Source organism: Etheostoma cragini, chromosome 15 (genome assembly GCF_013103735.1).
Source record: "Etheostoma cragini isolate CJK2018 chromosome 15, CSU_Ecrag_1.0, whole genome shotgun sequence".
NCBI lineage: Eukaryota > Metazoa > Chordata > Actinopteri > Perciformes > Percidae > Etheostoma > Etheostoma cragini.
Genome location: NC_048421.1, coordinates 12,255,321 through 12,398,682, shown reverse-complemented (window position 1 = coordinate 12,398,682; position 143,362 = coordinate 12,255,321). Strand labels below are relative to the sequence as shown.

The 143,362-nt window shown below is 40.6% G+C and overlaps 7 protein-coding genes across 30 annotated transcripts in view; 2 read left to right on the top strand and 5 right to left on the bottom strand.

Annotated features, from left to right (window-relative positions):
* Positions 1–2,199: 2,199 nt before the first annotated feature.
* kank2 (KN motif and ankyrin repeat domains 2) lies at positions 2,200–19,069 on the bottom strand. Of its 3 annotated transcripts, none has more exons than XM_034894194.1 (13): positions 18,963–19,069; positions 12,296–12,380; positions 9,089–9,171; positions 7,422–8,786; positions 6,988–7,197; positions 6,772–6,880; positions 6,005–6,613; positions 5,813–5,900; positions 5,169–5,388; positions 4,834–4,976; positions 4,398–4,598; positions 4,191–4,289; positions 2,200–3,734 (listed from the first exon to the last, which is right to left on the bottom strand). In XM_034894194.1, the coding sequence occupies exons 3-13, from the start codon at positions 9,123–9,125 to the stop codon at positions 3,678–3,680; spliced, it is 3,138 nt and encodes a 1,045-aa protein (XP_034750085.1). In that variant the 5' UTR covers positions 9,126–9,171; positions 12,296–12,380; positions 18,963–19,069; the 3' UTR covers positions 2,200–3,677. The 3 variants fall into 3 exon arrangements, with proteins under 3 accessions (XP_034750085.1, XP_034750086.1, XP_034750087.1); XM_034894195.1 differs by lacking the exon at positions 18,963–19,069 and adding an exon at positions 13,190–13,208; XM_034894196.1 differs by lacking the exon at positions 12,296–12,380 and having other exon boundaries at positions 18,963–19,045.
* Positions 19,070–20,654: 1,585 nt separating this feature from the next.
* Positions 20,655–52,746, bottom strand: LOC117958015 (dedicator of cytokinesis protein 7-like). 4 transcript variants are annotated; one of them, XM_034894190.1, is made up of 50 exons: positions 52,482–52,531; positions 50,408–50,495; positions 49,083–49,261; positions 48,797–48,865; positions 48,521–48,647; positions 48,042–48,254; positions 47,024–47,109; positions 46,856–46,922; positions 46,435–46,584; positions 46,144–46,224; positions 45,172–45,328; positions 44,891–45,021; positions 44,129–44,222; positions 43,830–43,992; positions 40,309–40,426; positions 38,616–38,686; positions 38,402–38,540; positions 38,178–38,279; positions 37,986–38,072; positions 37,341–37,572; positions 35,373–35,537; positions 35,051–35,223; positions 34,203–34,304; positions 33,726–33,812; positions 33,187–33,282; positions 32,872–33,012; positions 32,443–32,556; positions 32,161–32,331; positions 31,932–32,071; positions 31,619–31,788; positions 31,356–31,507; positions 30,894–31,076; positions 30,158–30,284; positions 29,967–30,051; positions 29,734–29,830; positions 29,504–29,638; positions 26,253–26,405; positions 25,922–26,080; positions 25,726–25,826; positions 25,448–25,640; positions 25,146–25,289; positions 24,875–25,006; positions 24,742–24,756; positions 24,055–24,180; positions 23,877–23,966; positions 23,544–23,780; positions 23,300–23,443; positions 23,012–23,118; positions 22,750–22,923; positions 20,655–22,035 (listed from the first exon to the last, which is right to left on the bottom strand). In XM_034894190.1, exons 1-50 carry the CDS (start codon positions 52,529–52,531, stop codon positions 21,993–21,995), a joined length of 6,360 nt encoding a protein of 2,119 aa, XP_034750081.1. In that variant the 3' UTR covers positions 20,655–21,992. The 4 variants fall into 4 exon arrangements, with proteins under 4 accessions (XP_034750081.1, XP_034750082.1, XP_034750083.1 ...); XM_034894191.1 differs by lacking the exon at positions 33,726–33,812 and having other exon boundaries at positions 52,482–52,745; XM_034894192.1 differs by lacking the exon at positions 34,203–34,304 and having other exon boundaries at positions 52,482–52,745.
* Positions 41,053–42,811, top strand: si:dkey-114l24.2 (uncharacterized protein LOC107990273 homolog). Its single transcript, XM_034894223.1, has 4 exons — positions 41,053–41,582; positions 42,041–42,184; positions 42,362–42,472; positions 42,555–42,811. Exons 1-4 carry the CDS (start codon positions 41,277–41,279, stop codon positions 42,570–42,572), a joined length of 579 nt encoding a protein of 192 aa, XP_034750114.1. The 5' UTR covers positions 41,053–41,276; the 3' UTR covers positions 42,573–42,811.
* A 7,969-nt stretch (positions 52,747–60,715) lies between the features above and the next one.
* elavl3 (ELAV like neuron-specific RNA binding protein 3) lies at positions 60,716–77,890 on the top strand. Of its 15 annotated transcripts, none has more exons than XM_034894208.1 (8): positions 60,724–61,194; positions 67,537–67,756; positions 67,848–67,951; positions 70,036–70,189; positions 70,326–70,551; positions 70,836–70,889; positions 71,482–71,520; positions 72,297–77,890. In XM_034894208.1, the coding sequence occupies exons 1-8, from the start codon at positions 61,186–61,188 to the stop codon at positions 72,643–72,645; spliced, it is 1,155 nt and encodes a 384-aa protein (XP_034750099.1). In that variant the 5' UTR covers positions 60,724–61,185; the 3' UTR covers positions 72,646–77,890. The 15 variants fall into 15 exon arrangements, with proteins under 15 accessions (XP_034750107.1, XP_034750104.1, XP_034750111.1 ...); XM_034894209.1 differs by having other exon boundaries at positions 60,730–61,194; positions 70,323–70,551; positions 72,318–77,890; XM_034894206.1 differs by having other exon boundaries at positions 60,731–61,194; positions 70,323–70,551.
* A 463-nt stretch (positions 77,891–78,353) lies between these two features.
* Positions 78,354–99,509, bottom strand: prkcsh (protein kinase C substrate 80K-H). Of its 2 annotated transcripts, none has more exons than XM_034894205.1 (18): positions 99,497–99,509; positions 85,734–85,865; positions 85,470–85,586; positions 83,737–83,832; positions 83,593–83,650; positions 82,703–82,820; positions 82,112–82,241; positions 81,779–81,863; positions 81,327–81,405; positions 80,918–81,001; positions 80,683–80,835; positions 80,502–80,595; positions 80,176–80,245; positions 79,934–80,023; positions 79,762–79,836; positions 79,562–79,661; positions 79,319–79,478; positions 78,354–78,569 (listed from the first exon to the last, which is right to left on the bottom strand). In XM_034894205.1, the coding sequence occupies exons 2-17, from the start codon at positions 85,831–85,833 to the stop codon at positions 79,332–79,334; spliced, it is 1,596 nt and encodes a 531-aa protein (XP_034750096.1). In that variant the 5' UTR covers positions 85,834–85,865; positions 99,497–99,509; the 3' UTR covers positions 78,354–78,569; positions 79,319–79,331. The 2 variants fall into 2 exon arrangements, with proteins under 2 accessions (XP_034750096.1, XP_034750095.1); XM_034894204.1 differs by lacking the exon at positions 99,497–99,509 and adding an exon at positions 86,275–86,339 and having other exon boundaries at positions 85,734–85,904.
* On the bottom strand, positions 90,185–129,584 carry pde4a (phosphodiesterase 4A, cAMP-specific). 3 transcript variants are annotated; one of them, XM_034894197.1, is made up of 15 exons: positions 128,350–129,584; positions 105,099–105,284; positions 104,611–104,647; positions 104,390–104,460; positions 103,538–103,587; positions 102,249–102,361; positions 96,879–96,972; positions 96,627–96,790; positions 95,882–95,980; positions 95,619–95,783; positions 95,371–95,470; positions 94,016–94,170; positions 93,774–93,896; positions 91,024–91,206; positions 90,185–90,810 (listed from the first exon to the last, which is right to left on the bottom strand). In XM_034894197.1, the coding sequence occupies exons 1-15, from the start codon at positions 128,643–128,645 to the stop codon at positions 90,292–90,294; spliced, it is 2,355 nt and encodes a 784-aa protein (XP_034750088.1). In that variant the 5' UTR covers positions 128,646–129,584; the 3' UTR covers positions 90,185–90,291. The 3 variants fall into 3 exon arrangements, with proteins under 3 accessions (XP_034750088.1, XP_034750089.1, XP_034750090.1); XM_034894198.1 differs by lacking the exon at positions 128,350–129,584 and adding an exon at positions 106,711–107,441; XM_034894199.1 differs by lacking the exons at positions 102,249–102,361; positions 103,538–103,587; positions 104,390–104,460; ... (1 more) ...; positions 105,099–105,284; positions 128,350–129,584 and adding an exon at positions 99,378–100,933.
* A 10,003-nt stretch (positions 129,585–139,587) lies between these two features.
* The window catches only part of raver1 (ribonucleoprotein, PTB-binding 1), a 12,391-nt gene continuing 8,616 nt past the window's right edge, over positions 139,588–143,362 (bottom strand). For both annotated transcript variants that reach the window (XM_034893570.1, XM_034893571.1), the window contains 4 exons: positions 143,345–143,362; positions 142,811–142,945; positions 142,582–142,647; positions 139,588–141,341 (listed from right to left, as the gene is read on the bottom strand). The exon at positions 143,345–143,362 is cut by the window's right edge and continues 57 nt beyond it. In XM_034893570.1, the coding sequence (XP_034749461.1) occupies positions 141,195–141,341; positions 142,582–142,647; positions 142,811–142,945; positions 143,345–143,362 (366 nt within the window). In that variant the 3' untranslated portion in view covers positions 139,588–141,194. The remainder of the gene's footprint in view (positions 141,342–142,581; positions 142,648–142,810; positions 142,946–143,344) is intronic.

Sequence of the window (143,362 nt, the reverse complement as noted above, 5' to 3'; positions counted from 1 at the left end):
TCATGGTATAGACTAAAGGAATTGCTTTCATTGGCATGTTATCTTTTGGACTCCTCCCAAAGACAAGCAGCTGTCTGAGGAACACAGCTGGTGCTTTGTCAAGTGTTTGTAAGAGATTAGTACAGACTCTAAAACTACACATTGTTGCAGTCTTTTAAAGGAATGTACATGGCTGTCCATTATATGCTAAAATAGGCTACAACACCACTTGGAAACCCAAACTTATTTTAATTTTAGTGATGGTTTCAGGCAACAGGCCCACACAGTCGGCCAGGGTTCAACTCTGACCTACAGCCCTTTGCTACATGTCATCCCCCCCCCTCTCTCTTTTCATTTATTCAGCTGTTCTGTCAATAAAAACCTAAAAAGCACAAATATATAATTCATTAATAATAAATAAATCCTGCAGCTTCAAACCCAGGAGGACACCCATATGTGCACAATGCGGGACGTGGGCTACTTACGGTCTCGCAGGAGCTGCCTGAAAAGGGTCAAACCGGCTCTAAGGTGGGCTTGTTTGCATCTGTGATCACAGCTGGCCAAACCCAGGTTTGCAGGCCACAACTGGCAAGGATCGTAGAAGCAGAGCAGGAATTTTTGGCACAACTTCAACCTTCTTCTAAGCTACATGGAGAAGAGAAAATGACTGAATGGGTACAATACCCGCATAACAATACAGAATAACTTTATTGTTAGATCAACGTCTTTTGACTTTTGACAGATGACACTGATGCCACAAGCTGACACTTGCTGGTCAATAAAATTGTTCTGTATACTAAAAGTGTTGCTGGAGTTTTACCTCTTCACAACTGGTGATGTCTAAAAGCTCAAAGTCCTGGTTATTTCACTATGGATGTTTCCCCTAATCAGATGAATGAAGAGGTTTCTTTTCCAGTGCATGCATTGTACACAACATACACAGCAGCGTTGCCAGTATCATTTTGGGTCGAAACTAAATGGAGCATCCTTCAGGAAATTTGTATTGGCAGTGTAAATCATTAATGCAGTTTCCTCTGGGTTAGTTTCCATGAAAGCATTCAGGGTACATTGTACCATCCTATTCCTCTCTGACTATCCACAGAGATATGAGGATGTAATACATTGCATCCTCCAGGTAGAACTACTATATGCTGTAATATATTGCAATTATCCCCAGAGAAGGACCTTTATGCTCTAGATTGGTTTATTTTTTTAATCAATGTTGTTAAACATTGATTAAAAAAATCAATGTTTAATTCTTTTTCCCACTTAAGGAGAATTGTGTGGGAGTGTTTGGCTCACCCTGTTGTGAAAGGGAACTGTGCAGCATTTTATCATTGTTGTTTAATGTAGGCCAAGGGAAAAACTAAACCAGCTGTTTATGTTGGAAGTTAAAACGCCCTCTAGTGGAGATTTCCTAACAGACACAAACACACACACACACACACACACACACACACACACACACACACACACACACACACACACACTTATTTACCAATTACTTCAGGTCTGTAAAAAAAAGAAGAAACATATATAAAACTAGAATTACCACCTAACTGCATTTGTATGCCTCCACAAACCAGACAATAGTTTATCTCTGCCCATGTCTGTCCAGATGCATAAATAATATGTAGTGAAGAGTTTTTTTTATATATTTTCATAAAAGCAACTAACTGTATTGTTTTGGAAAACATGGATGCTTCACACACATCTTCAACCCCGCAGCAGAGAAGATCTACAGTATACAATCACCATAGTATTGGTAAGGTGTGGTAAGATGGGCCCCCAAGATTAGTGTCACCATTTCAGTATCCAACCAAATGTCTCCCCTTCTGTTCTTGAGTATCGGGTTGAATAATGGCCAGAAAACATGCAGAACATTATGATGTCACAGTGCAGTTGAGCTTTGGGATATAAAATGTCACGACTTCCTATATTAGGTATTTCTGTTGTAACGTGTTTTGTCACAGTGACCTTGACCTTTCAAAAGTAGATGTTTGTGCCAAATATGAAGACATTTCCTTAAGTTGTGCTGAGAGATTGCATTCATAAGAATGGGACGGACGCAGGGACGGACAACCCAAAAACATAATGCCTATGGCGCAAGGGCATAACAAACATATCCTAGAAAAAGAACAATATCCCCCCCAAGAGACCCACTGTAATCATGAGCTCAAAATTCACAGAGTAATATTGCAAAAGTATAAATGCAATAGAAACCGTGTGTTCCACATGTATTACTTTATTGTTTTTCCAAAATCCACAAATTAGAAGAGGAGAAAGACAATCTAGAATTTTACATATACCTTCAAAAAACAAACTCAACGGCTTTGCGATTACATAAAGTAGGTGTGAGTTGAAAAATCTAAATGTATAAAAAGATAATTAAATAAAAAAGTGTTTAGTTTATAAAATTTCAATTGCTTAAAAGAGAACATAAAAATCGTGAAAAAGTCTTTAAAAAGTAATAGAAATTTGGACATCAATAGCCTATGAACTTTTGTTCAAGGAATTTGATTTTAGACATAATAACTACCAGTTTATGTTGACATATATTATTTTGATATTCACATCTTACACGACACATCCTTTAAAGACCCCAATCAGTCACTTTCTGGTTCCCTGACAAATCTTATGACCAGAGCGGAGGTGGCTACACCTGTGCTTTCAGTCATTTCTCAACCAAGTCTTGTTAAATCTTATAAACACAGAATATAACAAAGAGATACACTCTAATCTTTCCTTGCTACCATCCAAAATACCTTCACATATAAAAATACAAAGACCATAGTACCGTAGCCTTCAGAGAACAATGTTGACCTCTTTCCTTCTTCCCACTGCTGCTAAGCCTCTGCTAATACTATCACCACATTTTACAGTGTTACAGAGCTGATGGGAGAGATTCATCTTTGGGTAAATGTTGGAAAATCTGGTCAACACACAAAATAATATTTTTTCCTCTGGTTAAAAAAATGTGTTATAAGGTAACCATTGCTTGTGAAATAAAAATTGTAATCCTTGGAGGTCCTGCATTTAGTCAAAAATTTAAGAAAAATCAATATCAAAAATACTCTAGAGTAAATAAACCTTGTGTATAAATATTGATATACTGTTAAAGTGGTGTTTTTTTGTATTTGAGTTTTGTAGCACCAATGAGCGACTTGATGCAAGGGCACTTATCGATGAGAGGGGTGGCTTTTGTTATTCCAAATGACTGTGATGGTCACACACATAATGATGCTACTGTGTAGGAGCTATTGTACGCATTACAATGAAAACACATTGCTCTATAAAGCAACTAATACAACATTCACATGGAATAAAACAACAAGTGTATAATAATGAACTATAAAATGAATCAAATTAACAGTTTTGACTTATAAGTGCCACTAAAAACAGTGCTAACAACTGGATCATTGCAAGACTGGACTTTTCAGATTGTACCCCACACACAAAAAAATCCCTGTTTTAAACACCACTGTGATTAAAACAAACCACCGTGTACAAAGTGCAATGGATAACAACGGTGCAAGCTATCATGTAATTATCTATAATCTATAACACTATATTGTACTTAAATTATGGAGGGTTAAAAAAACCGCACACACAGACTAATTGTTTCTGGTAAGTACACAGATGAAAAAAAAAATCACATTGTTATATGAGTAGGTACTGTGGAGTGGCCAAAGCAGGTTTTATTTTGTTTCACCGGCAGGAGGAGAGGAACCCAAGAGAGGAGACTTTGGTGAAACCTAGACAAGTTTAAAAAACAAGGTATTATTGTTAAAGCTTAAAGGTCATTCACGAGTGTTGATGGGGTTAGGGTTCTATAAGGTGTGATTTGGAGGTCCAGCTTCTTATTTACTTTGCTGGGACCAAGTATACTGCAAAGTCTTTATTGTATGTGAACTGTAAGAAAAACAAGCCAAAGGTTCTGTACATGACTGTAGTAAAGCTGTAGGAATAATAACTGCTAATGTGTAAAAATGTAGTTCAGACATGATTACGCAGGATTGATACAGCTTAACATCAACTTTGTGATCATAAGTGTTTTCCAGGAGATTTGTCTGTGCTTTTTTCCTCAATACCTCAATCTGCTTCATCTACCTCTTCTTCAGTTAGTGATGTTGGTGTAAAAGGGTTGCGCCACAAAGAAAACCTTAATAACTAACGGTAAGTGTGTGTTAGCAGTGTATCAAAGTACTCACAGGGGAAGGAGGCTTCGCAAAGTTGAGGTGAGCATACAAAAGCACAGCAATGTCGTTCTGGCTGGCCTCCAGGGCTATGGACAGAGCAGTGCTGCCGTCCTGTAAGAAACAAGGGGATGATGGAGAGATGATAGATGTGGGGCAGTATGTGCCAAAAGAACAACTGAGAAACAGAAAAAGGAAAATGTAAAGGAACTATATGCTTACATTGTCAGTGAGAGTGGCATCACAACCCGGCACAGACAGTAGCTGACGCACAATGTCCACGTGACCGTGTTCGCAGGCACACATGAGTGCTGTGGAGCCGTCGTCATCACGGATGTTGACCTGTGCCCCGCAGGACAGCAGCGCCCGCACCATGTCCCCTCGACCGTGGCTGACCGCTAGCATTAGCGCAGTCTGACCAGCCTACAAACATGCATTAAGACCTTTAAACTCATCTTCAAACGAAACTAAATTGCCTTCATTTAGACAGCATTTGTTCACTTGCTAAAGCATGCGTCTGGTGAGTAAAGTTCTGCAGTATAATCAGACACATTAGTGAGCAGAATTCTGAAAAGCACATGTAAATGCTCTGTAAGTCACATGAGTTTTGCTGTGTGTGGGGGATGCAGTAAAACCTAATAAACAGTAGAGGGCGCACCTGGCTGGCCTTGGCGTTGACGTCCCCTGTGCGCAGGAGCTGCAGGACGGTTTGCAGGTCAGTGTCAGAGTGGAAAGCGGCCAGAGCTGTCAGCATGATGGCCGTGTAGCCCGCTTTGTTCTGCTTGTCAGCATTACACAGGCCTGTCAGGTATGTAGGGCAATCAGTGTGGCAGGTGATGCAACAGCAGCACAAACAATAACAGGGATGTATGACGTTTTGGACACAAGAATGTTTTAAGATTTGAGGCACTTAAACCTGATTACCTTATGTATTCTTGTCTCTCCCTTCACTCTCTCTCAAGCACATACACATATACACAGACTGACACTCACCGGTGTCCAGCAGCAGTTTCACCACGGGGAAGTTGGAATGGGAGACGGTGTAGTGAAGCGCTGTATTCCCGTTGCCATCTGCTATGTTCATCACAAACTCCAGCAGCTGAGGGGAGACTGAGGCGAAGGTGTTTATATAGGCCTTGACAACAGTCGTGTCCGCTGCTTTGTGACAGGACACGCGCAGCCACTCCTGCAGCACGGTGGTGTAGGCTACCCTCTGAGACAGGACACAATGAGGACAATTAGAGACAAACACACACTTGACAGGCTGTAGAGAAATGCAAGAGCACAGCTCACACACCCTTTTTTTGGTATTACAACAGCTTAAGCTATGTTTTCTAAACTTATTTAAACATTTAGTTAGCTTATATTAAAAGAACCCTATAACATCTAGTTTGAAAAGCACATAGTAAAAAGCATGTCTTTTGTAAGAGTCACGGCAGAGCTCATGATGTTTTAGAAATGTGTTGTGTGCACTTAAGATTAATCCATTTTTGAGGAGCTGCGTTTCCCCTTCATCGTGCTTCTGCTTGTTGTTGCCAGTGTAATAGCTTTTAAAAAAAGACACTACTGGATCTCCTGGAAAGCAGTATCAATACTGAGTGAATTTTCCAGGTTAAAAAGTGAATCAGAACACCTACTGCTCCTTGTTGGCTGAAAGCATTGGGTTCCCCTAGGGCTTTACGCAGGACATGAAGAGCTGACATCAGGCTGTCACTCAGGTCCAGTCTGAGACAGACGAGGAGACAACATCAGTCATTGATGCTCATACACAGGCTTAATAGTACTATTATTACTATATCAGTCTGTCCATCAACCATGCGTATATTTACCTGACTTGCTTGGTCGGTGCTGTGGCAGTGTCATTTCCAAGTCTTTCCGCTGCCAGGTTTGGCTCTGATTGGCCAGAGAGTGCGGTTGTTTCTGACTGGACGGTGTATTTCTGCTTAGTATTCTCAGTGTTTTCAGTGACACACAGCGATGAAGTACATGTAACGGAGGATGTTATGGAACTTTTTTCAGGAGTGGATTCAGTGCTTGATATTGTGGGGGTGATCTCCTGGGTGACTGTGAGTGTTTCTGATGACTGATTGACAGCCTCTTTAGAGACAGCATCATTTGATGTGCATGGAGGAGATAAAATGGAGTCAAAGGCAGCGTCCGTTGCTGGTGACCCGGGGGCTTTTTCTGGCAGTCTAGTGTCTACAGTTCCAGACTGGTTGAGACGCTGCTGTGTGTCTGAAATTATGGCTGGAAGTTTGACGGCAGTCTGTTGAGGTACACAGTTGCTTTCTGGAGGTTGGGAAGCATTGCTGTGGGTTATTTGCTGAAGCTGGACTACCGACTCTGGTAGTTTTTCTTTGGCTTCATGATATTCACTGGAATCACTCCCCTCATCTGAGCTTTCGCTGCTGCTATCGTCTGATGATGTGGACTCATAGCTGCAACACAAGAACAAGTTTCACTGTCAAACAACTTCATGTATTTGCAAGTCATATCTGTTTTATCAAGGTACATAAACAATATTTCTACTTTATAACTGACAGTGTACCTATGGCTGAGTATCGTGGATCAGTGGGTGGAAATGACTGACACTTACCCTCCATTGACTCCAATGAACTGCAGGTTTTTTTTTGTAGAGGGAGATCCTGGTTCACCTTCTGCTTTCCGCTTCATGATGGACCTCAGAGAAGACTGGGGAGATGAGGCTGGAAAGGATACCAGTGATCATACAGTTAATAAAGTAGAAACTTGATGTTGTTAGAACAAATTATGATGGTCAAGGGGTATTTTGAACAGAGTTCAGTCCAGTTACCTGTCTTAAGGCCTTCTTGTGACTGAACGGTCTCTGTGGATATATGCAGATGTGTTTCTTCTTCTTTTGAATGCAACAAACCAATCTGATTACCAGACGTGCTTACAGCAATGGCAGGATTAGCTACAGGTACCGAAGTGGACAACTCGCTCTTTAGGACGTCACGCACCTGCTTCGAACTGACTGCAATCGGAAACTCAACTGGAACATCTGTGAGACAGAAAGAAGACTTCAATTTTCAGCCTTAATTAATAAAATATCTCATGGAGGAATACAATAAGATGAAAATTAAACTACTTTATCTAAAAATGTTCATAAGACCTTATAAACACAACCTCATAAGCCCTGAGTTGTCAATTTACTTGTACAGACTGATGCAATCCAATGGCAATGCAATAGATACTGGTTTATAAATAAATTTGAGTGTCAGAGACCTTCAGCTTGTCCTCTGTGGCCCTCCACAACTCCACCAGCTGGTTGAAGGTAGGGGGAGCTGCAGGTCTCTGCTCGGAGCCGTGTGCCCACCTCCACGACAGTAGGCTGCTCCAGTGTGTACACCTGGATTCCAACAGTTCTCTGTTCCCTCTTTTGGGGCAGTTGTGTAAAACTGACCACAGTGTGCAAGCTGCAACCTTGTGGCTCCTGCCAGCCCACGCTTGTAGCCATGACTGGATGCTCTGCCCGAGGAGCCTTCTGGGCTGCTGCAACTTGCTGTTGGCAGTCCTGCAGGTCCTGCACCGTCCTCTTTAGCTGGTCCTCAAGTTGACCCACTTGATTCTTAAGAGCCTCTGTCTCGGGCAGCAGCCCCAGATCCTCTTCCCGAACGCCGACTCCAATCTCACGACAGCTCCTCAAGTTCTCTGGTCCCACTCCAATGGTGCGTACTTCCCGCTTTGCATCTGGTCGTGCTCCACTCACAATCACTGTGTCTTCAATCTCACACCCTGAGTCTTGAAGCTTTGAGCTCTCGGGTGTGGTGGGAGACAGTGGCCCTGCAGACTTTTTGCTGCTTTTAGCTCCAGTGCTCACATCTTCTTCGGGGATGTCAATGTAGAGCTCTCCTCTGGGACGACCTCGGTTAAAACTCAGACTATGACCCAGGAACTTCTGGCTCTTCAGCTGGACGCTGAGTTGCCGTTTCTCCTCCTGCAGGACAGAGATTTTTACCTGTAGCACAGGGATGGTCTTCACCTGCTCCTCAAGCTCCCTTATCTTCCTGAGGGCTGCAGCCATCTGCTCCCTGACGTGCTGCAGGTGTGCTGGTGTTGGGGTCACTGGGGTGGACAGGCCAGAACTCAATGGGGTAAAGGATCCGCCCCCACCATGGGCTCGGTTAAAGCTGTGTGCACTGCTGAGAGAGGTGTTAGAGCCTGCAATGCTGCTGTGCATGCTGCCCAGGTTGGAGAATCTCCGCCCCTCTTTCTCCTCCTCCAACTTCCTACGTGCATCCAACAGGGTCTTCTCCACCCGGGCGGAGCTGAAGCTGGGTCTCTGCGAGGTGTGGTAGCCTGGGGCACAGTAGGAGAAGGAGGAGTGTCGGCTGTCCATGCTGGTGTTGGAGCAAAGAGACTCTGTGGAGGTCCACCAGGAGCCGGTGTAGCCATAGCCACGGGGCAGGGAGCCATAGCGTGGCCGCCGTTGGATAGGTACCTTCTTGATAGTGTTTCCCTTCTCTATGTCGTTAACATATTTAAGAAAGTCTAGGTCCAGACGGTAGCCATAGGGGGTCTCTACTGAGTAGGGTGCCGCCTCTTGTTCTTTGCCATGCAGAGAAGGGGGAGCAGGCGGGTTGAGTTTCCCTGAGGAGGAAGGAAATCAATTTTAAACAAAACGGAAATCTGCGTCTAATCTTGGGCTCAGACTTTAGAAAATAGCATTAACTTGGGCTACTGTGTATATTTACTCTAAAACAATCAGCAGATTTGGTAGAAAATGTAATGGCACAGTTACTATAACCTGACCATTTATATGTCTAGATAGTTGTTAAATTATATGGAATTTGTTTGACAGTTTATATCCAAACAAAAATGATTCATTATTTCTTTAAAAAAAAATAATAACTTAATTGAGAATTATTTAGTAAAACTAAATGAATCTGCACCTGGGAAGCCAGGGTCCATATGCAGCACCTGAGCCATGATGAGCCTTGGGCTGCTATTCCAACAGTCCCTCAACAACTCTCACCTGTGGGGAGACAGACATGTGAATTTATAAATGAGCATACCAACTATCTTTAATGAGAACAAGAGTGGCTTTTCTTGCAGAAATAACAAGACAGGGGTTAAAGCAATAATACAGGATTGTGTTTGCCCAACAGAAACCTGACCAGATCAGTGTTTATATGAGCATCTTTCTCACAGCATTTTGACTGGTCATAGTAGTTGATAGTCAGCTGATAGTCACGATGGCTCTGTTCTGTTAGTGTTCCAGTGAGAGATGCAAAAACCTATTGTGCACCAAACATGCACAATACAATGACCCTGAAATCAAAGCAGCCATCCTTCGTTTGAACATTTACACCAGTGCTTTTCTTAATGTGACAAGACAAAATGTCTTCTGTGAAAAAGGCATATGGACTACATAGATGCAAGTACTCAACTACATATAGTTTTTATGCCAGCTAAAAACGATTGCTCTTTTTGACCACATAGTTGTTTTTTGTGTGATGGTCATAAATAGTTTTACTGTTTCTTTCACTACCTCACTATACTACCCTCCTGCCTCCCTGTCTAATTTTATCTGTTCATTTTTGGGAGCATAGTGGGTCACAGTGGATTGTGTTTGTTTCTGTTCTTAGTGTTCAGAGAAGAGGAGTTACAGAGGAAAGTTTCCTGGCAGCTAATTCCAGGACAGAGGTTTGAGACTGCCAGTTACAACCTTATTAGGAATCATCTGCGCACGCTAACTTCACCTCTCAATTTAGGGTTTACAGACTCTCTCCTCTTTCTCTCCCTCACTTTCTCCACATCATCACCCTCTTATGTCTTCTCTGATGTCTTTTTTAAATATTTTTTGTGCTGCTTTCTCCCCCTCTCAACATCAGCTGACAATCAGGAGGTTTCAGCTCGTCACTGTCTCTCTCATTCCCTCCGCATTCACTTGCTCAGTACTTCGACACAGAAAGAATAGTGAATTGCTGAGAACTTCAATAGATTTTCCACACAGGGTAATGCATTTCGACTCTTTATAAACAAAAGATTGTGCTTTTTCCTCCCACAGGGAACTTCTCAGTGCCAGCAACGATATAGAGCCCACAACGCCAATGCCTCTGCGTTTGTGTCTGCTTGGAAAAGATTAACTTTCTAGGTCATCACTTTGTGGGAACTGAGGATGTAATGTTTAAGCCATCCACAGCATACCCATTTGGACATCATATTATTTTTGACTTCAGGGAGCTAATATCAGAAGTTTGGACTTCAACCTCCACCTTGTTTTTAGGACATACTCGGTTCACTTCACTTTAAGGCTGTGTTTGTGTTTCTTTAGCAACTGAGTTGAGCTTTCTCTCTTACCCGCTATCTTGTGACCCTAGTCAGTGCTTGGTCGTTTGTGAAAGTAGGGCACTTGGAAACACTGACTAAATTCACTTGGTATTTTTGAAGTTCTGTAGTCAGTTTAATGTCCTGGTGCGACTCCCCTTATCTGTGCCCCTTCATCACCCTCTCATACCAAGATTGCCGCACACTAAGAGGCATGGTAATACTGTATGCATGCATGCACATACAGACCCATTTAAACTCCTCAACTGATTGCGATAGGAAAATATTACTACACTGTTAACTTTATAGTGAAGCGTCACTTAGACTATATTTTAGCTTACAGTTAAGGAATTTATCAGATGTCCTGTATGTCAATTTGAAGACACACTTTATATTAGCCCTGTCAAGATCCAAAAAACCAAACAAGAAAACACAAGATGTTATAGTAAAAAATAAGAATTAAAAGGCATCTGAGGCGGGGCAGTGTGAGTGTCCGTTCCTCTCCATTATGAAATGAAAGCATTAGATTGATTATGTGTTTCATGTTGTACAGTGTGATCTGGGTACGCCTACATGTGTTAGAAAGTGAGAACAGGACAGAGGGAAGAGGAGTGGTTGGGAATAAGTGAGCACGTCTGTGTGTGTCAATGTGTGTGAGAGAGCATGTGTACAAGAGGGTGGAGGACAGCACTGACGGGACAGTTGATGAGATATAATTAGAATCTTCAGTTTGGCAATCAACTGTTCCAGGCCAGCAGACAAGGCGGCTGACACTGTCCATTGCATTCCACTTTGAATGCAGTTTTCTACTCCTTCAAATCATATCTACACACACAAACACATTAATCTCCGCTTCAAAATGTCACTCTCCTTATTGCTTCTCCAGGTGCCATTCGTTCCACATCACCCCCTTAAAATGCCCACGCTAAGGCCTCCACATCTGCTACTCCAACAGTGGCTCATATGGTGTTTCAGATCTGTAAGCATGTGGACTTTCTCCCCGAGTGTGTATGTGTGTGTGGCTGGGGTGGAGTGGTTGACCTTCCTCCCTTTCTCTCAGATTCAAACAGAGTTCCTTTGAAATGACATCTGAACAGAAACCAGTGTGCACCCTTCCTCAGTGTCACACTACAATTCTTTAGACGATTTTCCCTTGCCAGCTTCATCGAGGGCAAATGCCTTGCCCCCATTACACCCCCTACCTCCCCACAGCCACATACCATACAAACGGAAGTTAACATTGCCTGGTCTACTCCCTCCATTCCCTGATATTAAGATTAAGACAACCCTCAGGGGGTAAGGTGCAGGTCACCCAGCACAAATTACATGTCTGTGGTATGTCCTGTAAGATGTCACAAGAATGACCGCATTATACTGAAGCATTTTTACCCCTTGCAGAAACCAGTGCAAATGTACACTGCACATGTACAATGCAGCTTCAGGTTTATTCATTTACAACCAAACTCTTGTATCTGGGGGATTTAAAACTGGATTTGATTTACAACATGTGTATATATTCTTGTGCCTTTGGTGTATCAGAGGATTGAGACCACCCTGAAAAGTGATTTAGGATGTCAGGCATAATTTCAAGGTCATCTTTCTCAGGTTTATCAAACTCATTGCTTCCATTCATTGAGTCACCTCATTATTATTGCCATTACAAAGGATTAGAAAATCAGAAATACCACTCTTCCCACCACCCAGAAAAGATCTTTTTGGATTTTTCCACTGCCTTACTGACTCTCTCAGACTTTAGTGATTACTATTCTGCTCAAGCTTGGGAATGGTTTGTGAATTAGGAAAGGAGGGATTTATTTTCCGCTTCATACCAACTGCTCGTGCTGCAAGGATGGGATCTCTCCTCCCCGGACTCCTTGCTCTCACTTCCTTTTCTTGCAGTCTTACAGTCAGCACCTGTGCAAAACAAGAATAAAGGAAACTTGAACTTAAAACCTAATTTAAAAGTGCATAGTTCTGTTGACAGAGATCAAAATAGACAGGTTACAAAAGAGTCACCCCACAAGACTATAAACACAGGTTGCAAAGCCAGAAAAAATCCAAAACATTCCAGTGGTTTTGACTAACACGCCGGATGTAAACAACATACTCCAATGACATGCCAATCACTCTCTGACCTCCTTGTAGTGCAGCCTGGATGAAGCTTGATTCATGCATAGCTGTTCCCCTCCTCTTCCAGCTTTCTAGAAATGCTCCCCCACCCCATTCCTCTTTCCAAGTCAAGGCTCTCTAATCAATTCAAGGTTGGGAGCCTCCCTGCCATGTGATTGGGCAATGTTTTCTGTTTCCTTGCCTCTGTGACTTGCACACACAAATCCATGGGCAGACACACCCATGGAAGTTGTGTGGGAACAGCCATCATCTGCACAGATCACCTTAAAGCCAGACTGATTTCCTGGGCCTTATAATGCGTTCCCTTCATGGACAACCCAGACTTGAAGCTTGCGCTGTAACCTCTGCGTGTATGTCCACCAGATAAGATGCATGACTGTGTCTGCTGATTCTCATACATTCTGCTCTGGTTGCCCAGAGTTAGGCTGCTGTTTCAGTGTGTTTGGCATTTTGTCAGGGGGTCTGGCAGCCTAAAAAACATTGATAGGTGACCTTTGCATAATATCATAACAAGACTTGTTGTTCAGTTCATTGTTTCATATTGTTGTCATGACAATACCACAGAGGGTGGACGGGTAGGGGGAGAAACAGACCTTTTAGACGAGAACGACAGCCAAATCACAAAGAGCCATTCATTCAGCCCCTAGTTCCACAGCTGGTTCTAATATAAATCAAGGAGGGGCATCTCAGAGAGAGAGAGAGAGAGAGAGAGACAAATGATGTGTGCATAAGTATGTGGTAAGGAAATTTGCTTTAAAACAAACAAACAGTTGATGAAGTGCTGTAATGGACCCACACACTGACATAAACTGGAAATACAAGGATTTAATGATTGATATCTAGATCTAAAAGTGCCTTAGGCTCCAAAAATGGCCGGCTATCTGTGATGCTTATTGTTTAAGATAATACAATATTATGAATGCATCCCTAAACGATTTTAGAAACGTATGTATCAATGCCATAAACTGCTCTCAAAGGATAGGATTAAATACAGTGAACTATGTGGTTGGCAAATACTTCTATAAGACAAATACCAAACGTTACAGGAGACAACTTGAACTCCCATCGACTCCCACACAGCACAAATGAAAACACACAGATCTCCTAACACTGTCTGAGGCCTGAAGACTCCCACGGATCAACAAACACAGCTGTAGCTTTTAAGTTGATTTATTCAGGTAAGGGCACCAATGTTATGAATGCCAAGTGATTTAGATGTATGATTATACATTTCTGATGTATTATTGCCCTAATAAGTAGCAAAATTTTGACAACAGATGAACCTTTTTTTAAATGTCAATTTAGCACAAAAAGGCAGTGCATGTGACAATTTTCTCATACCAAACTACCAATGTGGCAAAACAGAGCCAATGTGGCAATAGTCTAAAGCCTGATGAAGAAAGGGTTACAGGAAAAGGGAGCTCCATCTTTCTATTCCCCAAGGATCCAGAAACAACCCAGTCACTTCCTCCCAGCCCAGGAGAAAGAGTAACAAGGGGAGAGCGCAAACCAGATAGAAAAAGGGGTAAGAGAGAGAGAGAGAGAGAAAGCAGAAGAGAGTTGTACAGTATGGGAGGAAGGGTGGGAGAGAAAGAGTGGGAATGTGCGGAAAGAAAGGCAAAACTGCAGGAGGAGGGGGGAAGAAAAAAAGAAATGCTGCCGAGAGTTTTAGATGGAAACTTCTCGAATAAGAAGACGATGACTGTTCTCAGAGTTGGACTCCACCAGTGTGAATCACCGCTGTTGACACCAGAATGTATTCTGCTGCTGTAAAAGCAGGAAGATCAGAAAGATCACACAGGCTGCAGGCTCCTCACAATGAGAATATACAGTTTCAAAGGCCCTTTCCTCATAATCTTAAATGGCTCCGCCTAAAAGATTACCATCATTTGTGCATTCCACTCCTAAAAATAGAGCGACAATAGAGAATCCCTATGAGAAGCTGCACTTTGTCTAACTAAATAAAGCTGATTGTTCTTCAGAGGTTTTCTTCTCAGAGTAACAGGCCGCAAAAACCTTAATATAGATATGAAGAAAAGTTTTAAATGTTAGGCTACATAAAGATCACTACAGGACCCACGGTTGTTAATCTATCTACCAAGACTTCTTTGTCCTCCTCCCCACCCTGCAGCACAGATGGCTTCTTTCAGCCAAATGGTCCTGCATGAATAATAAATCAGAAGAAATTACAACAAATCTCTACCCTGAACAGCTAAAGAATGCTAAATGTAGAAGCAACAACAGCCATTTGTCACAAAGCATAATGTAGCTGAACAGTGTACGTCACTGCTCGACAGACAGGGCCTTCACCATGTGAAACGAGGCCAGATGATCTCATATAAACATGGCAATACAATGTGTTCTTATGCTGCTGGTGGACATGTGGTTTTTGACTAATTTGGGCTTTAAATTCAGGACAGTGAAATCATAACCCAGAGTGACGTCCCCTCCAGGATTCTCTGCCCTTAAGCAAAAAAGCCCTGTTTTTTACATTAAGCCGTGGTGGTAAGGAGGAGCAGACGGCGTTGGGCTGAGCAGTCTGGCTAGAGTCCGGCCAAGGGGAGGGGCCGGCCAGCTCCCATTACTCCTGGAACGGGAGCAGAGTAAACACCCGCCAGTCTCCTATTGGTCATTGTGCTGTCCTCCAACAGGAAACGGAGCAAGGGTGGGGCTGAGCTGCAAGGAGCGGCACCGGAAAAAGCTCAGAAAAAGGGCATTTGAGAAAAAGAATTCCAGTGCAGTTGAGTGTGGAGGTGGGGATTAAAAATGATGCAGAGCAGAGAGGCCAGAGCACTGCTTTAAGGGAACTGTGGAGTCTGGTGGGGAGGAAGACGAAGTCCAGACGGCAGTAAGACGGGTGGTGGAGAGCCGGTCAGAGCAGTGTCGGGGTCAAAAGCTCAGGTACTGAGTATACATAACACAGCCAAGCAGAGGTAGTAACTAAGGATGCTCCAATTAATCAGTTACTGATCGTTATCAGGCAATAAAGCCTTTAAATAGTTTGATCGATGGTCTCCATAAAGGCCAATCAGATTGATCGATTAGATGACGCCCTACTCAGGAGAAAAATTTTTACTACTACTGAAAAAATGTCTGCAGTGATTGAATGAACATTATTTAGATTTTGAGCTACGACAAAGAGTTAAACAATTACTAACATTTTTTTTAAACATGTGTGATTGTTATGTCACGGCTTCTATTTTCAGTTCATTACAGTAGGATGACAAGCCTAAAATATTTTACACCTCATGCCTTTTTATCTTGAGATCCCAAGATATGTGATTGTGCTTTCTTTGCTCTGCACTTTACGTTTAAGTACACTTTAAGTTTGAGTAAATTAACAATGACAGTTTCTTTGGTAATTTATTTGAAATTACGCTTCTTTCTTAAGCTCTAAGCTGTTTAAGGTGTGTTTCTAAGAGAGGAAGTAGAATGTTGAACGTTTCCTGTCAATAAAAGTAAACGGTTGACAATTCACAATACATTATCTTCTGTTAATTTTAATACATTTAAAATGTTGTTGAGACTATTAAAATTCATATTTTTTAAATATCTGATGATAAATAAAAGGCTTCAAATAGACCCGGTGATGGTGACCAGTGATCGGTATCAACCAATACTGCTTTCAGCAATCAGTGATCGGATCCAAAAATCCTGATCGGAGCACCCTAAGTAGTAACCTTACTGCAGCAGTGATGTAGTAAAGTGGTTCCCTCTCTGGAATCTAATCAATTACTTTCTGATTCAATGAAAGATGTTGATCAAAAGACTTCAGACATAAAGAAAATAAAACAGGCCAGGAAAATATCCACATTGACTATTCCAACACGTGTGTGTGCTTGACTGGACAGAAAAGTCCATCTTGTTTTTCTGAGTGTATTAATGTATTAAAGAAGATCAAGTAAGATTATTTGGTCCTTACTGCCTATAAAGCCAGATTAGTCCATATGTTCACTGAACAGACTCCTGTACTGGATGCCCTAATCAATACAGTTAAGTAGAATCATTAACCCGCTCTGTCTTCACCAAATCAGGCTGATGCTACTTCTGCAATTTACTGGGCCGGAAGTTTATCTCTACTTTATAAACCAATCAACCTCTAATACAACTGAAAACTTTAGGTTTTATCGTAACAAATTATGTTGTAAAAATGTTTAGGGGGGTAAACATGAATAAGATACTTATTGCTTTCTGATCTAAATGGGATAATGGTGCAAATTGTATAGAAAGAAAAGACATACACAACCTGGCGGCATGTATATTTGCTGAAAAGGCCTGTTAACGTTATAGGTTCCTTTTATCACTAGCTTTCAGTTAATGCTGTATATTGTTTTAACATAACAGTTCATTCATCATGCAGTAAAACAGTCCAAAATTGCTTTTCAGTGATAGACCCTAGACAGTGACAGGCAATCCCATGCAGGTTCAGGGTGTAATTTCATTAGCCTCAGTAAACCATTTAAATGCCCGGCGTGTGGCCCACTGTGCAAATGGGGTTTATAACCCTGCATTCCTTAACAGCACCCCTGGGTCCAAAAGCTGTAATGAGACAATCACATTCCAGTTTGGGTTAAAAAAAAAAAAAAAAAAAAAAATACTGCTGAAGGAAACTCCAGCTGCACACGAACCTGACCAGAGAGATTCATGGGGACTCCCAGGGGTCTCCGTTAGGATTCCAGGGGGTCCCCAGACAAACGAGGAAGAGTCAGGTTTCACTGTTGTTACACTAACACTCACAAGACCTCAAAACAATAAGGAAATATTCACTTGCCTGTTTATTAGGTACGCCTGACTAAAATGAATACAAGATTCTTTCAGGAAACTAAATGTTGGAGCCACAGACAACAGCCTATGTAACGGAATTAATGACAGCACAGAGCCCGCCTGAGTGCCATGCAGCTGCTACAATCTTTGGCTCTCTGCTGGTAGGTGATTTAATACAGCTAGAAGCCCATTACACAACAGCAAGACAGGACAGTGGTGTATTGTATGATGTAGTGTAACAGGCTGATGACTACCCCCACATCCTGCCAACTTCTGCATGTCCTTCATCATGACATCTGATGTGTTTACTGATGAATCAGGACAGTCTACCACACATAGTATGAGACATCCTGTCACATAAAGTTAATCATTAAACCAACATTCCTCCATAAGGGGGAAAGGGGAAAGGGGGGAAAGATCCATGTTTGACCTAACGTCCTAGTTTATTAAACCAAATCAATGATCAGTTTAGAGCAAGTGCAAATGATCACAAATGCGGTTAAATACAGTTTTTAGTTGGTTCCACCGCTCCCTGCCCAGCTGACACACAACCCCATCAGTCCTCATCCATCTTCCGAGGGTAGCCTATGAACTCCTCAGTGACCAGTGACCACTGACCGGCAACAGGCGGCCAGAAGAGCACATTAGAGGGCAAGAAGCGGCAGAGAAAAGCTGACTAACATCTGGAAGTAATGAGAGCTTGCATAATGCACGGACCCACCCTCTCCCCTAGTCTCTACTGAGCTTTCCCTTTTTTTTTTTAAAGAAATTAGAAAATGGTTAGATTTGGTTTAACGAACATGCGAGAGGCATTTGGAAAAAATTCATAATCAAGGACAAACAGAATACAAACACCCAAATACGTTGCTCTTTCAGACACGACGTTGGGGGAAAATATGGCTTTGCAACATGCAATACTGTCTGTAAGCTCGCTGCAACACTGAAACTCCTGCTTTTATTCATGAAGACAAAAGTTGAGGTAGCCTACGTCGCGTGGCAACCCTCTATCTCTCGCTATGAGCCCTCTACGAAAACATCACTCAGGCTATGATGAATTTAACAGATAGCATTCTGTATAGAAAATGCAAAGCTTTTGTTGAGCCATTCACCTATTTTATCACCCCCAATGAAAGGGTCGCTGTAAACACACATTTCAGTTTGACAGACTCACTTTTAGTACACACAATAAGAATACCATTATTATTATGATATTATTGAGATATTTCGTTGACCGCGCTTCTCGCCGCCGTGCAGTTAGCCTCCAATGATGCTCTAACAAAAAGGCACGCACCGGAGGAGGCTCAACCGTGAGACTTAGTTTAACATTCCTCTGAAGGTAAATGCTAATGTGAATTCATGAAAGCTAATTAGTCCAACAAGCAGGTAGTAATGTGAGTATAAGTGAAGCTGGGGTGGTTTTGGAGGATAAATGAGCCGTTACTTCGTAAAGAAAGGACCGGGGGAATGGGTATAGGACCGACGTTTCACAAAGTCACACTCACAAAAGACGCCTTGTCTCCAGCGCTTTTAAAATAACAGTTTGACAAAGAGAGACTAATGCAGTATCAAACAGAGAAATTGTAGCTTATAAGCTGTTCTTACCTGCCCTCTAGAAATCCTTTCTGCCGCCTCGGCCCAAGAGCGCTCACTGACAGAGAGACAAAAACACTGCAGCCAAGATGCTGCTCTCCCCCTCCCGCGCTTCTTAAAGGGCCAGCGGCCACGAGGCAAAGCAGCGAGCTCACACCTACGGCTCACACTGTACCTCCGTCATCTACACTTACAGGGGTAAGATCTGTTAAGGAAGGTTCTCCAAAGTTCTCCATGGACATTAAAGAACCTCAGTGGAAGAACCTGCCAGATCCTCTTTACACTTTTGGATGTACAAGCAAGTACAACAAGCTTCCCAGAAAGTACAATAACTTTGAAGAACCTTCCAGATTCCTTGAGTACCAGTCAGGAACATTTAATGACCTGCACCAACTTCTAAGTAGAAGACAAAAGAAAGGGGGAGGGAGAGACAGAGAGACAGACACAAATCCAATAGCATGTTTGTTTGTCATATGCAGGAAATATCGTGAAAGGCTGAACACTCACAATATATTTCACTAAGACCAATCTATAACTAAAAACAACGATTTTGAGATTCACAGCTTGGAATTTATTAATTACAGTAAGATTTTTGGTTACTACCCCACAACTAAACTACAATACTGAGAATTGAGTGAACATGTCAACTGGAAAACTCCCAGTCCTCAGCTCTGATTGACTGAGCATTCGCAAGTCTTTGTTAAGTACCTGAATATAAACACGGGGCCCTTCATTCTGGTAAATTACACTAACATTGCAGGCTATAATATGGATCGTCATACCGCCACAGGATATGAAGACTAATGGTATTTGTTGGGAGTCTCCTCATTCCACAACCCGATATCAGTATGGAAAAGAAATGACAGGAAGACATCTGGATCAAATACATCTTTGCCTTCTTTATAACCACGCAAAACAAACTTTAGTGAATAATGCAGGCCTGAGTGGAAATAGAAAGCATTGGGATTTAGCAGAGGGTCTTGAGTGCTATGGTCTATCAAAAGCCACAGTAGGTTTTTATAACTTATAAGTGAATCACAAATCACTTTCAGTTATTTTATCAGATACTGCAGGTCATTCATCTGAGAAATTGGTTTCTTTTCTCTGAAAAAAACAGAAGGGTGTTTACCACACTGAGTGAAAAATTAAAATATTCCAAAAATGTATCAATACTGCAAGTTTTTAACAGAGAAAATAACTCTTTAACATAAGAATATGGTTTGAGAAAGTGGCATGAAATAATTTCCCCAAAAAGTTACACAAGTTTGTATATTTGTCGGAGATCGGGTTTGATAGGGAAATAGTATTAGTTTTATTTACCAGCATGTTTTTTTTTATTCATTCATTAACTTTTTTCTTTCTTTTTGGGTGATGCTATCTGTATGGTTAGTTTGACTGTCACATCCTTGTTGTGTTTTTGCTTTGTCCTGTGTGTCCGTTAAAATATACAATAAATAACTGACAACATAGAAACTCATTTACAAAAACAACACGTTTTAAACTATCTTAATAGTAGAATAATATTAAACAGGCCTACTATAAAACAATGTGATACCAATAGTATAAAGTCACTATTTTCAGTTATTGTCACTATGAAACAGTATCATAAATGTATTATAGTGAGTGAAATTTGCATTAGACTACTACAATAGAGTGTCTATTCTTCAGCTCTGTAGCCACACACAAATGAAAACTGACCAGAGGTGTCAGAAGAAAAATTTAATAGAAGGCAGTAAAAAAGTAAATAAATAAAAAAATGTTTATCTAATTGGTAAAAAAAACCATAAAATAACCAAAGAATGGATATTTTAGTAGTTACATTGTTAATGTGCTGCAGTTTGTTTACAATAGTGCAATATAATAGAAACAGTAGTTGGAAATAGCTGCAATGCAAATAAATCTGCTTCAACCAGGGTGTTGGACACATCTCCTTATGCCACACATATAATGCAAAATGTTTCAGCAATTCAGTTATCAGACTGTACTGCAGGGTGACAGTGCATGTCACAGTTTGAACATATTTGTGTGGGTGAAGGAGAAGGCCTGGCCAACGGCAGTGTTACTGTGATAAACATCTGATGTGACAGCAGTGCATTACAAGAGAATTTCACAGTTTAAAAAACACATTTAAACATCCCATCCTGGCTTTTCCCCACTACAATAATCATTTTCTTTCTAAAACTGCTACTACAGTTCATTCCTGCTGGAGACGGACTAGGCCTGAGGCCTGAGCTTTGTCAGAGTGAGTCCACCTCCGCTCTTTAATGAATTCTTATAACGAGAGATAGGCAGATAAATGTGACAACTCGAGGAAAAAGGAATGTCAGTTATTTGGTCTGTTGATAACAAAAGAAAACTCCCTGGGACTATTTAATAACTAAGTCTGGCAGTGAGTACTACCAGGCATAGTTTAGAAACAATATCTTACAAATTAAATAAGGCCACTACACAAAACAGACAATCTATAGCCTCTTCAAAAGCAAACACAAGAAGCAAAAGTAAAACAGAACTCCCAAACGATTTGGATACAAAATGTGTTTGGCAGCTCTGGTCCTCTAAAAACTTAAGTTAAACCCAGATCAAGCTCAGGGAGATTACTGTAAGGACACTACTTTTGAAAGCTTAGTTTAAAACACTGACATGTCAGAGCCTTGCTCCAAATGTCGATGTTTACAGTGCAGATAACTTCCCAGTATAAACAGCCAAGGTTTTCTCCTATAGAGGTGTGAGAGTGGTGGCGATGGGGGAGATGGTTCAGGAGGGAAAGAGGTGACAAGTGTGTGTGTGTGTGTGTGTGTGTGTGTGTGTGTGTGTGTGTGTGTGTGTGTGTGTGTGTGGTGACAGTGGTGGGGGGGGTATTATGGCGTCTGGGTGGCCAGGGGGTGGGTGGGTAAAATAACGAGCTAGACGAGGAAGAGGACAGTGCGTGTGTGCTTGTGACAGCTGGTTAGCAATACAGTGGGGGGAGGGGCAACAGACGGGACGAGATGTGGCTAATTTCTAAAGCTTGTTTTTCTGTGTTGTTATCCAGTTTGTTGCACCTCAACAGTCAACTCTGCGAAGACTCGACCTACTGTAGGAGTTCCTGTGAGACAAAAGCAAGACAATACAGAATGTTGTAAGGGTTTTGGTTTATTTTGCTAAAAAAGTGTATCTGAAAATATGCCAAATCAATTGAGGTGTTATTAGTGTAATATTGAATTTTGTGACAAATATTTGTTATTAGTTCATTTTAGAGATAAAATCTGACCCTGGGAGTTAAGGAGTGAAACTTGTGAATAATGTCTTTTTGTTGCACCCCCCTAAGCCTGCATGACTCTGAATGAGTATCTGTTTTCAAAGAGTAAGAATGAGGTAAAACCACCTCATGATTTTAATCTGTGTTGGTTGTCTGTTCACAGAGTAACATCACTAAGTTACATTTTATCTCCATATAATGTTTTAACATCTATTTACATTTAGTTTAATAAGTCTGGAAGAAACATCTTACAACATATACATTTGTTCTCAGTATTAAAGCTTCGCTTGGGCAGGTGCTTTGACTGTAGCTCTGTTTTTAATTAGGAAGCAGCAGTCCTCAGACCGTCACATGCAAACACAGAGCTGATGCCAAAAGCAGATGAAAATAAAAACATATGGAGATAGTTTCCATTGTCAAACAGGCAATAATTCTTGAATAACTGTACTAATCTTCCTTATAAATGAATGTAACATTTTTGCAGAATGTGACCATTTTTAAGAAGCAGCATGAGCTCATTGTGTGTGTGTGTGTGTGTGTGTGTTTAGTGTCTCATGTTACCTTTGTGTTTGTGCAGTCTGTGCTGGCAGGGTTCTGTATAGCTGGGGGATCTTGCGGTTGATGAGAGGCCCCAGAGCTTCTTTCAGTTTATTGTAGTTCCTTTCCATTTCTCTATGGTACTCCTTCTGATCTGGTCCAATCAGGGCTTTATTCTTCCTCAGGGCATCCTCACACCTGCACGAAAATGAACAGAGAGGACAAATGGAGTTGGGGTTTTGTTTTTATTAGCAGTCTGCGTCTGGGCCGTAGAGTGTGTCATCACCTCTTAGTGAAGTCTTTAAAGCAGAGGCGCAGTTTGTTGTGATGGCGAAACAGCTTTGGATCATCAGGAATGTCGGAGAGAAAGACCTGCGCCACCTCCAGGGGGCCCTGGGAGGGGGAGGAAGGGTTACATATATATACGAAGGAATGTCTGTCACTATTTAAAACACTGGCCAGACTTTCAATGTATATCATATATAATATATATTAATTAATATTAGTATCCAGGAGGATTTGGCATTTTAAATGCATTATGGTTATATATCATCAGTGGCAAGTATCTAAACACCTGGTTGACAGTGGTGCCCACAGAGCCCTGCAGAACCATCTGCAGCATCTTGGCGTCTGCAGGGTCTTGGTTTGTAGCAAAGGCAAGCTCTTGAGTCTTCTTTTGCATGTCCTCAATGGCCACCTCCATGGGGACAAGAATGATCTAGATAATCAAAGACAACAGAAATAGTTGACTATTTTCCACCCCATTCACCACAATCACATAACAACTGAACAAAAATCCCTCCTCAACAGACACCCACCTCCTCCTTGTTGATAACATTGATGCGTGTCTTGATGTAAGGGAAGGCGTGAGATGTTGTAAGGATGCTTTTGCGTTTGTACTGCTCATTCAGGTCACCGTGGGCTCGGCCGTCCAGAGTGAAAGGAGTACAGTACATGAAAGTACGCAGGTTGTAGTTCTTATCAAAGTAGGTGATTCTTTCCTTTAGTTCGTATGTGTCGAAGAATGGTTCAACGTAAGTGATCTGAAGGTAGGCCTGAAAGAAGCACAAACAGTCATCTGTACACTTCTATTTTTCGCAAAATCTCTATTTATATAGTATTAGTCACAACATGAGTACATATCAAGCTACCTTGTTGGGATCCAGTTTGCTTTTGTCCACTGGGTTGGAGTCCTTGATAATTTCAACCACCTCATCCCCAAACCTCTCACAGTAAAACTCCTGTTCACCAAAGAGATTCATCTTCAGAAATAAGTTTCTCATAAATCATTAATGACACCTTTATTAGTATCCTGAGTAGTATACATGCCTCAAGTCTGTGGGAGATCTCAGCCAATTTGGTGATTGATGGCTCCTTGTAGACAAACTCTTGTTCATCCAGGTCTCCAAACCGGCAACCATAGAAACCCACTCGGAAGTACGTCCCAAACATTCTCTAAACACTAAAGACGGGATGAGAAGATGAGATGATTTTCTAAAAAGCCTAGGGTAGTTTAAAAATATAAACAGAACACAACAATCTCTCTGTGCACTTGGGGTTTTAGTATATGACTTACACATGACTTTTGTGATTTTACAACTTGTCCCTTATTTTTCCAGTTAGTGCCAGTTTTCTTTGTTCTTAATATAGGTACACATCAAGGTTACACAGATGAAAATGCTCTCTTGTTACTGTATAACGATGATTGTATTTAGGAATAGAAGAGCAACTGGTGTAGGACAAAGACAAAATATACTGTATATCTAGGCTGGAATGTTGTTTCAACACAGTAAGAGGGTGGCAGAAATGGATGGAAATGGTTTTGTAACAGTGGCTTGACTATGTCAAAGTGTGAAAGCAAGTTTTGTTTACTCACCAGTAAGATATAATTCATACCAGAGAGGAGAACAAGAAATGAAGAAGAAATAAAACATTGTCAACACAAAATAAAAAGGAGTGGCTTAATTAGTTTGTCCTTTAATTGAATATGCTCAATATACCAAATTAATATTTTACCTCCCATCCTGAACTCTGGAAAGTTGAAAAAGAGAAGGCACATATCAGGGGGAATCCAGGTTAAAACAAATTTCTCATCAACACTAACAGCCCAGTTAATTGCTGGTGATTTCAGAGTCAACTATCAACTCACTTGGTTGTAGACTTTGTTGAAGGCATCCTGCAGCTTCCCGTGGACGGTAGCCAGCTTTTTGAAGTCTCTGTTGGCTTCATGGATGGGCAGCAGAATCTTGTACACTTCATTTATGGCCTCGTACATGGCGGCCTGGGGTTACGGCACAACGGAAAGCCAGTTTTAAACATACCGCCCAATCACATAACACTCCTTCAGCAATATTAATGCTGTAACTTTGCTGTGTTAACATACAGTCTGTCACCATGTGGTCGGAGAATAAGAGTCGTACCATGTTAAAAGAAGCAGCTGCTTGCTCCAGGAGGCCCACCAGACCAGACTCGCTGAAGTACTTCCCAGCACAAATCCCCTCCTCCTCTGGGGACAAGACGTCATCGGATACGGCTGACTCTTCCAATACGTTGGATGAAACATTCTGAGGGAAAAACAGAGATGACATAAAATATAAAATCTTTATATTTGCACATTTCAACAATCATAGGCTTAAGTCTTGTTGCTCCAGTTTTGGGACATCATCCTATCTTATACTGCTGTAAGTAGAGGGAGTCAACAAATTAAACAGCATGCACTGACCTGAAACGTGACACAACCAATTGGCAGGTAACGGCAATCCTCCAGCATGTTGAGGTATTCTGCCACCAGTGCTGCGCTGTGGACCAGACAGTGGGCAGCTTCAGCATGGTTGCCTCTCTCGGAGTGTTTCCCCGCCATGTTCTGGAGCCATGTCAGACGCAGGTCGGGCGAGTTCTGGTAGCCCTTTGCAATCCTGGAGGAAAAAAACCATATGTTTTTACAAATATTTGTGACACTTTCTTCTTGTTTGTAGGCCTTATTGATGTGCAACACAGTACCTGTACATTAGGTCAATGAGCATCTCTGGATCCTGCTGATGCTCTTTCATCTTAACAGTGTCAGTAAGAATCATGTGCAGGTTGAACACTAGATCCTGGACCTGCAGTTTCAAAAGTGTCACCCATCACATTAGTATACATGTCTCATTCAATCTTGCAGCTCCATATGGGACTTTGTACAGAGGCTGTTACATACCTGCTCTGGGAAGGGCGTGTCACGCAACTCCAGGTCCTCTTCAGCATATGTCAGGATCGTCTTGAGTGAGTGGCGAAGATGCTCCTCATTGAAGTTTTGTGACGTTCCCACCAGTGATGACAGGGACATTGTGACTTGCATCTTTACTCGAGCAAAGTTCTGGTCCAAGGGCAAAATTAGGACAAATTGTAACTCATTATTTAAGCGTCTATTCCTCAAACAGCCTGTATTTGTCCTGTGGATCCATTTTGTTTTACTTGCATGTCCTTAGTTATACCAAGAATATTAAAATAAAAAATATTCACAATGCAGAGATAGTGTCTAGACTTACATTTCCAATCTCAAAGTTTTGCCTCATGAGCAGGTAAAGAGAGGCGGAGGCGTGACTTCTGACAGAGCCGACACTACTGCTGCAGTGACGTAGGAGACGCAGGCACAGGTCCGCACAAAGCTCTGTGTCCTCTTCAAACAGCATTTCTGGGAACTACAAACACACTTTCTCAATTTTGTACACTCCTTACACAAAATTCTTTGCACAATGGTAAACCACATGCAGACGCAATCTTGAGTAAATCCATGTTATAATGTTATTGTTTCCCCTACAAAGTAAACAAAAAGAATAACATTTTTCTTTAAGAAATACTTTTATTTTATTGCTGGTATTATGTTTTATTTGATTATATTATATGCTATATATATATATATATATATATATATATATATATATATATATATATATATATATATATATATATATATATATATATATATATATATATTATATTATATTATATTATATGTATTTTTATATTAACTGTCTTCAGGGCTCCTACACCTTTTCCAAGGTCAAATTCATGCACTTTCAAGGCCCATTTTAAAGTTTTTCCAGCACCTTAACCGTAAATTACATACCAATACATAGTCAAAATTATTATTTAGTGTTTTCGTCACATTAAAAGACATAATGCTATAAACAGCCAAAATTGTTTCCTAATAGCAGAAAGATGAGATAATTAAGCAAAACAAGTTTTATTTTCAAAATGTATCACTGTCTAAGTAGACTTTGCTTACTATGTAACCGGTCTGAGTCACTGTAAGTGGGAGGATTTGAGCCTAATGACATTTAGCTGGGTCATCTCTGTCTAAATCCAGGAAAACAACTGCACCCTCTTAGATTTTGCTCAAAGTTTGTGCTAACCTTAGTGTCAGTCTTTTCCCACTTTTTTTGGTTCAGTCATATTGACAGTCTCTCTCTCTCTAACCTGAATAATAACTTGCATTATACTAATGTCCAGTAATTGCTTACCAGATAATGTGATTTTCACGCTGTAAAACTAAAGTAATTTCAAGGACTGAAAATATGAAGACATCGAATTCGTACAGAAATATTTTACAGGCCGTGGTTTTGGGACACATTCTTGATATATACAGGGTTTGATCAAAATATGAGACAGTAACAACAACCTGTAATTCCATTTTAACCCAGAAGAATGACACAGTGCACAGGCACCCGCCTGAAAAATAGCCTATATTAATTTTAAAAAAGTCATTGCCAAGACATGTACATGTATCTACTTGAATAGAGCAGTGTAAATATTACATAAGGCGATCATCAACCTTACAGTGGGCTACTAGCTACGTAGTAAGTAATGGTCACTCAGCGTTTTGTTTGTGTAAAAAAAGAGCGGTGCCGTTAAATCACCGGTTTCAGGTACGTACTGTACCATGTGGATGGTTTCAAGGTAACGATAGGTAGCTAAAATTAGCAGACAAAGAAATGTGGAGGAAACACTGCAATACTAACATTACAGTATCACACCAAGCAGGGCCGGATTAACAATTTCAAATGCCCTGGGCAACAAGACTTAAGACCCCCCCTGCCCCAAAGCAACAATTGCAAAGTTGCTATCAACAAGAGCATATAGACTATACTTCCATAATGACAAATCAGGCTTCTGCATGGTTCAGTGAAGATATCTGTATTTACAATAGCCTCGGCATTTATAAAGTGAATTTAAGAGACAGAACGGATGCACAAATGTTTAACATAACTTTTACAATAAATCTTTCACAGAACTTGGTGGCTACAGAGTAATTATTAAATGTTTCAATATGTAGCAAATCAAATACTTTTTGACTGCAACAGTTGCATAAATCAGACAGCTAGGGAAGCCTTAATCTAAAACCAGGGATTATTTGCAATATGCAAAATGTGAAATTATCACCAGCCATGAAGCAGGCAATTGGTGTGTATGGAGAAAAAAGTAAACCATTGGCTACACTGTTGCATGTAGTTCAAAGTCAAGATCATTTTTATTGTTTCACAATATCAACATTTTATGTTGATTCACTACTATATATTCTTATTATTTTATTTTAACGAATCTTTACCTGCCTACTCCTGATCATTCTCTACCTCGGTACCTCTCTCTGAATCTGCAACCTCCTCCTCCCTAACTGCCTCTGTATCTCTCTCTCTGAATCGGCAGACTCCTCTTCAACCCTCACAGTCAATTATACCTTTCCCTCTTCTCTTTCACTTATTTCTGCATTTCCTTCTGTGGTCTTATCCTGTTCTAACCTACCTTTTCTCTCCAGTTTACTGTCTTCTCCTTCATTTCCCTCCTTCTCTTCCTCCTGTGCATTACTTTAAATACAAATGATCGGTCTCAGCACGCACTGTGTAATGCGTTGTAACGTAACGCCACCGAAACAGCAACCCTCTTAACGTTATTAATACATGACATACATGACAGTTTGTAATATTTTGTATTATGCTGTTCTTGTCTTTACTAAAATCAAAACTAATCATAGGGTAGAATGCTCTTACAAATCACGAAAGAGCGATTTGACTTTTGGCTAAAGTAATAGACGTGCTGTTGTGTATGTTGACTTGCCTTTAGCATACATTACAAATTTAACTTTAAATTAAAAATGTTTTTCAACTTTACCTTGGGAAACTGACTTCACTTTCAGAGGTTCTGGGGGACGTTGGCTATTAGACATTCAAAAAATCTATTATGGAGTTTGACCTTCCAATATAAAACCACCTTTACCATGGTCTGTGACAGCTCGTCCTTGCTCGCTCCGCAGATGCACAGACACTGTTTTTGATGTGATTTATCATAATATTTTGATTAAAGGTGTTGCAAAAATCGAATAAAAATTCAGGCATTTTCAAGCATTGCATCCAAAATCAAGCACTTTTCAAACCTTGAAAACACACCATCTAAATTCAAGCATTTTCAATGATTTCAAGCGCCCGTACAAACCCTGTGTTTTTCTTTAATGCAGACTCCCACGCAAAGTATTTCACATAATTGTACTTGTATAACTGGAGTGACAATAAACTTCTTGAATCTTGAAAGGTATTAAAATTTCCTTCAGGATGAATTAAGTATCTATCTATCTATCTATCTAATTAGTCTGTAGGTCAAAGTGTAAGACAGCGAATACGTAGGGAGAAGTTAAACGTGTGTTGAGTAACTGTTAAAATATTTCAAGCTTCAAATATATTACATTTAAAAAAAACAAAAACTAATAAAGCAACAGAAACCTATAATAGACAAGTCCCGTATGTACCTTAAAGACCAGAGCCCTTTGTGTAGTGAAGCAGTGCTGCAGGAAGAGGGCGCTCTGGTTGCCTGCCATGCTATGGAGGAGCACTCTCAGCACTCCACCCAAAACACTTTCCTTTAACTCTGATGCCACCACAGTCTGCCAGAGGAAAAATAGAGAGACACATCATATTACATTAGGGCAATTCTATATAAAATGAACTGTACTGTGTGTGGTGATAATGATTGCTTTACCTTGACTACAATCTCCAGTGTGTCCAGTACTATCAGAGAGGCCTCAGTAGCTAAGTTTCCATCCACCACAGAGTCCTGCTCCACCTCAGCTTTAGTCCTATAAGAGGTGTAATTTAACAACCATCAGGATCACATGTAGGCACTATTTAGATGATGAGATAGCATGGATGCAATGTTCATTATTTGAATTATAATCCAGAAATCTATCAGTAATTTAATTAAAGTGAACATACTTGTCAACCCTGTCCGTATTTTGTCTCCAATGAGTGACATTCTTCCTCCACCTAACATTCTCTTGGCTGCCGTAGGGACTTCTTTCTGGCAGAAACAAAATAAATTTTCCATAAACACAAGTTTATAAAGACCTTAAATTAAACAAATCTGCCGACTCACACACATTACTGGCTACTCTCATGCTACTTACCTCTGCAGCGGCGGACCATCTCCTGACGAGCCCCAATGGTGCCCAGTATTGCCTCCTCCAGCCGGGCCTTCATGTCCTGAGATTTTTTAAATGTCAGGCTATTGATTCTCTCCAGAGCCTTTTTCCCCTACAACAACCAGCAAACGTCACAGGACATTAACAAACAACAACAACAGGGAAAAACAAGATTATTTGGTCAAACAAATTCCACTTTACCCCATATAAACATAACATGACCATAATTTAAAAAACTAAACTACAGCACAGTGCACTATTGATAAATCAAGACATGCTGTTGAGGAAAACCTCGGAAAAGAAGATTCATGAGACGTTGGTGAATTCCACAGAAGCCTCTAATGAACACTCAATTGAGGATAATTTAGGATCACACAATACAGTGTGGGTGCCATCTCAACTTCTTAAGTTCCTGTCTTCCTGAAGGTGTACTTTAACTCCTGCTGGAGGCCTTACATTTAGTTGAACCTTCATTGTAAACAAAGATATTGCAGTCTAAAGCCCATTTCTCTGAGAAGTATGCAAAGTGTGGTATGATTTACATAGCATGAGTTTGTAAGCTGGAAAATCCACAACACAGGCAACTTCCTTGAAAAAACTACTGTCATTGTATCTGTGACGGTGTGCTGTATGTCTGGCACGTACAAATTAAACAACTGTAAATTGGTTTTGACTCCTTTTGGATGTATGGGAAATGAAAGACACTGCCTAGTTATTGTACCTTGTATTCAAAGCAGGAGATACAGAGATGGAGCAGATCCAGCAGGCGGTTGATTTGCAGTACAGACAAATCAAAAACCCAGCGTTCCAGGAGAGCAGCATCTGCATTCTTCAGCACCCACAAGAAACACACCAGGAGAGTCCTGCTGCACTCAGCAGACAGAGAGCTGGACTGGCGCCCAGCCTGTTGAAGACAAACACACAAACTTAGCACCAGTCTTTTAATCTGCTATAGTACAAAAAGTCTGTCTACAGAAAAGGACAGAAAGTCACCTATAGGCTAAAAGGAGCAGTTGTAATTCCGGAAAAAATAACATGGGGAAAAATGCAAATGCTTTTTGACTAAGTGCTTTGAGTGATCATCTGTTAAAATGAGGCAGCAGCCTCCCACAGAGAGGCTGATCTGTGACCTGTCAGTCTGTAGGGCCCGAGGAACAGCCTGACCCCTGCCGCTATCACTCACCACTGTGGGCAGAGCAAACGGGTTGGTTTTGACATGCGGCAAAGGAGAGCCAGCAATCGCCATGGCAACAGACTGACTGATAGTGTTGCCGCTGTCTGGGTCAGCATCGTCGGCGTGGGCTGAGGCATGGCGAACCCGAGCAAGCGAGGAGTCTAGAAAGAAATTAGACAAGCACTCTCAGGAGCAATAATACTGGAAATAAATGTGTGGAGGAAGTGGATAACCATAACAATATCAGTGGGCTGCATATATGTTGTGCGTACCAGAGAAGTCATGGAGCTGATTCAACGTCTCCATGACGATGTGGATGAGGGGCAGATAGAGCTGAGCAATGTGGGCTCTGACCTGAGGGTCAGTGTAACGAGGGTCTGCATCATGGCTGCAGAGTAGGGAATGAAGCGCACTAATGGCCTTTTTATGAAGGAAGAAAACCCTATGGGAAAAAAGCATATACTGGATTTCATTTTGAGTTAAGATCAAACTCTAAAGATCCCTATGGGGAAACTGAATAAAACTCCTGATTGTTGTATATGTGTATATATATATACATTTAAAAAGCAACTAGTAAGAGCCTACCCTTCTCCATCAGGCTCAAGTATGAGCGAGAGCTCAGTAAGCAGCAGGCCAGACAGGAAGTGCTGCTGGCGGAAAGGGACGGAGAGCTCAAACATGGTGGCCACACCCTGGTCTTGCACCATACTGGAAAATGCTGAACTCTGTGGATATGGATAAAACAACCGATAGGAGGGTGAGATTATGAGGAGCTTAAATCAATTAAATCATATGTTCCAGCCGGGTCAAGTACTTGTGAAGTGGTGGAGGAGGTGGAGGGAGAGGGGGAGGCTGGAGGGCTGAGAGTGGAGCACGGCAGGTTGAGGATGACGTAGTGCTCGTGGCTGCAGATGATACGAGTGAAGTCCACCCTTAGGGCGATCAGAGAACTGGGGTTCTGCGCTGTGTGAAGCTTGTTGGCAATCTGTTTAACACACGTTTGAGACAGAAAACGCTCTTTTAAAATATGCATGGGGAGTATTGGGATTCACAGTGTTTTATATTAAAGGAAAACTGTGAGAGGAGCAATAGACACCTGTTTGTAGTAGGAGCGGATGAGGTTGAACACAAAGCCCCGGTCTATGAGAGACAGAAGGTCATTCAGGAAGAAGGCCAGACTGTTATTCAACCTCTCCACAAGCTCCACATCCTGAGAGAGAGGGAGATATTCATAGGGAGAGAGAGCACAGGAATAAGCACAAGAGTACACATGATTAGATAAAAGGAAAGATAGGATTTCAAAAGTAAAACAGACATGATTTTTTTCTGGTCAGTGTACATTGGGTTATTTAAATCAATGATACTGATAAAGATCAAGCATTGTGTAATAAACTTTCTATTATATAACAAAAACTTTAAAACAACCTCTGACCATCTTTAATTATATTATACTTTCTTCATTGAAAACAACTGGGCACAGTTCATTTGATTGAATTGTTTGTAGTGTGGATTGTGGGCTGTATACCTTGTGGTATCGATTGGCAATGTCTGCACTGATGGCACACACAAGTGCAGCAATGTCGTCCACAAAGCGGTCTGGAAAACGCTGACGCCTGGCAATGTCCAATTTCGAGGTCAGGAATAAGTGATGGGTCATGCTCTTTGTCTAGAAGAGAAGGCAAATAGTAAGAAAAAAGTCAACTAATGAACATATTAGCTAACCTTCTACAAACAATGGTTGCTACAGAATGTGTGTTTTGTGGCTTGTTTTTGTAGGATTCCCTTAAGACTCTTAAGAAAGTGGTGTAAAATGAATACCAATGTACAAAGAAATACTCACCATAAGCTGGAAGAAAAACCAAGCCTGCTGCAGCGCTGCTTCCCTCACTGCGCTGGTGCTGACCACCCACTGCAATGCAAGCTCCTCATGGAGCAGCTACACATGGACCAATACAGAGCTAATTTAAGCTTACATGAACAAATCATTTTAGAAACTAAATGAGCTATTAAGACTAGGGATGTTTATTTTTTTCACAAGATACGAGCTGTAACTGTGGTTTATAAAAGATAAGTGCACTTGTTTTATAGTTACAGAATTCCTTAAGTTATTATTATTAAGTTATAAAGTGATAATAAAAACATTTAACTAACTCATCAGTAAATCTGCTACGAATTGAGTTCTGACATTTTCAGGCAAAAAAACTTTTAAATGTGAATGTATCAACAAAAAATAAACAGTCACAATAACTTACAAAAATTGTTAAAATGCCAGGAATGGTGATAACACGGAAAGTTGATGAATGCCAGGACATCAAAATGTGTTATTTTGTTATGAAGAATGTCACTTTTACAGTATGTTATAGTAGATGTCAGTTTTACCTTTTTGGTAATCTGCCTTGGGGGAACTGAAAACAAGGCCACGCTGTCCAGAAAGGCAGACATGCGATTGCAGCTGCGGTCGTTTGCCTGACATGGAGTGGTGGTGAGGTGAACACACAGATGAGGACAAAGTGATGTGAAAATGAATGAATGGAAATGGATGGGTGGCCAGATAACTCTCTATGAACTCCGATGATTGCTAGGCTAGTAAGAAGTCTGATGAGCCCCAGGCAGAGATTATGTTTCTCAAACATAACAGGTGTAGTCTGTTAGTCGGCGGTGAGAAGATGAATTGTGAAAGACAGACAAGATGCAAAAAGGTGTGACAGGTAGGACATGGCTAGCAAAGTGAGAGGCAGACAGAACCCCACACAATCTCTAAGAACTGAGGTAGGAAATGACCCACAAGAGTTGATCAGAGATGGTTCAGGATGGAGGTGGTGAGGAGGAGGAGGAGGAGGAGGAGGGATTTGGCACCTGCTTGAGCTCACAGCTGGAGTTGGGGTTTCGGCGTAGCACAGATCTGGAGCCCCCGGGGGCATAAGCAGAGTTTACCCAGGAGTGGGAGCGGTCAATACCCTGCCATAAGCCACCAGAGACACACACAAAACACATACACAAACACACAGTACGGCAAGAGGCAAGGGCACAGTGAGTAAAAGGGAAGGTAATTACTACACAATATTATATTTTTGAAAGATAAAACTGGGAAGAAACAAACAAGGGGCATGGAGTGTAGAAAAGTAAAGCTTGAATCAATAAAGAAAGCAGGAGAGGAAAGAACAAAGGAAGGGCTGGAGGTACTGAACAAAACACAAGGGACAGAGGCACCAAGCATAATTGCACATAAGCAGCATAATTAACTGTTGGCATAGTTATCAGTCAACCTGAGCTTATTGAATCTGCTGTTAGGAGCCCAGACATAACAGACTGATATTGGATAAACACAAAGTAGGAAAATGTCACAAGGGGTACCAAAAAAACACAGACGTGATAATTTTTTTGTCCTGCGGTTTCACTTTTTAATCTACTAGGAAAATAAACGGAGTACATTACAAGATGGAGAGTCATTTTTTTAAAACAACCTTTCATGCTAGACAAAATCAAATATTTGCAAATGAAATGAATGCATAAAATAAACAACAAACACCTGTAAGAACACAAATAAGAGCAAATACATACAATTTCAAGAAATGCATTATTTTAAGAACTCTAAAACTGAATATAAAGTATTCAACTGCTTTAATGACTTTCAAAATAGTTTTAAGGCTTTTCCAGAACTTCCACACAAGTATAACCCATTTTAAAAGACAGGCGCCGCTCACCTTGCTTCCTATGATCCTCTGTACCTCTTCGTCAGGAGAAATTGGAGTGCTAGCCAGGTCCGGGTTGGAGTTGCTGATACTCTTTGAGCGGGACAGGTGGAGGCTGCTTGGGCGGGCTGTAGCTCTCGACAAGGTGGCGTACTGCATAGGCAACTCGTAGGACTGCATGCCAGCTACTCGTGGAGATAGACGCATAGAAATGTCACATTACTGTAGCAAGTCAACAGCAATTTCCCCATACAAATGTCTGCCAGTGGTCCTGTAAAAAGCTCACTTACTTCTTCTCAGATTGCAAACTACACAGTTCAGATTGGTAACTCACCTGTCGAGGGTACTGCAGGTTCCGCGGTTGGCAGGCGGAAGCAGTAGTGGATGTAGGACAGCAGCAGGTTGTTGCGGCCGTGCTGGTCCTGGATTCCCTCCAGGTTCTTGTGGACCTGGTTGACCAATAAAGCCATAGCTTCAAAAGCAGCCCGGCCCAGGTTCACTGTGGATAAATTAAGAGTGAGAGCAGCAAGAGGCAGAACTTAAAACTAGGGCTGGGGGACAAACATGCATGTCCATATCAGGACATTGACACAATTTGATTTACTTAGAAAGCAAGCAAGTCAAAACGTGTTTTAAAATTAAAAAAATACAACAAATTAAAATCAAATATAATCATTAACAAAGCAAAGAGAAAACACCAGACAAAAATGTACAAGAACAAATAAACCATGAGGTAAAATAAACAAAGAAAACAGACAGGTCACACGCTTACACATGCTTGTAAATGCCTGTCTGAACAGATGAGTTTTTAGCTGCATTTTAAAAGAGTTCACAGAGTCCAATGACCTTAAGCTTATTGGAAGAGTATTCCACAGTTTAGGAGCTACCAACTGAAAGGCATTGTCTCCTTGAGTTTAAATTCAAGGTACTCTAAAAAAAAGAAGACCTGAGAGCTTGGCATGTGGTGTAGGGATGTAAAAGGTACATGATGTTCTGTGGAGCCTGGCCATTAAGAGCTCCGTAAGTAAGCACCAACATTTTTAAAGGAATTCTGAAATTAACAGGAGGCCAGTGCAGAAATTAAAATAGGTGTATTATGTGACCATCTGTTGGAGCATGATTAAAGCCTTGCAACAGCATTCTTCAGTTTGTAAACAGTGTACGGAAGACTGATTAAGACAGATAGGAAATGATCTTCAATCGTCCTATCATGATGAGATAAAAGCATGTATTAGCATCTCCATTTTTATTTTTTGATACAACAGACCTGAGTTTAGCTATGTTTCTTAGGTGGAAGAAACATGATTGAGTCAGAGTCCTAATATAGGCATCAAAAGTCGTAGACTGGTCGGAAAATCACACCAAGATTTTGCAGACAAGATCTAGAAGATGGGGACTAGGCTCCTAGGTCCTGCCTGATCGTTGATTGAATGTTATGAGGGGCAAAAATTGAAACTTCTGTTTTATCTGCATTCAACTGCGGAAAATTGTTTGCCATCTGGTTTCAATTGTTTGGTAGAGTAAGTTTATGACGCTTATCAGGTTTAAAAGAAAAATACAGCTGGATGTCACCAACATAAAGACGATAGGAGATGTTTCTAAAGCTACTGGTGATTTGTCCTAGTGGAAGCATATATGCAGAGAATATGATGAGTCCCAGGATTGAGCCCTGAGGGACCCCACAAGCTGCCTTCACCTACAGAGACTGAAAAAGTCTCTCAATAAGAATATGGTGGTCCACAGTAATGTCCAATAGAACCAAGACTGAACAATCTCTTGCATCTGCAGCCATCAACACATTATTTGAGACCTTAAGGAGGGATGTTTTGGTGAAATACAGTTTATGGAAATCTGACTGAAATGTATCAAACACCCTGTGTAGTTCAAGTCTTTGAACAAGTTACTTTTCAACAATTTTTCAAAAAAGATTAAAAAGAAAGAGAGTTGGAAATAGACCTGTAGTTATCTGGCAAGGAGGGTTCCAGAGAGAGTGGTTTATAATGTTGATTGTACATGGGCCGATGGAATGAAGGACTTTTTAAAATAATGAGGTTGGTAGAATGTCAAGTTATATAAAGAGGTGTGAAAGTGGCCCCTAGCATATCTGAAGCCCGGCCTAGTGTGTAACTAAAGATAAAAATAATAAATATATGGATGTACTGTAAGATGCATACAGTTTAGTAAATGAAAGAGTTTTGTTGCCCAATACAGTACTTAATAATCATCACTACGTTATCTACTCAAATGATCAGAATTAGCATTTTAGCCTTGTTCTGAGAAGTGCACTTCAGAACTCACTTACCGATTTGGCCTGCGATGACTGGTGGGTAGACAATGAGCTGAATAAGCTTGTTGAGCAGCTGGTGCAAGAACCTGACACAGGTATCCAGCAGAGCCCCTCTCAGTGCAGCCATGCTGGCCTTCAGCTCCCCCTCCATGTTTGCCTCAGTTATTATGACATCCTTCAGGCGGAAGGGGAAGGAGTACTCTTCCAGAACATATACTAGAGTAAAGAACTTATCCAGATGGGGGTCCTAGAGTTAACAATTGAATATATATTAAGTATCACTTGAACTGGGTGAATTTTAACTTGGCAGACACTTGGCGACCGTTGAAAATCAAATAGATTTTTAAGACAAGATCAAGGGTCTCTGTGATTTTCTGAATATAAAATGTTACATTACATGCATGCACTGCTGATTGTATATGTAGGCCTTCAGGCATGTAATGCATTAGCAAACAGTAAAGATGTGGTTAAACAAAACTTGATATCTCAAATGTCTAACGCTCTAAACACTCCAGTAAGCTTTATTTTCTCTCCAGACAAAGACTAGGGGCATTTTCATTTACAAAAGATGGAAAGTATGGATGCTATTAGTTAAAATGTATTACAATTTCAAAACCACGAGTTTTAAAAGGTGGGATTATAAAAAGCATATTTGTGTACCTGAGTATGAACCGAAGAGGCTGCCAGCACCTCAACATTGAACACTCCTTTGTGATTATCCACCCACTTCATGCCTGGGAGCTGAACCTGCCGCAGAGTGACATCCAACTCATTTAACACTCGGTCCCATCCCAAAGGAGTAGGTAATGACAGGCAAAGTGAAATAAACACAATCTCTTTAAACACACTCACGTCCGGGGTGAGTACAGAGTAGCTAGGTGGGGGCTTTTCCACCGAGACAGGCAAACTGAAGGAGCCGGTGCGTAGACGGCCATGCTGCATCAGAGGGATCCACTGCAGGCAGAAGAAGAGACACACGATCGCTCACCCATGGCAAGGCAACAGAAGGAGCAATCAAACAAGTGAGTGTGTGGGTTGAAGTATTAAATGTGGGCCAGCGAAAGGCATATACTCACGGTGTAGCCCACAGGGGCCTCCAGAGGGGTATTCTGTTTGGGCTGGCAGCTGATGTGGTAAAAGGTGAACAGCAGATGGTGGTTGTCTGTCAGATTGGCCGGAATCTTCATCTTGATCTCCTCATAGAACTCAGGAGACCTTTTTGAGCAAAAGTTGAAAAATTAGACATACTCACAGGGCAACAGTGAGGATCAACAGGTGATTGAGCCTTACTTGTTATGGTAGATGATGGGAGTATACGCTTCTTGCATGAACTCAGGACAACTTGACTTCCCAAAGATGACCTGGTCAAAGGGCAGAGAATAAATACAGTGTTTCCATGACACACACAAAGACGTCCTTTGAAACAATCATCCTCACTGTAGTCGTGTCTATTAACTATTTTCAAACCTTTAAGATCTTATCCTTGACATATCGTGTAATACTACGCTTGGAATAAAGATGTGCGTCTGATATGGTCCAGATATGGACATATTGGTCTATTCAAAGGATTAACTGCTGGAGAGAGAGCCTTCTACTAACAAACGCTGCACATACATCATTTTGCACAGTAAAGATCAAACATCCAAGCAAAGTAAAATTAGCAAAAAAAACATTTTTGAGAGGGGTGCAGTAAAAAAAGTTCCTAATCATCAAAATTAATCACCTAATCATCTTCCAGTAACCTAAATATGCTAAATAAATAGGCCTATTTTCACTCTATATTCATCTGCAAAGGTAAAATTAACAGTTTACGTGGGCCGATCATTTTATATTGATACTTATTGCAAATTTTAACCTTCAAAGTATACCATTCAACCTTTTGATATTCAAAAATAGTTAGTTAAAACACTTAATATTATTAAATGTAAGTAGTAGTGCTGTCAGTTAAACGCGTTATTAACGGTGTTAATGCAAACCCATTTTAAAGGTGTACATTTTTTATTGAGAGTAGTTTTTTTTCACATGCTGTTGCAACAACTAGTATCGTTAGAAAAACTACAACACCCCACCGAACCTAGCTAGACCGGAAACATAACAACAGGCACACCGCACACACTTGTTTGGGCTTGCGAGCAGGCCAAAGAGTAGTAACGTTACTTTTTGAGTGGATGGCAAGCGTGAGATGCCGAAATGGATGCCAATAAGATTCTGAATGGAAAGTTTACTTTTTTAAAGTTGCCAAATGGTTTCATTGACAAGACCAAAGTGGTGTCTGTTTTTTCAAACTGAGCTATCATCGCATTCTGAAATACAACTTGATGGCCAAGCACACAGCTGATGCCAATTATCCCCCCCCTTGTCAAAGTATTTTTTCACCCTTTTATTGATTGACAGTGTTACATTGAGTGAGATTATTTGCTCCAATTGTGAATGACTTCTCCAAGTGAGAATGTTAAACACAAAGTAGGAAAATGTCACAAGGGGTACCAAAAAAACACAGATGTGATAATTTTTTTGTCCTGCGGTTTCACTTTTTAATCTACTAGGAAAATAAACTGAGTACATTACAAGATGTGAAATTGAACACTACAGTAGGCTATATACCAATGTTGTTTACAATAAAAAAAACATTTGCACAAAGCAAGCCAATACACTTTTCCATGTAGATAAGAGCATTAAATTTAGAAAAAATAATGGCACAAAAAGAAATCAAGGGACAATTAGAATGGATCAAAATGTGCGATTAATTGCGGGTTAACTATGACATTAATGCGACTAATCACAATTAAATATTGTAATTGTTTGACAGCATTAGTAAGTAGATGTCACTTCCCTCTGTGCTCAACCAATATGCCCCTTGAAGAAGTTCACTCTTCAAAGCAGACATCAGATATTATTTCACTGCCTCAAGCGGTTCTTTGTGACTGGAGTTTCCTTTTCCTCAGAACATTGCAGTCCTTTATTATATTTGACTGTGACTCACCGGCAAAGCTTGACTGGGGTCCTCCGCTGCCATGAACTGAACCTTCACAGCAATGTTCCTCACTGATCCCTGACGACTGCTGAAGTTCAGACTTTGTGGGTAAACATAGAGCAAGTTCCTGAAAGGCAAAATGATGCAAGGCGGAGAATGAGAAAGATGAAAAGGACAGAATAAAAAAAAAACATTACGAAAGAGTTGAAAGAACACGGTTTGTTGGTTAATTGTACTTAAATGACAATCACGTAATAGTCGTAGGGAGGCAGTTTCACACCACGGTGTCAGCTTATGTTCCGGACAACCTACAAAAGCATTTAATATTCTTATTCTCAGAAAAAAAAAAGATAAGTGTCATGTGTGCACATGGGAAGTGTCAGCCAGTATTGGATTGGTAAAAGTCACCTTAACTGCTGTCCAAATCAAACATTAGAGGTTATTTGTTCATATTTTGAAACAGCTGAGTTTATCCACATGTCAAGAGGCAATGATCTTTAAAATAACATTAAATGTGCAGATTATATGATACTGCTCACACATTTTCTTTATCAAACACAAGAGTTGGTACATTGGTATGCAGTTCTCATGTGTTTGTGACCGAAAATACAAAATTAGTCTCTCCGGGTTTAAACTTCAAGGCAGGGTCCCTGAGTCTAAAGTCATGGACAAGACCTGTGATCGAATCACAGCTGAGCTAATGTTTTACCATGGTATTGGTACATCCAATATAAGGCACACTGACCAGACTCCAAATTCATCATCCATTGGTTATTCTGAGGATGCTGAGGTCTGCAAAGCTCTGATAGACAAATACGCATTTTATAGCCTTATTTCCTCTTTGTGAATACTTTAAATTAAGCAAGTTTACTCCTTAACTGGCTGAATTATTTTTTTTTTAAATCCCAAACTTGTGACCAACTGAACAACTTTTGAAACAGACAACTAGACTACAGTTGTAAGTGATTGGTGTCAAGATGACCTGGGGCCTGTGCCTGCTTTGTTTGGCTGGGTGTTTAAGAGCAGTCCATGCAGGTCCTATCAGGAAGTACGGCAAGATGGGAGACAAGGCAGCGCCACAGGAAGACGTCAACGTGCTCATGTTTGGTGTCATACAGTTCAGCGAATCCCTTAACTATGTTTATGAAACCACTGAGGCAAAGATAGCTAGAATCAGCCAGACTCTGAGGAGCCATGAGGGGACTCTTCAAAAGCTGGAGAGGGAGACTGAACAAGCTGCACAAGTGGAAAAGCAGATTAAAGAAGTGACACAGTTACTACAGGTAAGAAAACACAGAAATATGTAAACAATGGATTTCCTATGTGCTGTTGAATGGTTGTGTTATTACAAAACATTGATATAAGATCTAAAAAGGCACAAGATGAAGGAGAAGAGGAAGATAGAGGCAGTATGTCAAGTATGTAAAGTCTTCATCAGATTAAATTTGTGTGTTTGTCAGCTCTCAAGAGAAAAAACTGTTTTTAAAGGACATGGCATAAAGCAGCATTTTTCAACTGACCATGCTTGGTCAACTCAATCTTCTTTTGTAAGAAAAACTTTCATCATGTAATTTTAAAACGTATTTTCCTGATGTACAGATTAATGTAACTCTTTCATCTGAGATATAAGAGTGAGTGTTATTAAAAAGCTGCATGTCACAGTGTGGGACAGGCAGCTGCCAGCTGCACTGGGATCATATTTGGGGGAAGAGAATAATATGTGCGGATGCTCATTTGACAGGCCCAGATGTCTAAGCAAAAGGCTCAGACCAAGACGACTAAAGACTGGCTGGCCAGCATGGAGCAGGAAGAGGTGGAGCTGAAAACAAAAGTGAAGAAGTTGGAGATGTATCTCAACACTAACATTAGCATCAAAGAGCTGCAGGTAACAGACAGCTTAAAAATCTCTCTGTAGTTACAGATAGAAGAAACCAGCCTCACACCAGCCTGCCAATATTCACTTTTGTTTAATGCAAAAGCATTAAGCAGCTTTACATTTTTGATCACTAGTTTCCAATTTCTTACATTAAATAGTTTACTTTAACTACATTCCTGTTTTTAGGACAGAGCAAAGGAGCAATCTAACATCTTAAAGGGTTTACAGCATTTGAGCCAGTTCCAAAAAGAGAATGTTGAGAGTCAGAATGAGCAGCTCTCCAAACTGCAGATGATGGTAATTCACATGTTCAAAAATGTGTTGTTTTAAGCTTTTCATTTTTTTAATTAAATAAATTAACTGTTTTTTCTTCTTCCAGAGTGAAACTATGACATAGTTATTTTAAGATTCACCACTGAGGTCTCCCAGTCTACGCAGTCTCAACTCTGTAACGCCACTTCCTTCAAACCCTGAAATGTCTGCCATAGAGCTACTCTATGGCCAGAAAATATTTTTTATTAGTACTCTTAGGATTATGTCCTTGTTGTTGCAGCTCTCATCTTTTTTTGTTTTGACTATGATGTACTTAGTAACCTTTTAAAATAAAGTCATTAAATTATTTAGGATTTTGTTTGAGTATCTTGTGTTTTCTGGAATTAAATCAAATATTTTTATATATTAAATAAATGTGTTGTATAATCTACAAAACATTGATATAAAATGAAATTCAAATTCAGAACCTGCTGTCCTCTTTGCTTAAAACCACAGACCAAAGTGAAAGAAGAACAACTCCATAAGAAAATCAATATCCCATCAAACACAGCATGCAATGAAGGAGTGAATGTGTATTTGTTCTAAGGGTCAACATACAGTGTCTGTTTGGGCTGTGCAAATAATTGAATTTTGATTTCAACAGTCACCAAAATAGCATAGATCGAGACAAAACGATTACTTTGCCATGTTCTGTTTTGCAAGAACACTCTTATTTTGTCTTGTGTTCTGAACGACACACGCACGTGCGCATCGCACTTCCGCCCAATTTAAAAACTCAGCGCGAGTAGAGATGGCAGAAGGAGTGCAGCCACGGCAGCGTTTGGGGAGCAAAGAAGGCAAAACCAACTCAATTGTCTGGGAAAAGTTAACGTTAGCTAACCCTGCGGTCCCTCTGCTTCGCCGCTGTAGACGTTGCATTTACCCGACACGCTGTATTCACTTACTGTTTATAACTTTTTCCAGCTGGGTGCATAGGCCTTCTAAGCCCAATTGAGGGCAACATTATTGTTCATATTTTAGCACAATGTTTAGTAATGACAGTAGGCTAGTAGTGGGCACAGTGAATAAAAATGTGACATGTGATGCAATATTGTGTTATGTATCTGGAATTGTACATTAGCCGTGTAAAGTTATGTGAAATATCTCTAAAAGCTGAACCAACTCACAGTAGTTAAACAGATTTTATTCTGATCCAAAGAATTTTTTTGGGTGAGATAAAGGACACTAAAAGATTATACCCTGGACACTATCCAAAGGTTAATGAGTAATCGTGTTAAATAATCGTAATTTCAACTTTGTTGTGATTTTTACTATTTTTTCCATAATCAAGCAGCCCTAGTGTGGGTATACATGTGTGTATCTGTGATAGGTAAACACTCACCTGTAGGTGGTGTGCGGTGTGTATACATAGCGAGCAGGGAACTCCAGCACGTCTTTGGTTGGGCGAACACGCAGGTCAGGGTAAGGCTTCACATGAAGCAGCTCTGGTGACAGGCAGTAATGAGGTGAGTCCGGAGCTGGAGAGATGTCAATCTTCAACTGGGCTGAGGGACAAAATAATTCATGAAGGACCAACAAGGTAGAAAAGCTGCTCATCACAAATCTGTAATCAACCTTTCCACATGAACTCCGACAATTTCACATAAACATTAACTATGCACTACAGCATATTGAGTATACCTGTGACAGGCCTTAGTCGTCGCAGAACAGAGGACGGTCTGCGCATATCTGCCAGATACTTGTAGAGGTCCTCATCACTCAGTCTGTCCCCCTCCTTCACGTAAACAAACAGAAGAGCAGAGTTTGCATTGGGCTTACTAAACGCCTCATTAAACTATAGTTATAACAGCTGCCACTTCTAAAAAAGAGCAAAGAGGTACTATACAATAATGTTAACAACTCATAAAATGATTTGTGGTTGAAACATTTGATTACATGTTTTCGGCAAGATAGTGCTTGTAATAATCTCCATTTAATCTTATTACTTTAATAGAAAAAGAAATCATGGATTTTACTGGAAAAACTACAATTGTGTATATATATATATATATATATATATATATATATATATATATATATATATATATATATATATATATATATATATATATATAATTTCCAGAATTATAACACTCTCTCTTGCCAATTGCCCTAAACTTCTATAATGACAAGTTTCCAGCCTCTTTAAAAGAAGTCCATCCTTGATTCATAGGTTGTCTAAGATATAACAGGCTAGACAAATCTGGATTCAATTTGATGTGAAATTATAAGTACTACTTAACTCTTCACCTTTTTACCATTACAGTAACAATACTCAGCTTTATAACTAAAAATATGTAATTTGACTATTAACAAATTTACTAATTTCAATATTAAATCATACATTACAGTCAGGATAACTATAACATTTACTAATAATTGAGTCATAAAACAGAGTCTGACCTGTTTAAAGAAGTTGGTGACGGTCAACGTTGCTGGACGGAAAGTGGCAAAGTTACACACGTCATCCCCAACACTCATCCGTTCAAACCCCTTTTTCTTTCTCTCATTCCATGTTCCATGGCCTTTTCGCTCTGGTAGGAAGAAAAATCATATGATATTTGAGACATGTGCATGAATGTTACTTATACAATATTTTTTGTCACTGTAATTAGTTAAATGCTCTGTGTATGTGCATGTGTGACACTGTATTAAATTGAGGAAGTTGTTGCAATCAGCAGTACCAGAGTCAGAATCAGGGTCCGAGCGATCCAGACCTCCCACACTGCTGACGATGTTGAGAAGGTGAATGGCTGTCCAGGCAAAAGGCATGCGAAAACGGCCAAGACGACTACAGGACTGCTCTGCCTGTTGACGCAGCTTCTCCAGCTTCTCCTTGTGCTAAAGCAGGACAAAGAGCAGGCAATACTAGGGCAAATCCTTATATATGGCTGGACTGTTTATAGGGAATATGCTTGATTGTGGCCAAATTGTTACATGGATAGACAGCGCTGGTGTCTATAATGTGAATAATGTTACATGTTAATCTATAATGGACCCAGTAATATTTGTTTGTTTTTGCTGAAGTAGCATATCACCTGGTAAACCATACATATGGTGAAGATACGTTTAGAAAAAATAACACAATGAGCTCCAACCATAGTGGAACTTCATCACTAGGTGACAGAGCAACAGAGTAACAAAGCGAAAGTGGCTGAATCTCAGTTCCCTTTAATAGCTCCTCGTTTGAACAGGACATGTGAGAGCAGCCTTCCCGGAAGCAGTACAGCTGATAGCCATTGCTAACTGAAACAAGTCACACTTCAACCATTTCCTTGTTTCCTCTGTCCTCGCAGGATTAACTTGCATCCCTCCTATGCTTCCTCAGTGGGACATACTAAGATGCGAGAAAGGGAAGCGAGTGAAGGAACTGTGGATGCAATTTATGAGAACTAGGATTCGGCCTAAGTTTTGAGGTTGTAAGGCTGGCTTTAGGCCCTGGCGGACCACGGTCCAGCTAAAAAAAATCCAAAAAGTAATGACAGTTTTAATATATCTGCAGGGTTCAACACAGTTTACCTGCCAAAGAGGATGGTAAATATTGCTTCTACCCAGACAGAATTGAGTAATGCTTATGACTAGACAGTAAAACGGTCCCACATGCATGCAGTTCCTCAGCATTGCAAAAGTTAAAAACACGTTTTTGGCTCCATTACCTTGGAGGAATCCGACTCTTTCATGACCATGTAGGGTTCACAGCACTCTCCAATGTCTCCTTGTTGGAGGACTTTCTCAAGCTGAAACACATGCAACTATTGTTACACAATAAAGCACATCTTTTATCACATACTTTGTGATACTTTTTTATACTATATTGACTTCTGAGCTAATTTAAATAGCACTTTTAATACCAAATAGAAGAGCAAGTGAACTATGAGCCAGTAAAAAATAATCATTGTATGCCATTAAGTCACATTCTTCTGTGTAAAAGTGGGTTCTCTCCATACCTTAATGACCAAAAAGATATCGGCGGAAGGGTATGTGATGGAGAAAATGGCAGAACGGGCCAGTGTGGAAATTGCTACATGAGGTGTGTGGGGTTTAAGCAGCCCTTTCATCTGATCCGAGTTCAGGTCAAAGTAGAAATTCTCAGAGATCTGTTGGGGGAAGATTGAGATAACGGGAAACAGCAGAGGGAGGGGATTGAAAGATGATAATGGGAATGCACGTCAAGTGATTTGAATTCAGTTTTGACTTAATAATCTAAACCACAAGACCACTTAGACCTTTTTGAGACAAGGGAAATGTAATTAGTTAAGTATGAGCTCAGCATTACGTAAGCAGTTTCACAGAGAGTGAGTCATACTCATGAATACTCATTGTATCAAATAAAAAATGATCTGCTAGCAATATATGCAAAATATATACCTTTTTCTTTTCCTTGATGTCATACAGGGCAAGTGTGCCAAATATGGGCTCAATTTCTATTTCAAACCTGAAAAACAGACAAAATATAGGTATTGCAGGTGTTTCTAAAATATTGTGTGAGGGTGTGAAGATGTAAATGTCAGCTGTTACATTCCAAATGTTACTTACTTCAGAGACAGACATTTGACCATAATCCTCTGGCCACAGTGTTCCTTGGGCATTTCAGGGACAGAGCATCTCTCTACTGCTTCATCCTGCCACACACAAAAACCCCATGCACAATACACACTGCAGCATAACATTTACACAGATGTCATGGCAACGTAGGGGCAGAGCAAGCGATAGTGTGTACACACATATAAAGGAAGAAGGATGAAGCTAGAGAAAGAGAACCTAGAGAAAGAAAAAGCTAGCTATTCTGTAGAAGTGGCTGGGTTTGCTGACATGACGGACATTCACTTTTAGGGAACACTAATGTTACTGTGAACTGAACAAATACAACTAGATGAAGGTTTAGACAATCCCCTCACTTATTAGATGTGTGGCCTTAGCTGTGTGCTGTAGTGCCACTGGCAATTTTTCCTGTTATTTAGCCTAATATTAAACTGAATAAAAACTATAACTATATTTGAGCTACAAGAAATCCGTCATTAGCTTTGTAAAGCTTAAGAAGCTTTATTATTGGGGTGGCCTCTAGCTCACCCAGTAAGAGTGTGCGCCACATGTAGGCTAAGGCCTTTGCGGCGGCCTGGTTTAAAATCCGACCTGTGGCCTTTAGCTGCGTGTAATCCCATATCTCCCTCCCACCTTTCCTGTCTATCAACTGTCACTCATAAATAATGGGGAAAAAAACCCAAAAATAATCAAAAAAACAAACAAAAAAAACTGTATTATTTCATAGAAACTAGGTAAGAGACTAAGAGACATGAAAAATACTTTAATATGATAAAGTCACATTATTACTTTAAGATAGCCTCTAGGCGCCCGTATAGCTCAGTTGGTAGAACGGGCGCCCATATAGAGGTTTACTCCTCATCGCAACAGGCCCGGGTTCGACTCCAACCTGCGGCTCTTTGCTGCATGTCTCTATCCCCTTTCATTTCTTCAGCTGCCAATAAAGGCCTAAAAATGCCCCAAAAATAATCTTAACACAACAGGGGCAGATACAGGAGGGTTTAAAACAAACCTCATCAGGTGGAGGGTACAGGCCCAACAGGTCACCGTGGCGCCCCTGCAAGCGTGCTTCCGTATTGCGTCGGTCCATGTCCTCTGCGGCTGTGTGGTCGAGCACAGACGGCAGAAGTGCGTCTGGGGAGGAATTCTTCAGGTCAAATATACTGGAGGCCCAGCTGCCCCGAGGTGTCTCATCGAGGCTGACTGACCGCCGCTTTGCGTCATCCTGCAGAGTGAGATAAAGCAAAGAGGACAGCTTTAAGTGCTCACTGCAGATGTTTTAGAAACAACATGCTACAGATCCAATTACCTTATTACCCATTTAATATGACTCATATGGAGACTGTGTAATGAATAATGGACAAGGTATATCCATTTATACATTACTCATTCATACTCATGTATGTACAGTAGATCAATAAAATAATTTAATGAACCTAAAATGACTGGTCACTCAAGATAACGAGTCTTTTAAACATCACCATTAGCTACCTGGTCGTCCTGGCGCTCATCAGCAGCAACCTCGTCCAGTTCAAAGGTCTGTTTGACCAGCCCTCGCTGCCTCTCCCTCTGTCGCTCTGAGTTGTGAGGGGTGTATGCAGTACTGTAGCGCAGATATCTATGGGAAATCAGAAATAAAAAGTTTTCCCAGTGATCATGTAGTATCTGGCAATCGTGTGAACGGGGAATAGTGGTGCACATCATTAAACAATAGATGAAACGTACTGTAGGTTAATTCAAGCTTGTACCACAACTGACAGCACTCACTTTCTTTGAATGACGAGCCAGTCATCTGTGTAGACTGCCAAGGCATCTCTAACTCTGGGGTCCAGGGAGCTGCGTAGAAAAACACATTAATAATTGAGCAAAGCATGCTTTTAATATTTATGTTCATTCAGTGTCACAGAGAGAAAACCATTGTTCCTATCTGTGATGATATTTGTCCTCCATTACAGTAATATTGTTCTACAGTGTGTGTGAGCGTGGGTAAAGACCATAGAGGTGTGTGTGTTACAGTACGAGGGTTGTGTTGGCCATTAGCAGTTGGACTTACTCCTCCTCCTCAGGCAGCGGGGGCTCCAGTGTAATGCACTCTTTTTCCAGCAGTAGAAGTTCCAGGTCATCATGGGGGAACTCCATTAGCTCTCTGAGCGGCCCGGGCTCCACCCCAGGAGCATGACTGCTCACATACTCCTCAAAGTCCACCGGCTCAACCACCTCCGTCAGGGGCAACTGGCATTAAACGTGAGACTATTATGTACCAATAACTATGACATGGCCATAATAACAGGTCCTAATCTGATCAGAAGGATCAGAAATATTTACAAGATGTGGTAAAAGGAGGCAGGATGTGATTAGGACAGAACAATCTGGGGTATTTGACATGTATACATACACAATACAATTTAATGGATGAAAATAAAATGAGGTACTCACTGTAGATAAATACTTGTCTTTAGTGGGCTTATTAATAATAATAAAGTGTATGGGCACTTCTCACTGAACTCAGTGTCAAAAATAGTATTTAGATGACTTCCTGCACATTGTCCATGTTCACAAAATGATTAAAGGATAAGTTCAATGTTTTACTGAATGGTGTTTCAGTTTTCAGATCTCAATTCTTCTAATCCCTATGCACACTGTTTATGTTACAGCTAACAAGTCTGCCAGACACTACTGCTAGCGGTATGTAAAACCACTAAGTGTTTATATAAATTATAGTTTAATACAATGTCTCTGCAATTTTACCCTAAACCTATTTTAGCTCATCTCCTTTGCTCTAATGGAACACATCTAGACGGCACTATGGTGGTGATGGCGCAGTGGATATGACACATGCCTTTAGTGTGGGAGATCTGGGTTCAATTACCACTGTGAACATCAACCAATGTGTCCCTGAGCAAGACACTTAACCCCTCGTTGCTCCAAGGGCGTCTGACCTCTGACACATATAGAAATTCTAAGTCGATTTGGATAAAAGCGCCAGCTGAATGACATGTAATGTAATGAGTTAACAGTCTCTATTCCACAACCTATGTTTGCTTTCTGGTTCAAAGCAAAAGTCCATCCTCATTCTTTCAACATGACAACAGACATTTTCAAGACAACCACATTACTTTATTTTGGGTAAGCACCCATGCAGAAACCTTGCCTGGCTGTTAAACAACACAGGTGAGAAAGAGCAGGTATATCATGTTTCAAACCACCTCCTTTCACGCCTGCTGTCAACACTTATTAAAACTACACGCATCTGCACTCTTTCTATCAAAAAGTAAACCTAATTCCCACAGTTACACCCATCAACTTCTGACGTTGCTAACTGGAGCTTTAAACCTGCTGGCTTTAAACTCTGGCAGATTAAAATATAGGGTGACTCACAGGGTGGTGTGCGCCTCCTCGTTTCTTGTTCAGCTGAGGAGAGCCATAGTCTCTAGACACTTGTTTTCTGACCTCTGCAGCAACCGTCCTGAGCAAGAGAAAATTATCAAAGATTTGTCAGCTGGTAAACAGAGAACAAAAGCACAAATTTACAGACATAAAAACTAGCTGGACAAATCCTGTTAATGGTCAAGTTGTGTGGTTTTAAAATTAAATTAAATATAGTAACTGATTTGCATAAAGCGTAAATCTCATTACTGAAACCACTGTTAAAGAAACTTACAATACTGCCTAAATAAAATACTTTTAAAATTGATAGTGCACATTTAAACTTTTCTGATTTTGTTAAAACTCTACAATCAACAAAACAGAAGTTTTCCGGCTTCTGGAACTATTAGTGTTGCTGAAGGCCAGCAGCTGTTCTGAATAGGGACTCATGCGGATTGCATGAGCGGTAGCGAGCTGGTTTCAGGGAGCAGGCACAGAGCCAGAGCTCTGTCTATGGCCTTTATGGACTAACGGCAAATGGGAGGCTTAAAGAGAAACAAAGCAGGGGAAAAACAATCCTCTCACAGAGACAGTTAGCAGCTGTCCCTCTAAAACCACATTTCTTTTTCTCTCGTATCACACAGCTGCAAAGGCTTCAACGTTTCCCAAACCATGGTAGTCATAATTACATAGCTACAGTTCGCGCCTGCATTCTATCAATATACACATAGACTGTAAGCAGAGAAGAAGACCTAGACCTCTACTCCAATCTCCAAGATGTAGCAAGACTTCCTGATGATAACAAAGTATTCTTTGGAATCAGCCTTTTCCACGTAGATATATTTTATGAGTGCTATACCCTCAAAAGATGAGGAAACCGTTTCTGCTGCCTTAAATTTAAAACAGGAAAAAGGAAAGCTATCGACTGCAGGGGCAATAGCCTGAACACCACTTCCCACCCTTTCCTGCAGCCGCCACTAGACAATGGACTGGGCTGCACTTAGGAGAGGACAGACGGGACTTGGGGAATGCAGTGTGAGACTGCATGATGGAGCAAATATCTCAACAGGATATTTTTTTGACAATTAACAGGCATTTAAACAAAGTGACAGGCTACTAATAATGCAATACTACTCAAAATAAAACAACCTTGTGAAGGAGCCTGATCCAAAGTTAATACTATCAGCTGAACTAATATGATTTGAGGAAGGTTTTCACAAGGGTGTGGAAATATTCACTTGCAGGTTAATGATAATGTCATCCTGTTTGTTTTCTGGTAACAATCATAATCAGTTTCTTGATTAGATGAACTGTGATGACAGTGTGATTTGGTGCACAACCATGGATTGGAGGAGCCCCATTTATACAAAATATATATCTCAGCAAACAGGGAGGCACTTGGCTGCAAATACCTCCAGATACTAAGTCTTAACGCGTGCTATTCAAAGAGTCAGTTGACAGATGTTCCATGGCTTTAAGAGTTCTCCTAGAATCTGATTAATAGTTATTTAGAATAATAACACATACTAGATTTCCAGTCCATACCTTTTTCACAAGGAGAGAAAACCAGTTTACAACATGTGGAAACAGGTTGCTACAATAATGCTGCAAGGCGTTCACACGACACAAGAACAAAACATTATTAACATCAATACATGTCACTTGGAAACATTTTGTAAAGCATTTCCAACGGTGTACAGGTACATATTTTAACGGACTACTGAAATATCTGAGACTTTAAATTATCCCTCAGCTTCACAATGTTCTTCTTAAGTAGCCTTAAGTAGCTCAATCATTGTTGATGACAATGCTCTTACGATGCTACGTTAACGTGAATAAAACGGGCTACTAAACTCTTCAAAGTGCGAGAGCCCATTTATGAGAACGCAAACTGCTCCAATTACATTAGCTTAATTCCAGGAATGTACAGTTGTGTTTATACTGACGGGTTTATGGTCAGTGATACCTTTCAAATCCTAGCATACTGGCTATTATGTGCCGAATGTCCAGCGGGTCACTCTCACGCAGCGCTAACGGCACAACTGTAACGTTAGCTGCTGAACAATAACTTCTGTTACTGTCTCACCGGTTGATTTTATGAGCAAACGCCCTCCTTTCGCTCGCTGTAGATGTCATTTCTTGTCTCCATGTAAAGAAGCTCTTCGAAGTCAAATTGAAAGTACTCTCCCTCTCCTGTGCCTTGGCTAAAAGTCCCGTCTTGTGAGGGGATGCGGACTCTCAGACCGCTTCCTTCTCCACGCTAGGACTGGCCATGGATCCCTCCCTGTTCCTCCTAGCGGCTGGGAGCTGAACGGTGGCCGTAGCGTCAAGGTATGATACACGTAGGCTACGACATCCTGTAAAAAAATCTAAATAAAATACAAAATAAAAATGCGATTTGCTTATACGCAACAACATAACAATAGTTTGTAGCATATATTTCAGTTACTACTTCTATGGAGATGTAGCAATTTTTAAATGAGCGTGTTAAATGTGTTTAAATGTAACGGCGTCATTAATTCACTTCCGGTCTTACAGTAGGCTACTTGTCCCCATTGATTCGACCAGCTTAAAGGCTACTGGGTGGCTATCTCCACCATCATGCAGAAATCTCACCTGACCGGTTTACAGCAACCTGCTAATGGCGCATGTCCGCCTCAGTTTAGGGTTTCACTGGTTTCATTGGTTACATTTCTGCATAAATTTAGGAAGCATGACAAAGAAGTTAATGCTTTAGAGAAGATTTCTTTTCTTTGATAACATGGCTTTGACACCCATAGAACCAACTGGCATTCAAATCAATTTGATGGGAACAGGATTTGACGTTTCTTTCGTTAGCTACAGCTCAAAAAACGGTCCTATTGTTGATGCCAAGTTAATGTAATTAAATAACAAATGCACAATGGGAACATCAGCGGACTGCTTGCACTACATCGTCTCTAAAAGACAACAGAGCGTGTTGTACCGAGATCGCACCAGCAGGTGGGGCTGTTCACCATGGCTGGAGAAGAAAGAAAGCCTCGCCTCGTCAGTGATCGTTTAAGATTTAGTCCTCAAATTTGACCTCTACAAGGATATGAGAAATAACAGTTACAGCTTTGTTTACTGGCCTACTGCCTAACAGTGACTAATATTTAAAAAAAATGTACATTGTTAAACTAGTAGCCATAAAATTATTCTGGATTCTTTAAACTGAGTAAAAAAAATATGTCATAAACTGTTCATTTGACTCTTTCTCTGTCTGTTGGAGCCAATGAGGAATGACATTATCAGTAAGGCTTCCCACTAATGGAGGACTTGTCAGTTTATGTAATGGCGGGTCTACATCTTCCTCCTCCCTGCCTGCAGTCACTCCATCCCCCCATGTCTACTATGAGGAATTAATATAGTAATGCTTGCTGCAGCAGCCAGCCAGCAGCCAGCAACCCCCCCCCCTACTTCTACCCCACAGTCGTCCTTTTCAGCACCCTGGAGAGCTGCTGCAGGTACTTGGGCTGTCCTCTGCGAGATGGCTGATGAATGGCATGAATTGTATAGGAAGGATGTGAAAAGTGGAATGAAGGGAAACAGAGGTAAAATTAACCTTGTGTGAAAGAGGCTTGGCTGAAGCCAAGCAAGTACAGATGTCTCAGGGATATATGTTTATGCATGGAGCAGCAGTCAGAGCAGCATCAGAGCTCGCAGCAAGATAATGAAAGTAAATGAAGCTCACGCTATCCATCCCACCCCTATACAGACACATTTCCATCCCAATGCCAAATGTCTTTTTCTCTGCTGCTCCAAGGTTCAGCAAATTCTAGTTTATTGTGCAATGGAGCTTTTCTTAATTCATTGGTATATTAAAAGAATGTAATATTGTTCTGTTTCCAGGCATATATGTACATGCATCTCAGACATATCCAATTAAACTAAACTGAAGAAATACATTTGTAAATATTTGCCATGAACATTTCAATAAGAAATCACATATACAGTATTGTGTTTGTGTGACATTGAAGCATCCTTGTATGGTTGTAAAACCCACCTACTATAAGGGGGCTGAACCCATGCCTGTTTTATCCTTCTGTCTGCACCTTCCCTGCCTGCTTCCTTGCCTTTCTGTTCATCGAAAGCTTTCAATTCCTAGATCGGCCCTATTGTTTGAGCGCCCAGCCCCCACAGCAGCGAGAGCCCCCACCACCACCATCACTGCTGTGTTACCAAAGAACAAAAGAGAGTGTCAGACACCACCCACTAGATCTCTTTCACACCAGAGCCCCCACCTCAGTTCCAGATGGGGTTGCCTTTTTTCAGGGTTTCTCTCAACCCCAAGAGTCCTCCAAAATGGAGCTCACCCCCCCCTCCCCCTGGAGCCCACTACTCAGCTGCCCGTCATCCACCTGCTCCGCCGCCACGCGCCCATGGCCAGGGCACGTCCCCTCTCTACCCCACCCCACCAGGGAGTCCTATTAAAATCATTAACCACTTTTTTTTACTGGGGTCTGCTTTCAGGAGATTACTCTACCAGCAGGACAAACTTTAACAACATTAACTCCTAAAAAAAAAGAACAAGCCCACAATCTATGTTTTGGATGAAAAAGAAAAAGAATTACCAACCAGAAGGAAAGCTAAATAGTGAGGGTTTAACATTCATTTTTAAAATAAAAATGATTTTTTTTTAAATCAATCAAAATCCTTATAGCTATTTATAGTTTTGCTGCTTTTAAAGCAGGATGGAGGAATTACACCAGACTGAATATTGTAATCAATTATGCTAATTATAATCTCTGTCCTGTGGTGGTGTCCTATACAAGGGGCAGGCAGATGCTCATTTGTTGGTTTCTCTCAAAGCATCAACATGTAGCATCTTCAGGAGAATCTCTGCTTCAACCTCCACCCCTGTCTTGACCTTTCCCCCTCTAGAGACAGAGACCGAGGTGTTGCAGTAGGACGCATCTGCTCCACGACAGCTGTTATGTCTCCTAATGTTGAACCTACAGTCAGGACTGGGGGGATAGGGGAGCAAAAGCTAATCATTGCTGAATCACTTAAAATCTGCTCAAATATTACAAAACACACAAGCCTACACCTCTTAGTGCCCCTCTTCCTACAGCCATAAAACAGTCTATTGAACTTTTCAGACAGAAGACAAATGTGTTGCAGTTCTATGCTTATCAACTGATAAGCTGTAAAGAATCACTTGGATGTATCTTGGATAGCAACACATAGCCACCAGTATGAACAGCCACACTTTTTCCTCTGCCTACATTACATGCATGGATGCATGCTATGCTGTCACTCACTAACTAAGATTTATGGAAATACCACTTCCAGCTCCACTCACTGCAGTGCACAGAGCACACTGCTATTAGTGTGCTCCGTGTTTGAATATATGCAGATATATGGATATAATATGTTTTGGAGTTCTTTACAGCACTTGCTTTAGACTTTTCACAGGTGCTTTGCTGCAGGAAACGAATAAACCCCCATCACCATTACCACCACCCCCATCCCACCACCATCCTCCAGTCCCTAAGGGTTCAAGCACCCAAATCAATTGAAAGAAAGAGGAGTGCACTGTGGTCCTCCCCTACATCTGTCAGGGAGGGAAAGCAGGAGGGGCCGCACTCATGGGCTGTACAGGGGAACAATATCTCTCCATCTGTCACAAACCGTTTCATCTCTGATGGGAGGAAATATAGCTCACAAAAACCTCTATTGCTATACCATCTATGTGTATTAGGTTACTGGTGCCCAAGCCTCTACCAATTCCAAGAAACATACGCAGTGTCAGATTTTGTCTCATATTACTTTCCTCCCACAAGCCAGCACTCTCCAACCACCTTGCAAATTATGTTTTAAGCCTAACATAATGTTCAAAGAAATTGTTGCACTTTACACAGCAAACCAGTTAATGAAAATGGAAGAAGACCAAGTAACAAATTTGCATGTAAAAAGTTCCACAATGAATGTGCAAAGCAGCGAACTTGAAAGCTTAATGAAAGAAACAGCACATATTGTATTTGGAGGAAATACTGGAAAAAAGTAAGATGCAATCTGTTAATAACCAGAACGCTCTTTCATATTTAAATGGTGCTGCTTCTGTGTTGGGAGGATGGGTGTGGCCCATTGATTCTTCTTGCCTCCTGAGCTGTCGCAGCTCTGTGACGTCGACGATCCCATTTGCTGTATCAAAATATGCTATCGGACTGGTCACTGTTCAGTGCCGAGGACCAAAGGACAACTCTGACAATACCTATCGAAGTCCACAGTGCTGTATACTGATGATGACAAAACAGCCCAGTTATCCGGTAAGCTGAAAGAACAGCACAAAATGGCTCGGCTGTTTACAGGAGGGAGGAACAAAAAGCTAAAACCCATATCCCCAAGAGCCATTATGCATCTCTCAGGCAGGTAAAGCTGCAATCTCAGTCATTCATATTTAATTCCCCAAGAATTTCCGGCCAGACTAATGTGCTATTGATTTCGAGTCTCCTGTTACTGAAACAGGGGAGGGCCATGATGGGGAGAGAGCTGGACTACACGGAGTGAGAGCAAGAGATTGAAAGAGGAGAAGAGGAAGGATGAAGATGGAGGGGGAAAAATTAGACTAAAATAGCTAAATCAGTGAGTTTCTCTAGGAAACATAATCATATTCCATTTGGACAGCCGGCGTTATCTATCTAATGATCTACTGCCTCTCTGTCGAGTAAACATGGAATTAATTCTACATGAAAGAACAATGAGTACATTTTAGGTTGAGGCAGGAAATGTGTTTTATATTATTTATTGTTTATTTAAAGTTGGGCCATTTACATAGTTCATGAAGCTAAAAACAGCTCAGCTGAACAGAAGCAGGCATACTTGGACCTCTTCTATTCGTTTTGTGTCTGTCACTTGTGTGTTTTGTTCATGTCAGACGAAAGCAGCAGGAAAATGAAAAAAAATGGGGTGGGAGAAAAAAACAAAGAGAATATCTAAGAGCTTTGTGTATTTAAGGTCTCTCCCTAGATACCAACTCAGACAGGACAAAATTAAAGATTAATAACCGTGGCTTTATATTTAAAAAGGTTTACAGTAAAACATGGTCTCTTTAAAGGAGTTTAGTCCTGCTTCACTTAAGTCACATGAACATTTACACAAACACTCAAGCAACATATAAAGGTGCACATAACATATACCAGCACTTCAATTGTTTACTTTAGTGAAATAATAAGAATGTGGCACATAAACATTGCCTGTAAAGGTTAAACATATCTCATATTGCATTTTATACATCCAAAAAAAACCTTCACAGAGAATAAAACAGGCACATAGAAAGCAAAGTATAATCCATAAATAAAAAGATGACAAGAGTGTCTACTTCAGAGACTTCCTCCCACCAGCCTGTCTACTCTAATAATAGCCCAGAGACAACACATCCAGACACAGAGGGAGAGAAAGATATAGAGAGAAAAAGAGAGAGACAGAGAGAAAGTGCAAGAGTGAACCCACGAGGCAGACCACAAGAAAATTGCCAAATAATACATAAAGGGTTGAATTAGGCCGGTTGCCATCATCAACAAATGTCCTTTTAAAAAGAGGTTAATTTAATTCTGGATCCTTTCCTAAAAGCAATAACTGCTTGACTGCTGCTGCCACAAAACCCTGAATTGCCAAGATCCGGGCCTAGTAGAGAGAGCACTGAATTAACCAGACCTGAGGCTGAATCATCCTACCCATCCCCCAGATACACTGCCATAGTGTCACTCTCTCTCTTCTCCTTCTCACAAATACACAAGGCCACTGCCTTACCGCAGGGCAATGGCAACAGGCATTTATTTTGACGTAATACTACAAGAATAACAGAGATGAGAAACAGAAAAGGCTAGGCTAAGGAATTCCGACCTAGAGGGTTTTTAGAATTTACAAAGTTAAGTATCATTACATATTTACTATAGTTCAAGCACATAATGAATATGTAATTTACATTCTGTACTACTGGCATAGCATTGCTGTTCTGATAGTGCTGCACAGATAAAACAGTATAATTACAATTAAAAATGCTATGAAACATGTGCATTTTCCGCTCCTACTTTATTCTCTATAATAGCTGCATAGTAAGCAGTGCTGAATATGTTTCCTCTGTGCAGGCTGATGAACTTCAAAATCTGTAAACTATTTTTGTAAAATGCTTAGAGTTCATCCCTCTGGCACCAAGTAACATTCCTTGATATGCCAAGAGAAAAGGACCACTGCAACAAGAGTCCTAATCACCACTAGTTAAGGAAACCTTAACAATAAGACAGTAATCAGTAGAATAACAAAAAGGCTTTTAAGCAAAACCGATGCTTGATCCTTTGATTTAGCAATATACAATAGGCGCTTCAAATGCCCTCTTACCACAGGGAGAATTCAGCTGCCGTGCAACTAACCAGGGCTGTAATGAGGGGCCACAATTAAGCCCATTTATTCACATTAAGTGTGAACTGTAAGTGGGGCTGCAGTCAGGTGACGGACCTGGGTGCCTTTGTGTTACAAGAGCTGCTTTTATTCAGCAAACAAAGACGGAAAAAACACAAGCACCTAATGACCAAATCTCGCCATCTCCTCTTAGACGTTCATACTCACCAGCAGAAACACACACACACACACACACACTTTCTCCCTCTCTAACACACTGATTCAAAGCCTCCAACACATCCAGGCTGAGTTGAGTCACTGCTTGACAGAACAGTGGGGGCGGGGTTAAGACAGACTGACAGTGGGGCTCCATCTCTATCCTCTTATTAACGCTTAACGAGTGCTTTCCTCATGCAATATTCATCTTCACTAATATCATCCAAGCTCTGAGCCGAGCTTGCTACTTATGTAAGGCAATTATGTAAAATATCAGACAGGGCTGATGTTCAGAATCTGACTGAAAGAGGGCTGCAGGACAATGACAGAAAGAAAGAGGGGGTAAACACGAGTGACTGGGAAGGAAAGACAAACAATAAGAGACATACAGTACAAGGAAATCAGTTATTTGCATGTCCAGTACTATAGCTTCATCTGATCCTTACCTGATCATCATCCACACATCCATCAAAGGCAAGTGGTCAGTGTCAATAATGCAAACAATGTCCTCCCTGACACCATCACTTCTTAGAGCCAGAGCTTCTAAGGATTCCTCAAGGTCACTTAGGGAGAGCAAAGCAGAGAAAGGGATTGCTGTTGCAGGAGGACTCACATCAGCACCACTTCTCCACTCATCAACATTAAAGAAAAATAATTAGATAAAAAGCACAAACTGCCTTCATCCAACTTCCTTACATGAACAGCAACCATAGACTCATACACAAATAAACAAACATACAGTCATTTACGCACACTTGCACGCACACCCACCCCCCCAGGTCAAGGCCCTATGGGGGTCTGCACAGAAATAGGTCATTTGTCACACATGATGTCCCGGGGCAGGGGATGCATTATAGATGAGCCCAAACAGCATGTCTCAGTGAGCACTCACCACACAGGAGGGAGCAGCAGGAGGTGGGCAAAGAGGAATGAGAACTCCTCAGGAAGAGGATACAGGGATGTCGTAAAGTAAGACAAAAATATCTGATTGCCACGTTTCTGTTCAAAAGGCAAAGAAAAGAGATCATTCAGCCAAGCCTGATCTGAGTTGCAACTGCACCGTTTTTCTACGTTTCACTGAATCGACAAAATGTAATTCAGGGAGCACCTAATCTGTTATTCTCATGTCTGCACCTGACCCTATAGCTAGCCATCTGCCTTGCATATGAGAGGGACAAAAATCACCCACTCATTAGTTAGACTATGGATTTAATGCTTTGTTTGTTGCCACAATTCACTCCTAATTATTGCATATTGTGTGCATTTTTCCTATTGCTTTATTTCTGTGATTATCAGGCGAGAATGTAGACTCCGAAAGTCTGTTGTTCTACACTTAAAATTGCTTTTATTTGCAGAGACAAAGGCTTAAGGAGTGAAGTTGTTTGCTATGGTTTCAAACTGAATCTAGATGGAGAATAAGAGAGAAAGGAAGGGGCTGTGCTGAGGGAGAAGTGAGTGCAAAATGTGGGGAATGAGAGAGACAAGTCTGCTGTCTTCTGCTGCACCCATCTGCTCTAAAAGTGCAGGTGGAGCCCTATTCACTCCGCTCTGTCTGTATGTGTGTGTGTGTGTGTTTGTGAAGAGGGGGGCAGGAAGAAAGGAAGGGCAGCAAGAAAAAGGGAGTGGAGACATGGAAGGGCAGGGATGGAAGAGCAAGAGGAGGGGGGGCCCCTGGTGATCTCTCCTGAAGGGGATAATGGGAGAGGAGCGCATTGCAATGGCTGCCATGTAGTACCCTCCCTGCACAATTAGCCAATCAGCAGCTCGCTCTGCCAGCCAGGAGGACGCATAAAAGAAGAACATTGCAGCAGAGGCACAGAAGGAGACTGTGAGAGGAGCAGGGAATTACACATAAAACAGCAGAACCAGAACACCCTCCCCTGGACACACCCTGCTGAGGATCACTGCTTCTCTTTTTTCTGAACCATCGCCCACGCCACTCGGAGAGAACGCTCTCCCTCATCATCATCCAGTAGAAAACCCCTTTCTCCTCATTTTCATCCTATAGAGGACACCTACAATCTCAGAGGGCTGAGATTCCCTGGCGAAGATTGTATTTTTTTTCCTTTTTTATTTTTTTTTATTTTCATTTGGACTCCTGACAGAACATCACAGCTACATAACATAAAGGCCGAAGAGCATATATAGACTCAGCCTCCAGCTTCAAGACCAGTGGAAAGAAGGACCTAGATTTCTTTCATTGTACGTCAAGAATGGTTACTGTACGTATGACTCCATTTCTCTTATATTTGTGGGGATGTTGTAGCAGCAGGCTTTTATTGTATCCCAGTTTCTTTATGTTGGATTTGTTATGTATTACAATGCATGTACACATGTGATGTAGCCATACACACACATTTATTTCCTACTGGTATATCTTTAGTGGAGATTGATGTAATTTTAAACAGAGCTCCATGGCTATGCCCACATGCCAAAACATAGAGGATCTTTGGGATTAGTCCCATGTTTTTGTCCAAAATGCTTTGCCGTCTTATTATAATAAGATTAACGATCGATAGTGGCAATTAGCAATCTCATACTGAGTGATGCGCATTGCCGGCTACGCTCCAGCCTGCAGTCATCATGGATAAAGTCTTTATCCTGCCATTTTAGATAGCACAGCCTTTACGTTTTTGAATCACAGTGACTTCGACTGCTTTATTGTCGAAGCTTTAATTATATTTCCAAAATGATGCAGAAGTCAAAATTGAGGAATTCCGCAGGATTACAATGATGGAGTCAGAGAGAGGCGATGAGGCGTCATTGGGGGGAGGACTTGCTTTCTTTGCCTGGTGCAGCACGGATGCTGGAGACGGGTTTGTGAGACAAAACATGATGCTTAGGAGACCGAGGGCCCATCCAGCAAGGCAAAGGAAAAAAGGGTCGAGTCACTCCGGGAGGGGTGGGGAGAGGGGGGGGGGGGTTACGCATCCGTTGGTTTGCATTGAATCAGACGAAGTCCAAATTCCTCATGGTTCTCGTTGCGATGACAGTGAATGAGTTGGAAATCTGAGGCCGCAAGGACGCGCACGGACATCTCCATTTTAAGCGCATTTCCTCCAAGTATCACATCGCCTACAAGATGGCCATGCTTGCGTTGCGCGTGTCGGATAAAAGGAGATGTGAGCGGTGATAAATTAGCTTTGGTCTGAGCCAACACCGGATTGGGCGTGTCTCTGCTGGACTTAAGCACCAGACGAGGGCCTTGAAGCCTCAAAAGGCCTACTCCACCTTACCTCTTGACATGCTCTACGGTTGACAGCATGTTGTTTATTACAGCGTAGCAATTTAGACCCATTCAATTATAGAAACAAGGAAATACATATAAAAACCAATATTCAGCGTGGAAGCTGCTCTGTCCAATCTTAAAATCACATGCAGGTGTTAAAAAAAACCTTAACTATTTTGTTAGTTTTGTTTTTTGGAATTTCTAAATTATCAATAAGTCACATACAGCTACAAAATACCAGGCTGTTGGGTCTACGATTAATAGTAGCAACACAAGATATATTATTTAACAGATTAAAGGAGGAGGATGTGAAAGAGGGAGCTGGACCTATGAACAACTTAATATCATTACACCGAATTTAAAATCGAACATTGCCTCGAAAAAAACACATAAAATGAAGGTGGACAGCACGTTGGGTCATCGTCTGTAAGACTCGAACTGTCCACTTCACACATTTCTAATGACATTTATTTTCTCTTTGTTGTACACTATGCTACCTATTGTCCTTTGCAGGCCCATAGATAGAATCACACCGACAGAGGCTGTGGCTCACCTCCACATGGTCCGCAGTCCTCAATGCCTGTACCGCAGTGCCAAGCAAATAAAAGCGTCGAGTCAGACAACCTATCCAAGGCACTTACACAATTCAAGGACAAGGGCAGCCGAGGCCATTGCTGTAAACCAGCAAATGGTGTCAAGTAAAAAAAAAAAAAAAAAAGAATTAAATGTAGGTCTAGATCTTTTTTGGCTGATGATTTAAAGAGTTAGAGGACATTTGTATTCTCTGTCCGAAACAGAACAATTAAAATGCTTCATGTTGCGTTATAATCTGACAGATCCTACTGGCCTAATGGCCTGTTAGTTTAGTCTACGAGACGTGTTATGTAAGCGCTGATATGCTTCCTGTTGCCAATGACTTCAGGTTTATTAGTAACAAATATAAAGCCTGTAAGAAAGAGGTGAGAGATCTCTGAGACTGCAAAATGTACCTCTTATGTTCATGTTTTTAGGTAACAAATGTCCATCAAATAATTTCAAAATTATAAATAGGGTACATACAACTGTTAATTTTGATTGATAATGTTATGAGTGTTATGGAAAAACATAGAAAATTCCACACAGGGAAAATTCCTTTGACAAGTATATCCTCTACGCCAAAGCTCGCCGAGTTGAAGTCAGGTTTAACCGGCTTTTTAAACACAACTATCACTGAACACAAGACCAATAGTTCGAAACGATGCTCAGGAAATAAATATCTGGGATTGATGATTTTTATTTGACTTACGATGGCGTTTTTGACTTGTGGCTGGCAACTGTAACAGTCATTGTTCCCGGACTCCTGCAGCCCCTGGCCACGACACAAAGCGCCACTGTTTACATTAATATTCATAGTGCTGCCATGGCCTCTGCGAGAGAGAAGAGGAGGAACGGGTGGCTCTTTTGTTTGGTCGTTTCAATACGTTTATTCAGCAAAAAGGCGCTCCGGTTCATGAATGCCTGCAGAGCTCACACGTCTTGGCTTTAAAAAAATAAGGGGGGCTAAATAAAGAAGCAGATAAATCGAGGGATTATGTTTTGCGTCTGCCATATTTAAATAGCCGTATTTGACATTTATTTCTTAATTACGCGAATTCAAACATTTTTAAAGCCAACGGAATATAAAATAAAGCCCCTCTTTTGCTGGATTCGCGGGCCTCTGTGAGACCATCTGAAAGCCACTCCCTTTTTCAGCACGCTGGATAGTGCCCCGCATGCTACAAGGACAGATTGGTCTCCCTGAGCCTTTGACGTTGTCTGCCCCCATCTTATCAAAGCAGCACATAATCAGAGAGCTGGAATCTTTTTATTTTTAGTCTGTTGAGCGTGGAATAGGAGCCTCAATGCATGGCTGACATGGGCCGTGACTCCTGTCGTTCTGTTGTTTTACAGCTGCCACCATGATCCCTAAAGCTGCCGAGAGTGTGGCTAATGCCCTTTGTTTGGGATAATCCTGTAATCTGTGTTATTTAGAGGGCTCATTTACACTTCAGCCTAGCATTCAGTTCTGATTCATGTCTTCCAGATTTATTTATATAATGCAATATAATGTGGACTACAGACGAGGTTATGTGTTAAAAGCAGAAATCATTATCATTAGCGTTCTTAAAGAAATTAAGTGTTCCTTTTGATTGATGAATAGTTTTGTTAACATAAAGAAAACAAAAATACATATAGGCCTGTTACATACATACAGCAAGTGAATTTAAATCTACACTAAACCTAAAATTCCCAAACATTGCAAGTCAAAACAAAAATACTGATGGTGATTATATGTCATTGTATTTCACATTCAAATTGTTATGTGCATCAGTGTACGTGGCAAATCTCATGTTATGATTTAAACTGGGAGACGATTATTCTTCTGTACATTATACCCTCTAGTGCTGTATTGCATTTGGAGCAGAAATGAATTGGGAAAAGCGGGTTAGGGGCATCAGAAGACAGAGAACACTGACTGCATTTACATTTAGTCATGTAATGCTTCTGTGTTTTGTAATTTAGTAGTGTACAGTGTAGGTGGTATGTGTGCTTGGCAGTGGAGGCAGGGCTCTTATTTGCGTGCAAGTCTGGGTTCATGTGTTAGGCAGAGGAGATAGGGCTCTTGCTTGCGTGCAAGTCTGGGACCATGTGTGGGCGATGCTGATGCAGTACATTAAATATTTAGGGAGATCTCACAGAGCCCCAAAATAGAGAAAAAGCAGTGTGGTACACTTAGTGCTACCCTAACAATTGTCATCTTTTAGAAATTTTAAGAGGATTTAAAAAAAAGATTATTTTATGGCATGTTGTCATTCTCAAAAGATAGATAACAAGATGTATGTTGAAAGTAAAGGGGCAATGATATGCAATAAAAAGACCAAGGCCATATTTGCAACCGGGATGTCATGGTTACAAGATATTCCCGTTGTGGACGATTTTATTGTCTCCAGTAGTTGAAAATGTCTGGAGGAGTAGATCTATACTGGGCGTATTAGGATTGTTCATGCTACTGTAGGCTACATCATAACAAGGATTTATTGTCTTGTTGTCATAGTAATTGGGTTTACCCAAACCAAAAAGAAGACTATTTTGATATTTGTTGATGGTATACGATATGAAATATGCCTTAAGATGAAACAATCATTTTCTATTTGTTTCAAATAACTTTAAAGCATGCTGTTCCTTTTCTGTAAGGAAATCTTAATCTTAGTTACTGCTTGTGTCAGCCACTTTCAGTGTGACCAGCCCAAAAATTGTGGGTCTGTGAATTATATAGCTTCACACTGTGCACTGGGGATGTGTGTTCTGACATGTTGAGGGTTATTTCAGTTGGCGAGTCAAATTTGCCCTAATTTGTTTTTTTCTCCTTTAAAATACTTTTTGTCATGTTTGAGATCCAATCCGTTGCACGTATTTCTGTTAGTCATATGTATCACATTCCACAAAAGTGTGCTAGGTTAATGTTTCAATAAATACAACATAACAGCTTGATTCCACGTTTTTTTGGTTAATCCTATCAGTATTCGTGGTGGCATGAAAGACATAGTCAGCAGGCATTTTAGCCTTGCATAAAAATGGTGTGACAGATTGCTATCTATGTTGCACTGCCTCTGTGCATAGTTGTGTGTCTGAAGTATTTTATTTTTAGGTCTTAACTCTGTCACTGTGCTCCTTCTCCCCCTGTCATTATCAATTTGACTCACTGATATTCCCTGCTTCTGAAAAGCCATATAATATAAGTAGATGGAGGGGGAAAAGTCTGACCTGTATATCTGCTCCTAATAAGTACAGACACAAACACACACTAGAAGTAAGAAAGCCATTCAGCCAGTACAATGCAAGTCTTTGAGGGGCTGTTACCTGGGCAACCTGACTGGAGGTGAGACTCAAAGCTAGACAGCAGGTTACAGAGACGATGAGAAGAGGCAGGTTAGACAGACCAATTCACATATGCTGGAAAAGGAGACATTGTGAGACCCCACAAGCCTTAGAGGAGACTTATTTAGCCTTATTGACATACAGTACATAACAGCCACCAGTTAAAGATCTCAAAACCCCAATCTGACAAAACAATTTACATTATGGCATTACTATCAGACTGCATATGCATTAAAAGTGTCTATTTTGTTTGTGAAAAGGAATCAAAATTTATTGAATTTTTAATGCACACACAGGTAGGTAATGCTATAGAGGCTCATTTTAGTTGCACAAACATAACTAACTCTAAACATGAATACTTATTTACTTTGACATGTGCAATAAATCACATATTTAATTTAATGATGTTTGAACATGAAAATAACCCAGGTTCAAATGAAAATATGCCTGTCCTTATATTCAATACATGCACAATAAAATAGGAAGTTTATCAAGACAGATAATAGAATGCCTGAAACTTTTGCAGGATTTCAGTATATAACATAACCTTAGGATAGTAGAGATTATTTTCCAATTCAAACAGCTGAACAAATCAGTGCAGCTATAGAATATCAGCTTCACACAAAGAAACATCACAACAAATTTCACCCAATCATGATCCCGAGACAGAGAGCTAAAGTGTGAGAAACAGGAAAGTGAAAGTGGAGCAAGACGTTTTGGTTCTGACAACATTTAAGGAGCCCATTTGGTTTAAATTAGGCAGCAAGGTGTACACCAGAGCAATACAAACACCATACTGGGCATTAACCCACACCCTCAATCAATTTACAAAAATAAGTAATTTGACCACAAAGGAACCTGAACAAAGTCTGAATAGCAAACATGTAATCCTAAATCCTTGTTCTAGGAAACCTTGATATTACTCATTTTTTGAAACAAAGTCCATTCAACATTGTCACTCTCTTTTTTATCTGTTCTCCATCCCTGCCACCCAAAGCTCCCCCAGCCTTACACACCACCATCACTTTTATCCATCCCTGTGTAATGATGTAATGGTGTTTGACCCTGGAAGAGAGTAGGGGGAGGGGAGGAGTAAGGAAAAAGGGACTGTGACATCTGCAGGACCAGAGGCAGGGAGCGAGAGGGGAAAAGATGTGGTAAAAGTGGGGGAGGGGAGATTTTAAATCAGACCGTGTATCCATCTCCATTTTAGCAATGCTGATTCCTGACCTTTTCCACTGACAGTGACGGAGTGGACATTCTGTGTGTGTGTGTGTGTGTGTGTGTGTGTGTGTGTGTGTGTGTGTGTGTGTGTGTGTTTGCGTGTGTGTGTATTATACGTTAACAGTTAGCACATGCACATTTATACAGCCATATCTCTACTGTGTCCTATGTGTCTCATTGTGACCTATGAATCTAACTCCATCCTCTTTCTCAGCAGATAATCAGCACCATGGAAACCCAGGTGTCCAACGGTCCAAGCGGAACCAGTATGCCTAATGGTCCAGTCATTAGCACCAATGGTTCTACAGACGACAGCAAAACCAACCTGATCGTCAACTATCTGCCTCAAAACATGACCCAGGAAGAGTTCAAAAGTTTGTTTGGTAGCATTGGAGAGATTGAGTCCTGCAAGCTAGTCAGAGACAAGATAACAGGTTCAACACTTTGTCTACATTGAAAAAATATAATCACTACGACTGGTTTTTAGAAGGACTGAAACCACTGTGGCTCTTTCTTTGTGTCCAGGTCAGAGTTTGGGCTATGGCTTTGTAAACTATGTGGATCCAAATGATGCAGATAAGGCCATCAACACACTCAATGGTCTCAAACTGCAGACTAAAACAATCAAGGTGAGATGACCGCTACATTCTTAAATCTTCTTCTTGAAGAAGTGCTAGACAAAAAGAAAGGAAGTGGAGTTTGTGTGGGAGGGGGAGGTTGAGAGAGGTGGTTGAGAGAGGTGGCAACAGACGTGACAAAGGGAGGGGAGGAAAATGGGGAGGAGGAAAAGGGGAGCGGTGGCCAGGACAAAGAAAGTGGGAGAAAGGGTGAAAAGAGCAGGAGAGAGTGGAGGTCAGAAAGCAAGGGGTGGACAGCATGCAGAGTTTATTGTGATGGAAATGTAATTAGGAAGTCTGACTTTGGTGCACCGGGGTCAGTCTTGGTTTACCCCATCTGCCTCCAATCTGAGCTAATTAGGGGGCTTCATTGTCCCAAAATCAGATGAGGGAAAATGGGAGCATATTATTAAACACCACTTCCTTCCATCCCATCCCCCCCAATCAAAGTAGATCAAAGATTCAGACAAACTGCAGGATTGAGAAATCGAATCTCTGAGAGAGCAGAGCAGGTGATCTTCCAACAGCTGTCCATGAATAGGAACGTTAATTATGACTAGGGACTGATCAAACAACAAGCTATAAGCAGGACAAGGCAAGTGCTGGATTTGGTTCCTTTTTGGAAGCACAAATAGTTCATATGTGTTTATAAAGTCAGTGAAATATCTTACACAAAAGAAATTACTTCTCAATCCGGAACAACAAAGTAGAAAAATTATTGATTGTCTTGACAATTGTTATGTTATTTTGTTAATCCTGTGTAATGACATTCAATCATTATTTATTGTATCTATCACTCTGTATTTAAGTACTTAATAATTTACACTCAGATGCTGAAAATAACTCCTTTGGTCAATTGCATAGTTTTATTTCTCTGATTTTGCAAGAGGCTTCAAAAGAGAGGGGTGAGGCTGTGAAGGAGGGGGCAGCAGTAGAAGGGTAGGGGGTAGCTCAGAGAGCAGAATGCCAATGACAGGATTAGAGGCCATATGGGCTTCAGGCACCATCTGTACTGTGGGAGCGACAGGGAGAGGGTTAATTATAGGGCAGCTACTGCTCCCCGAACACAGCAACTCCCCCCTGACTCATCCAGAAAACCCTAATCACTGCACCACACAACCCTCCTGCTCATACAGTCCGTCTGTGTACACAATAGAGACTGGTGCTTAGTACTGATGGATCCAATCAGAACACCTGTATTCATTTCAAAGATAATATAACAGTACTTTTAATGAGCATCAAAGATTTCTTGTGCCTGTGCAATAAGCTAAATCAAATTTTTAAAGCAACAAACATTTAAAAAATAGTAAAATTTGCAAACTAATACTATTACAAATTTAAAATGTATCACACCATTACAAATACATATAAACAATATGTATGTGTGTGTGTGTGTGTGTGTAAGCAGAGTGTTTAAAAGTTGTCAATTATCCTGCCAGTCTTGTGATTCTCTTACATTGTTTGCTGTTTGCCAGTGGAGCTGTTCTCCCCCAGAGCATAGGGACAAAGGAAGAAGGCAGGACAGGGAGGGCGTTTCAGCCTATCGCAAACAACACTCACTCTGTCTCACACACAAACACAGCACTGCCAACAGTGCACTGAACTTTTTTATCACACATGTTCACATGCTTCCATAAATACAAAACAACAACGTGTGTATGACTTTTTCTTTTGCAATCAGTCAGATATTCCTCTGCGGTACTAGATGTAAAATGTTTTGAAAACAGAAAATAATAAGGGATATAAAATCACACGCACCAAAAATGTCCATCCACTAATTAAGTCACAAGTGAATTTCAGCAAAATACATCAACTCGGGCTGATGTCTTTCAGAGAAAAGCTGACACTTGGGCTTGTTAGCTGATGTCTGGTATCAGTTTGGGTAATTGTTACGGTCGAGTTATGTGTCTGTGACCGTCTCCTTGTAGCTGAGTGTGAGCTTAAAGGCACTGATTAGGTCCACAGATAGCAAAGACACAGTTGGGTCTGTGGAGAGGGAAAATGAGGAGAAATCTGCAGGAGTCAAAATGAAGACTATTTGTTGGGAACTCAAAAATATAATGCGCTAATTAGTTTATTTTATTTGGGTGTTATAGGTATCATATGCCCGGCCAAGCTCAGCTTCTATTCGTGATGCCAACCTTTACGTAAGTGGACTTCCCAAAACTATGAGCCAGAAGGACATGGAGCAGCTGTTCTCCCAGTACGGTCGCATCATCACATCCCGTATCCTAGTGGACCAAGTTACAGGTATAGCCTTATTTCATTTCTTATGCTGTCACTCTGACATCAAGTACCATTCTATCTCTGAATGAAAGTTTGGTAAGCTGCAACCGTCCTTGATGCCAAGGTAGTCAAATTCTTTTTTTATTCTTAATCGGAGCAGGCATATCACGAGGAGTGGGCTTCATCCGGTTTGATAAACGGAATGAAGCTGAGGAGGCCATCAAAGGTCTGAACGGACAGAAGCCTTTGGGTGCTGCGGAGCCCATCACCGTCAAGTTCGCCAACAACCCAAGCCAGAAGACAGGCCAGGCCTTACTGACTCAGCTGTACCAGACTGCTGCACGCCGCTACACAGGGCCCCTGCACCACCAGACTCAGCGTTTCAGGTACTGAACCTTTGGCAACTTCACATCACCTAAGAGTAAACAAAGAAATCCATCAAATAAAGGCCCACCCCAAAATCAGCAAATGTGGTAAATGAGGAAATTTGTGTAATCGAAAACACCAAAAAGAAGAAGAAAAAAAAACACTTTTTCTGTCAATATTAACACAACATATTAGTAAACTGTTCCTTTAAGCAATATTATTGCTTTACAGTACAGAAGGAATTGGCAATATTGCATTGTCCCTCCTTCTCACTCTTTTTCTCTGACTCTCTTTTAAACTGCAGCATGATCCCTTCACTTGGAAAGGGACCAGATCCAAATAGCAGCTCAAAACCAATGTAAGAGACCAGACTTTTCCAAATACAATAAAAAACTAAAGCTAAATAAATCTTGGTTTAAGAATAATAATACTGAACCTGTGAAAGTTTGTCTATTCTACATAGGCATCATAAGAGAGCATCATTGCCAGAAGATGGCCGCATCTACATGTGTAATTTTGAATAAATGTTTAACAGGGTTTAAAGTCAAAGGCTCCCAGTATTGAATATTTGTTGGAACCCCACAAACAATTGTAGATACCCTCTCAGGTTGGAATGCTCACGTACTCAGTATGGATAATTATTTTTAACCGGTATGTGGAATGGCCTAGCATACAGGATTTGTTACATTTAAACTATTAAAGCTGAATCTAATTTGGAGCTTAACCAACTGAACTCACAATGAACAATAAATACCTGCTGAGACATATACTCACAGGACTATATTACAAGCCATCAGTTTGTGGTTGGATGGTTTGGGACTGCGTTGCAGTGAAGGATGCCCTCTGGAGGCCAGCTGGTGAAGGAGAAACATGTTAACTGAAAGCCCCCATTCGTTGTAGATATCATCACTAACTTCTGCATCCCCTTCATTCTCCCTCTTGCGTTGCAGACTCGACAATTTACTAAACGCCAGCTACGGAGTCAAGAGGTAAATGCCAAAAGGTGTATTTTCAAAAGCATCCATGCCAAAATAAAATCTCAAACAAAGTGCCTGGAATACTACCTGCTGACTTCATCTGGAAATCAGATAGAATGGCCATAATTCTTAATACCCACTGCCCATTTAAACCATGGTATAGAAGCAGCCCAGACAACAATATACTATCTGTAATTTCAATATGCAATGATACAAGCTTCTAACAGCAGGGTATTCTGGCATGGCTTTGTTTAACCTTTTCGTTCTTTTATTTTAATTAATAGAAATAATTTATATGTATTTATTTATGAACTAACATTGTCAGTTTCAGTTGCTTTAATGTCCCCTTTTTTCACCAGCATGGACATACCAGATTCCGTTTGCGTCTCCTCTGTTTGCTCCAGTTTGTGTATGATTTGATTCCAATTTGCTTTTCATCCCTCTCTAGGTTTCTGTTTTGTTCAATACTGTGATTTCTGTTGAACATTGTGATTCATGTGTTTAATTCTTCCAGAGGCTTTGGTCAGCAGAGAAAATAAGAAAATATGCACATTGTGTGGGTGTCTGTGTCTCTGGGAACACAGTGTCATTTTGTATGAAAGCAGGTAGTTTGGAGCCATTGTGGTGCCCACACATATTTACTTACTGCACAGCAGAGGGGATGAAGATGGTGTCCCTCGACTCCATACCCAACTACAATCTTTATCATTTCTCACGGATACATGCCCTTAAAAGACAGTATAGAGAACTGAATTCTGTGTGGAACTTCAGAATGACACCCATGGTAGCTCTCCTACTCTCTTCCCCAGATTCTCTCCCATCACTATTGACAGCATGACCAGCCTGGCAGGGGTCAACCTTACTGGTCCAACTGGAGCTGGCTGGTGCATCTTTGTGTACAACCTTTCCCCAGAGGCGGACGAGAGCGTCCTGTGGCAGCTCTTCGGGCCTTTCGGCGCCGTAACCAACGTCAAGGTCATACGTGACTTCACCACCAACAAATGTAAGGGCTTTGGCTTTGTCACCATGACCAACTACGATGAAGCTGCCATGGCTATTGCTAGCCTTAATGGCTACCGCTTGGGTGACCGCGTGCTGCAGGTTTCCTTCAAGACCAGCAAGCAGCACAAGGCCTGAGAGAGAGGCTGCTGGCACAAGCTCCTACGACTTGCAGGAAGAGCAACCTGAGCTCCCTGTGCCATCACTCTAAATGGGCCTGGACTGAGTCTCTCTCTTCCACATTCTCACACAAATCCATAATATATGATCACAAACACAGACACACGCATACACGCACAGACATGACCAAACATATCCATACGTGCAAGCATACACAGTCAGAGTATCAAACAAACACACTAGTGGAGTTTTTCTTTTCTCTTTACACAACATGCTAGTCCTTCTCTATATTTGCCTGGATTGAATTAGAAGGGGTACGTAGCTGGTTTGTTGGGTAGGGGCTAGAGCTATCTATTTAGGAGACAGTCTAACGAATGTGACAGAGAATGTGTACTGAGTGCTTTGATTGAATTCAGGCAAATAATGACAACTGATGAACAAAACGATCAAAAATTTAAATGAATGAATATGTGCAATTTACCCAAACTCTTACCCCACCATCTCTCCTATTATCTTGCTGGAGAGGATGTAGTCACTTTTTTACACTTGGGCATTTTGAATCAGCGATTTTTTTAGATCAAAGAAAATGAAATTAAAAAACAGTGTTCTCTTATATACGTCTATTAAAATATAACTATATATTCAATATTTAAGGTGGTTATAATAGCCGAGTATGTAAGCATTTTCTAGAAACTTTGACTACTGTTTCCAGACCTGCATTAGGTGGTGCCTAGCGGAAACGCAGTTTCTCTACCCTTTGTGAGCTTGTAAGCTCAGACCCAATAAGATTTAGGCGAACCAATGAATACTGGTCACAGAAAAGAGTAGTCCGAAAGCCATCAGAATCACTCTTTCCCTCACAGTCTCACACCGAACAACATTAAGAGTACACTTCTGTATCACAGAAACCAATTTCAATAACTAGAAGATATATTTAAATCAAAAACATGAGAAAAAAATCTTATAATCTACTCTCAGGATGGATTCAACACAAGCAGACTGTCTGTGAACTTAGAGCAGAGTGGCAGTGCTCCCACGGTGACAGTGTTCATTAGTAATTCTCTAGTGGGCGAGAGAGTGACGAGTACGAGGGGAAAACCGTTTCACCATAACACAGCCACGTCAAAGGAAAATACCGGTGTTTTTTCACTTTTTGCATCATTTTTTCATTGCACATGTATTTTACATTATGCACAAGCCATTTTACTTTGCATGGCTTTGTCAGCAATAATTTGGTGTGCTATCCCTTTAAGTGAAAGGCTATCTGGTGTCAGCAGAAAAACAAGCAAACAAGATGACCAAAAGATATGGTTCTTCTACATGCTTTGATAATGAATGTTATTGTCCTCATGACAGGTTACATTTCCAGATTAATTGAGATAAATGAAAGCAGGGAATTACATTGTCTAAATAAGATTACAATCCAAGTAGCTGCTAAAAGTAATTTGAAGAAAATCTCGCCCCAACTACACACCCCATGGACTGAACAACGTTCTAGCCTGGTCTGCAGAGAAATAACCCAGATGAGCAAAAATCAAGAGCACCGGTATTATTCTTCAGTCTAGCGCACAGATAGAAGCTCCTCCAATAGATGAGGTCAAAGCTTTACCATTCGGTAAAACAGTGACAACATGCATAGAGCAGATTAAGAGGACTGCAGTTCCAAATAACTGAGACATTCAAACATAAAACTGACTTAGAGTCACATGTGTGAGCGATAATATCTGGCAACGTTAAAATGATCACTGATCCTTTGAGGTGAAAGATTACCAGTTCCTCCAGCTTTGCCAAATGCTACTCAGTTTTTTTTAAACCCCTCAATTCTGTTAAAAGCAACCCAGAAACTTTAAACTCCTACCCTCTTAAAAGATGACTGTACGACATCAAGCCTGCAAAAGAGTGTCATAATTATACTTCTGTTTACAACAGGAAGGTATTTATTTGCTTCAGATCTGTTTGGCGCTACCACAAAAATAGCATTTCTCAAAATATCCCCAAACCCAATTGCATGAAAATTATTTATGGCAGCCTTGATGAAACATTAAGGCCAACCTGTCGAGTTGAAATGTCTGTTCCACACCAGACTTATGATTTACCACGGGGAGAGCTAATGTCTTTCAATATCAAGACATGTGCACATCATCATAGATTAAATAAGGTCAACTATATTCAAGACATTTTTGCTTTTGCTTTTCTAAATGACGCTGTGTTAGCCAAAGAGGACGATCTCTTTGAAAGGATTACATTAGAGATAAATCTATTTTTATACATACAAAGGAACAAGACCTTGTGCTGAATTTTTACAGATTCTTAAGCTTGGAAAATTGGGACATCGCATGGCTTTATTTTAAACCCTCTGATCTTTGCAGAGCAAGGGGGAATAAGCATGCGGTGTATGGGTGGGGATTTAGGGAGGGGGCGAAGGAACATTGTATCTCGTACAACAATTGAAACAAACTTAACAAAAACAAATTTGATGTAAAAATAAAAGTAAAATGAAACAGTTTGGGGGTATAACCTGACACACATCTGTACTTATGAGTGCTCAGACACTCTCATCTCTTGTCCTGAAGTTGTGTACTTGTGTACAGTGCTGCTTCAATAATGGTGCAGTGAAGTGAAGTTCTTTGACTTGAGAATCCCAGACAAAGCTGCAGTGAGACCAGGTCATCACCCAGCTGAAAAACTGAACAGCTGCTTGCAAATAAAAAGGTAAAAAGCAGATTCAAACAGTAATCCAGATTCATAATGAACACTGAGCATGATTCTTTATAATTAGATATATTTGATTTTTGCCAAAGAATTGCTTTGCAAGTCAGTACCAAGAAGGATAAATTAAGACTAACTATATTATTCCCTGAGTAATTGCTGTACAAATCTATGTTATTTATTGAACAAGGACCCTCTACAATTTCAGTTGTCATTACTTTTATATATCTAAGTTGCGCATATCAGTTTGCATTTGTAAATCCTATAACCACTAGACCAAATGCTAAAATGATACAGTTGCAAGCAATACCGTTTGCACAAATTTCACGCACACACCGAATAATAAGAGTCATATCTAAAATAAATTACGATGAATCAGTTCACCTCTTGGCAAATGAAAAATTGGTTGCATCCATATAATGTATTTCCCCCAACAGTTATATCATATGCTGTTTTGTGACCAATTTAATCCTTTGAAACCGTTAACATTGCACCACTTACTCTGACATCTTTCGATCTGACTCATACTGTTTCAACCCTGAAATACTCTAAATGATTGTTGCTGGCGTTTCTAGAGCTGACCACATAAAGGACTAATCTAGCTATTTCTGGTGGAGAAATCAACAAGAGTTATCAGCGTAGGACTGAGCACTGAGACCAGTGATAGACATTTCAAACAACCAAATTAACAGGTTACGTTGAACTGCAGCTGGAGTTGTATACCCGGCCATGTCTGATAGTAAAAACAAGCCACATACCAAACACACGGCCCAAAATTACCTTCAATACACAGTCTATACAAAACCTACACCTGATGTACAGTAGAGAGCCAAGGACCATGGCAGGAAACACTACTACACTGCTTGAGCAACAACAATAATCATTTAAAAGACAAAAAAACTTTCCTATGGAACAGTAAGTGCAATGTGCTTTGTTTTTATATTGACTGAGAACAAATGATATATATTTTTAAAAAAAGAAATTAAACGTCACACTGAAAAGGTTTGTGGAATGGTGAAAGGAGCAAAGGTTCAGACAATAACATTAAAATGAACATACTCATTAAGAAAATCAAACAAGCAATGAGAGGTCTGATCTGTAAATTACCATAATCACTTCCTCAGCCCCCAATTTGTGCTCTGACCATGCAAGCTCGAACAAAATGCATATTGGATGACTTAGAGCAATTCTAACTGACCTTGAAAGGAATACTGTCTAATATATCATCGGTTTTAGCCCATGTCAATTTCAAATATCATTTTTCCTATAATTTATTAATTTCATTTACATATCAAGACTCACTTGTTAAATTAGCATATTTGTGTTGTTGATGTTGCCATAGAGAACACACATGGGTCAAAGATTATGTTTGGTTTCATTGATTGGGTACAGTTTGTTATTTTTCTTCCATTATTTAATTAGTTGCAGTTTTTACAGTGTATGCAGATTTTAGACTTAGTTAGATTTTTTATTTCAATCAAACTGTGTTCAATTGTGTTTGTAAAAGTCTGTGGTAGCTTTTGTTGCAACATAAAATAATTTAAACAGAAAAAATTCAAAATAGCGCCAACAAACTTGTATTATTCGGGCGACTTTAAGCTTGTAGTTTTAACTTATTGTTAACTTAAAAACTATTTATTATGATTATTATTATTGCCTCGTATAAAGTATGTTTTGTGTATATTTATGGTTTATTTCATTATATTTGCAAGTTTAAAAGACTTTAAGTTTGCCAAAATCGTGGTTACACCATTTCGTTTCTTAAAAAGGGGGACAAACAGAAAAACAGCTTTAGAAGTACGATTTGGAAATGTTCTCCATAGTCAAAGAATGCACTGCTATATTTAACTAATTGAAGTGTATAAACATACATGCTGTGTGCTAGATGTTATGCCTTTACTGCCTGTGTTCTGTTTGTCTTGTTAAATGAAAATCTTTTAATTATTTAATCTAATCACAGTCTTGTTTTTTCAACCACTCTGTGAACCCTTAAGACATGGGACAGCCCCTGTAGTGACGCTTTGGCCCATTTGAAGGTCCAGCAACTTGCCAGAAACAAAGGGGGTGTCCTAGGTTTGATATGCTCACAAAAAGCTTTCCTGTTCATGCTGATGGATTGAAAAGGCTATTAAAGGGTTCTGTTTCTCTAAACGCATTGTAATACTGAAATCATCTGTATCAATTTCAATACCAATTTGTGCTATTGAAATTATGATATTCTTCAGAACCAAGATGCATTTGGAAACCCAGCCAAGAGCTTCTGCAAATTATTACAGAGCTCAGAAAAGCTGCAGGAAGGTTTTCTTGGGAGTCTTTAGGGTAGTAAAGGGGTGAGTGGTCCTTCTGTTTCTCAACCAACTGTATTTTGTGTCTATTTATTTAGAAGAGGGGACGCAGTAACTTAGTGATGTTTTTCTTACATTTTCCTGGAATGGTAGAACAAATCAAGAAAGTGAAAATTATCAAAACAGGTTCTGCTGACACCAATGTCAGTGGAAGAAATACAAAATCTCATACTTCCAAACATGACCAAATGAACAATGTCAAAATTGAACAAAGAAAAAAAAAAAAGAAAACCTTTCAGTTTAGTCTAGGATATTTATTACTGGGATTTCAGCTGAAGACGCTTGAAGACTTTTTCATGGAATTGTTTAATTATTTGTACTTTACATGCCAGAAAAAAAATAAAATAAAAGTTACAAATATTGAGTGACTCAATTTTTATTGACTGTCAAACCAATATTATTGAAGGTTGTGACCAAACATTTCTGTCTATACTAAGTTTTTATAATAGGTCTTTTTATAAGTAAAAATAAATTAATGCTGACTAAGAACTATGATAAATGGTTTGAGAGTATGACAGAAAGAACGGAATAAATTTTGGCTTTAAATGTGGTATTTGTTTTCTGCACAGGTCTTCCTAATGGGTTATTTACAGCTATGTTTAAAAAGTATATTTAATTATTGCAATTAATTAAAATCACATGTTTTTAACCAGAGTTAAAAATGGACAAAAGTTTTTGGAATATGATAAAATGGACTTTATTTGAAAACAATGGAATGTATACATTTGACATAAATCAGAGAAATAACAGCAGTTAGCAGTGAAAATCTGATGTGTAGACGAGATAACTACTCATTGGAATTTCCATTGTTTATTGACGCCAAGGTGGTGCCGCTCACAGCATGGCAACTTCATGTTGCTGCAGTGACTGTGGTCCCTCAAGAGCAACCTGCAAACGTGAGGACATACACATTCATTTCAATGGCTTGTTTGCTTAAGGAATTGACATTTAAGTTTTTTAAAAGTAAGGGCAATTTAGATGCAATTAATCCTGATAGTTTTTTTTTTACAAGGACCAAGCACTAAGCACCAGTGATGTATTTACTTATTGTGTTATCTTGGAGTCAGCAATTACTTTTGGGTTGTGCTGCGTTTTAGGTCCAAAACACATTTATAAATAGATATAGATATATTTAAAAAAAAAAAACACTTCTGTGTTCCCAGATCCTCTCACCTTCACACTTCACGCTTAAACAGACCGAACGTCATCTACACTATCATTATAATAAAGCTCAGCTTTGTTCAATACACCGTCTACAATATCACCATCAATAATAAAAAACATTACCTTGCTCTTGGTGCCTTGCTCTTCTTCTAAAGGGAAGCTGTAACTGCTCAAGGGATTTTCCTCGCAACAAATTGTTGATATGCTAAACCTTACCATTATGCTGCTTTGACTGTCATTGTTTTTTTGTCTGTTGTTTTTTTACTTTGTTTGAGTAAGCACCATTCAGAAATGGTTCTGTTCTCTCTTACAAAATCTTGGGCCAATGGGGCCAAGATTAAGATCCTACTGTGGAAATATATGGTCCTGCAGCTGACCACACTGTACCCAATACAAAATACAGTGTATTGTCTCAATTCATTCATTTTATTTTAAAGTTTGCCAACAAACACAGAAAATTTAAAGTTACTCACAAATCCAGAGGATTTAGAGCTCTTCGTGCCCATGAAGCACTGAATCCAGGCTTGAGGGCTCCTGGCAGGCAGCAGGGCTGGTAAACTCCATCAGGTATTCACAACGACTGGGCTCTGAGGTTGATGTCAAAACTGTCTCCTTTCCACACGTTAATTTAATCTGAAGGACACAAAATATCAATGTTCTGTGCTTTGTCAAATGAGAAACATTATTGGGCTTAGGGCTGATTGGCGGTGACTCACTGTGGTGGATCTGTTAGGGCCTTGCCAGCACCCTGTTCCGTGTTCATACTTCATTATAGAGTAAGGGTTATCCTCTGGACCTGCCCATTGTCCCCATGTTCTACACAAAGCAAATGATGGAAAGTAGGAGACAAGTCAAGTATGGATAAAAAAAAAAAAAAAAACACAAACTAAAAAGAAGAACACAGCTATAATTTTACCCAAGGTTAGTTTCTGATCCACCATACTTGGGTTTCTGGGATACTCTGTTGAACGGACAGAGCCTGTAGATGTACCTGAAACCAAAACATTAACTTAGTCCATTAGAAGTAGGAACTTATATTAATTAATAAATACAAGACCTTTTCTTCAAAAGTCGAAGTGTGCACATACTCGCTAGAAGTCAACTCATAACACTGGCTATAGAGGTAGGCAAACTCAGCAGTGGGTCCAAAGTCAAAAGAGATTTCCTTCTCCAGGTTTCTGCACACAGAAAGCAAATTGAAAATGTAACCTTCTTTAACTAACACACTGCAGCAAAATAATCCTTTGTAGCTGTTGAAAAATACAACTGCAGTTGTGGTTACAAACAGTGATTGCATTACTGTTCCTCCAGTGTTTTTCCAAGTACTTACTTGATCTGATCATCAACTTCACGGAGCGCTCTCTCAGCCTCATCAAATGCATCCCTGGCTTTCTGAGCAGCTGGGGATCAAATGTACACAATATAAATATACATTCAAAGTAAATGCAGTCCTAACCCATGGATACATGTGCTGGCATTGTTATTTATTACTATTTATTTCCACTACCAGAAGGAGTGTTCATTATCAAGTTAGCACATTCAAATTCAAACTAATAGGTATGCAGTCACATTTGTGCTTATTTCTGTTATTATTTCACAGAGTGACTCACTAATAGCTGAGGACTGGCTGAGTCACTCACTTTTATGCACACTTACCATCAATAAGGTTCTGCGTTTCTTGGTCGTAGGGTGGCATAGTCCCCTCATCTTCGTCATCCTTCTTTTCTTGGGTCTGCATCGTAGGAGGGCTCTGCATATCGGACAAAGATAATAGTGTCTTACTAAAATAAACTTGAGTCATTCAGCATATGTTGATGGAGAAATACAGTGGGCTTACTTTGTAGTCCCCATCATCTGGGTCATCATCTTCATCCTCTTCCTCATCATCCTCTTCGTCATCTGGGATGTCCTCTTCAGGGTACTGCTCAGACTCATTGTCCCTTATCTCCGCCGGTGGAGTCTCCACTGGTGCTGGGCCGTCTGCGTTGGCCTGATGCACAGAAAGCTGCACATTTAGAAGAGCTGAGTCTATTCACACATGGAACCTATCGGAATAATCATCAGGTTCTTACCTCTGATATGTATTTTTCTTTAATGTTAATCCAAACAGACTCAAATGCAACAGTGTCCACTTTGTCCACTCCTCCCAACAGTCCCTGCACAAACCAAAGAGAAAGTTTACATTCAATATGCTGCGTTTTAAACTGTGCTTGTTATGTTAAATAAAACGTATGATTACAGCCACATGAACCGGCACAGCGTGACAGTAAATAGAACGATCCTTTGGGAGTCTTCAGAAATCTACCTGTAATGTCGTTTAGGTATGAGGATGTGTTGCTTCATTCTTTTTTCAGGAGAATTAATCCACTATAACTTTCCATAGCAAATATGTGTCCACTGCTATATTAATGATCTAAATGTTGAGTACAGCTCCTTTAATATTAGTGTTTTATAAGGAACAATACAAAAGAAAACATTTACCTGAGCCTCTGCTTCTGTGAATGAAACATCTGAATCCGGGTCGAGCTCAGTGTGGGACAGAAGCTCAGTCACCGAGACACTGAAACAAACAAAAATAAATCATTCATTGACGTTATGATAACAACAAGGTCAGCTACAAAAGCACTAAGTTACTACCACACTAATGATTACCAAAAATTTGAAAGGAATGAACATAAAAAACTAGTCTATTCTCAGACATTTTTTGTTCGGAAAAAGAAATTTGGTCTCTATAGATTGCCATCAGGGTTTAATTCTGCAACAAGACAACTTAGGCAAAAAAGGCAAAATAAACTACAGGTCCAGATTTATAAATGCTGCATTTCTTCTTTGCACTATTGTATTTAACTTTTCAAAGTTGTCCGTGGTAAGATTCACAACACTGTCTTCCCTCATTATGGGTGCTAATCATTTTAGAGGGTGCTGATACTCACAAGCCATCTGCATCATCATCTAGTTCAAGAAACACCTCAGCCTTTCTAGCCTTGTCCTTCTCCATATGAATAACAGCCTTTTGATCTGAAACAACAATTTTAATTTTGAGTTATCAGTACTTCTCATGACACATTATATTCAGTGTTATTAAATGTTTTGAAAAATGTCTAACTTCATGCCCAAAGTCTTGCATCAGTGAATTTCTTTTTTCTTTTTAATCAAGGCACGTTAGTCTAGCTAAGAAAATTAATTAATAAGAGAGACTATACCATCTGTAATGTAATGCTCTGTACAAACAGTAGATGGCGATATGCATTTGCATCCTAATTTACCTTCCCAGGCCTTCAGGTGGCGTTCTTTGGCCTCTTTCTCTGGTTGCTCTGCAGCCTCTTTAACAGTTCTAAGAGCCTCCACTTTCTTTTCAAAATCATTCTTACTGAGCTGAACTTCTGCATATTTGGCCTGTTGAGACAAATCAAAATAATACAATTATAAGGAATTTAAGATCTACCCAATACCTGAAAATTCTACTCAATTTACAAAAAAAATTCTTAACAGACTATACTATATTCCAAATAAAACAACAGTCAGATGCAACAACAGCAGGTCATATATTTAGCTACAGTAATGATGAAATGAAACGGGAAAGAATAGCAAATTTGCCACCTAAACCCTCACAACAACATATCTTTTTTTAATCCAAAATTAACTTAATTTTTTTATTTATTATATACACTGATGATTATTTATCAAAAGTCTCAATGTGTAACTATTTTGTATAAATTATATATATAGTCAAACCTACAATATTGCTACAATATCATCAGTATCTCTGTATAACTACATATTTCATAATGCAATAATCAATGGCTCAGAGCTCTTAACTATTACACAAAAAATACAAAATGATTTGTCATTCAAACCTTCTTATCCTCTAGGCCCCTCTTGGCCTCCTGGATAAGCTGTTGTTTAAGCAGAAAGCCCTCCTTAGCAATCTCTGCCATCTTCTGCAGGCTCTCTCTTTCTTTGCGCCCCAAGTCCCTGTAATCACACGATATAAAAAAATACTCAAAAAAAAAAACATTCAACATTTTTCTGGAAACTAAATGTGTATTTAATATGGCTGTGGCGATATGGAACATAAAACCGAAATCGCAACACTCAGCTCCATGATTCTGTGTTGCGGTGGGAGAAGGCAGAATCGCGACACACCCTTTCCAACTCCAGATTTGTCCTTCTCGTCCAGATCCAGTGCTACCAAATCTTTAAATTACTAGTAGCTCTTTTGTTGCCTTATTCCTGTTTTGTCTGGTAAATTTAGCTAAATGTACAGACGGCTAAAAGCGAGAGAGGGGGCACCGGTAAAGCTAACGGAGGTGTAACTTTACCAGTGGCTGCTGTTCTGATTTGGGTGCCTGGGTCTGTTTCCCGACGGTTCAGTTAACGGTCGTTAGCGTCCTGAGCACCGGAGTTGAGTGCTGACAGGGCTGGGGGTTAACTGTGGATGTGTCTGTTTAAGGTACAATAGAATCTTTGGTGTTGGATCGATCATCATTGAAATCAATCAATATCAGTAAATAAGATATCTTTTGTGTTACTGTGTTGCAAACTGGGATGTAACTCCCCCTCCAAAAAAAAGAATTGAGGTTTGTATCGAATTGTGGGTCAAAAATCGTCAACCAAATTGAACCAAAGTTTGGTGTATCGTTACAGCCCGAGTATTTAAGCACATGTACAGGATATATAAAGAAGCTAGGCTTAGACTATGCAGCATGCTAAAATTATTAGCGTTACAACCCAAAAACATTCCCACCTGCAGGTGTTCTGACAGGCAGCACCGCTGTTGTACTCATCTGTTGTGTCACAGCAGTCTGTCCAAGAAACACAGGCGTTTAACAAAACTCTGCCCACACAACACACCTGAAAAGAATTGGTCAGCAAAGTTTAAAACTCATACCACAGATTCCGTCATTGATGCGAGAGGAAGGGATGAAGCCTGGTCGGAAACCTGCATTAGTGCAGTGGAAGCTGCCATTGGGACAAGCAGCAGTGCCTGCAATGCAAATGTGTTATTACTGTAGATATCCAAAACGGCTGCTGGATATTGTCATGACATTCCAAAGCAAGAATTATCAGAATCAGTTTTAATGGCCAAGTATGTGTGTGTACACATACAAAGAATTTGAATAAATGTGTTGCTCCAAACTAGTTTTTGGAAACGATTAAAATATTTAAATCAAGATTAATTCAATTAATGTCATAAATAACTCACAATTAATCATTCAATTGTATCTATACTGAATGTCACTTGATTTCTTTTGGTTAATTATTTTTTCTAATTTTAATGCAGTTATTAACATGGAAAAGTGGATTGGCTTACTTTGTCCAAATGTCTTATATGGAAAACAACATTGCCATATAGCCTACTGTAGTGTTAAATTTCACACTAACATTCTCACTTGGAGCAAATAATCTCACACAATGTAAAATTGTCCATCAATAAAAGGGTGAAAAAACACTTTGACGAGGGGGCGGGTGGTATTTCAGACTAGACGTGCTGCGATGATGGCTCAGTTTACAACAACAAAACACACAGATTACTTTGGTCTTGTCAATGGAACCATTTGGCATTTTAAAAAGTAAACTTTCCATTCAGAATCTTATTGCCATCCACTCAAAACTTAACGTTACTACTCTTTGGACGGCTCACAAGCTCAAACGGCGTGCATCTGGCATGCCTGTTGATTTGTTTTAGGTCCAGCTAGATCCGTTGTGGTGTTGCAGTTTTTCTAACAATACTAGTTGTTACAACAGCATGCGAGACAAAACTACAAAGTTGGCTAGACCGAAAAGAACGTTATTCTCGTAATAAAAAAAATTGACGCCATTAAAATGGGTTTGCGTCAACGCCGTTAATGCGTTTAACTGACAACACTAGTCAGAACATACATACACAGAAATAGCTAAAAACAAGAGCAAAGCTGAAGGTAAACAAACAACTACTATACATTTTAGACTATGTAGATATACAGTGTGGGTGTATATATATTATAAGTATCATATATACAAAACAACACAATGAAATTTGTAAAGAGTAATACAGTACAGTAGTGCAGAGTGCAAAGGATGCTGGAATGAATATGGCTGATTATTGTAAAAAGTTGCTTTGTATACATGAGGTAGGTGAATATGACAGTATATAGAGTGTATACGTTGATGTTGTATAGTATTGGTTTTGTTTTGCTGTATAGTATTTGTTTTGCTGTTGTATAGTATTTGTTTTGCTGTTGTATAGTATAGTATAGCTGTTCTTAATTTATGAATTCCCTGTGCGGCGTCCTTGAGTGCCAAGAAAGGCGTCTTTAAATAAAATGTATTATTATTATTATTATTATGTTTCGATTCATACCTGTTTTGATTCATATAGAGTGATTATTTTACCATGTTAAACAGCAAGGAGTATTTAAACTAGGAAATATATAATTTACTGGTAAAGTGGATGCTTCATGTTATAGGGTTATTATAGCAGTGATTTCCCAGGCACTATGGACTGGTGTTTACTGTTCATTAATTCATTATACAGACAAAGCAGGGCTTCTACACCTCTATTAGTAAAAAGTTTGTTTTATTCAGTGAATTATGGGGAAGAAAAATAGTACTAGGAGTCTCCAGCATGCAGGATATACGCACCTGGCTCATCAGACCCATCTTGACAGTCACAATAGTCATCATTCACTCTGTCAAAGGGAATATTGCGGGAGCCATCCAGGCAAGTAAAAGGTTTGCCTTCTTCATAAAACTGCCGTTCTTTAGAGGTTGAACAAAACAAGCGGGTCAGTGCCATGACAGCTTTAAAACTAAAGGAACTCATAGTGAACTTTCACCCCTGCGCAAAATATACAACTGTACTCATATATCTGTTGTATTATGGTTGTAATTAAATGTAATGCTTACTTGACAAAGGGACACCGCGAGGGCGTTGGACTTCCACGGCTGTGACTCCTCCTGAGACACCTAGCAGCAGAAGCAGCAGAATGTACTGACAGCACATCATGATACGGCGGGCTCCACTGGGTCAGTATTTAGCTAGGTAGCTAGCAAGAATTCAGCTGTACCTGGAACCGCCTAAATCACACAGAATTTGCAGTTTAATACAATAAGCACTCTGTAGCAACTATTAAAATGCCATGACAAGGAGGTTATAAAACACACCACTGACAAAACTGCGCCGGTTCTTACGTAGCTAGGCCTATCTCGACACAATAACGTAGCTACAATACCGTCTTGTCAACGTAACGTTAGCCGAAAGCTAACAAATGAATGCTATCTAGCGAATTTAGCTAAAGCTCTGCTACAAGCAACCCATACATTAACAATATACCAAGAGTACATATGTTGTTACATCAGCTACATACATATATTACAATACTATAATTTTAATAAACTGGGTAAAGACAAATAAAAAGTTTTCTTAGACCTAGCTAATGAGTATTACCAGTAAATACACCACCTAGTTCCGTAGTCAGTGCCAAAGCGCATGCGTAGATCACCGCTCCAATCTGTCTTGTCTCACTCTGATTGGACGACGCTTAGTTTAGCCTTTGTGATTGGTGGAGAGCCCTGGCATCCATAGACATAATAAAGATATGTCTATGCTGGCACCCATCCAAAGTAGAGGATTCTGGGGAGGATGCAGCCATCTCATGCCAAAACCATTTTTTTTCTTCAATGGAGCCATGGGTTCAGGTAGTCATAATTCTTTGCACCGTTTTCCGTACACCATAAAGGGCAAAAAAGTTAACGAGCAGGTAATGTTCAAGTGGACAGATATTATTTTAAAACTACCACTATTATTCAAATGTATCTAAAAACTAGTACAATTGTTTTGTTAACAGTCAAGGGACATTACCTGCAACATCCAGTTAATATTAAAGTCTTGCTGGTCATGCTACAAAAATAAGATTAGGCTACCAGTCCCTGGATAAATGACAATACAACACATACAAACAATAATGCTGACACTTGATTTGCTAACAAACCGCAGTGGACAAGGAAACTGTAATAACCGCAAACATGACAACTGTATTGCATTTAATATAAAAATCTTACTTTATTTGTATTTTTAACACACTTTACAGTACCGAACAGTGAAATAAAAGAAAAATATACTGATATACTATAATATTATTTTATATATAGATGTTTGCTTATTAAATGCATTTATTAACAAAATGAAACATCAGCTCTGTTAAGAGGAAAAAACTTTCATAAAAATAATATAATAAAAAATAACTTGGACACATTTGACACATTACAGCAAGATCATTTACAAATATTACAATCATTTCATGTTGTTTTTTCCCTTGAATAATCTTTCTCACTTGTGAATAAACACATGAATTAAAGCCCAGAGAGTTATTCACAGAGGGAGTCAGTCTGCAACAAAGTGACAGCAACCCAGATGGGGACCAAAGTTACTAACAAATGATGGTGGTGATAGTACTAGAAATGGTCAAGTTAGATAAGGACACATTTATTTCCTTTGAAAATGTCACCCCCTATGTGACTACATCAGCTTACATTTGACTTTATCAGTCAAATTAGTTCAATCTCACATTGACTATTAATAGAGAATGACTAGTTTGTTTGATTATGTTTCTGGAAAAGGGGTTAACATTGACTACTGCACGATGAGGGTTTGGGATTTGGCCCAATGGAATATAATCAACAGGTGACTGCCAATGACCAAACCACCAGCACAGACTGTACACTACCTGAAACACACTGTCTGCCTTAAAACCTGGCGAAATAAAGTGCTGGTACAAATATAGTTGATTTTAATAGATGTGGACAATTAAAAAAATGTTAGCACAAGTGTAAAACATAACCAGAAAATGAAAAGGTGATGATGTGGCCTGCAGTGTTTTAGTGGTTCACTTAACAACCTTAAGTGTTTTTTTGTCAACCATTATGACTTGGATAAATTTATAATTTACAATCCAATATTACAGTATATACAAGAATGGTAATGCTTATAGCTATATCATCAACACGTGATTCATTTTCCAGACCATCCACCAGAATGATATAAAAATAAACTATACACAAACTGTTCAAAGAAAACACTACCCATGGTTTTCTTTTCATCATTTAAAAAGAATGGCAGCAATCAATCAATTGAATAATTTTCTTTTAAGAAACAATTGCTACAGTATCGTGTTTGTATGGCAAGTAAATATTAACGTTTTTATAGCTTATGACATAAGAAGAAGCCACAAAAACAAAGCAACATATTTAAAGTAAAAATGCCGATGCAAATGGGAATCTTTTTATTTAAATCACTGCAATAGTAATCCTGGATTCCCATTCCACGAGATGGAAGCCTGTGTGGTGGCCTGGCAGCTCTGCTCCATCTTGCGACAGAGCAGGTCAAACACACAGGCTTGTGTTGCACCGAGCTGTGGTGTCTTCAGATAAGCTCAGTTACTGACCTGCAGAAACTTGCTCTTACCCTTCAAAAGAACCACACTCATGTTGTTTTTTAATTTTTTTACCCTGTGAAAAACAAACACCTAAACAAACTGTGACCTATTTAAGCTGTGCTGATCAAAATTCTGAACAGCAGTCAACAACATGTGGTGATGCCAGTGTGAGACCAGTGACACATATGACAACAGCTTTAGCACATACCCTCTGTTTCTGTTACTCACTCACTCACTTACTCATGACCACACGATAAGTCCCGCAAACAAATACACGCATCAACTCCATCATGTCAACAAATCAATATCTGGTTAGATTCAAACAAAGAGCATCCATATTCATTCTTTTAACTCCCATTCTTACTTCCTCTGCATGCCTCCAGGTAGCTATAAGATAGTCCTTTTTCCATCCTGATTTAAAAACAAAACATTCTTTATGTTGGTCCAAGCACAGCAACAACATAATAACTAGTTGGCAGCAGTAGTTTCTCTTCTCCCCTCCAAAAGCAATGCTGGATACATTGTGTATAGACACACTGATACTCACAGAAAAAGCATACGTAAGTGATATAAATCTACTAGGATATCTATTACATATCTTATAAATCATCTACATACTGGCAGGTATGAATCCTGCATCTGACATTAAGGCAAAAAAGCATCATAACATAACCTAACAAGGATGATTAGGGACTGCCAGACCACCTGAAGTCACGCTTCTTTCTACTGACATTCTGCCTCCCTGATTTTCTTATTCATCTGTGTTACTTCAAATCACTTCACCCACTGAAGTTTCTCATCCTTTACTTTGGTGAGAATCATTGTTCATGAGGAGACATAACCACGCAGTGCAAGTGGGTGTAAGATGGCGAGTGGAAATTTGTTGTTTGCTGATAAAATAATGATGGATCCCTTCAACATTTTTAGCAACTGTTAAATAGAAAATAGGCAAAAGTTATGCTTCAAAGCATTACATGGCTTATTCTCAGAAAGTTTAAAAAAAGCACTATAATAAGAAAAAAAACATACCGTTAAGCTGGAAAGAATCCACTGGTGGTTGTGGTGGTGGTGGTTGTGATTGCTCTGCGTCTACATTTCTGAGTTATTAGATTACCAGAAGAGCAACAAAGGAAGACTTACAGCTTAAAACATATCACCACAGAAACTGTACGTGTGAGATATACACACCACAATACCATGAACAGTAAAGAGAGACAATCAAAAATGATAACAAAATCAGACACTCCTGTACCACAATGCATTGCTTCACGACAGCTCCGTTCAGGAAGCTGGTGTTTCAGAAAGGCACAGAGCCATCTTGCACCAGTAGCACTCTCCTCGTAAAGGGAAAAGGGGTTAAGGGACCCGGCGGCCCCTTCATCGCAGCATCTTCTTTTCTTTCGATATCTTCCTCTCTCCTCCCCCAACTCTGGATGTTCTTATTTTTCTTTCCGACAGAAATGGAAAAAAAAGTCACTCGGGTGTGTAGCTTTTCTGAGGAGAACAATTTCTGTTGAGGTTCTTACAAACATGAATTACTAATACTGACTGAACACAAGTTAATACTCCATTAAGAGATGGCTTTTTCCAAAGAGATTCATTACTAGTCGATGTCCTCATATACATGCACACATACAAACCAACTGTGTGTGTGTGTGTATGTGTGTGCGTGCGTGCGTGTGTGCGTGTGTGTCACTTTTTGTGTATTTGTGTGTCACTTTGTGTGTTTGTGTGTGTGCATTCCTGTCTCAGAGTGCTACGCTTTCTGCAGTTGCCCATCATTCATGCTCTCCTGAATTCCTCTCGAGTCTAAAGTTCGTTGTGGAATCAGTCGGAGGACTTGTCACCACTCCAAATCTACAGTTGCTGTGTAATTACCTTCTCTTTAAGTGATTCTAATTTATTCCCTTTTTGAAAAATATATTTAAAGGTCTGTATTGTCATTGCAGTCTTATTTGTTCTTGGTTTGGCCATTGAAAGGATGAACAAGATAATGTGTGCAAGTGAAGAGGGAGATACGGGGGCAAAACTCATGTATCTTCAGCTTGTGAAGAAGAGTCTTCCTCCTCCTCTACAGGACTTGTGTCAGAAAGTCTCTCCTTTTCAGATCTCACCTCTAACTGAGCTTTCAGCTCCTCCTCCTGCTCCTCTTCCACCTCTTCTTCCTCCATTGCCACCTCATCTTCCTCTTCTATTATGTCCTCATTTTCCTCCTCTACCATTATGTCTTCCTCATCCGCTTTTTTACCCTCATCTTCCTCCCTCTGACTGCAGTCCTGTGCCACATGGTTCAGCGTAAGCTTGTCCCCCTCATCTCCCTGTTCTCTCAGAGAGCTGTCTTCGAGGGTGAGCTCAAACTGAAACTTGTCCATGCAGGCATTTAGATCCTTATCCTGACACACAGGAGGTGGTGAGGGGCTTTGGGGGATAGTGCTCTGGTACCAGTCCCTGTTGTCCTCCAGAGTGTCCAAGATGTCCTGGGCATCAGGGTGCACAAGGTCCCCCCATGTCTCCCACAGTGGGTGGACAATATAGTCAATAAAGCCCACCTGCGTCCAGAAAGAAAGCATGATGGATCATTTAAATCACAGGGGTGTAATTTCCCAACAAATCCGTATTAAAAATGTATGAGGATGACTGCTGTGATTAGATATGACAGATTACTCTTACTTACTGTGCTTTTCACAGTTTTTAAAGTATTAAAACACAGTTGTGCACAGGATCATATTCCTGCATTGTATATTTCAGGGCTGGTCATTTACCTGGCTCTTTTCCACAGATGCAGTGTGTTTGTCGCACATGGGACTGATCTCCATCCCTCGCTCTCTCTCCTTATCTCCCTGCCTGAAGAACTCCTCCATGATTCTCTCCGTCCATTGTCGATACACAGCCAGGGGTTTCGTGGGATTACTCAGGTCAGCACAGTGCACCATGTTCCTCAACACCTGCACAAACACACAGACACATGTAACACACTGTATTATGTATGTGCAAAGTTTTAAGCACTGAATTTAGATTTGCATAGAGGTCATCACCCAACAAATGTTTTAGCAGCTTAAAGGAGGTGGTGAACAACCAGCCTTTTAATTATCCTCTTTCATTTTTTTTTTTCATTTATTCTCCTTTCCTTTCCTCTTCTATTAATTGCTTTTACAACTCCAAAATCTAGTTCCCCTGCTTATTAACTTGGAAAGCTTTCTCAATTTTTATCCTCTTTTCACAGCACCTGCTCCTCCCTTTTCCATTTCATTTTGCAAAGAATTGTTTTTATTGAAAGATGCTCAGAATTGCAGTATGTAAGACACAAACATTTCCATTTTTGCGTGCCCTTTTTCCCTTTCTGGTTACGATTGTGTCACCTACTACTTAATGTATGAAGTACATCATATTTAAAATTCTCCACTTATTAGTGTATTCAGTCTGGTTTAACTTTATTGGCCTTGCCACATTATTGGAGAATTCCGGTCAATTTCAACATGTAGCTCTGTTGTTTGTGAATTTGTAGTGCTGTCAGAAGCGAGAAAAACAATCGGTGCAGCCTACACTGTGTTATCCTCCTGCTGGCGTTAGCACCCAACAGGCTTAAACAGGGCAAATTTTACATGTGTTTTTAGACTCTAAACATGTTCAAAATGTCATTAATACTGCCTACCCATGTGAAGTGATTCCTTCCAAGTGAACACAGTGAATCTGACTGCTGTAGATGTGACAGAAAGGCATTAAAGTTCTGCTAATTCAGCTGTGTTTAGTTCCTGTGTGGATACTGCAAGGAGTGCTTTGGGACCGTCTACAAACTACAAACACCAAAAAGAGATACAAACATATTTTCAAAAATAAGCATATGGTTATTTTTTTAAAGAAAGTGCTGTAATACAACTAGCAGGAGACAAGTTATAATTGAGGTAAGTTTGGAGACACTACCTTATTTAATCATTAAATTTATAGCCTACATATTTTTGTTTTATCTCTTTTCTCATACCTATCTGCACAGCGCTGTTTAGAGTAAGCCGGCAAACTGAGCGTCAAAGCACAAGCTGTGAAACTTTCCTACATATTTCTTACAATTAAACTATTTAAATGTGTTTATTATGAAGTGGCAAAATAAGAAAATGTTGGTTCTTAATCAGCAGTAAGCTACAAATCTATTGAGAGCTGAACACACTGAGCCTTTTAAAAACCTATTTAGTCATCACACTTTTCTAATTAATGATTTATGTGAGAGTAACAACTGACATTAAAACCAGGTCCATTCTTTTCTCTTCCAACCAAAAGGGGCAGAAGCTTTTATCTTTTAGTAAAAAAACTACCTGCACTATTAACCCCATCCTCCTCACTCCCTCCTTTAATATCAATTATCAATTCTTCAGTGACATTTGGCTGTGTGTCCTCAGGTCACCTAGTTTCTTCAGTCTTCATGCATACCTTTTCCTTAATCTAATACTAAGACCCAACAAACTAGTGTTTTTTCTTTAATAATTTCCAAAACTCTTGAATAAAAGAATTCTCATAGAAACACTAGTTACCCCAATCAGTCAGGATTCAAACTGGCATACTAAACCATCACTGCACTCCTCCGTGTTTCTGAGTGTCCTCCTGACCTCAGTATAGATGACAACAGCAACCTACTCCTTAAAACTCTTATTCTGCTTAGTAAGCCTCGACTCGACTCATCTCAACTCAATCACTTATTTTAGTTCTTCCTCGGTCAAGGTTCCAAGGGAGCAGAGCCGATATAAGAACGGCATTTTCCCGCAGCAAAGCTGTGACTATCAGCTGAGAATCTGAGGGAGTAGCAATGGAGTACTATCTGCACTGGAAATCGAAAAGAAAAAGTACCTGGTACTAACAAAAGTGAGTTGAATCATACCATGTAATGAAAACACAGCTATACAGACACTGGGATCACTTGGCATGTTTCTCTTCCTGCCTTTCCATCGTCCTCTCAGTGAAAACCCAAATTCACTGTATCACAAATATTTGACATAAATCGGGTCAAATATATTCATGCATGTCAGGCTGTCATCAACCAGTCCATTAAGGTACCTGTCTGTAAAACCTTGCCCCACACCAGAGTTCTCTGTCATCATTGACATCATAAAGTAGCGCCTACATTATCCATCAAACACATAAACGCAATCCTCGAAAACCAGATCCTACAGTGGTTCTTCTTATGGCTCTACCTCTTACAATGCCCAAGCTACTAAAACATGTTTTAAAGAAGAGACTGCATCACCTTTCTTAGGCCTGCTCCATGTCTTAACTATCAACAAACGTTACCAACATTGGGAGCACAAAGAAAATACAAAAAAAGCCCAGACAGACAAATCACAGTTCTGGTGGTGTCCATGTACACAGTGTTACCTCTACATGCCATGACATTTTAAGTAAATTGAGGCAAGGAATTCAATTTCAATCCTTTAGTAAGTGCTCAGTGCTTCTGTAACAGGCCTAGAACATCTGCTAAATGGCTAAATTTAAGTTTCTTGTAAATGAAGTGGAGATGAGGTCTCACCTGTATCCGGTCAGTGTAATGGTCAAGCAGCAGTACTCCAGAACTTGTCACTTTCTTGGTTTCCACCATAGTCTTAAGATCTGCCAGCAAACTCATGTGTTTAGACATATCGGTTGCCAAAACCTGGGAAGAAAATTTGTATAAATGCATTAGAGAAAACCATAGAACGATGGAGAATAGAAAGGAGGTAGGAGACAAGGGAGATCTTCATGATACAGAATGAGTGTGTTGACAACACTTACCATATCAATGACAAGTTTCCTCAGGCTCTGTCTCTGCCTCTTGCTAAGGTTCTGGAAGATGTCACAGTTGTCTTCGTGAAGCAGCTTGAAGCCCACAGCTAGGTGATGGTTCTCCAACACAGACTCATCGTTGTACATCAGAGCTAGCTCAGAGTCTGAGGTAAGCACCATACAAGACATACGAGTCAAAAACACACACATTATTTGCATCACCACGTTCCTAACATCAGTGTTAGGATCAGACTGTGATGGCATTTTGTCAAAATGTACAACAGCTTATTTGATTTAAGGAAGAAGCACAGTGCAAATAAAACTTTAAATACAATTATCTCCATTTAGAACAACAAAAAGCACACAGTGTAAAGACGAAACAGATTAATGTACTAAAAACAACATGCAAACTGAGGATGACTGCAGTACCAAAGGTAAAAAATATAGGAGATTTTCAACTAAAGTGAGTGTATTATACACAACAGGAATATAACTTAAATTACTACACAGATATGTCTTTAAATGTATTTCTCAATGCTTTGCAACATAATGATGAGTTATAATTTGGTTGAGAAGACATACACATTTTATCATGAGAAAATTGAAACAAAACATTCAAAATGTTTGAAATGTTTTTGAAATAAGAGTTTAAAAGCAATATTTACCTTTACTGGATCAAAAGAAATTTAATGCTAGGTATTATCAGATTAGAAGACCCAGAAAAGTGGCCACTAAGGCTTGAACTAACGATTATTTTCAATGTCGAACCATCTGCCACTTATCTTCTTGATTAATCAATAAGTGGCTCTGTCTATAAAATTTCAGAAAATGGTGAATCATGCCGATCACTGTTTTCCAAAGCCCAAAATGACATCTTCAAATGTCTTCTTTTGTTCACAACTCAAAGATATTCAGTTTATGGTCATAGAGAAGTGCAGAAACTAGAAAATATTCGCAGTTAAGAAACTGGAATCAGAATTTCTGAAACCGATCATTTATCAAAAATAGATGGCGATTTATTTATAGTCGATTAATCGAATAATCTTTGCAGCTCTAGTGTCCTCATCTAATTCTTACAAATTGGATCTTAGCTATGTGCTTCTTTTCTAAAAAAAGACTTTTACAAAGTTGGCAAACGACAAGACCTGTCACTAGTACACTAGTTCTTTTATAGCTTGCCTTCCTTTGTTAGGACTTACTAATTTTGGTTATATAACACGTATCAGGGGTATTCAATCCTGAACTAAAAGTAGCTTTTTGTTTGTCCTTGCCATCACGATGTCCTTTGTTTTTCCCGTTGTATTTTATATATTTTGTATAATTTATATGTTTGTGTGTCATCTCTTAATCTCATTTCAACTTACTTGTGTTTATGAGGAATTGGTTGGACACTCCTGGATGGTCCACATCATGGATGGCAGCAGCAAATAACGCAGCTAGTATCTCTAAATCAGTGAACACAGCCTGTCAGAGAAATAAGACAGAAAAATAAGCAGTTAATGCTGTTTATAAATTACCTATGACTACTATATTCTGTATAGATGGCCTTATATTTCTAAAAGTCTTTGCAGTTAGATGTGTATTGGCAGTATTGACGAGTAAAGGTATTTACATCTAAAGCCGGTGTGGATAGCAGTACATGAGTAGACTGAGTGACATCTGCAGCATGGAGGCTGTTATGGTAGGCCACATTGGCATGGTAGTGGTCCTCCAGGGTCATTACATAGGTGACAAATGTATCCACAGGGATCCGAAAGGTCTTCAGTAGATCTCTTTCCTACAGCCACAGGGATCACCATAGTCGCAGATAAGTAATGCTACATGATAAACTATATAAGTCATTGTTTGTTAAAGCTCAGTCATCCTGTCTCTCACCTGGAAGATGGCAAACATTATGCAGCTGAGGGGTCGGTTATTAGAGAACTCTGCCACACTAAAGATATTAAGGCCCCATATGTTCAAGTCGTTCAGTTCCTAAAGGCACAACAGATCACATTAACACACATCAGTACAACAATCTAGCAGTTTTCCATCTAAATCCACCCACAAAGGTGCATGATACTACAGTTGTCTGTTCTTTAATTAGATTACAATTAGGTTACATGAAAGATGCCACATGTCTTTGTGTTGGCATTGGTTTCTCCTCTACTTCAAAACTTTTTTCCACATTGAGAAATAAAAAAGCACTTGCACTGACTCTGATGGACCAATGCCAAAAAGATGTTCACAGGTTATGTTTTAAGTTGTGAAAACATCTTCTGCGTTTACATTCCTTTTCAGTTGTGATCATGTCACATCATGTGCATTTTCCCTTTAACTGTTCACATAATCAGGTATACAGATGGTCAAAGAAAGCTGTGAATTGAAATGCATGTGGGCATAACAACTTATATGTACATAAAGAGGAATATGTAGAGAAGAGTGACAGGAAATACATGTCTGTTTTCCTTCTTTTGTTATCTCCTGTGCGGTTTTGTTTGTGCGTGTCTATGCAATCACTTGCTTCCCAGCTGCTTTTTTCCATCCATTTAGTTCAGATCAGATCTTTATGGTCACACAGCAACATAAAAACATAAATCATGAACCCAATAAAAACACAGTAAGTTAATGATGTATTTACCCTGGCTAACGCATCCTCATGTTCAGTCTTCACGCCGAACCGAGGCATGGTGGAGTTTGAAAGGCTGGAACTGTGTGTGAGCTTCTTCACACCGCTAATGTGACACATGGGCTTCTCCCTCTCCCTCAAAGTTGGGGATGGGATCTCCACATCATTCTGCTTATCTGGGGGGGGGGGGGGCAGAAGTCAGCCAGGATGGGTCAAAGCTATAAAGCACTTGCTATTGAGGTTGGTAACAAATGGATGTTTTACCTAGAAAGGTAGTGGAGATGTATTCTGACACCTGGTTCCCTGAGCGACTCATCTCTGACAAATGGGACAGCTCCCTGTTCAACATCCTCTTGAACTGAGGGAAGGACAGACAGACACAGGAAGTGAGTGATTTGAACAGTACTTACAAAGTAGTATAAAGGGTTATTGACATATCCAACAATGTAGAGACTTGCAAATTCGTAAACCCTCAGAATTATTACCATTGACCTTTAGATTTCATTTGTACTGATACATTCCAACAAAGCGTTAGTCCAGCAGTCCGATATTAAACAATAAATGATCACCTTCATTCTGGCTTAATTCACTAAAGGGTGAGAAAATCAATGATGAATCATGCCTCCTCTTTTGAGAACATACTGTTCAAAACCCATATATCAGTGTGCTTGCATTTTGATTGCCATGTATTTATATGCTGCAGCAATGTGGCATTTTAATACATATTCTTCTCCAGACATCTACAGTGGCAATCATGAACAACTTGTCTGCAGGTCCTCACAGTACAGGCACAATAAACAAATACATTGTCGCTGAAGACATTAAATAGTGAATATTATCTCAGCTTGAGCTTGTGCTTATTTTATTTCTATAGATAAAGGTGGTGTTTGGTAGTTACCTGTCGTGCAAGTCATGTTATGGCACAATACGATACCTACAAGTCCCCTTTGGTCTGTGTCCTACCAACTGATCTTTCACACCTAACAGTTGCCACGGTAACGAAAGTGGTTGCCGTGGCAACTGCCTCATCACAGTCAGTCCTTCAGCTTGATGTGAGAGCGGTGGCTGCTTGGGTGACAAACTGAGGGAGTAGGCAGGTGTCTCTAACCTTTACCAAGGTCACCCCTGAGCTCCTCAACTGTTTTCCTCTCCGCACCTCTTTATTCCTTAAATCTGCTCCTCCCTCCCTCTACAGGTAAACAACACTCTCCACTACTGCCCTTGAGTCCCAAAACCCTCCTCCATCACAGGCTCCACTTTGTCTTCCTGCTATTTCCCACAAGCATTCCCTCCATCTTTCACTTTTTCCATCTCAGTTATCTCTCTTTTTCCACCCATCCCACCCAGCCTTACGCTCATTACATGTTAGGCCAAGCAAATAGGTATACTCTGACAGCTAAATCATTCAAGCAGTTGGGCAGAATCAGCCATCAGCCAGGGAAGCAAGTCAAACCCTGTGGCAAACTTAGGCAACTGGCTTAGCTCAAACCTCCTCCTCTATTTCTCGCTTTCTCTCGTTCTTTCCTTCCCTAATGCTGTACTGCTGAGTCATAGCTGCCAACCAACACTTCCACAGTGCCAGTCCAAGTGCCAGGACAAACAACACTCTTCCTCTGACACTGACTAATGAGGCAAACATGCAAACGCTGCGCAGACATGACCACCAATACACACACACACACACACACACACACACACACACACACACGCACACACACACAAACCCGTATACACACGCATATGTGAGGGACCCAGGAGGGCTTTATTTTTTCTTACTGTACGTGATTAAGAACAACAATAACCAAAAAACACACGTGGTAAATGTGACCCTTCTCTGACCTAAAACCTGTACCGTTTGACTCAGACTGTAAAAATATCAACAGAGAAGAAACTCATGTTTCCTAATGTGCACAATGTCTTTCAACAAAGCAATAAAAATAAAAGCCAGAATTTGTTTTGATAACACAGTGCTATAACGCATCTAATACAAACCTGACATTATTAAAACAATGTCTTAACTTCATACATTTTTTTATGTATGTAACATGTTGGCACAATTAAAGAGTCTTAACACAATAAGCATTGTCCTTCACTGACAATACGTTTGGCTTCTATGAGTCTGTATTGAGGCCCGCCTCAGGGTAGCAGGAGAGAGACACAGAGGGATATGGGACGCAGGTGTGGAGGATGGAAATGGGCATTATGTGACTCTGCAATGTACCTGCAGTAAAGACGGCTAGACTACTTATCACAAAGTCCCCAAGCTATTTCTAAGATTTGAAGCAGCTCGGTGTATTCTCAAAGGACAGAAATGTAGACCAGATATACAAGGATGAAGAATCAGAGTAAAATTGTCTTTTTGTTTACAATGCTGCTGCAATGCAGGAACACAGCAGAGTTATTAAACTTTCTGACTTTATCCCTGTTCCTTTTCAGTGGATCATAAATGAAATGTAAAGAAACACACTGCCTTACAGTTATTCACAAAGCCATTGTCAGACCCACAGAACCTTCCTTCTCCACATAAATTCAGTATATAATGTCCCTACGTACCACCATGTAAGATACTCCTATATAAACACATAAAATTCACATATTTTTAAACCATAACTGCTGGTTTAAAAAACAAAGAATAGGAGCATGGAGTAAGCAAATAGAGTTGTTAATGCATGCTTAGATGTAACACTTGGAGAGTTCACAACATCTATCCAAGATGGCCATTGCCAGGCCTTGTTTTCCCTTTGCCAGCTCTCCGAGCCCTACCTGGTCCCACCAGCCAATGAGCCAGGGCCTGGAGCAGGTCTCACAGAATAGGTCCACAAAAGGTGTCCTGCGCTCCGCCGTCGTCCCACTCCCCTCCAGAACCCCTCCAGCAGCCGCACCAAGATCCAGCTCTGCCCCTGCCCTCCCCTGCAGGGGGCTGTAGCTGGAGGAGTGGGGCAGCCTGTAGCCCCCTGGTACAGGCGAGGGGCAGGGGGATGGCACTGGCTCAATGGCCTCTACCACACCCATGTTGAGGGTGACAGGGGGTTTGGGCCGATGGCACAGGCAGGATGTGCGGTAGTGGAGTGGAGTAGGGGCGCTGCGGGGGCCCCAGTGGCATGAGGGCGTCGTCAGGTTGTGTGAGGAGATGCCACAGCCAGTCAAGCCGGGACACTCCAGAGTGACGGCTGCCCCGAGAGGGGTCGAAGGAACGGGGAAGGGGGTGAGGGTAGGGGCCGCTGGTGCAGACTGTCTTTGCCTACATGCAGCACCCCAAAGCAGGCCCCCCAGTCAGTCCAGAGTCAGGCTCCAGCCTCAGTGTGGTCCGAAGATGAGGGTCCCCCTGATGGGCAGACCAGGAGCCCCCTGGATCCGGCTGCTGTAGAGACTACATCTCATCCCATTTGCTGAGCAGACTGACCCAAATCTACTGTCACTGCAGGGTAGAGGTGGATGGGAGCCGAAAGAGGGAAGATGGACGGGAAAAGAGAGGGAGCGAGGGGCCGTCTGAAGGGCACAGAGAAGAGCCGATGGAGGAGAGCAGTGGGAATGTGAGAGATGTAAACAAATAACAATGATGTGGGAGAGCTGAGCTTCTTGACAAACAGTAATAAAAGATTTAGATGAAGGAGGGGAGAGGGATGGAGTGATTAAGACGGCAGGATGGAGAGATGACCATAGAAGCAATGATGGAGGTAAAGAGTAAGGATGACAGCAGGAACATCGGGAAAGGAATGAGGGAGAAACAAAAGCAAGAGTAAAACAAGGAGGAAGAGGATGAGAGAGGGAGAGAGAGAGAAAGAGACTGAGAGGGATGCAGGCAGGCCTGAAGCTGACGGCCAGGTTGAAGAATCACACCAGAGCTGTGGTCTGGAAAAACAGACTCCCTCTCCCTGCGTCGACTGCCCCTCCCCCACGGTACAGATCCAAAGGCCCGGCCCAGTCCTACCGGTGCATCAGCCCGCCTGTGCCGTCTCACACAGATCCCAGCAACACACAGTCAGTCCACAGTCAGTCAAGCTGCTTCCTGATAGTTCCGTATCCCAGTCCCCTGCTGCGTGTCAATCCATGCCTCATCTGGCCAAATTGCCAGAGGTCTAATCCTGCTGCTTTGGGCTGCCGTTCCTCCTCCAATGCTCTGCCTCTTGCGCCATTTCCCTGGATGCTGTAGACAGCTCTCGCAAGCTAATCAGGCAGTGTGGCTGCAGGCGCATGGATGTGTGTGTGTCTGTGCTTGCTTCTGCTCTCAGCCTGAGTGCGCATGTGCGATAAAGCAGCATGTACGTCTGTCGAAAATATGTGTGTGTGCAAGTCTGTGTGCGAAAGTGAGAGACTGAGTGGGAATATTCATGTGTACCTCCATGTTGGCACAGGCCGGAGGATTTCTGTGACTTAGTTGCAGCTCTGAAAAGGAAGTTACATATTCACAGAGACACTGTTTACCCCAAGAAACTGTATGCACACACATACAAGATGTGCTTTAAGCACTCTCCTGGTGTCTCTCCCTCAATCCTTTCATTATAAGCCTAACTGATTCTAAACATTAGGAACCATGCCATTCATTAATAGTGACGTGCAACATGGGAAGACTATGTGGAATGAAACAAACCATGCACACGATGCTGTCTCTTTAAGACAGAACACTATTAAACGAGCATCACCTCTATTTCATTGGTTCTTGCCTTAACCACATGGCTTGTGGTCAGAGTGGCAAGCCAATGAGTAAAAGGGAAGGGCAGACCCTGCTGCTGTTCGATAGCAACCCATAGCCAAGGTTACAGCAGAGACATCAGCATCAAGGCCCATTCCCCCTCCCTCTCATGTTCTCCGTACCCACAGACCGTCTTCCGTTTCCTCAATCTTTCTGTCCCCGTGTCCCCACAAATAGGCTACAAATGCACAGCTAAGAAGTCTGCATATATCAAGCATGTAGACCTGGTAATACAAATTGCACATCAAAATTGAATGCAACCTGCAAACACACAAGCTTACGTAGACATACTCAGTGTGTTTAGTCTAACAAATGTCTTAAAGCCCAAAGATGCTTGAATTCATTTAATTATTTATCAATACAATTACAACCACAGGATTGCAAATAAACCCAGGAAACAAATAGTTTCTAGAATTACTACTTCTAATGAAGACCTATTTCCAAATTGAAGCTATGAACAGTAGAAAAAGCCGCATGATTACTTCACCGATGATAAGTTCCAAACAATATTTAAGCAAAATGTGTGAAGCTTCAATGTGATGGGTGATAGGGGAGGCTGGACAAGACACGTTTAGAAGCATTTTACAACCAAATGCAGTGTTCTTAAAAGTATTTTTAATGAGTTAGTTTAGCAAACTACTCCTGCACGTTGTTGTTGTTTTCAATTAATTTCAATAATTGACCTTGGTGGAGCTGCATCGTTTGTATTTAATTGTAGAATGGAAGCTTGAACAGAAGGTTAGCCTTAACAGTTTTTATACACTGAGTGATACAGCTGCAACTCAATAGTAATCAGTTCTTATGAAGTGATTAATAGTCCTTGTGAACCACGAAATGCACAGTTTATACATTGTTCCTCAAAAAGCTTGGCAGAGTACTGAGTTAATGTTGATGCCAACGGACAGTGAAAGTGAACATGGTGTGTGTGGACAGGTGTGCACCTTGTTGGAGGCCATCTCGCTGACTGAGCGGTGGGTCTGAATGGTCTCCAACTGGTCCAGACACCAGTCCAGTTCATCCAGAGTCTCCCGGGCCATCTGCTGGTATGTCTCCTCTGGGTAGGACAGACAATGTACAAACAGTGATGACCTGATAGAATATCCTTTATTTAAAATGACCTGTGGCTGTAAAGGCCCTGTAGTTCGGTAAGTTAGTGGACACAAATTATAAAAAATGTGTATGCATTTACATACTTCAACTAGTAATGCAAATGTGTAAAAATAAAACTTGACAACAAGTGAAATTATTTGTGTTTTCTTATGTGGTTACATTGTTTTTTAATCAGTATGTTTGTAAGCAGAGTAAAACAGGTAAATATTTTAAATTATGATCAGCTGAACACAGATTCAAAACATATCAGTCTAAACTTGATTGACAGGTCTAAATGTGTGTATTCCCACTAGACAACAATCATAGGTTATTTGTGTTTTCTAGGACTGTAGAATTGATTTCCTATCAGTAACATGTATTAACACTGTAAAGTGGACCTATATTTTAATTATGATTAGCTATGAGTTACATAAAAAGTACAGGTCATTTTAACATACATACAAAATTAGATGACTAAATTTAAGTTTTTAATTAATTCTGATATTAAAATATCAGAAATATTTAAAAACTGATGTATTTCTCATTCTTAAATACTCCCTTTATTTATTTTTTAAACTTTATTTTATAAAAACAGAAATCACTTGGGGAAATAGCATCCAGGAAATAAAGATGTCTGCACACTGATTGTGCTTTGTATAAACAAAACAGGGCTCAATTTGAAATCAGCTTATAGTAAAAAATATCTATATAATGCATGCACACATACCAATTGGACAGATTCTGTGATTTTAATGTGATCTCTAATATTAATTGTTTAGTTAAAACTAAACGCAAATATTCATGTCAGACATGTTACACTTGAAGCATCAAATGAAGCTTTGCATACATGTCCTTCATAGATCTAGGAGTAAAAAGGAATTCGACTCTCGCAGCATCGGCTTTGGGTATACTTTTAACACGAATATCTTTAGTAGCTTTAGCATCATATGTTGAGTAATATAAGAACTATACAATCGCATTAAATGTAACCTACTGTATGTAGCACAGTTAACTTAAAAAAATCAGCCATAATAGCCACATGATGTTCCGTAGTGTTCTACAGCCTTAGTATGTCCATACAGCCGTGTAAGGGGACTGTGGGACTCTTTGGACTAAGAGTTTTAATTAGCTGAGGACATACCAGAGAGTGTAGCTTGAGGAACAGTGGGTTGGCTTGTCACTGGTGACCTCCTGTGGACAAACACATCATTACATCAGAGTGAGAACCACACGCTGCTTCCCCCTGCTGTGGTTGAACACACATTCAGCATTACAGGATGAGGCAACAAAAGGCATGGCTCACAGAGGGGGAATACATATTTTTATGTACAGTATGTCATTCATTTATATGTCCGTAAAAAGAGACCAATGGAAACTGCATGTCACAATTATTCTAATATTGAATAAAACTGCAATGTGGGAATTGTTAAAAATGCATAAAAATACCCTTGTTTCATTTAAAATATTCAAGTATCTAAAAATAGTCAAAGACAAAGCCTTAGCTCTGCTCTCTTTTCAAGAAGCCTTCGTGGATTCATAATTGTGTAGTAAGGAAGGCATTTTCAGGGCACAACACTGAATAATTATAGATGCTGATAATTCTGTGGTGCATTGCTTTATATATCATATTGACATGGTGCTAAAAGCATGTCAATTTAAGCTCATTCTATCTGCTGCATTACAACAAAGAATAATTTTAGTGTTATTGACCGTCTCCATCGTCTCAGTATAGAGACAGAGTCAGGGACACACATCTGAGGCATGATGTTCTCTGCACTCAGTCCTCAGCCAACGAATTGGAGAGATGCCAAACAATGCAGATCATATTTTCCTTGAGCACAGCTTGACAATCACAAACTGGTTTAATCATGATGACAAAAGTGTTTCCCCACGGGAGCAAGGAGACCTTAGCAAAAACACACACTGCAAACTAAGCAGACAGTCGTGACGAGTGGAAGTGGAGGGACGGGGTGTTTGACAGCATGATACTGACTTGTTAGTGGGTGTTGTGACATTGGCGAGGATGGTGAAGTTGCTTCTTACAGTTCGTAGGCTGGCCAACACCTGGGGGATGGATGGACAGCGTAGGAGGGAGAGGAGGAGGAGGGAGGGAACAGGAGGGAGGGGGACAAGTTCACTGCACTAATTAATCACCTTTTCTAGTCATTTACAGCAATTACAACATGTCAGAAAAGTAGCACAAGGAAAACATACCTGAGCAAAAGGGGTTACGATCATGTCTTCGGCGTGCCTGCAGGACAGAAGATGAAAACAGAAAACAGCCGAATGAGATGAATGTGAGGGGTTTTGGCAGCTGAGGCACTCGGTACACAAGCAGTGTTTGTATGAGAGGCTGTATCTGTGAGCTAGATGTTTATAATGACCTATGTTGATCTTAACAGACGACTAGTTCTGAGAAACACCAATGGAAGGTTTTGTCTGTGCTAAACTTACTGAAAAACAAGCCGGGAAACAGAGAACAACAATTAATGTTAAAAGGATTCATCAGGATATTATTAGCATAATCATTGCATAATTTTAATGTGTTGATCGGTATAATGTGCAGTTACTGTGTGTGTGTGTGTGTGTGTGTGTGTGTATATGTGTGTGCATGCATGGTCACTGCAGGTTTAAGAAACATTTTTAAATGCTGTTTTATGTTCTGCTACAGGATGGATTCAGGATGATGGCCTCATGCTTACCCCTCACTGTTGATGGAGGAGTTGCGTGACATGGTTTTGGGGGACGTGTCGTAGTCTGAGTCTGAGCGGTACAGGAAGGACTCCCTGCGCTGGCTCTGGGGGAAAGAAGGGTGGAGCACCAACCCAGGACTCGCCTGCGAATCCATGGGACTGCGGCCTGGCGAGGGACCATTCTCAGAATCGAAGCTGAATAGTTTGAGAGGACAGGAAGGAAATTGCTTTTTTACATTTGTTAGCTACATTTCTGTTTGTTTTGCAGCTGCTTCTTTTATCTCACAGACAAGATGAGCCTTAACATCCAAACCCAAGCCAAAGAGTCCATCCTCCTGTAGTGTTTCTTGTTTGGGAGAGAGAAAGTTGAAGAAGAAGATATGTGAAAGATGCTATAGCATGAACCTATGCAGCTCTGACTCTGATGTGCCGTTGGATTGGCAGACTGCCACCGGGCTGCCCTGAGAATAACACTTTACTGACAAGTCATTTTATTTTAAGTGAGCAAAATGAGCCACATCAACTTCAGCGTCTCTCTGGGCTAAAGCTGTCTGTCTGAAGACATGAGTGATAACACAAAGTACACTTACACGTTGTAAGACTGCTTATACGTATCATCAGGAAACATCAGCAAGCAAGGAAAAAAAAACAGATATACAGTATAACATCTAACCCAAAACTATTCTGCCAGCAGATCACTGATTAACATTAAACCAAAAATACGAGGCTGAAACTAATCTTTTTTCAAGGACGATCATAGTCAAATGAGACAGGGCAACATGTTTAACTGGGCTGTTACTAGAGCATTGTACATTTTTTTTTTCTTTCGGATACCATCTTATCTGGCAATATTTGTGAAAAGTATACGGCTTGAATTATTTATCAGGTATGTTATACACTAAAACTGCTACAGAACTTCAGTTACACCTCCGATATAAGATATACTGGGTAGTAATTTGAATCTATAATTGTCTCTTTCAAACTGCAGTCAAGTGCTGGGATGACAGGGACAGATGGGGAAGCAGGTTGCAGTGTAGCAGCAGAATCAATTTTTAATGTTGGATAACTTTTATCTCCACAACACCACCCCACTTCTCCGAAACTTCTCAAACTTTGTCATCAAATCAGTTGTGAACAGTTTTCAGTTTGACTTCTAAAATTAAGAGTGAAGTGTGATATTTTTAGAATTTACTTTAAATTGGCCAACTCCTCTTCCCCAGAAGGCTTTGTGAATGTGGCTACAGATCAAATTATCATTAAAGAAGTTTCCCCGGTAATGAAAAACACATCAAAACGTCTGCCAGGGGGACCTCTGCAAGCTGCACATGCTAATCCCCGTTTGTTTTTGTTTATTGCAAACTTTGAGAGTAATTATGAGACATTCTGAATTTCAGCAAATCCCAAAATCTAATCCATCTGACTATGGTTATTAGAATGTCTGCATGGAATAATTTACTCTGACATCTTCTTTTGGAAGTTACATTACAAACGATGTGCACATCTCATATGAACTGATGCAGAACAATCACAAATGACTTAAGCCTCTTTTTAACAGAACTAGAGAGACGTTGGTGAGGACCTGGTCAAATTAGAGATCAGCAGCTTGGATGCAGAACGGTACCTGCAAATACAGTGAGATGAGCGTCTGCGCTCCTGAATGCTCCGGTTCAGTTTCATGCGTCGAAACAGAACAGCGCCCCCGTGTCCTCGAAATTGAAAGCCCGGTGACACAGGTGAGGTGAGAGAGGGCGCAGGAGGTGGACCCTCAGGACTCTCCCACAACCTCAGCTGTCGTGTCAGCTTCCTGTGACTCATCGCTGGCAGCTCTGGCCCTGGTGGAGCCGACCAGTTAAAGAAAACTCCCCCAGCCTCCACTCAAATCTGTCTGTCTTGCTCTGTTTGGCTTTCTCCCTCCCACGTAGTCCCCCTCATCGACTTTTTTAGTGCGTCGACTCACGTCTCAGGCAGACAGAACTGCAGCCCCTGCCGTACGTTGTGCAAAGTGTTTGCAATCCAGAGCTGGTCTATTAACACAGGCCTGATCCTCCCTTTAGTCCTGCTCTCCCATGTGTCTCATGCCTGAGGAGTCAAAGTGCATCAACATGCACATCCTGGCTCTGGATGCTTGAACTCCATCTTCCCCCTTCACTCATCCTCGGCCTGTGCAGGTTTGTTTGAGGTTTGTCTGATCCTCCCAGAGAGCTCTTCTGATATTTCACCACCTCAGTTCTGCATGCTGCTGCTGGGACCAGCCAGCCCGAACTGGACCTCTGTCCCCACCTGGCCTTTAGGTTGCTGTGGCTGCCGTCTCACATTCACAAACTCTCGAAACACCCGGGCTGCAAAAACAACTTCATGTTGTATCTGTTACTTTGTATCTTTTTCTCTCCTCCTCCTCCTCCTCCCTATACATGCATGTGCTGTCACTGTCCTTATCTTACTGCTCGCAGTTCCTCTGCAGCAACAGGAAGGCTGATCAGTTAGAGTAACAGACAACAGGGGCTAGAGTAGAGCAACACACAGAGGCTGTGTAATGAGGATTTGAAGGGAAGTTAGAAAATAACCCAGGAAGAGGAGTAGAGAGGAGAGAAAAAATGCAGGGGGAAACGGGTTGACTCAAAACCCTGTGTAAATGTTTACATGTTCTACCAAAGAGCGTGCAAGGTTTGCACCCAAAACATTTCTTATTTTGACATCAACCGCCTTGCTCACCAACAGCACTTTCCATGGACTTTAAATGTAAAAAGACACAGTGCTACCTTAATATTCTCCATGAGCAACAATTAGACCATGAAAAAGCTTTCATACTAGATGCATCAGGTCAACCACAAGTAATTCAGTGATGACATCAGAGATAGCAATGTTAGACAGCCTCAAGCCGGAGTTTTTTTGTTTTGTTTTTACATTCAGCCTACATGGTTTCTCAACAACAAACTGCAATTCAAAAATGCAGAAAAATTTGACTGCATTGTTAATTAAAACTATGTTGGATCTATTGAACCACTGCAGGTATCATGTTTGCAGGCAGCCCCTTAGGTGTTATTATTATGAGGAGGGTTATTACTTTAATAATAGAAGATATAGATTACCAGCATTGTCACCAACATATTACTGTAACGCACAAAATTACCAAATCGGAATTTGGAAACAACACTGTTGCCAGCTGTGGCAATTTCCTTTTGAGAGAACTAAAGTACTAGTGAGCAAGTTATACATGGGAATTTATCAGTAATGATTGCGTTAAAGTTGTGCAACTTTACGCATCACATTCTTGTGGCACTGTCTAATATTCCACAAATTCACAAAGTTATTGTAGTAACTTAACTGAGAAATTAAACTGTTTACGCATAGCTGAAGATGAGTAATGGATGGAATATGCACAAAAACATACCTTTCACAGTAATATAATGATCAACCAACCAATCGGAATATAAGAGTAATATAGAGGTATTGTTGTTGTATGTTGTTTTGTAGTGATAAGATTTTCTAGTCATTTTAATACCTGTACTGTAGGTGAAAGTTAAAAAAATCAGTAAGAAGGGATCATACTTCCCAGCATCACATCTTAATTTCTGCTCGTCTAAGTGGAAATCTCACTCCAAACACTTTTGATTTGTTGGTGTTGGCTAACTTTTAGTCAGTGTTTGGAATACAGATGGGACATTTTAAATTGTGTGTGTGTGTGTGTGTGTGTGTGTGTGTGTGTGTGTGTGTGTGTGTGTGTGTGTGTGTGTGTGTGTGTGTGTGTGTGTGTGTGAGAGAGAGAGAGAAGGGCCTATCTGTTTGACAATCTGCATTTGTGTGTTTATTTGCAACTATTGCAAAACACAAAGAGGAAAGATGTTTAAGCTTTGCGTGTCCCAATTTGAATATACACTATGCACATAACAAATGAGAGCACCAGTGAGACAACTTGTAAATAGTATCTGTTTTTCCCTCAGCCTCTTTCTGCAAGAGCAGCTCACAAACAAAAAAAAACAAGCAAAACCTGCTGCATGAATTCAGTGTTCCACCTTTCAGCAGGCAGCATAAAGCCAGAGCACAGCGAAGAACACAGTAGAAGATAAGATGCCTTGTCAAGCTGTTTCCTCCTCTTCTCCTGCCTTCCACATTCAGTAGCGTACCTTTTCTTCTGAGTCTCACTTTTTCCTCCCTTCTTTTCCCGGTAGAGAGTAACTATTGTTTGTTAAGGACGCAATGGGAATGGATGGTGGCACTTGTCTTGGAAAGTTGATTATATAAAGGCCTCACATAAAGCCTGTGTGAACAGTGCCTTTCAAAGACAAACTTTGGAACAATGTCAAGAATTCATATTCACATGACAGTCACTATTGTAATCCCTGGAGAGCTGATGAGGAGACAATTATTCTAGCTCCTATTAAACACACGAGTCCCAGCTCAATAAAAGCTGGTGAAACCTCTCAAAGTGACTCATGCGCACATGTGGACAGCCACACACACACACACACACACACACACACAAAACACCCCCCCATGTTGCACTTAGGCGCACACATAAAGATGAGCATTAACTCTGAAGCTCTTTTGTTTTTACTCACACAGTATAAAAAGGCAAACTAGACACACACAGTATGTACACAGGGTGATTATAAGCCGAGCTGAGGGCAGCTCTCTTGGTTTCATTATGTGAAAGCAGAGTCCTTGGATTGTATTTCTGTGGACAATGACATGATGATCAGAGGTTTCAGAGGGAAGGGTATTTGTTTCAGCTGAGTGACTCCTTCTTATGGAAGATAACAAACCGTCTCTGTCGCGGTAGAAAGGAGCACATTAAAACTGCTGTCTCTCATTCAGTCCTGCTACCTGAACCGCTTCACTCTGTTAACTAACCGGAGCTCTGTGACGCACGCCAAACAGACCTATGGTAATAGAAATGTTAACAGCGCAAATCCTTTTGCAAGACAGAGGGATGTGGTCGCTGTGTGAAACTCATTTATCAAATGTGCAGTAGCTGTGTAACATCAAGCTGAATTGGATTTTAAGAAAGATATCTTACACACCTGTATTACTGTGGTATTAATGTGGTTATTAAATTAGAACGATGCATCTTCTTACAGAGAGTCCTTGTTTGCAGAATAAGCTGGGAAAATTGAACTATTCAGCAGTAGCGCTTCATTTTCTCTCTGCTCTACACATTTCTTCAACAAAAAGGGGAGCTTGATTTCATATCATTAATACAGCAGGCTTCAAAGGGCTTTGGAGCTCTGAGTCAATGCAGAGATTAGTTTAATTAAACCTACAAGTCCATATGAGAGTGTAGAGGAGATTCACATTCATCCCCTTCATTGACCCTCTCGTTCAATCGATTATTCAGTAACAAACATCACAAGGAAGCCCCCGAATGTAGCATGCTGCCACATCAACATTTTACAAAGTCTGGTTGGTGTCAGCTTTCCTTTCCCTCCATCACACTGTATGGTACTACTTTTAATCTGCCCTCTCTGAGGGGATGAGCCAACTTTCATTCATTTAAGCTACTTAAAAAAAAAATACACACCCAGTCAATCTCTCCGCCACCACCTTTTTTCATCCTCTTCAGTTCACTAAGTTAATGATTAACCAGCCTGAGTCCATCAGCCTCTCTCTCCCCATGAGACCCACGCACACACACACACACACCGAGTCCATACTCTCTGCTCAGTGAAGAATGACAGTTATTTCCTGCCTCCGCTTCCTCCTTTGCCAAGCAAGCACAGATGCTTATTTCCACGTGCAATTTCAACCCCCCTCTGTACACCCCCCACCCACCCATGAGATGTGCCTCACCCAGGCATTTAGCACCTGGCTGATTGCTACCAATGTGGGGGTGGTGTTGGGGGGAGTTGAAGGGAAGAGAAGCAGCCTTTTGCAAATTGGTAAAGGCTGCTACTTTTATAGGTTGACCATATAATCACAGCTGTACTCTATTGCTGCAGTTGAATCATCTACGGATCTATGGAGCACATTAGGTTTGTTTTTTTATTATGAAGTACTCTCAGGCTGGGGCATGCTGTTAGGGCAACATGCCAGTAACTGACACGTCTCAAATGACATGTCCAGAGCAGGCTTGCCATCTCTCAGGCAATCACAAGAGAGATAGAAAGACAGAGGCATGCTCAAGAGGCACATTTTAAAGTCGACATTTCCAGTACGATGAACAAGAAGCAGAAGCTTTGAAGGCAAAGTGCTGGCGCCATGCCGCATGGGCAATTAAGAGGTCATCTGGCCACTGGAGCTTCACAGAGCCAGGATGGGAATAATATGACATACATGGAGGAGGGGAAAATACAACAATGTGACAGTGATATGTTGGTCAGTAGTCACACTGTAAAATGGGATTTTCTTCTACTAACTCCTTGGAATTAGATCAAATATTAGTCATCCAATCACAACCACATCCTCTGTGTAATATCAAACTGAATTTGATTTTAAGAAAGCAATCGTACACACATGTATGACTGTGGTACTAATGTGGTTATTAAATTAGAATGAAGCATCTTCTTGCAGAGTCCTTGTGTGCAGAACAAGCTGGGAAAGTTTAACTCAAGCTTCGTGACTTCTTGCGACGTGGCGACTGAACAATCAATAAATTCATCAATTCTGTTATGCAAGAAACATCATCATCTTACTAGCAAATTTCCGAGTATACATTGCATTTGAGTTAAAACTCTCCAAAAACCCTTCCGTTACCCATTTTGAATACACACAGTTGCATGATGGAGGTTAAGTATTTTCGTGCATGCATGAAAACTCAGATGAGTGAGTCAGAGATATTTTCTCAGATAAAAATAAAAAAGTGAGAACCCCGATGAAAATTGAAATCCACTTCAGCCCCTACCCCCACACTCAGTTTATAACTCAGCAAAGCCGCAGAGAGATCTACATTTCAAAAATAAAACTGGATTGAATGTCGCTGTGCACAGTATCAAAAAAACTATAATCATTACCGTTCATGGAGTATTACAACAAGTCAATTAAAACTGAAAATTCCTACATTACAACACTGGCCAAACAGAACAAACCCATTTACTTGTTAATTTAACACAGAATGTAAATGGCTGGTAATTTGATTTTACAGCCCAGACGTCCCTCAGAGCTACCCCATCGGCTGCCCCGTCCCTGTTTGCCCCCCAATTGTCTGCTTCAGGTCTAGCCTCTCCCACCTATCCATCGCTCTGCTGCGCTGTAGTCAGATCACAGAGTTGGGGATTACATCAGATTATCCTGCCCACAGGATCACCTGGCCGAACACGGAGAGCCGGCCTCAGCTTCTGAAAGGGCAGAAGACATGCCTTTCAGGAAGAATCTAGAGGGATTGGCCGCAATCGCACACCTGGCAAATGCCACAGGAAAGGGATTTATTTTATGGTATACACTAGACAGGATAATCAGCCTTTATTCCGCTGAGCAACAGGCCCTCCACACTGTGAAAGGACAGCCACGGCCAGCCCATTTAATCTATTAATGCACTGTACAAAATAAATTCTACCCATATTGAGTGATTCACATTAGACACACAAAGCTCTTAGCATGGTGTTTTCTTTCACCTGAGGAATTTGGGCTCCGTCCCTCTGTGGATTGCCTTACACCCTACATTCTTCGAAACCCACCAGAGGCGTCTGCCACTTTACATCACCATCAGCAGATCTCTGAACTCCCACAAACTCACAGGAGTCTCTCCTCAGGTGGAGACTGACGCCTTCTGCCACTTTTGTGTCTGCTTCACGGGTTTGCTCCATTTTCAACTCTGTTTAAATACAACTTTGTAACCTGGCCTACAGCACAGCTCACGACTGTTGTATGTTACATTTAAATTGCAATAATACAGTGGAGTGATTATAGGCCAATCACGCTTTTTTGTTGTTGTTGATTCTTTATCTCGAAAACATAGAATTTGATTTGAAACAGTGAGGTTAAAAATAGGGCTCCTAGCTTTAATATCAGGGTGTTTACATAGACGTCAGGCCAACAGTGTAGAAAATTACCTTTTTGGGGGGGGGTCAGATGACACAAAGTAATTCAACTAGTCAGAAATAACATTCATGTTTTACATTTGGATGCAATCCCTTGCAGCTCATAGTGTAACTCTCTGCCCGGCCTGTACTGCAGCCATCTTTACTTCTTGCTTGTTTTGCGGCCTTTGCGCCTTCAATCTGGTCTTCAGGAAGTACAACACATGCTCAGTTGAACTGAGTTCAGATGACTGTCCTGGCTAATCAAGACTGGTTCACTGCTTGAACATAAACAATCATTGGTCTGCATGTTTAGGGTCATTATCCTGCTGTAATGTTGGAAAATTTGTATGCAAGGAGCTACAAATCTTAACAGACACTGCCTTGGAGTAAAGCCAAAGAAATGAAAAACCTCTTCCCAACTGCTCTGTCTCTGCAAACTATATTTTGCTGTTGTGTGTTGCATTTTTGCAGCGTGTATTAGAAACAGGGGGTCACAAGTTCAGCACAGCTGGTATTTATTTCAGTTGCGCGCTGTCTCTCGTGTCACCTATCCATCAGTGTTTCTGCCTGTTAGATGGTCTTTCTCGCTTTCTCTACTTTCTAAACTGCAAAATGATTAATTACAAAGGAGATTGGGCACACCCAACTCCAGCAGGAACTCATCTCTCTCCTGCTTCTTCCTCTTCCCTTCACTCCTCATCCTTGCCCCACAGGAGCTCCCTGCTCTTTTATATGTAAATCCGCCTTGTGATCCCAGAGGCCGTTTACTGTGAAAGGTAAGTATTTAAGAATCAAGACTCCCAACAAACAACCAGCTCTTTTTATAACCAGAGTTTCATTTCCCAAATATCAGGGGGGATAACCAAAGAAACTGTTTGTTTAATGAGCATTGTTACTCATTGGTAAGTTTGTGTTACAGGAGCTCCACTGTATTTCTCCTCCCCTCTGCTGTTGTAGAGACTGAGGCTGGGTTAAACAGATGGATCCGCTGACACGGAGAACCATCCTAAGAGATGACAGATGGAGAGACATGTTCAATTGGTGCTCAGTTTAGTTTCTTCCACTCTCATCCAGATAAATTAGGAGTTGAGAGACAAACTCCTTGACGCGGAATTCTGCAGCAGAGAAAGCACTAGATTGATATGGATTTGCTTTTGATGTTTAATTGAGTTTCTCAGAGAGGAGATGTTAGCAGATGTGGGTGTAATGGAAAAAAGGAATAGGGGTCAACAAGATCAAAGCCAGCTGAATTATGCTCAATGAATGAGATTTTAAGTGCACTGACCAGCATTCCTACAAATTAGAATTAGTGCACATTGTGGAGCAGAAATGATTAGGAAAGAAACGGCAGAGAGAAGCTGGAAATGTGATCGAGCTGGACTATAGAAATTATAGCCCTGGCGTCTCTACTATACCGCCAAATCCATAAACCTCCCTCCCCAACAAACCCACACAAGGAGCGGTATTTTTAGCGCATCACACTATCTCTGAGATGGAGCGCGTAACTCCCTCTCTGCAGGCTGTGGCTGCTGGGCCTCTTTTATTTGAATCCAGTCTAGAGAGAGATGAAGCGAGAGAGAGCGAGAAGTGTGAGTCATCCAGAGCTACCTTTGTGTCACCATCTATCTATCTATCTATCTATCTATCTATCTATCTATGTATCTAACCCTGTGTGTTTCATAGCCTAAGAATCAACATATTTATTCTTTAATTTTAAATTCTGTCACATTTAATCCAATCTCGAAGTGAAATGCAGACTAATAATCAGTCTTGGCATTCAATTCGTCACACATATTCCACAGCACAAAGATGGTTGGCTGGTATTACCCTAGAATGATAGATAATTACTTATATAATGTGAGGCAAAAACAAATGCTGGGCAGGGTGCAGCTGAGTGAGAAAGCATACAAGGTTGATTTGCACACACAGTGAAATGGTCCATTTAGCTTGATGCTCTGGCTCTGACTTTGTATTGTAATGCATTCATGTTGTAGCTGAACAAAAGTGAGTGCACTGTGGAATTGCTTCCCCCTTGTGCACATTGTTGTATTGTCCACATATTTAACCCCTTGTAAAGCAGTCCTATACACTAAGAAAGTGTTTTTAAAAGTCTTAAGTTAGTCCCAACTGGTGAATACGACTAGAAAAACAACCAGCACAATGAAGCAAAACCAATTTTACTTTTACAAAAGCCCATAGCTATAGCCATAGCCACCCAAAGCTATTCATAAACTTTGGGTGAATATGTTTGCAGATACAAGCAGACGAAATTAGGTTCCCTCAACCTCACACTTAGAAAGACATCCGGATGGAGCTTGGACGAGAGCCACTGACTCAAAAGGAGCATGGTGAGGTGGTTCGACCATCTGATCAATATGCTTTCACCCTTTGGAGTTCTGCAACAGGTATGAGACCCCGGGGTAGACCCAGAACAAGCTGGAGAGATTGTATCTCTTATCTGGCTCGGGAGTGCATTGGCATCCCGCCAGGAAGAGCTGGGCAATGGTTGTTTCCCTTATACCCTGTTTTCCTTAAAAAAAACAATACAAACAACAATACAGTTATTTTTTGATGAGGTTCCACAAATTACTTGTTTAGGGAAAGATCATATAATAAAGGGTAGCCGCTAGCTCACCCGGTAAGAGTGTGCACCCCATGTAGGCTGAGTCCTGTCATGTTTTGTCAATGATGATATTCATGGCAGACTGAGAGCTCTAATGCTCTGAGAGCAGTGAGTATGAACCACACCAGGAACCCCAAAACAGTGAGCTGAAAAATGCAATAAAGCAGAGTCAAGAGATAATTTTCAAGCAACCCCTTTTACATCACAGTCATTGTATTCATATTAGTTCAAGCTGCTTAAATTACTTTATTAGTTTTTAATAACACATACTAAAATGCATAGGGATTTATATAACTACTACTGACTAAGGAGTATACCCTAAAAAAAATGAAATACATGTAAGTACCGTATATTACATCACTGGAGACCAAATCTAGCTACCATAAATGTAACAAGGACAATTAGCAAAAGTGTACTCCAATTATTGCTGTTATAATAGGCATTAACTATGAGAATCATAGTAGCATGAGAACAATAAGAAAATCTGTGATATCATCCTGAAGATAGCAATTAGATCATTAGTGATAACAGGGCAGGATTATTTGCCCCAGTGCCATTGCCTTCCAGCAGGGCAGCAAATGTGACATGCTTGTCTGATGAGTCATACTGTACAGTATGTCTTTCATTTTTATTCATTTGTCATATAATTGCTTCCCATCCCTTGTATTCACTTTGAGTGAATACAAGTGAGTTATTTAGCGTAATCCTTTTATGTTTAGACGCCTTTGAGCATTGTACGAGAGATATGTTTAAGTTTGTCACGTAGTTTGGTTAGATAATGTTTAGCACACATCACGTCACGTAACGCCTTTTCAGCATCTGTCTGACTATTCTGTTACATTTGATCCAGTGGTCACACTGGAGAGGTTGCTGTTTTGACTATGCTAAATAAAAGCTAAGAGACATGTCAACAAAACTGTAAAAGATGGATACATTTTGTTTTTAGTTGCAGTGCTGTTTATCCGTTCTCCTGTTGCCTTTTTTCATGCCCTTCTTTATATGTTTTTCTGTTCCATTGACCACTGAAGAATGTGTTCTTAAAATGAGTCTTAGAGGGGCAGATGATGTTGATAATGTTGTGTTCGCCTACTATTGGAAACAGAAGCAGGAGATGAATAACAGATTTTGAACAGAGAATTGAGTCAACCTGGGGAGCCAAGAGCTCCCTAGCTGGTAGCAAAATGATGGAGGAAGAAGCTGCGAATGGGGGCAAACGGCGTGGTAGAAAAGGCAGGCCGAGTCTAGCAAACCGTTTCCAAAACATCAGAGTCTGGGAATATGGGCTGTGAAAATCAGCAGTATGTCCAAACAGAATGGATGTCTCCCACTCTGCATGTCCCCAGACACTTTCTGTCTCACAAAAGCTTTCGCACAAGCACATGCTCACATGAAGACATTCAGCCACGCTAGCTGTGCCAGTGCAGCTCTGCAGTGAAACTCCTTTCACAGATCAGAATTTGACAAAAGTATTGCACAAGAGGATAACTATCACTTTTACACTGGCAGCTACAGAAGGCCTCATGTGCGTGATATGGAAACTGCTGGAAGAGTCAGGAAGCAAAGTGGAGGAAATTAATGAGGATTTCAAGCCAGCAGTTACTGGAGCCTCGTGACCTCACAACATTATGGTGACAAATGCTTTACCATCATGATGAACACATCTTTAGGAGCCATACCCTGGGGGTTGCAAAATGAGGACATGACACACACACACACACACACACACACACACACACACGTCTTTCATGTTATTTCTCTCTTGCTGCCTTCACATAAACACACATACATGTACACAAACACACACTGACATACTGATGCTCAACCAAATGTAGAAGAAGCCACACTCAATATCTTCCTTTTACATATTGAAATCCAGAATGGAAACTGAAATTAAGCTCAATAAAACACTGGGGGCTGAAGCTGGTTTGGTTTAATCTCATTACACTGAAAGCCTGAGGCCTCTCTTCCACTATTTATAGCACCTTGAGAGAGAGGAGGGCCGACATTCATGTACACAACATCATGGCTTGTGCAACTGTGGCCGCCAGTAGCAAGGGACACGACCAATCGCAGACAAGTCTTGCGTCAAATTTGATGTGACAAAATACACAATTGCCTATGATCTGTGAAGACAACTGCGTTCATTCTCTATTCTCCAAACACATGTGCGCTTCCTCGTTTGCCACATTTACCTTCTGTTCCTCTCCACTCTGCTTATCTTCACACCTTCTCCCTGGTGTTGGCGCTCCACCTGTTTGATGCAAAGGAACGGGCTAAGGGGTTGTCTATTAAAGCTGGCAGCATTTACAGTATGTGCAGGGGAGCACCCTCTTCTTCATCTTGTTTTTTTTCTTCTGCATCTGTGATTGCACTCATATGTTTCTCTGGTATTTCTTACCACAGTTTGGTACTCAAACTGAAGATGAGGATGAAAGTTCTTGGATAAAGTCAGCTGGTTTTAGCCACTTTCAAGTATGTGCCTTAATAATATACTGATGCAAATGTTGAAATGATAAGGTTCTCTGTCTTAGGGACAATTTGCAACTTTTGCTGGGCACTGTCAGTACTTTGGATTGCACCGTCCACCCTTCATATTCTTCAAAAATGCCAACAACAACAATAACGAAAAAGCTTGAGAGAAAAGCTGCATGGAGTGAAAGAAGACTCAATTCTGATCTTCTTTGAGGAAACCTTCCACAACAAAACCCCCAAACCACACAGGTAATCACACTGTAAGCCCCTTGACACACACAACACATTGAGAGAGAGAGAGAACTCGGACTAGGGCCTCACTGGTGTTAATTACTTTGCCTTTGTTGGGGGTAAAATACACCTCCCAGTCTGCGTCAGCAGGATTAGAAACCCTGTATAATGGAGAATGTTACTTCCAGTGAGGAACATGCTGTCTTCACTCAAAAACTATTTTTACATAGAACTACAAAGGACTGATAGAGTCACATGGTGCAACGACAATCACCTGAGACTCAAGATGCGCTCACCATCAGGAAAACCAATGACCTTGTGGTGGACTACCAGAGGAACAGGACAGAACACAAGCTGTATGACAGTGGACACTGTTTCAAATATGGATGTTGCTGCAAAGAAGCTACAAATTCTAAAACGTGGGTGCTTCACACACATCTTTTACCCAGCAGCATATAACAACACACACAACACCACAGTTTAAAGGTGGGCATCCAAGATTACCATACTGTTACCAACTCAGTATCTGACCAAATGTGAAATATGGTCACAATCTCCCCTTCTGCTCCTGAGTTATGGCGTTGAATAATGGCCAGAATAGCTTTTTTTAACATTATATTATATAATTATAATGTCAAAGTCAAGTTGACCTTTTGGATTTAAAATGTCATCACTTCATTTTTATCTATTTTCTCTTTTTATCTATTATCCATTTGTGGAAATTTGTCAAAATAGCGTATGAATTCTTGAGTTATGTCCTAAAACGTGTTTTACGAGGTGACCTTGACCTTTGACCATCAAAATCCAATCAGTTCAATCTTGAATCCAAATAGACATTTGTGCAAATTTAATGAAATTCCCTTGAGGTGTTCTTGAGATATCGCGCAAAGAAGTCAAAAACATTATGCCTCCACCCACCACGGCTGTCACCAGCGCAGAAGCATAAAAACATCCAGATCTCAAACTGAAAAGTAGAGCATCAAATGAAAATACCATCCTGAACCCTCAGGTCCTCCAACAGCATGAATGTTGAGTGTTAATGTGCGAACATGAACATGACCTACAAGAAATAGGCTTCCTGCTCTGACAAAACAAGTTACTCTCCCACATTGATCTAGGAGAGGTCAGGAGCTGGAACAGCAGCTCTTTTTCCAACAGAGGTGTGCATCAGCCTCACACCACACCTTCACTAGTCGGCCATACATCATAAGCTGCTTCATGTATTAAGTAAAATTCTCAAGTGTGCCCAAAAACCTTGTTGCAGTTGCACAGATAACCAGTTTTTTTCTTTATATCTAAATTCCTCACACAGACCTATTGCATCTGTTTTGTTTTCGTGGGTTTCTGAATCATTCTGTGTCAGTGACAATAAAAAAATGATTTTGCCCAGACTTAGCCAGGAAGCAACAAGCATTATGTACATACAGGTACGAAGCACTGCACCTCAGTACATATTAGTAGGAAATAATACATGGAACTTTAAGCCCTTACAGTGTCAAATATTTAGGAAAAATTAATAATTTCAGTAATAAAAAAAGAAAAATTCAACGATTTGGAGTAGTTGAAGAATTACATGCTGAGAAAATTCTCCCAACTCTTATACTGATTGTATGGATTGTTTCAAGTCTGCTTTGTCATAAAGCTAAAGGAAGCCTTTTATTGACTAATCTGTCATCCGGTAGTCTCTCACTTAAATACCGTTTGGCCTAAAGTGGCCCCGCTGTTTGAACTGGATCCATCTCTAAATACTGTATTAAGTGTTTGGCGAAATCCAAAGTTATGTATTGGTAGAGCCCCCATTTTTTGGAGGGATTGTTTGAAAAATGAAATTGTCACAATAGGGGATCTCTATCTTGGTGGCATATTGAAATCCCCTGAGGATGTTGTTATTTCGAATCCCCAGGTCTCAATTTTCATTAAATGTTTCAGATATTTGCAGCTTTGCCATCTGGTGCTGGAGATTTTTGGATTCAGCCCTTCAGCTCCAAAGGCACCACAATGTTTAGATAAGGTGTTATCTACTTTTGCTGTGTTGTCGACACAGCAGTTTCAAAGGAGACTGAATGTGATTAAGAACTTAATGTTCAATCAGAATTACAATACAACTATCAATGTGTGGCATATTGAAGTTTAACTTTGTAGAAAATGTCATGAGGTTTCTGGGTATTGTTCTATGCTTATGCAGAACCTGGGGGGTGGAGCCTGGTCAGCCCTCGAGAAGACAGGGGGAAAGGGATCTGAGTATTACACTGGATGATGAGGAGTGGGACAGAATTTTTAGGAATATTACAACTACAGTATGTCACTTGATGTGAGGGTGCAACTCATTCAGTTCAAGATTACGCATCACTTCGATTGGATTCCCTCCAGAATGTTTAGAATTGGTTTAAAAAATAAAAAAAGGAAATTTAAGACAGAGAATTGCCAATTACTTCATGTCCTATTGGTTCTGTGATAAGGGGGTCCAGGCTGGGAAATCTTCATTTTGCAAAGTGTATATTTTGTACATTGTTTCAAAAACAAATAAAATAAAAAGAATTGGTCATAAAAAAGTTTAAGTGAAATACATTGCATTGGTTGCGTACTTTTACTTAAGTAAACGGATTGAACTGCTTGCAAGAGACAAGTTTTTCATCTAACAACCGTTAACAATAAATATTTGCTGGCCAATTTTGTTTTTTTTTGCTTTCGAAATCAGCACACCATGAAACATTTAGTGTCACATTAAGTGTTATTATGCAGCATTTTTTCCAATCAGAATTACACAACAATTGTGGGGCTGAGTCAGACCAAAGGACAGAAACAAACCTGTGGTCGGCTGCTGTGAGTTTCTATTTTGTTTTCCAGTTCTTTAGTTCCTTTTTGTTTTTCCACTGTCAGTTTCTGGGTTGGCCCTGTCTCTCTGTGTCTCCTGTGTTTTCCCCCCTTCCCCTCCTGCCTACTCCTGCCAGCTGACCACGCACACCTGTTCGTCATTCTACCATCACCTCTCCCGCCGCGCACACCTGCCAGTCACCTACAATTAAGTCAAGTGGGACTCTGTCTGATTTGTGGAGCTTTGCATTTAGGTTGGTTCTGTCTCCCTCGTATCACAAACCATTGCTATAATTCTGGTTTAGGCTTACTTGATATTGGTCAACATTGTCTTATCATAGAATGATATGTAGGAATACAAGTATGATTTAGAGCTGAATAATGAACTTCCAAATGAAACTTTGTTATTATTCATATTATCTAGGACTGGACAACAGTGTGGAAGTCTGTGAAATGGTACGCCACTATTAAGGCCATCTGTCCCTCTTCTCTAAGCAGGACTGACACTCTTTCATAATCATCCAATGAATCTGATAATCTGCCAATAATTTTGGGCAACAACACAGTCCTGGGGCAAGAGGTCTGGAAGTGATACCTCAGAAGAGACATTGGCATCAGCAGGCAGTTGAACGAGCATGCAGTCTTCATCTGTGTCTGCCTGTGCTGAGCATGGTCTCCAGGTGTACTCCTCCATCGCTTTCTTGCTCTGATTCGTTGTGAGCTCTTTTTGTGAACTAGGCTCTCTGCGCTCCCCTAACGTACCTCACATTAGTCTGATATGGCACTCTGCTTGACAGGTGAACCCTGCTTGTTCTTTTTGCTCCACTGTGTGTGTGTGTGTCACACATCTGAGGGGTTGTCAGTCTCAGTAATTTAGACAGCTCTGCGCAAAGACAGCAGCCTAAAGCACATTTCAGCGGGGTTGCCCTCTCAGTGCTTTCAATCTGTGCCACAGAAGCAGAGACGGCCAACTGTGTCTGGATTGTGGTCTGTCTCACCTGCTGGGCCGCGACATGGTCTCAATCTCCTTGTTCACACGTCTGCCTTGTCAAGAAATCTGACACAGAACAACCATCATATAACAGGTCTTTTTTTCTCAAGAAGAGCTGTTTGCTCAGAGGTGAAAGACTAGCATTTATTTTGAAATTGAATACACTGCACATTTTGACATTTAAATTCACCTGAGTCTCAGCAGTTGGAAGTGTATGACTTGATTACACTAAAAAGGTTTTTTCCTTTTAGTTCCTCTAAGTGCCTATGGGCTTAAAGAATAAATTACTATTACTACTACTAAACTAAGTTTAATTTTGTGACATAAGAAAAATAAATCCTAGGAAAATGTTCATTCGGAATTCCCACAGGATGTTTTTTACTTCGAATTTCCATCACACGGCATAACTATTCACCTTCAAATATGCTTTTCTTTGACACTCGGCTCTGTTTGAACTCCCTCTTTAACAGCAGCTGATTGCTAGCCAAATGATGAAGTTGTTTGTGTCTACTATGCCCTTGAAGTCTGGGATTTTTCAGGTAATGACTGGATCATGAAGAACAAAAAATGACATCAGTGTAAATTATCTTTAAGGAGAAGAATATAGAAAGAGATGAGGCACTGCACACTGTCAGTGGTGGGCAGTTTATTCCACCACCGGGGATATAAAGGTTTAAGATTCTGATATGGCTTCAAGGGGGAGAGACTCTGCAAGCAGCTGCTGATCTCAGTTGACAGGAGAGGGAAAGTGGGATGAAATGATAGATAGAGTTATGATAGAGAAACTGTGTGCCTAATGCCGCTGTAAGCAAAAACAAGACTATCAGAGAGACTTTCATAAGCTACAAGGAGCCAGTGAGATGGGCCACACAATAGAGAGACAAAGCGGAGAACAGAAATAGAGAGGGAATCAATGCTCCCCATTTACACAGGGGTGAAAGGAAGCACTGGGAGGACAGAGGATCAAAAAGAGAAAAATGCAGCAATCAAAGGCTGTAATTTTTCTGGACAAAAGACTGATTCAAGAAATATTATTAAATGGCCAGCATGAGGCTTAGCACAATCACACTAGACATATTAAGAGAGGGGAAACTGTTGCGTAATAAACTGTGGTTAAAAGTTCCATTAAGGGGGTTTAATGGACATGATGAACAAATGAAAAAGAATTAAGGACTAGGTGCTGTTTCAGACAAAATGTAAACAGACTAGCTGCACCAAAACAGGGTGATATATGGTCACAGGTGGACTTGTTGTGCAACTTGGATTGTTGATGCCATGGCTCATTTTGTTTCTTCTTGCTGGGATCCTTGCCCATCCACACAAAAACAAAAAAACAACTTACTTGTGTATCATCGCTTCAAGAGGATTCAGTGTGAAAGTAATTAAAATGCAAAGATGCCAAGGTTTCTAGCCAATTCACAAAGCAAACTGACTGACTGTGCTAAATGTGGTTATGTGGCCTAAGTATCTGCGGAGCTTGTGAAAGCCTCCTAGTATGAGCCAAACACAAAGAGGGACCTTGGATGAGCTGCACACATCCCCTTTGAGTGAACATGTTCAGTGTCATCGCTCCAAGATCTCGGAGGGGTTTTACCTGAGGTCTCTGGGATCTCCCTGAGCCAACCAATAGCGACCGCCGTTCCAGTACATGAACTGTCTCTAGATACTAATTAGCGCCATGAGTAGTGAAAAAAGCACAACGTATTCACAGAAGAGTGCAATCTGTAGCTTAAACAGATGGTTCCGCTACACAAATGAGATAAGCGGTCTATTACCTAATGCTATTAAAACACATTTGTTGGTATAATTCATGAATACTCTCTGCATGAGGCTTTTTTGTTTCTAACATGTATAAATGCAAATGTGTGATCAACGAAATACAGCTGTTGTGGTAATTAACTGGAGCTGTACCTCATTATGAACTAAATTATTATGGCAGCCGGCCAGTTGGGCAGGAAAAAGAGCAGCTCCAGCTTACAAACAGCCCTGGATCTCAGCTTGGGGGAGAAAAAAAAAAAAGCATGTGTAAAGAATGCATGAAGTGGTAGGTGAGGGAGGGAGGGAGGGAGGGTGGGTGGATGGGTGGGTGGGTGGTAGGTGAAGGAGGGAGGGAGGGAGGGAGGGAGGGAGGGAGGGAGGGAGGGAGGGAGGCTTTGGCTGGAAAGTGTTGCAGAGGACTGAACCAGCTCTGTGCTGTGATTAAACTATCGGCAGACTGCAGTTCTTCAACAGAGGTACATGTATGTTAATATTCACTATGTCACCTTATAAACATACAACTCATGATGCACATCTAGTGGGATCTACTACAAACTGACAAATTACACAGTCAAGCCCATCAAGTGCCTGTAGGCTTTGCTTTTTTTGGGAAAATGAAATCTATTCTACAAATGCACAAAACAAGTAACCATAGCAACAGAATTGTGGGAAGAGCTGTTACTCTTTCAGTGTCAGTCAGTCATCTTCCTGATGGAACTTCATAAAGCATATTGGGGATGGGACCTGATGACTGATACGCTCATATTAGCATCCTCTGATGAAAAGACTGACAAGACGGTCAAACAAAAGACACGGGGTGGGAAGAGGAGGCAGACTCACACTCTTGGGGGGAAGCTGATTGCCACTAAGACTGCCATTTTGTCGGATACAACATAGATACAAAAATAGACCAGTGAAAACAGCACAGACAATGATTCTTCAGACAATTATGTTAAACAACACCCAGAATCCCTCTTGTATGCTATCCATTCCTCGACTAGTGACTGTTGGGAGGGCTTCGTTTTCAAAAGCAAGTGTATCAATTACAGTAACACAGTGCAAACTATTTCTCTTTGAACCTTTTTCTAAACCCTTTCACCAGCATCTCTCAGGCTGATTGATCTTTCAAACCTCCAGATGAGGTCTTGACTGACGGTCTGCTACCTCAAGACAATAAGGTCATCACTGGGTTGATCAGTGAGCAACCAATTAAAAAACAATTACTTTTTCCACTCTCCACCAACAAAGTCAGCAAATACATTTGACCAATTGATATTTATCATTATAATGGCAAAGAAATGTTTGTGCTCATCTAAAAATAGTGAAAATGGACCCTGAATTTGTATCTTTCCATTAAAACATCCTAGTATTAAGGTATTTAGAAGTTACTTCTCAAAACTGTTGGTGACCAGTGTTTGTTTAGTAACTTGGACCTGTGTCAATCCAAGGGGGCTTTCGCACTTACCTCGTTTGGTCCGGACTTTCTGACTTTTCGGTTAGATCCAAACCAAAATTACAGCTGTGAAACCTCCCACGGGAAACAAACAGACAAAATTTGGTCCAACTAAATGAGGTCCACTCGGTCGCCAAACTGAACCATGGTCCGGTTCATTTCTATCATTTTTGGAAGGTTTGGACTTGCTGACCAAACACATGAAGTTCTGGCAGGCTATTGTCATGTCAAAAGAAAAGCGTAGTTCCTTTAAGGAATAGCTTAGTGCTTAGTGTGTACGTGACAGAGACTGACGGGGAATACGCTCAGACCAGGCAGCTGTCTGCTATCAGAGAAGAGAATAAGTTAGCAGTTTACTTGTTAAATGGTAGTATATATACAGTGTAAGTTTCAGTTTGTAGCTTCTCCAAAGCCAAGTGAAGTTCTGCGGTAGCATGGAGAGAGCAGGAGTCAGTTGGAAAAAACTCACAACTCACAAGAATTCCGAGAGAGGATCCCAGAGGACGTGGAAGCCTCTCTACAAACCAATCAATTGCAAGCATCGGGAGAGATTTGATGACAACAGAACGTAGTTATGTGTAGTTCATTAGAGCACTTGCATAACTGCAGTGGAAAACCAAAACTAACCTGCTCAAAAGTATACAATGTAACAAAAACATTAACCTTGGGCTGGACCTTGGATCGGACTTTTAGGTGTGAAAAGGCCCTAAGACTGATTAAGGGGGCAAGTTCTTGTCTGTATTTTTTCTATATCTTAGGGTTCAGTGAAATGCAACAGTAGTGAGAAGAGATGTGCATGGTGCTGCCTTTTTATAGGCCGGAACTTAACGCAAGTTAGCCTTGAGCTAAAAACACGGAGCGGCCAGATGTTCATGAAGCCTGATAAATCCAGCGAGGGGATGAGGCATCCAGCTCGAAGTGTCCTTTATTGGGACATAAGTAAGCATGCAGAATATACAGTCACTCTAAGATGTGAAAAGAATGAAAATAAAATCAACACAACCGACATCGCTCTTGCTTCCCGCTTATGTGAAAACAGATGAATTTAGGGCCTATTGTAATCCATACACCCTACAGGTCAGACACTAACGTGTGCACAGTCCACAAATGGATACCTCTACACCCAAACATATACACACATTGTGCTGGTGCACTTTGTCACTATTCATGATACACAACATTTATCTACCAGCCTTTATTTCTTTGCGCACCCTCTTTCCTGTCCAATCTGTAGTACAAACACCCACAGGCCATACACATCACCTCTTGGATGTGCTGAGGCACATACAAACATGAACACATACGCACAGTTGGAGCCAGCTTGGTATGCTCTAAGAACTGAGCTTGTCAGAATCAAATTACCTCTATCTTTTTCTCTCTCTCTCTGCCCTCTCATGGTTTGCCGCCCACAGAAGGAGAAGGGCAGGCAGAGTCAGTCCCAATCCACTAAAGATTGGACTGCCTCAAAGTGTGTCCTGAGGACCAAAATACAAATCAGCCCTTCCTCCAGTCAGCTGGAGTTGGCCCTACTCCCAGGGGCCTGCTGGGAAGGCCGTCTGTGGCATTGAAAAATAAAAGGAAGAAAACAAATAATAACAGGATTTAAAAAAACAGGACCCCAAAAGTCCCCTTAAGACACAGCACACTCTCAGGGATGTGTTATTATCTAATAATCACCCTGTTTATTGTGTTGTTTTTGTGAAAGGAGCCCAATTGGGCTTCGTCTGTGACTGGAAAAGGGTGAGGGGGATAATAAAGGAGTCAGAAACAGTCCAGCATGTAAACTAACCCTTTCATTTGCAGGAACATGTGAGGATTTCAGGTCACACAGAGGACAGAGTGGAACAGGGAGCAATCTGGAAAACCAGCATTTATAGCCTTGATTTTCTCTTCCTGACAATCTCTCCTTGAAACAGGGATATGAACATATATAATAAAACATAAACGAGTCACATAAACAGCCACAGTTACCCCTGCCCATAATGAGCAGGCTGTCAATTCTATGAGGCTCTTTAAGATATGGGAAAGCAAACAATAAAAACAACCAGGTGCTGCATTCTAAGGAGGATAAATGGAACAATTGTTGTGTAAGGACAACGAATCTGTATGAACATTGTATTGTTCCATGACTCACTTAATGAAATGCCTTTATCTAATCAGCTTGATTAACATGCATGGTATAATTTGATTTAAGTGCTGGAAGAGTTGTTGGCCAGTGGAGTTTAAGTATCATATAATTCTGCTGTGTATGATGGCCTTTCCCTAATGCAGTGAATTTTACTGTCATGTCTGATCAGAGCGCAGCCCGTGGTGGGCCAATTACAAGCTGTCAGAATCCATCTGTGTGACACTCCTGGTAACACTTCATAACTTTTCAACACAACCTCAATCTCATCCACCACAACTAGGAGGTCAGATGTCAGGATCGTATTGTTGGAGATCAGTGCCCTGCCAAAGGGCAGGGTTCAATACTAGTAAACATGGGGGTTTCACCTTTGGTCATCCGCCCACTGGGCCCCACACCTCCCTCTGCAAACAAGCTGACAAAGGCCTGGATTGGGTGGCGATATCTCAGTACTTCACGCTCGAACGCACCCACTAGACCTTTGGTGCCATTAAACCGACAGTGCCTCGTGTCTCGTATCGAATACATCTAAAGTGAACGCTCATAAAAATGTTACTGGTAGTTACAGATGCTGCTCATGCGTTTCGAGTGGGCGGACGGGTTTGCGCTGTATACCCACCTGACAGTCTATCCAAAGACGCATAACGCATCAGCACCGAAAACCCACGCGTCCCGCCTCCCGGTAGAAAGCGCTTCATATCAGTTAACCCTTCAGGCGCACTGCGTTATTACGCACTCATTAAACTGCACCCCCTTCCCTCTCGTTTACGCATATGCCTTGTGGGCTGTCATGGGCTATTATTGGGATGTTTGGAATGCACACCCCTCTCTCGCCTACCGTCTGTTCCCGACACAATTTCCGATCGATGTGTTTGTGGTCCCGTGGAAAGAGGATGGCCAGGACATCCGAGACTTTTTCAGTCCTGGTCGGTCGCTCGTATCCACGGCGTCCGAGCGCTCCATGTACCGGTGGTGATGCCGGTCGGTGTCGGAATACCCCCGGTGTTTGATTTTGATCGGGGTCCGGGGTTGTCTCCAAAGATGCTGCGGAGGCTTCAGAGTCGCCTGTCCTTCCCGGGGAACCGGGAGCGACAGGGACAGGCTTTTCTTCGCGCATGGTGGTGGTTCCATCATAGTGCAAAAAAAATAATAATAAAAATATCCCTTTTAAACTTATTGATTAAATGATATGGCTGTGTCCGTTTATTTGAAGCACAAAACAAAACGTTCCATGTCCCTTTCTGTCACTTGATTTCTGAGCGAACAAATCAAAGTGACAATGAAGTCCAACACAGCCCAGATCTGAATCTTTTTTTCTGAAGAACATCAAAAACTGTCACAGTGGTAATCTGACAAGTCATCCAAAAACCATTAATCTCATTGTTTTCAGTGAGGATCAGTTTTAATTTAGTATAATCGTTGCTCCGCCGTGATCCTCACGAGTCCTGGGTTTTGGTAATGAGACACCGGTCCTGCTGCTTCCCCTGAAGTTTGACGTCTCGTCGCCCATGGCGCACAATCTAATGACTATTTATTTGAGAGAATATATTGCTTTTTTATCAGCCGCTTATTGCAGAGACACATAGATCCCCGGGGCTCGCTTCTATGTGCGTGTGGTGTGGTATTATTGCTGCCCTATGTCTGTCAGTTGAGTTGAAATTTCAAAGCAATTTCCATAAAAGTACTATCACGGTTAATCTATCACGGTTCATGTGGAGCTACGGCATCTCTGTGTGCGCATAGACCGCAGAAGTCTTCAATAATTCCTCCATGGACATGTTGGATCCAATGATTTTCAGCAAGATGTTGTACTGGACTCAGTAACCATCCCTTCTCAAAACATCAGGTTGGGGTGAAGAATGGTTGGACATGTCCAATAACCACATGCGATCCTTTATTCCTTGCTGTCCAGACTCTCTTCTTCAGGTTTTGTTTTGTCAGAATGCATCATAAAAGGACACAAATTGATATTTGCGGTAGTTCAGTCATCCTGTTCTGTGGTGTGGGCCATTATCTTCCCATTCTCATGTTTGCTGGAGTTCGACGACAATAGCTTCACCACAACGCTCTCCCCCCCTCTCTCTCTCTCTCTCTCTCTCTCTCCCTCTCCCCTCTCTCTCTCTCTCTATCTCTATCTCGCTCTCTCCCTCCTGGCAAGCCCAGTCTATCTGTGGTTGGGTGGATGTTCTCCTCAGTGATTTGCCATCACTGGAGGGTTTTGAACCTGTTATGTGTTCATCCATTATGTTTTGCCCCATGCGTGCATTCACTGCACATTTCCTTGATAGAAAACAAACACAGCAAATTGCTCAAATGATGGGAGCTGAAAAAGAAGCTTACAAGATCAGGCATGACATCTTATCATTTTGTAGCTAAAAAAAAAAATGTCACCTTGACCTAGCCGGTGCATGCTTAAGGAGTACATGTTTAATGCCCCCTGGAGTGAAAACATTGACACCTTGCAGTCCATCCCATTGTTTTGCTGCACCCAGTATTTTTAGATGAGGAACAAAAATAAACACTATCCCTCTGCTTTGTGAGCTGTGCAGGGCACTCACATTGTTAGGTAAAACTATATAGTTCCATCAGGGCCACCACAGCCAATGGTAGCCTACTGTAAAACACCTTGAATGAAAGCATTAGACTAGTGACCTTTGTGACAATAAACTGACTTCTGTCAGTCTGGGACCAATGCTTTACTTCAGTGTTTTGGCCTGCAGTGCATTTTATTTAATGCTAAATCAGATTTCACACGTTTTCTATTTCAGTTTTGTTGGGGCTGGTTGGGTAGTGTAGGAGTATAGGGAACATGTCATTATTTTCCACGAATCTTTAAGGATTTTCAGTGGTTGTCTTCAGTTTACCTTAAATTCTTAGCTTGTATACCTTTAATGTCTTAAAGACCGCCATTGTTTTGTGTTGTTGTTTTGTGTAGCATAAAATTCTGATTCTAAAATCTGACCTGACTTAGAATACACATAACAACAATGTAACATCGACCAATTAGATCTTTTTATTGCTAATACATTCCACAGTTAATTTGTTCCAAAAATGCAGTCTATTTTTTTCTTCTCTAGTTTTGTAAATTATATAATTTTTGAAAACCGGGGTCAAGGTTTAGCTGCGGTTTTGACAGTCGTTCAGTGACATTATTGTGAATCTGCAGAGGTGTTAACCTTCTATCCACACTGCATTGGAGGGGTTTGTGCTGAACATGACTAGCTTGTGATCACTGTAAGCGTGCCCACATCTTAGACCATGGTTCATTGCTGAATCATTGTGCCATTTTTAGATGGAACGTAACAGCTCTTCAAATGGAGGGGATCAGCTTTCCCTCTGTCTTATAAACAGGTGCATAAATAGGAAAATAAATCATCTGTCCTTGGTTAAAGATGCTCTGTAACGGGGTGAAGCACCTGGTTAAAAAAGTTTCTCAAGACACAGCGTTTGAGCATTGACCAGCCCACCAGGAAGCACCAAGGCTGGATTCCTTACAGCCTCAGCTGACCTGGAAGCGCCTTCAGATTCCCTAAAAAGAGCTGAGGCTGCTGGGATACCAGGACATCCGGGATGTTCTGCTTCTTGCCACTCGTGACCCTGACACAGAGAAGGATATTAAAAAATAGACAGACTGATGTTTAGATGTAGTGTACATTTCTTCAAAGTTGCTGCTGCTCTTCTTCCCCTGCCAGGATAGTCTGAATGCTCTCATGAGCAATGATCTCAACAGCATGAATCCTTTAACTGAGGACAGATGATTGACAGCTATAAATTGTTTAAACATCTTGGCGGCCAAAGTATGATCTAAAGCTCACAAACAATTTACAGACATTTAGATTAAGTTTTCACTCGAGGCCATGCATCAACCCAGGAATGTGTCAAATGCGTGTAAAAATGATGGCACTCCAGACTGCAGTAGTGAGGGGCTGTGGTGAGTCTTGGTGAAGGTCTGCTACTGTCCCACCCACTGGCTCCATCCAAAGCTGGCTGGCTGAACTACAGTGGATGCAGCTCCAACCTCAGGCTTCACACCTCAAGCGAGTAGAGCTCATCAGCCGGAGGCCAACAGAGACAAATGCCGCTGCAGCAAGAGAAAAGCTGTGTAGGGGGAGGAGTCCTGCCACTAAGAATTAACTAAAAGTCGACTTTTTTCTTTTTCAACCCTCAGGGGTCCCCTGAAAGCTTTACTTTATTTATCCCCAGTGGTGGTGCCTCTGCTCTCTCAGATTGAAACAGAAGGGAAGAACGTGACCAGAAAGAAATGTGAGGCATATGTGGAGATTTCCTATGGACACTAAACCTATTTTGAAAATGTTCAAATGTTACCTGTATTCTGACAATAAATCAACATTTTTATTTTGCCAACCCTCACATGTTATGGTTTTATTGAGAACAAGTGCATAACCATAAACAGATGCTTGGTCAAAACCACAAAACCAACCATTTTTATTTCTGCTGAGCATCACAGCCTGACAGGGCAGTGAGAGTGGTTATAGATTTTTAGCCTGGTTTCTATCCATACTGTAATTACTAGCTGTAGAAACCAACTGACACACATATAAGTTGTTTTCTTCCTGTCCAAATTCTTTGTCTCTCTGTTTTCTCCTGCCTTAACCTAAAATAAATTCTTATTTTAGTTAGTGCTCATGTCCAGCTGTTTGCGTTTCAGAGAAAGCAGAAATATTGCTTTGAGCTACGATTTTACGACAGAGTGTGTTTAGTATAAGGCATTAGACGAAGGTTTTGCTAAAAGACATTAAGCTGCTTTAGATGAAATGGCTGAAAAGTGTGCACAGGTGCAAATGATATTGTATGTATGTAGCATGAATAATGTTCTGTGTGTTAAAGCAAATGTGTTCACATAAGCTTTCTGTACGGATACATTAAATAGCTAGTGACAATGTGAACACAGTTTTTGTAGCTGCGTAAGTATCTCCATCTGGTGTGAGCATCACTCGATACATCAGCACTGACACTGGATCATAAATTTAGCACTAGCAATGCACTGTCAGCCATCTACAATGAACAAGAACCCTTGTCTTGTGGAATGGACCCAAAAGTATTTACACATATACTGTGGAACTTGAACATGAACTGCTTTCCGCAAAACTCAAAATGATTTAAACTAATTTGTGTGTGTGGTAACCTTCAGAGAAAAGCAGCAGCAAGAACATTTTAGCTGGAGTCAAGCTGCAGAAGCGTGGCAAAGGCACGTACAGTAGCCTTGCAGTAGTTGAGCCACAACACAAACATTAATCGTTTTGTCTGTCTTTAAAAGACAGGGCCTAATTTTTTAGGCTGAATTTTCTCAGCTGAATTGAAAAAACACAATTCAACATGCTTTTTTGTTTATATAATTTTAAAAAATGCTAATATGGTTAGAGTCTTGATTTGTATGTCTGATGTACCGCAAAATACACACAGCCAGCCACGTCTTGTTTGGGTAGCTTTGAGGAATATCTAAGGACCCATATAAGTGCAGGTTGAACACATTCATAAACCTTAACTGTGGGCTTCTTTACAACAAAAAAGGTCAAATTAAATGCTACACTCTTTCACTAACAAATGACCTTTCAGAATAAACACAAAAACAACTGACTCACCCTAAAGCAGTTACAAGGAGTTTTTCACTGGTTAGGAAACTCAATCGTGAGACTCAATGTAGGCTAAAACTGATCTCTGGAGATCTAGGTAGACAACCTCTATAATACCCACATAAGCCAACAAGTCCATCAGCATTCTTAATGCCTCAAGACCAATTCCCCCCACTTGGGAAACTTTGTTTGCACTTTATCGTGTAAACTGAGACAAACAGAGGTTTAGGCAGCCGAGGAAGTGAGGAAGAGAAGAGAGAAGAAGTCAGTCATTGCTGTTTTGGGATTGTGATTGGCTAACATGGGCTTGAGCTTCTCGTTACACTGCCACCTACTGGTTTGGCATGCATTTGACGACGCTGACGGCACATACACGGTATGTGTAAACAAACTTTTCTGAAATGTCCATTTATGAAAAAAGCCGGCCACATGTAAACGTAGTCTAATGTACAAGCTAGCCAGATCAAGAACCTTAATGACAAAAGCCGGCAGTGCCCATGAAAACACTACTGCAATGTCCACAGGGGCCGTAAAAGTCAACGCAAAAAGTTCCTTGTAGTTGCTTTAGAAACGAAAAGAATATACAGTATATTATATTATATTATGTAATATTGACCTTGAAAATGTAATGACTCTGGGGGTCTGTTATCACTTTACTTCCTTGCTCACACAGAATAAATCTGCAAGTGAATTTCAAATTTAAATGATAATTTTTCTCTCAGGGCAGCTGACATTCAATACTGTCTCCTTGAGATAAGATTGACAGTTTAGTAAATGTCCTTAGAAAAGGAAAAGGAAAGAAATGATTGAGCTGTCTGTTACTGGATGTAAAAAGAATATTTGGAAATGACTGCATTTTCTTATTTGAAGATGATGAAACAATGCAACACAAGTGTTTCATTAAAAGGCTGTTATGGGTTCAGAAAACCCTAAATGAGCAACTCCATGCTGTTCATCAGAACCACAGATTGGAGTATTGTGTATCTGGGAAACACTTGGGCCTTTAAAATAGAGACATGCATTTTCATTTGCGTTGGATTTCTCTGTAAGGAATTCCTCTCTGAAGAACAGTGAGAACAATTTCAGCACAATTAAACATATGATTTAGTCGCTTCATCAGAATGCGAATGAGCACACAAAGACTCCAGGAGTTTTAACTCTTGCATGCTAACAAAATAAATTTGACCAAATAAAGGAGGAAAGCAAAAGGAAAACCAAAACGTGTTGACCATTGGATTGCAATCTCATTCCTTGTGACATACGTTTTGTAACTGATCTAATATTTGAATACAACATGTTAATTTCTTTTTGATCTTTTTCTGTTTAAAGTACTCCTAAATGACATGGAAAAAGGACCTGTCAAATAATAATGCATATATATATATACAGTATATGTCTACAGTATACACATATACTATTCACCAGATAAAGAAAGTAATAATATGGAGGATACCACAGATGAGGAAATAACCATAAAGCACAGTATGGACTGGAGTACTTCATTGTGGTGTGTAAAAAAATCTTTCCCTTGCTTGAGTCAGCTGCACACTTCATTAAGCTAGCATCTGATTTATGTGTTCATCCTCACCAAATGGCTCTCTGTGTTATACTGTACATTCATAGTGTGAGGAATAATTGAAATGCCAAGCAGTCTTACTAACACATTGTAATTGGATGAGAGGGTTTTGCAGGCCACAGGAAAGTGTGTAAACTGTGTGAAATGCATTCTAGTAGCTATTTTGATTTTTATTGCTGGTGGGTAGGAGTGTGTACACCGTAGAAATTTAACTTCAACGGAACTTGAAAACTTCACAGCCAATCCCAGAAGACAGAGACCCCTGAATGTACAGCAGAAAGACCATCAGTAGCCTGTCTGGCTTCTGGCCCACACTGTCTACACATTGGGCACCAGGGAAGGCTGGGAAATGGATACTTTTTTTGCCAGTGAAGGGCCATGAAATATTAACTCACAACTCTTTCCTGACAGTGAGCAATAGTCTGGCAACTAATGGCCATGTGTGTGTGTGTGTCTGCATGTGTGTTTTTACACGTTTGTATGCAGGACAAGAAAGAGTAAATGGAAGGGACTTTTGTGGGATTGTGTGAGTAAGAGTGGGTAAAATATAGGCATGTTTACATGTGATTGCAGTAAAATGTAACAGTGTTTCAGCAAGCTATTGGATAATATATATTAAAGTGTTTTTTTGGATTCCTGAAATGATTTCAAGCTGCAGACGTCCTCCACACGTTGAACAATGCAATCGTTCAGGAGTGATTCTGGGATGTGCTCCCAAGCAACAAGAGTGAGCCACCACTTTTTACCTCTTTTTCTCCAAACCAATCAGATCTGGCTGAGATGTGTGTTCAGTAGAAGGCAAAGGAGGAGTTAGATGGGAACTGTTGCAACAGGAAGGCATGGTTTCACTTTGGGAACAAGCTGAGGACCCGTGAGACCGAAAACGACATGATAACTGGATTTGAAAGCTTCTACCAACTTCTACTAATGACGTTGTGAAGCTATAATGGCAAAATGAGATGAGAATCAAGTGCCAGACTAAGTGCAAGGTTGTTGTTTTTGCTCCGTGTGTGCTCCTGCAATGTACTTTCATGGTCACTGGTGGTGTGAGATACATCAATGGTGAAACTAGGGACCGAGTGGAACGTTACAGATGACAAGGCAAAACAAATGACAGACCTTAAAAGATCCATCTGTCATGTCCACACACGTGTTGATTATGCATTACCAAATATCTAATGCAAGAGTTTGAATTATAAATGTAAAGATTTATTTTCCTTTTACCGGCCAAATTAAATCTTTGAACAGCATCAGAACACATTTAAACTTACCTTTAGTAATTATCTTGTGTCAGTCATTGTATTAACCGACTTGTCGATTGATTTGTCAGTGATGGCAGATTGCGCCTTTAAAGACATGCTGTTTTTGAAATACAAAAGCATAAAAATGTGTTATGTTGTTGCACTAGATCTGTTTTTACATTCACGTCATAGGATGGATGCTTTTATATAGACCTTAATGGTCCCCTATTACTGTATCTGAAATCTCTTTCTCGAAAATTCTGCCTTGGTGCAGAATTACAGCCACTAGAGCCAGTCCCACGATGAGCTCTCCTTAGGGCCGTGACACACCAACCCCATAACTGTCCATTGGACAGTCTGGCCATGTTGGTGACTCGAGTCTGTTAAGAGTGTTCCGTGCCGTCGTCCGTCCGGAGGGGCCATCGGCTTTATTTTGGCAGACCTGACACGCTCAGTCGGACAACATTTTTGTTTCTGTAGCTATTGAGGAAGAGAGGGGGGGAGGGCAAGGTGGAGGGGGGGGGGGGGGCCTGACCAACTGCCACTTTGCTCGTTTGAAAGCCACAATGTCTCTCTCTTATGGGTGGGCCAAGTTCTCTGGGCGGGCACCGCAGAGAAAGGGGAGGTATGACCTCATTAGGGGCAATATTCCAGATCGGCCTATCTGGGCTTTCATTTTCTCAAAAGGCACAGCAAGATACCCAGGGCTCGGTTTGCACCTATTACCATTTCTAGCTACTGGGTAACCATAGGCAGGCTGGGGGAACGCATATTAAAAAACCTCATAAAGCAAAATTGTCATGCCATGAGACCTTTAATTTACACCCTCCAATGGGGGAAAAAACTACTTTTAATTGTAATTCTTAGATTCAAAATAGATAAAGCACTTGTCAGAGATAGTGTTCTCACAATATCATGTTATTCAATAGTGATCATGCAAGAGACAAGTGGCAGCAAAGGACATAAGAGGGATGAAAGCGGCATTCATAAAAGTGATGCTTCTTGAAGAGTTTTTTAGGTGTTTAACACTCTATATTAGTTTGCTGGTGCTTTTCTTTAAACAAAACTGAACCAGGTTCATCCCACTGCTACAGTCCATGTCTGGATTACATTAGCGATCTTGGGATATTTAATAAATATTCAAGATTGAATATGAGCATCTTTAGACAATAAATAAAGACTGTAACACTTCCAACAAACAGACCCAAATTTAGTTTTTCATTTTAGAAACCAGTTGTATTGTCTCAGCGCATAGGAACAATAACACTGTGCTCAGAAACATTGCTTTTATTTCCCCATAACCAGAAATTGTTATCTTATTTTGTCGTGCCACGGTGATATAGCATACAATCACACAGAGGATCGACGGGAAATGAAGAAAATGAAGAGTGTAACAATACTAAAGCTTAGTTCAGGGGGGATAAGGGTGCGTGTTGAGGTTTGGATTTTAAATCCCTACTATAAGATAATCTTGTTTGGGTGTATAAACAGGAGCAGCGTTCTGAGTGGTTTCACCCTCTCCTGAATAAGCAGAAGGCAGACTTGTAGCTTTCTCCTGGACTATCAAGATGTTCTATGTGCTACTGTTTTTTTTAATGGGGGGGGGGCTGTTTTCTATGAATAATCCTGCTATAGCTTATTTCTCTACTCTTTGTTGCCCGTACACTGATACCAAGCATGTAATAAATCATGGCATATGTTAATTTAGTGTTTTGTACGTAGATATAAATACACAGTGAATCTGTATATTTCAATACATTCATATTCAACACACATGGACAATAAAGTGATCGAGACCAGGTACATTTTAGGCACCAGAAATATAACTTTCCCTTCATTTGTGTATTTTGAATTGGTGATGCATGATGGTGCAGTGATCTGCCTTCAGAGCTTTTCCTTTTTCCTCTCTGTATTTGGGAAAATCGCAGGTTTTAGCTGCATGCACCAGCAACTGAGCAGGGTGACTGTGTGGGTGGAAATATGAAAGGCAGAAATCTAAATGTGTCTGACACAGCGTCGACCGAGCCTCGGTGGATCCCTCTGAGTACTCTGGGTAGACTGGCTGCAGGTATGAGAACATAATTCAAGGGTGCCTGAAGCATTACAGACAAATATCACAGAAATAAACCCAGCGGTTGGAAGAAAAACACATTAATATAATGCCAGTAGACATAAAAAGCAACACCTTCATTTCTTCTGAATGTTCTCATTTCCATTGTCCTTTACAGATTAATAAAGAAAACAGAAGAATTTCTCTGTTAAGACTTATTTCTTGTGACATGCCACAACAGACCAAACATACAAGTTTTATGACAAATGTAGGCTACTGCAGCTTCTTGCCCATCAAGGAAAAGCTCATCAGCCCAAGGCGCAGCAGGTCCACAAGAATAACAGCTAACCAAAACCTTTTGCCCTGATGGCCGCTGAGAGGAAGAGGAGCCCCCCCCCCCCCAGCACCTCATTATCAATGGTACGGCACAGTAATGCCAAGCTGGCCAGATGAACGTAAGATCAGTTTGACCTGCCATTACCTTCAGGGTCTGCCCAACAGAAAATAAGAGCATAGCTGACATTTCAGTTTATTCTTTAGTATGTTTTTTTGTAATTAAATCTGTCAACAAATATGTCAACATTATCTATATACACACACACACACACAGTCTTACCAGAGGGAAATGTTACTTAACTCACTTTTCAGTTTGAAACATTCCTTCAGTTTTTTTTAATTTCTTGAACAAGCTTTTACCAGTCTTTACAGCTGCTGAATGACTGAGATGGTTATTACATTACTCATACAGGTCACATGCACTGTGACCCTGTGCACTGTGCAACAATACCACTCGCACAAAGCCACCCATGGGTCGTAACATTTTGGAACTTAAGTATACAGGAAAAGTCAGACTATTAGGTAAATAATTATATACACCATAAAACACTAATATCTGAATTTTGAAGTTATTAGCTACCTTTTTTTTCCTCCATATTGGGCAACAAAAGAAAAGTCTTGCAGAAGTTTACAGGCAGGATTTTATTAGCATATGTTGTGATGCATCCTCCCTCTTGTTTACTTCATGCTTCTGTCGCACCCATTCCTCAAGCGTTTAGAAGCATTAGGTTTACGGTTGGTTGCCGAGCCAATAAAGCAAAACATCAGCTGGCTGCGTGTACTGTCATCACTTACATAATCTGCCTAAAACATATCACTACTGCAGGCCTCATTAGTTGGCCTATTACTGTTTTTTTGCATTACAAAACACTAATGCTTTTGTTACTTTTATGCCAGTAGCAGAGGTTCAACTTTTCCCAACTGAAATAAGACATGATAAAGAGATTATGCAAATCAAAGGCAATTTAAAATAAAAATAACACATGCTGATGTATTTTGCTTTTTACCATTGATTGTAATGTTACAAGTATTAAGAAGAATATATATATATATATATATAAAAAAAAATAAGAATTAAACACATCAACAACTTAAGTTGTTTTTTGCATCCTGGGTTTCAAGTCAAATAAAATGATGCTAATAGGCCCACTTAACTCAAACAAAAACCGTTGAGTAAAATACATAAATATTACCATGTTAATCCCCAAAATTGTCAAATATATGATATCACAGAGCTAAAGTCTTAAGCTAGGGTTTCTTTAAATAACGAGTTAACAACTTGTGTTAAATAACATTTACTTGCTCACATCACACAGAGACAACCATGGCTGTACAGATGAGAAGATGGCAGTTAGAATCAAATCGATCAAAATGATCATCGTCCAGTACGGCTGCATCTCTTGGTCCATACACAACATGAGTGGACCGCTGTGGCGCCCCTCTTGGTCACACCAGCTGTCAAGCATACAGGCAAAACAACAAAAACTCGAGGAGCAGCAAAATTCATTCAAAACACCAGACCCGCGGCAGGTTTGATTAAAGAAAACAAAAAAAATTGACTCCGGAAAATGATCAAGCTTAACTATTTACACAGCAAATAACACAGAAACGGTAAATGTAGATGGAAGCCAACACAGGGCAGGATGATGTCACAGAAAACACAGTTAAGGCTCAAGTGTAGCTGCATTTCCTAGCAGAAGTCAGAGGTAATGGGTTTTCACAATCAAACTGTCAACCAGATAATTATAAAAAAAATAAAACAAGGACAGTCATGTCACTGACCAATCACCTGCCACTAGCTTTCATCAATACCTCCCAGACTAAAGAGATGGCACACATCTCATGTCCACCCCCCCATCCACCCACCCAACTCAACCATCGAGGTGTGGTGTTTGGACTCTTAAGACATTCAAAATTTAAACTTGGCAAAACATAACAAACACTGAAAATATTCAACTCTTTGACATGTGTGAGTAGACTTGAAAATGGCACCTTTTAGGAGGTGAGAACAGATTTGGATCGTGACCTCCGAAGTGCATCACTCAACCAGTGTAGAGAACAGTCTCCGTAAAACAATTTGAAGGTGTGAATCAATTGACAAACAACGTGGAAAAGATAAAAGATCGAGAAAATATGCCAGATCTGTAAAAAGCTTCACTGTCAAAATACACAGGCAGGTACATACAGCCCTCATTGGTGGATGGAAAGCTGCATGTTAACCAATGAGGAGAGGCCTGAATTTGGAAATAGTCATACAGCAAAATCCACAACCCTGTGAAAACAAAAACACCCATCTCAATACACAAACTACTGAACTTTTTACAAGGCTATTTAAAAGTAGAGCCTTTCAAGTAAAGCTTGTCTTAATACTATGAAAATCCCTTTGCCTGAAATAGTGGACAGCATCACTTTAGTGGGATGTCAAACATTATATAAAGCAGCCTATTTCTGCTGTTGAAAACTTCCCAAATTATCTGTAGGGCTGCTGATACACCACACTCACAGGAATGAAAAATAAAATGCTTAAAAGAAAGTACTTCCATTTGCTAAATAACATTTTTTTTCTCACTGTACAAGTTTTTCAACAGGAAATTAAAAGTCAAAATAAAAAAAAATAAAAACTTAAATTACCAACACACTAAAATCATATATACACGCACACAAACAGGAAAAAAACAACCAAGAATTCCCATGAAGTGATACAACTGTCCAGATAGCAACAGGCTGCACTCCCCAGCGCCCTCCAGGGGTCACTCACAGGAGTACACAGGAGACACATCCAAGGACCACCAAGCCATAAAGTTCATTGAAGAGACCCAGAGGAGATGCCATTGTGTCCTGGCTGTTAAGTGGCTACTCCTACAGCAACAAGCCATTCAGCTGTAGTCAGAATATACGCTTCCGCTTAAGGTAGGAGTCTGCATAATGGCCACCAAGGCCCTGGGAGTGCTGGCCCACATAGCTGCCCTCGGGGCTCGGCTCTGGAGATGGGATCAACCGGGAGAACACGCGCTTGTGGCTACCAATGGGAGTCTACAATTTGTTTAAAAAAAAAAAAAAAAAGACAAAAATCAAAAAACAGCAACTTTTCAATTTCAATTAAAACAGAGATTTTCAACAGCAGGAACAAAAATAAAACCTACCCATTAGGTTATACTAGCCTATAGGCTAGGTAGTGACTAAGCGCCATCTACAAATCTAGTTAAGGATTCACTGTGACACACGTATGTTTAACATTAGTGAAAAAAATCATGTCAACAAGTATTCTATGCACTGAAAAGGTAAAGGCTTTAGGACGTCCTACACGTTACTGTAGGCCCACAATAATATGCAACTTAATGTTTTACAACATGGGGAGTAGGGGTCCTTGCGCCACCACACTCTATTAAGGGGTCCTTGGCTTAAAAATGGTTAAAGACCCTGGTCTGAAATTAAAATTAGCACATTAGAAGTTAAACAAGTAGCACACCTGGCGTATCACATAAAATAATATTACTTCGCCATTTCCATGGCAACATTTGAAACTTCCAGGGCTGAATCAAAACAGAATGTTAGCCTACAGTACTGATACAACAAATTGTTTTGTTAATGTTGATAAGGCGGATTTAGTTTGATGAATGGTTGAAAGGATGAGAAGTGAATCATAGGATGAAACAACATTTTTACAACACTGAAGTTAAGCGTTACTGGAATTGTTTGGATGCCACTAACAAGGCATAATGAAGTTCGGACGTATTGTAGCTATAGCTATCCATGGGAAAAATATTTCAGTAGATATTAGTTATAATCAGATTAAGTTAGCAAAGCAGTGTGGTGTTTATGTGCACTGCAGTATTTTATTACATTTTTTTAAATTCCACGATCTGTTAAAAAGCTAAAATTAGCTTACTGTTACGAAGCTAATGTTAGCTGACTGTTACGAAGCTAATGTTAGCTGACTGTTACGAAGCTAATGTTAGCTGACGTAGACTAACGTTTAATAGGGAGTGACTAGAAATTGTCTGTTGCTTTTCTCTTTATTTTGAGAGTGAATTGCCCCACAATGTAAACAAGAAAAGTTTTATATACTTGTTAACTGTTGTATAATTACAATACTACACTTTAGGATTTTATTTAACATATTAATGGAACTTCAGGGATGCATGCATGATGCAGATAGAACCGAGGCGCATAATCTTGTTGAATCAAACCCTCTGTGTAATATTGCCTAAATAAATAGTTTAAAAAAAATGTTTAAAAAAGGGAGGCAAAGACAAGAAATTGTCTAAATTACCTTCACTGCATTCCCCAGGCCTGGGGGGTAGTTGGAGGTGTGGCTCACAGGAGGCATTCCCACAGCCTGAGGACAAACAACCATCTTTCAGTGACCTAGACTTCTCCTGAGGCTCATGCTCACACACAGCGTAACAATTATTGCACATGGGATTATTCTTGGAACCTAACAGTCTAAAACCAAACCAAACCAAACTTCAAAAAAACAAAGTCCAAAGTGTGAGCCTTACCCTATTGAGGAGGGTGGTAGGGAGGCTACCGTTACTGGGGGCCTCAGGCCCTGAGCTGTAGTATGAGGACATGGGTTCGTTGGGAGGATAACTGTAGTGTGAAAAACGCTCACTGTAGTCAGGGTGACGAGAGAGCTGCGGAAACAAACCGTTAGTATAGTAATATACAGGGTTCATAAGCATGTTAACCAATACTTTTGGGCCATTTCCACAACTATGTATTCCTAAAAAAAATAAAAAAAAATAACATTGTACAATAATAAATCAGTTTTAACGTTTACCCTAATGTAGGTTACCCAATGTAGTTCATAGTGGAATTTCTAAATCGCGCCCCAAAACAGAACGTTAAGACGATGTGAAATACATTTAAGTTTAATTATTTATTTTTTATTAATGACATTAATCTTTGTTAAAAAAAATTCCATGACTTTCCCAAAACTTTTCCAGGTTTTTTCAAAACATACGAACCCAGAAGATAGTAATCCAACATTGAAACCATGCTCACGCAGTCGTAAATGGTTGACTGAACACTACCTGTTGGTGACCAAATCC

Bases quoted from the DNA above. Each gene is read 5' to 3' on its own strand.
- elavl3 (XM_034894206.1), top strand. The intron at 67,757-67,847 runs GTTCAACACTTT...CTTTGTGTCCAG, and splicing joins AGTCAGAGACAAGATAACAG to GTCAGAGTTTGGGCTATGGC. The intron at 67,952-70,035 runs GTGAGATGACCG...TGGGTGTTATAG, and splicing joins TGCAGACTAAAACAATCAAG to GTATCATATGCCCGGCCAAG.
- si:dkey-114l24.2 (XM_034894223.1), top strand. From the start codon at position 41,277: ATGACCTGGGGCCTGTGCCTGCTTTGTTTGGCTGGGTGTTTAAGAGCA. The intron at 41,583-42,040 runs GTAAGAAAACAC...CTCATTTGACAG, and splicing joins AAGTGACACAGTTACTACAG to GCCCAGATGTCTAAGCAAAA. The intron at 42,185-42,361 runs GTAACAGACAGC...TCCTGTTTTTAG, and splicing joins TTAGCATCAAAGAGCTGCAG to GACAGAGCAAAGGAGCAATC.
- LOC117958015 (XM_034894190.1), bottom strand. From the start codon at position 52,531: ATGACATCTACAGCGAGCGAAAGGAGGGCGTTTGCTCATAAAATCAAC. The intron at 38,280-38,401 runs GTGAGTATATGC...TTCTGCCTGCAG, and splicing joins AGGCCCCTGTGGGCTACACC to TGGATCCCTCTGATGCAGCA. The intron at 25,827-25,921 runs GTATGTAACAGC...TTGAAACTGCAG, and splicing joins ACACGCCCTTCCCAGAGCAG to GTCCAGGATCTAGTGTTCAA.
- prkcsh (XM_034894205.1), bottom strand. From the start codon at position 85,833: ATGATGTGCTGTCAGTACATTCTGCTGCTTCTGCTGCTAGGTGTCTCA. The intron at 81,864-82,111 runs GTAAATTAGGAT...TTGTTGTTTCAG, and splicing joins CCACCTGAAGGCCTGGGAAG to ATCAAAAGGCTGTTATTCAT. The intron at 80,596-80,682 runs GTAAGCCCACTG...TCCGATATGCAG, and splicing joins CAGATGATGGGGACTACAAA to AGCCCTCCTACGATGCAGAC.
- pde4a (XM_034894197.1), bottom strand. From the start codon at position 128,645: ATGATGGAACCACCACCATGCGCGAAGAAAAGCCTGTCCCTGTCGCTC. The intron at 104,648-105,098 runs GTAAGCATGAGG...TCTGTCCTGCAG, and splicing joins TCCTCCATCAACAGTGAGGG to GCACGCCGAAGACATGATCG. The intron at 90,811-91,023 runs GTAAATGACCAG...TTCTGGACGCAG, and splicing joins CATCTGTGGAAAAGAGCCAG to GTGGGCTTTATTGACTATAT.
- kank2 (XM_034894194.1), bottom strand. From the start codon at position 9,125: ATGGCTCAGGTGCTGCATATGGACCCTGGCTTCCCAG. The intron at 7,198-7,421 runs GTCTCTGACACT...TCTGTCTCACAG, and splicing joins CCACAGAGGACAAGCTGAAG to ATGTTCCAGTTGAGTTTCCG. The intron at 4,599-4,833 runs GTGCGCCCTCTA...GCATGTTTGTAG, and splicing joins TCAACGCCAAGGCCAGCCAG to GCTGGTCAGACTGCGCTAAT.